This window comes from Calonectris borealis, chromosome 3 (genome assembly GCF_964195595.1).
Source record: "Calonectris borealis chromosome 3, bCalBor7.hap1.2, whole genome shotgun sequence".
Classification (NCBI taxonomy): domain Eukaryota; kingdom Metazoa; phylum Chordata; class Aves; order Procellariiformes; family Procellariidae; genus Calonectris; species Calonectris borealis.
Window position 1 is genome coordinate 39,928,969 of NC_134314.1, and position 144,179 is coordinate 40,073,147.

Genomic DNA, 144,179 nt, shown 5'->3' on the forward strand with positions numbered 1-144,179 from the left:
TGCTCTTATGAATGTGTATAAATAACTGACGGTAGGAGTAAAAAAGGTGGACTGAGATTCTTCTCAGTGGTGTCCAGTGACAGGACAAGAGGCAATGGGTGCAAATTGAAATAACAGGAACTTCCATTAAACATGAGAAAAATGTTTTTTTTTGCAGTGAGGGTGATCAAACACCAGGTCACGTTGCCCAGAGAGGTTGTGGTGCCTCCATCCTTGGAGATACCGAAGACCCAACTCATGTCCTGAGCAACATGCTCTAGCTGACCCTGCTTCAGCAGGCCTAGACAACCTCCAGATGTCCTACCAACCCTCAATGATTCTGTCATTTCCTGTGCTTTGATAATTGCAAGCAGCAGAGTGGGCTACTGATTTCACATACTCTTAAAGGTCTCTTCGTTTTAAGAAGCTGCAGTTCATAGGGATGGAAATGGTGCGAGAGGCCATACAATCCCCGTAGTTTTAAGGCACTGCCCTGCACCTCCTGGCAGCTGAGACAGCACCTCTCACAACCTTCACTCCCCCCACTGGGAGCAGGCCTGGTGCCAGCAAGCCTGGCTGCCCAGGGCCAAGGGCCCCACTCGCAATGGCTCCCCATGGGGGGCCTTGGGCCTACCCATGTGCAAAGGCGCTGGCCCCTCCAGTTCCAGCGGGGGCAGGCCATCCTTCTCGGCTCTCCTCACCCTTCAAAATTAACGTTCCTCCCTGAGATGCGTGTGCTCCTGCGAGGCAAGCGACACGCGGGGGTTACTGCCAACCGCACTCTGCCCCTGTCGGCAGCCGCGCAGCTCCCTGCTCCCTTCCCCTCGACGCCTGCGGACGCGCACGCTGGCCGCGGGCGGGTCGCAGGCCCTGTCCCCGCCGGCCGGGCCGCCTCCCGCCGACGAGCGCTGCCCGCTCCGCCGCCCGCACTTGCGGCCGCCCGCGCTGCCCATTGGTCCGGGCGCGTCACGTGGCCGTGCCATGCCGCCCGGGCGGGCCGGGGCGCGGCGGCTGCTGCTGATTCATTGGCTGTGGCGGGGCGCGGTCCGGCTCGGCTCGGCTCGGCTCGGCTCGACTCGACTCGCGCGCGGCGCCGGGAGGCGCGGCCGTTGCCGCCGCCGAGTCAGGTAGGAGGGCGAGGGCGGGGGTCACCCCCCGCCGGCTTCAACCCGCCCGACTCCCCCTCAGCGCCACCTCGTCCTGGGGTGGCGGGGCGAGGGCGTTCCTGGGGGGCTGCGCCTCTCGTCCGGGACGGAGCGGCGCTTCGGAGGTTGCACCGCGCCCAGGTGTGCGGGCGGACCTGCCCGGTGCGGGTAAGCGCGGTGAGGGGCGGTGCTGCGACGGGCGGTGAGCGAACGGAGGGCGGGAGGGACGGGGCGGCGCTGCCCTGCCCTGCCCTGCCCCGCCCCGCCCCGCCCGCCCCGCGGTAGGGCCCGCCGTCGCGGCTGGCGGTGCGCGGGTGGGTTCCCGCGGCTGGGCGGCGTGGAAAGCCCCAAGCGCGGCGTGGGGTGCCGCTGCCCCAAATGCCTGTAGTTCAGCCTGCGTTAACAGGCGGCTGCGTGGTTTTGAAACCGAGACCTGTCGACTTTTGCAAGCCTTAAGGTCTGAAGTAGTCCTCTAATGTTTATTTTATTTAAAATAGTAAAAAAAGCTTGAGGTGGCACTGTTTGTTTGGGTGATGTGGAAAATGCCACCTGCAGAAAGCTTGTGTCACGTTTCTGAATTTGTAACGGAGTGGTTCCTTCTGATGTTTTGAAGTCTGTGTGTTCAAAAGCAAAACAGCTAGAAAGCACATAGCTTGCTTGAAATACACGGAAATTATTTTAAGTCTCCCCAAATTGTGTGTTGTGTTCTGCTCTGATTGCTGAGCATTTGAATGAACTTAAAAATTTAACCTAAAATGTTCAAAAAAAAAAAAAGGTAAGATAAGTTTGTGGTGTGTTTGTTGTGGTGTTTTTTTTTTTCTTGTAGGTGTTTGTGTTTTTTTTTTTTCTTTTCCTCCCCAGACAACATTTCCCTCTGTGCTTTCAGACTGAAGAGATAAATGTCTGTCCTCCATGCAGCCTTGGATTACTTCTGCTGTTCTCAGTCTTGCCCTCTTCCCTTTCCCCCAGCTGCTCTTCCCTTGTCTTCTGCTGATTCTCATACTCTTTTTTTTTCCCTCCCCTCCCTTCCTTCTCCCTTAACAGTCTGGTTCTTACAAGTCATCTTCTTAGCAGTCTCTTCCTCTGGTGAGCAGCCTCTGTTGACAGTGACTGGTATGGTAGGCAGTTCAGGTCTCTCTCCTGAGCTGTCTGCCCTTTTTCTTGCTGGAGATGATCACCTCAATGACAAGCCAGCAAAACTTCCCTCCGAACAGTCTCTGTTCCCTGACATTTGCCTTGCTTGTCCTGGTGCTTAACACTTAATGCTGGATGGTGACTGGAAGCGTAGGCACACCATTAGTTTGCCACTTCTCCTGTGACAGGCGTAGCTGGTAGACGGGTAGGACAGCAGTGGCAATGCTGTCTTAAACTGCCTCGGCAAGGCTGGTTGGGGTTTGTGAGAACATCAAGGCACTTCTATTTCCAGGTGTGTTTCCCAGCCTACTCTGTTTTGGAGCTGCTCCCTCTGCTCCTGTCTGTTACTCTCATTTGAGCTCCCCAGAGGCTGTATACACAGGGATGCAGATTGAGGTAACCGTTGTGGAAATAAATAGATGTTTTGGTTTCTGCTTGGAGGTAATCAGGTAATTGTCTCAAATACTGCTTGTTGTTTCTTGTCCATTTGCGGTTTCCTATTCAGGTTCCTAATCAGAGAGTCAAAATAATTTTTTACCACAGGAGTAAATGCCTGGAAAGATGCCAGGGGAATGGCAACTCTCCATTGACTGAGGACAGTCTGGCTCCATTCTTGCGGAAAACAATGGGACATTCTGGGTGTATCAATTGCAAGCAAAAATGTATAAAATAAATCAAGCTATTGCAAGAGAATACCTTTTTTTTGAAGGAAAAAAAAAATCCAGAATATTAAGAGCTGGACAAAATCGTTTACTGCCTATTCTTTTGCTCGTCGTCTGCGTACGCTTTGTGGTGGAAGACGTTTTAAGGTGAAGCACAGATAATACTCTTGCAGCTTGTTCAACAGTTTAAATCAAATTTCCAGTCTTTCAACCAATAATACAAGCTATTACAGGCAAAATTTTAGTACAAATTTTAGTACTAATAAATGAAGGCTTTATTCTGCATACTCACTGCAGTGGGCCTTGGTCGTACTGTTTTAATGATGTTTCCTTGGTCTCTAGTTACTTGTTTATAGCCTGATGTAGCACAGAGACGTGGCAGGGATTAAGAATGGGAGAATTCACATGTGTGCTTTTGAGTCATGTACTGCTGTCTGATTTACCTGAAAAGAAATTTGTGTTTGAGGCACTACAATAAATTGTTTGCTTCTTCTGCAGCACTGGAGGGAAGAATTAGATCTAAAGACAGGAAGAAAACAGTTCTGGTTTGGAAAAATCCCAAACCAGTTTGACTTTTAATAAACAGTTCCACTTCAGTGACTGTTTGAAATTCTCACTGAACTGATTAAGGCAAAATTTCTGCATCGTATTGTAAGCTAACTACAAAAGTTCAGAAACCTTTTGTCATTCAAGTGTGGAAGTTTTCAGGAAAAGCTGTATTTTTTATTTTATTTTGTTAGTTCTTGAGGAAACGTAACACATAACTGACTTTTCAAATTGGAAAGTTCAAGCGTTACTTCACTGAGAGATTATGGCTTTACGGACCCTTTGTGGGTGAGAGCATAAACTGAAGATTTTTCCATCATAGCACAGTCAAACCATGGCTGTGAGACACCCAAGTGTGGGAGTAGCTCCGAACAAATGGTCTATCATACCTGGCTTTTTTTTTCCATCTCTGCCAATTTATCTTCCGCTGGCTTCAGCGTAGACTGGGAACAAAACTATTTCTGTGGAGAGAACCACCAAGAAGTGAAGAGGTGCTATGAGAGGTGTGCTGTGGCCTGTACTTCAGATGGACGTTATGTGAAGATTAGAGTCTTCTTTTGCAATGGGGGAGGAGAAATGTACTCGGCTTCCACTCTGCTTGTCAGCCCCAGCGCTTTGGTGGTTTTTTCACAGATGCAAAGCCAAAACAGAGCTGTGAAATGAGGCCTGAACGCACTCATCCATTTTCTTGGCTGTGCAACCCTATGAACACCTGCCCTGCATTTAAACCCAGGGGCTGGCACATTGCAATGGGCGCCCAGCAGGTTTGGTAAGGGTGGTCTCTACAGCAGCAGCACCTCTGCTGCGTGGCACAGGGTGTCTTCAGGCCCAGGTAGCTGACATGAAGGGAGCCTGGGTAATTTCAGCTGTTAATCAGCACCGAGTGTCCCAGAAGCAATCACACAAGAGTAGTTCCTTCTTTCAGCCTTGCCCCTGTTACAAATGGTCAGTTTAGGTGTGGTTATTTGAAATACTCCCTGGTGCCTCTGTTCTTGGATTCAGTCGTTCTTTTGGCTATGCTGAGCACTATGCTTCCAGTGTTTCTTCATGACTTGCAGACTAGCCAGTTTGAGTAAATCTAGTCTAGTAACCCTATGCGTAGGGTTGCGTGCATTGACATAAATCCTCTTCACAGAGATTTTTTTTTTCCTTTTTAAATTTAATGTCTTCTTTTAGTTGAGGCTGCTTTTTAAAATAGGTTCTTACGTTATAACACACATAGAAGGTATTTTAAAACAACTCTTACAGGTAACTCATCTTCTGATGGAACCATTCCGGTTGACCTGCGGTGGGCTGATCAGTAAGAGTGTGGAGGGGGGGGAAGCTTTCCTTTCTTTCTACTCAGAATAAGGCATCGAATTGACAGACTTCAGGGTTAGCAAGGAAACCAAAACATCCCCATCTCAGTGCTGAGCTATCTGTGGGAACAAAGCTAATAAAAAGATATATTTAATAAAATTAAAAAAAAAAAAGACTACTTTGCCAAGCCAGGAAAATTCAGGAAGGTAGTGCAGCCCAAAAGCAGAGGCATTCAGGGCAGGCCAGTTGCAAACTTGCTCTACAGTTTACTCTTGTCTCATTAGTGGATATGCTAGAGCTCTTTCACTTGAGGGTTTCTATAACAAATCAGCCTGCGACCTCTGAAAGGTTGAAGGTTAAAAAATTTGTAGTGTGAAAGGTTAAAATTGGCAGTATTATAAACAGGTGAGGGAAAGACAGCATTTCTTTTGGAAAGTGTTGAATATACTTACATGTACCATTGATGTCAGCATTTATAATGTTATAGGACTGAAAGGTCTCAGTACTTTAGTGCTTACTGATAGGGCTGCTTCTAGTATGGTTGGTCTTGAGGGAACTTGCGTTTTGAAGCTGCCGTATGTGCACATCTGAGAGGAGGTCGACTTTTAGTGGGAAGAGGAAGATGGGCTCAGCAATACCGAGAGGACCGCAGCCTTGCTGTGTCTGCAGCCATGTCCGTGAGCCTGCTGCTCTCCAGAAGTAGGGTCAGTGGGGGCTGGGGCATGTCTGGGAAAAGACTGTTGAAAGGATAATCTTCCCTCTTTAAAACGTGCTCAGAAATTTAAACCTGTTATTCAGATGCGGTTTTATCTATTTGTTTCTCTTTCTCTTTAGAAAAATAGACTTTGCTTAAAAAGGTTTAGTCTTATTTTCTACTGTGACTATAATAACTGTCAAATTGTTTGGTGGTTGTTTGTTTTTTTTTGTAGGGATGTATTATTTGGGTGGAAGGGTGAATTCTTGTAATATATGAGTTTTTGCCATCTTGAATGTCAACAGAAGCTCAACTTCATACATTGAAGCAAGATGATGGATTGATTATCTAATTCTGCCCTAGCTGCAGGAAATAAACAGAATTATGGCTAACATCTCTTTATTATTTGTAGATAATACTGTTTCTTAAGACTGTATATTCTGGCTGTACTTTTAAGGCTTTTGGTACTGGAGTTAAGCTAAGCTATTTGCTTCACTGTGTTTTGGGAGCAAGTTCCAATAGCTCTATGCTAACTGTTCCATGTCCCTCTACTGTCAGTGCAGGACTGAAACTTTTTAAGAGCAGAAGGAATACATAGCTTCTGTGATGCCGCATTAGGTATAATTCAGCTGTCTTCTCAGCCAAGGCTTATGAGTGAGTTTTGTCGTGGTTTAATCTGGCAGGCAGCCAAATACCACGCAGCCGCTCACTCACTCCCCCCGCCCCCCAGTGGGATGGGGAGAGAATCAGAAGGGTAAGAGTGAGAAAAACTCGTGGGTTGAGATAAAGACAGTTTAATAGAACAGAAAAGGGAAAATAATAATAATAAATAATGGTAGAATATACAAAATGAGTGATGCACAATGCAATTGCTCACCACCCGCGCTAACCGATAACCAAGTAGCGATCGGTACTTCCTGGATCACGCCTACCCTTCATATACAGAGCATGACGTCACATGGTATGGAATACCCCATTAGCCAGCTGGACTGGCTGTCCTGATTATGTTCCCTCCCACCTTGTGTACCTAGCTCAGTCAGTAGGCACGGGAGCTGTCCTTGGACTAGGAGGGCACTTAGCAACAACTGAAAACATCTCTGTGTTATCAACATTCTCCTCATACTAAATCCAAAACACAGCACTAGGAAGAAATTTAACCCGATCCCAGCCGAAACTGGGACAGTTTATATAATGTTTGCTCTATCTATTTTCAAATCCAGTTGTCTGAACTCATAGTACAGTATGATTTCATATTAGTTTCTGCTTAACTTCCAGGTGGCCTCTACTGAGCAGGCATTAGTGCCTCCATATATCAATTTTACCTCTTAGGAAAATACTTGGCAAACTGTTTTGGTCTTTTATCTGTTAAATTCTACTTTAAAGTCATTGCTTTTAAATTAAATACAAACAGTAGCTATACAATTAGCATGCAAATTGTTTATAATGGTGTGGAGACCTCCTTTTACACTGCAGCACACACAGTGCGAGACATTAAGCATTAGTACATGAAAAATAAGACATTTTCATGAGAATTTATATGTGTGGTATATAACCAGTTTATTGTTGGAGTCTAGTTTACATTGTACAGTTATAAGGACAATGAAATGTATGTTATATGATGTGTAATAGAGTGGTATGAGCACAGATGTCTGTAACTTTGTCATTTCTAGTCCTTAGTTTCCAGGACAAGCAGTGACTAAACCAGCATTTTTTCTTACCATTGTTATAAAATCCTTTTGCGATGAATCCAACATCATTCTCGCTATTTCAGTGCAGTAGCTCATGCATATGATGCTGTTGCTGTATGAGCATCAATCACAAATATAACCAACGTTAACAGTGGTACTTTCTTTTCTCTCCAAGAAAAGTCCCATGTGTTATGCACTCACAGCTAGCATGTACCATTGTTTTTTTTTTTTTTTCCCAATTGTACAGTCAGTTTTCAGTTACCTTTCTGTTTTTCTTGCTAAATTTCACTTGTTTAGTGTAGCTTGCTTTCTTCTCTTTTATTGCAGGCAGGAAGATTGGGTATTCCCCTGAAAAGACCACAAGTTTGATCTCAAATCCTGCACATCTACGATCTTGAGAATTAGCAAGAAGCAAGGACCATTTGGTTAAGTGTTTCTTGCAGACTCCTTTCTCATCAATGGTTGGGAGTGGCACAGCTTCTTCGAAGCAATAGCCCTGTAGTAGGATTGTAGAAACATGGGGTCTGTATTACCTTTCAGCTCATGCAGCGCAGAGTAAATAAGTTTGTGCTTGCTTTCCTCGTTGACTTCTTTCCCTCTGACCTCACCTCTTAGTCCTTGGGATGGAGTAAAAAGGAATGTGGTGGTGGTTGATTATTCCCTTCTTCCCCCATGCAGAATACTGTTGCTGGTATGGGGACTTACGGAGTATGGGAACAGCCTGAGTTGTTAACTTCTCATAGCTAACAGCTTCTGGGTTATGGTGCTTATGGAGCTGATGCATCAGGGTGTAGTGCTAAGCTTTCTCAGGCTAGGACTTCTCACAGTTTGAAGTGTTGCTAATTTTTTTTCCTGCCTGGCTTTTGGGATCTTCAGTTTGCAAGGGGCCAACAGTTTGTTCATTTATTCTATGAAGACTGTAAAGTGCTTAGACTCTATGGCAGTAAGCAGAATGGAAGTATGTGGAAAACAAATGTAGTTTTTCATTGTAAATTTACCAAGTTGCTTGTGTCTACCATATTGGTAGTTTCTCTTGCTCCAGAAATGAACAGTACATTGACCAGTCCACGTGGATTTATTCTTGTGCATGCAGGTCAGATTTGGAGGTGGTTGTTGCTGGTTACATAGAAGGACAGTTCCAGATGTACACAAAACCAGATTTGCCTTTGTGGCCCAGTGGGGGTGTAAGCCATGAAGTTGTGCTTCAGATACGGTGTGTCCGTACAGTTTTGCCTTTACAGTGACTCAGTTTGAAAGGTAAGTGGCTGCAAGCCTTGTGCAATATGCCGATGATGTCCAGATTGAAGCAAATAGTCTAACTGGAGCGGTGTTTGATGCCCCGCTGCTGCAGTTCAAAGATGTGGATTTTATGCAAATAAAATGACCCAACAGTCAAACTGGCTTGCTCACCACTGGCAGGCAAGCTGTGACCTTACAAACTTTCACACAGGTTACAAACGAGTTCTCATGAAGGTATAATTCAACTCCAGGAGTTGCAGTCATGTCTCTGTGGGGCGTGTCTGGGTACCTGTTGACATCCTTTATCTGCAGAGACCAAGCTGATGCTCCAGAAGGCGGCCATGAGCACTTGCCCTTTTTGGTTTCTAGGGGACTGACCTGCTTGAATCTCCTGGCTGACAGCACTGAACACAGCCCTGCTTTGGGGTTTCTTGAGTGATCAAAGTGAAGCTTTTTGTTGCTCACTTACTTGCTCCTGAAAGAAATGAGCCAGGGTGAGGAAAGGCTGTCTGCATCCATATGCATCAAAGTCAATGGAGGGGCTTTCATGTTTGCCTTAAACAACTCCTGTGCTCTCCAAAAAACCCTCAGCAAGGTCAATTAGAGGAGCTCCCTGTCATGCCTCAGAGCTGTGGGATGAATTGCTGCTGTCCACTCCCGGCAGAAAGAGCGCTTGAGTATGTCTCCTGGGGGAATTCCTTCCCAGAAGCCCCTACCTGGCACCCGCAGTCCCTTCATGACCTGCTGCAGCCTGGCAGATGTATGTGACAGGCTGCTAGCATGCCAGCTCACCCTGCTTTGCTCTTCTTCAGGAGATGCAATGTCTTAATGTTGACTACTTCCACTGTGTTGGTCCTTGTTCCATCATACTAGGCTGGCTTTTGAAGTAGAAAAGGTTTGCTTTACCATGTTTCAGGCTGAGGTTTTGGAGGCATTTGGTCAGACAAAGCTTACAGATGAGCTGTGAGCTAGTTTGGGATAATGTTTATGCTTAGCTGTACGGGATCATTTAGAGGCATATTTTATATTTCCCACAAATCCTGAGGCAAAGGTTTAGCCTGGGAGCTGATGACCCAGGTTTCAGTTAGCACCTCTCCCTCTCATAGTGGCTTCTCTACAATGGAAATAAGTCTAGAAATGCTTGTAGTCAGCGGTGAAACACTGGAGCTTCTAGTCCTAACCTAGGACTAAAACAGGACAGATTCTTTGTGTCCTAGAAGTGGCTATTCGCCCCATAAATCATAAATGGATGCTAGTGACTAGATCAGGAGAGAGATCTGCATGTGGCCCAACTAATCCAATCTGCACTTGAGGTGGAAGAAGAAACATTTTTCGGACCGTTCATATACCCTGTTCTGAAGTTTTCTGCCTGCAGATTACTGTTCATCTCTTTTTATAATATTAAAAGCAAGGAGCTGACAATGAACGCTGGTGATGCCATATGAGAAATATTTAAATGAAAGACTTCTCTAGAAGGCTGTAAAAGAGAAAAGCAGTCCTTAAACAGGAATGTGCTAATAACATTTGGCAAGAGACACATCATCAGCAAAACATTGAGAAGGGGAAAAAGATGGTGGGAACCCTATGCAGCACCATGTAGCCTCTTAGGGCTCAGTCACAAAATGAAACACAGAGTCTTGTAAGAGACAACTGACAAAGCTGAGATGGGAGCAAACTAGGACAAGAATCTTAGGTTATTCTCTGTGCTGTTTGCTTCTCCCAGAAGGCAGTGGTTACCTTAGTTGATTAAAAACAAGAAAAACTCTGCCTAAAGCTTAATTAGACATTCTAGTTTGATTTCAGGAAATAAGAAGGTTTTCTAGTCACTGGGAAAGCAAAGGAGGAACTTTACTGTTAACACAGTCGCTTAGTTACACTTACCTCTTTCTGTCATGTTCTTTAAGGGTTGGAAGTAGAGGATGGGAAACATCCTTGGCCATGAACTCGGTTGTCCCTTACAGCCATCTTTTTTTTTCTTCCTCCTCTATGCTTCAGGCTATTTATTCTCGCTGGGAGCTTTCTGAGTGGCTAAAGGAGAGTGAAGGTAATGTGAAGCTCCTTATCCTGACCCAAGCAAATGGGGTTGGTCACTTCTCCCCGCTCTCCCCCACCCCCTTCCTGTTGGCAAATTGCTTATTGTGAAAACTAAGTTGGTTTGAATTGAGAAATAGATCCATTTCTTGTTTTAAAGGATTTATCACTGGCTAGTCAAGTTTTGCTATGCGTTTAAGGTTCTGAACATTGTAACTGGGTATGAAGCTTACTTTTTCAGGCTTACTTTTTCACTGTTTGTTTAAAATTGTTTTGAGACATTCCTGCCAGCATTTACTTATGGTAAAATAGTTGCAGGAAAAACCTTTTTTACAAATTTGAAAAGCTGTTCATATTCCCTGGGTGAATTTGTGTTCCTCCTTTTGTGCCTGATTCCTGTTCTTTATGTACGGCTCTCCTAGCACTTGAACGATGTGTTTTACTTGCACAGCCTTAGTCAATCTAATTATCCTTAGGAATGACTGAAGGTTCAGTTATTTTGAATAACATGGCTATTTAGGGCCCTTCTTTTCAAGAAATTTTATCTGGATTTGACTTTGTGCTCTGAGAAGTTTCATTGTCCACAGAACAGCTAATTGCAATAGTTTTATGAACTGCATGAAATCTTCACCCTGCTGGGATTTAATTGAATGCAAAATTACCTAAAGCTCAATTTGCTTTTACAAAAAGTATTTTGCAATACGTTTCAAGTTGGATGTCCTGACTCCAGCTGCTGCAGCAGATGTTTTGCGCAGAGATGTGCTCTCTTCTGGTATGCATAAAACTGTCTTAATATTCTCAGAAAATGACTCTGCAAAACACAAATCCCTAGTGCAGTGTTGTGGTAATGACAGAAATATCTATCAAGACAATTTAATGATGCTTAATGTTGCATTGCAGTTTTTGTTAATCTATGGGGAAAATCACTCCTGCTTTATTTTCCTTCCGAAGTGGCACATTGAAACTGTTTATTAGCACAGAGAAATTCAGGTTGGAAGGGACCTCTGGTGGTCGTCTGGTCCAGCCTCCTGCTCAAAGCACGTTCAACTAGATCAGGTAAACTTTTCCTTGTATCTAATTTAAATTTTCCATTTCCCAGTTTGTGTCCATTGCTTCTTATCCTCTTACTCTGTACCTGAGAAGAGTCTGGCTCCGTCATCTTTGCACCCTCTGACTGTAATTGTAACTGTAGACAGCACTAAGATCTCCTGGGAGCCTTCTCTTCTCCAGGCCGAACGAACCCAGTTCGCTTAGGCTCTTGTGCATCCTGTGCTTCAGCTCCCTGACCATCTTGGTGGCCTTCCACTGGACTTGCCCCAGCATGTCTGTGTTTTTCTGTTATTGGGGTTACCAAAACCAGACACAGTACCCCAGGTACAGTCTTACCAGTGGTGAGTAGAGAAGAATAAACACTTCTCTTGACCTGCTGGTTACACTTTTGTTAATTCAGCCCAGTACACACTTGGCCTTCTTTGCCATAAGGCCTATTGCTGACTTGTGTTCAGCTTCTCATCCATCGCAAGTCCCTCTCTGCAGAGCTGTTCCCCCGCAGTCAACCCCCAGCCTGTACTACTGCATGGGATTATTCCCTGCCAGTTGCAGGACTTTGCAATTGCATTGGGGATCCTTATGAGGTTGCTGTCAGTCCCTTTCTCTAGCTTGTCCAGGTCCCTCTGAGTAGCAGTCTGCCCTCCAGCCTCTTGACTGTCCCCTGTGAACTTGCTACAAGTGCACTCCATTTCATTGTCCAGCTCTTTAAGGACGATGTTGAATGCTATTAGCCCAGTATCGGTCTTGAGGGGTACTGCTGGTAACCAGCTGCCAGCTGGACTTTGTATGGATGTTATAACCCTTTGAGCCTGGTGGTCCAGCCATTTCTCCATCCAGATTTTCATGGCAGCATTCACCCTGCTGAGGCTCGTGAGGCTGGTGGTCTTTGGTGTTTACTATTTTTGAGCTATAAAAGCTATATCCAGTCTGAGGAGCCTGGGTTTCATACCTTTGTACACTTAGAGGCATCTGTGTGGAAGTGAACATAGATTCTCTTCCTTCCGTTGAAGAGAAGCTCTGCGTTGACCAGTGGTTGCCAGCAAAGACTGGGGAAGGAATGGGAGGGAATGTGATGGCCTTGTCTGATGGGACAATGATAATGGATTTTAAAGGAACAGGTGAGAGAGTGCCTTTGTAAGCGTGAGTGGCTCTTCTTGGGTGGCGAGGAAGAGATCCCATAAATAAGAAAGGATTCTGTATAAAATCAAAAGATGCGCTAGAAGTATGTAGTCTCTATTAATGCATTTCGTATCCGCAGGTATATATTTACTGAGGTGCAAGATGTCTGCCCTGAGGCTGATTTCTAACAGAACCTCCCAGCAGGCCTTGTCTAACTCTGATTACACCTGGGAGTACGAGTACTATGAGTATGGACCAGTGTCGTTTGAAGGCCTGAAGGCTCATAAATGTAAGTTCAGTAGAGATACATTTTATTGCAGCTAAGCTTGCCCATCTTAATGTTCCTACTCTTTATTTGTAACTGATTATTGTACAAAAATATCTCTATCCTAATTTTTTGGATTCTCAGCAATTAGAGTTATTACTCTGTTTATTAGATTGTTATAATTGTTTATGATTCTATGTCTTTTTATTGACTGTTTTTGTGCATGAGAGAACCATGGATTTCTTGGCTGTGGTAGAAATTTGTCAATACTGAGGAGTGTCAGAGGATCAGGAACAGTTTATAACAGCAAATACAGCCACTGCTGCTTCTGGTGACTACTTGGTATGATCTCTTTTGCTCTGTTCTTGTTCCCGTTAATGCTAAAAGGGCAGTGGTGGGCAGCCTTAGTGCTTTTGTTTTTCTTCATAGAAAATCAATTTAAGGCTATAAAAGATTTAAAACAAAAGAAGAAATTTCTCTTTCTGAAGAAACTTTTATCATTGGGACTTCATAGGAGGAGTATGCTAAATTCAGCATTCTGCTAATACTGGAGCTGTTTTACAGTAGAAATAGCAAGTTGAGGACAGGGACCAGAGAGATGAAAACTATGGCTAGGAATTGAGAGGATATTTAGCTAGGACAAGCTAGTACAGCTGGACCAACATTTATGTAAAGTCTAGGCAATGGCTTTGACTTTTATGAAATTTCTTTTTTTGGAGGAGGCGGGGAGGAGATGGGTGTGGGTAAAAAAAAAAAAGTAAAAGAGACTAACTCAGAATTACTGGATGTGTTTTACAAGCACTTTGGCAAAGAGAAGCAAATCATTTTGTTTCTTTGTTTCTGTGCTGGATACACTATGAGAGGGTTTGAGCACCAGCCTTCTTGGGGAAGGGTCTCCATCCGGTGCTGGAGCACTGGTCCAGGGTGGAATATGTACTTTCTGCTCATTTATCATGATGAGGATTCAGACTGGGAAAGAGGAGTGCTTGCAGTCACAATCAGGCGCCCAGAAAGGCTGATCTCCCTTGCCTCTGCACAGCCAGGAGATTTTGGGAAGGCTCTGTAAGGGTAAGAAGAAACTTGTTGAAGTTCTTGATAACTTTTAAAAGAACTAGAGCAGAAATTGCTTTTTAGCCTTTTTTTTTCCCCAAAGTCTGCTGATTACTATCTGTATTTTTACAAATGTTAGATACTTGAAAAATGCAGGTTAGCTTTTATCATGTTCCTAATTTATATTCCATTCTTCCACTTAATCAGAGCCCAAACCTGATTACAAAAATTACTGATTACAAAGATTAGCTGCAGTGTTATGTACATGCCTTCTTTTTAGCTTGGTGTGTCAAAGAGTGTGACAGGAGAAAAAAATATAAATGATAGTTACCTCTCGATTGCAGAAGGTATAGCAGCAAAATGGATCTTGGAGTGCCATTGAAGTGATTGCCATGCTAAGAGTGGCAGCTCAGCTTCGCTGTCTGGCTGTGCTGTTCATTAGAGCAGGAGTGTTCTGTACAACTTAGTAAGAGAATGGGACAGAAGAAACAGCTGCTTTTTAAGTGGAGCTTGATGTACTTATGAAAGAGAGATTAACAGCAGTATTGAATCAGTGACCTAGGAAGTCCCTTCTGGTTTTTGTTTGTTGTGGGTTTTTTTTTGTTGTTGTTGAACTGATAGATTGTAGTTGGTTCTGGTTACTCTGGTGTTACAGCGTGCATTCTCAGAGGGCTGAATTTAACCTAGTAAAGGAACAGTCTATGTCTGTGTGGTGTATGGCATGATATTTCTTGACATGGTATGTTCTTGGTATGTTTCTTATTCTAGCTATTTCTGGCTGTGTCGAGACTGTTGAGGAATGTGGAGGCAATGGGGTCAGACATTTAACTTCACTGAAATCCTCACTTGAGGAGGAAGGAGGAGAAAATACACTGGGCTTGTATTAAGAGGGAGACTTTGAATATTGACAAATCCTCATTTTTTGATTTATTGGCTTTTTTTTGGCCATGTAAGAAATCTTAACTCTCATAAGCCTAGCCTCTGCTAACAAAGATAAATTTTGTAGAGGCAGGTGTCACAAATGGTGAGGTTGGGGCTTTGTAGACATATTACCACTTGGAAATACTCTGTCTCCTTCAGGTGTGCTATTGTAACTTTTGTAGTAATGGTGGAATTCAAATCGGTAATATAAACTGAGGTGAAAGCAATGAGAGAGGCTGCTTCAGTGATCTGGCTTACAATGTAAAGTTAAAATGGTGCTGTTGGCTCATATGTATATTGTACAGTTCTACTGTAAGCTGTAATGAAGCCAAGGGGATAAATGGCCTGACCATTTGGTGGGGAGGAGTGTGGTGCGGGGAGAAAATGTCCGTGGTACCACTCCATTTAGCTCATTCAGTCTGAATATTGAAAATTGGAAGTGGCTGAGTAGGGCACTTCTTACTGTGCTGCTCTGAGAGCAGGAAGCACCTTTATGGTGGGACGATCTTTGAATGCTGTTGGATATATGAATGTGAATGCTACCAAAGTCCAGAAAAGAGTTTGAAAGAAAATACAACAGCAAAACTGGAGAAGGGGTGTTAATGAATGCCTACAACTTATATTGGAGATCTTAAAGGGGAGTGGACTCCGGTTTCAGTGATGCAGGCTGGCAGTGACAGTTGGCCAGCTGTAAAACATCACTGGCCCTTCTTAAAATTACAGGTGTGTGATTTATTTTTTTTTAATTTATTCCTAATACAGAAGGTATTTCACTCAACATGAGAGGACACTGTTTTGAACCATAAGGTAAAATGAATTCCACAACAGAAAGTTGGAGGCTGCTTTTGGATTAATGCTGATTTAATTAATTGTAGACAAGTGTAGATATACAAATACAAATAATATACATATAATATAATATACATATACATAATATACATAATATACATATAATAATATACAAAGGAATTTAGAAGCCTGTTTTCTGAAAGCAGAGAAAAATTTATGCAAAGTGACCTGTGAAGAAAAAATATTCACAAAACAATCTAATACACAAAAATACATGTCTTAAGGAAAAAAAAAAAAAGAAAAAGAAAAAAAAGAAGTGGAAGTGGGGAGAAGATGAGGTGTTCAAATGCCACAGTGACTTTTCAAATATATGACTGCAAAAAAAAAAACAAACCAAACCCAAAACTGTTTCACAAGCAAAAAGTATGTTCTGCCTGAGAAGTGAAGGCAGGAACTAGAAATCAAAAAATCCAGAAAAGTAGACGCCAGATGTTTTGTGAATTAAAATTTAGAAAGTAAATAGACAAAGATAGCCAGAAGATATCTATGACTGGCAGAGATACAAACAAAATCCTTTCTTGTGCCTTTGGATCAGAAGAAACCTCAGTAAAGTTAGAGAGAGATAAAATAGGTAGGAATGATCGGGGAGTCAGAACTGCTGCCAGGATGTTACGAGTCTGTGTTAGGAAGGAAAGGAAGGCTGATATTGCAACTTGGGAAAGTCATGGGATACTTTCCCAATCTATTTGTAACTTGGGACAGTATTATAAATGTAGTCTTACATACCATATTTTTTGAATAAATGTTGTGTTATATACTGTTTATTTTGAATAAATGTTTGAAGTTAGTAGGTTTGGATAATTTGCACTTAAATGAGTGAGAGCTAAATGAAATACTGAAGATAACTTGGGCTATCTGCTTTAATTTTAAACAAATCCAAAGAATGTAATTGATACAGCAGAGGGTTGGAAGTGTGTCAGGAGCCACAATAAAGCAAGGAAGATGTAGCTTTAGGCTCAGTAAACTTAGGAATTCTGTTGGGCGGGAACACCAAGCAACCACAAGACAGGCTTGTTATTCATGAATTACAGGAGCACACAATGCTGGCAGGTGTGATTTTTGTGGGGAGTAGTAGTTTATCAGAATCCTGATTTTTTTTTTTTTTTTTTCCTTTAGTTTTTTTCCTTAGTTGATGAGTTAAGTTTTGCAGCTTGATCAATATAATCTATGTGCATATTTTTAAGACATCTTACTTGATTAGACTTTACATTCTGGTTATCAATGCAGTTGCATATCACTGAAGCACGTCTGACTAATTGGTAGGTAATAGTAGCTGTAAATGGTTAAGTGGTGAATTTTTTAATGGGAGTATTTCTTTTTAGATGAAATTTTCAGGTATTACAAAGTCTGGTAGGATGGTAGATAATCATGAGCTATTGTGTATTAGTAAGGCCAAACACAAGATGCATCTTGAACCACTGAATACAGGCTATACTTATAGAATGATACTGAAAATTATTCAGGGCTCATAGTGCACATGGAATTATAGAAATAAACTCATACCGGTGTGCTTTAAGCAAAAAGGAGAATTACAAACTCCTCCCGTGCCCCCATCATGGAAACTATACTCGAACCATCTTCTAGTTATTTTACAAAGGGTGTTGAGAGGGAGAGATGGCAGAGGAGAGATGGAATAAATCTTGCAGTGAGAGACTTGAAACTTAACATCTTTAGCTTACCAGAAAAAGGGATTAAAGAGTGACTTGATTGTGATAAAGTATTTTCACAGGGAGAAAATTTCAGGTTGCAGCAGGCACTTTGACTTTGCAGAGAAAGAGCAAATGGTTTGAATTGATTTCTAGTTTCCAGATCTACCTTTTAATGTGGGAGATATTTCACAGTGGGAGTGTGATTATCCGTTGGGGTCAAGCACCAGACAGGATAGCTGGATTCCTTGTTTTCTGGTGTCTTTAGTTAGTCCTGTAGGAGATTCGACATGCTGGCTAAAGTTCTGTGCTGTGCCTGCTGCACTGGGTCAGGCAGATCATCACGTAGCTTTACAGCCAGCAAGGATCTTTGAGGTGCAGTAGTAGCTGTGTAATGAGAGGTTGAGGGTAGATCGGATACCTGTCCTGACCAAGACTTCCCTCTTGCATGTTTATATGTTAATTTTTTGAACTCTTATAGTGGAAGTTTTGAATATTTGCATAAACAAAAAATAACTGAAAATGACAGGTGAAAAAGCACCTGTATATTGTGGGTTCTGGACCAGGTCATATTTTGGGTTGGTGCTCTGTAGCTTTGGGCCATGCTTATCAATTAATTGCTGTCTGGAAATATGTTTGTCCCACTTGTACCTCTCTTAAGCTCAAAGCTTCCAGGAACTTGATTCCTTCAACAGCAATTGTGGATCAATTTTGAACTCATAAGTGGGCACAGATTTATTTTAAGTAGGACTGACTATTTATCTATGGGTCTATTTGCTATAGATGAGAACAGTAGATACGTTTTATGCACACAGGTAAAAAGGTACGCTCTTCTCAATTGCTTCTATAGTTGGCTATTGCATTGGTGTTTTCCTTGTAATTAACCGGTGGCTTGACTTTTTTGTCCAAATCCATTTGGATCCTCTGACATTGTATTGCAGTTTTCTGCATGCAAAGTGGAAGCCCAAATAAAAAATTACTCAAAAATGTCTTGTATATGTTGGTTATTGTTATTTGTTGTGGTAGCAAATAGTTTTATCTGTGGTTCCGTTTATGTCAGAACCCTCTATCTTACTGCTGAAAGAAAGCTAGATCTTCCTAAACCTATTGTATCAAAGAAATCCATCAAAACCCAGACGCCTAAGGGTCTCAGGCAGAAATAATTTAAAATAGCCGGAGTTCAGTTCTACAGGGATAGAGGTTTTTTGCTGAAAATCAAATAATCCTCTCTTCTGAGTTCTAGCACTGAAGTTGTTTCCAAAGCAATGCTTGGATATGGGCCAGGCATCACGAAGGGAGCTGCTCCTATTTTACTAACCAAGAGAATTCATTGTCTTCCCTTTTTCAGATTGTTTTTGGTTTGTCTGGACATCAGTAACATTTGGGCTAGAAATGAGAGCTTCAGTGGCGGCTTTCTGTTTAAAAACAGATAAAGATAAATCTGATTGTCCTTCCTCGTTGCCATCCAGGAATAAGATGCAAAGTCTTTTGGGTCATGCTGCATGTGGAAGGGAACTTTCTGCAAGTGCAGGTGAAATACTGATCATCTTGTTTTCTCTTTTTCACCAGATTCCATTGTGATTGGATTTTGGGTTGGTCTTGCAGTTTTTGTCATCTTCATGTTCTTTGTCCTGACCCTGCTGACGAAGACAGGAGCACCACATCAAGAGTGAGTCTGAAAACTGGAATAACAAATCCAGCCTGCTAAGTGGTGGGTCTGTTCTTTTGCAGCACCCAAACAAGCAGCGACAGTGCTGATGTTGCACTGGCTCAGCATCATCTTGTTCCACTCCGTTCTTATGAAACGGTGCTGTTTATCATTGTTTCAAATAATCTTTGTTCCAAGCACTTCTAGGAGACCAGTTTTGTAGAATTGTTATTAATGTGTTCCCTATGTAGCAAATAGTCAGTAGGCACGCAGTAAGAAGGAAATAGCTGCATGTATGCCTTTTCATGCTAAAATGAAGTTGGTGGGTATGCTGCCAACCAGGTGGCTTTAGATTACTGTTCAGCAAATAAACGGGGTCATTCTAGGTAGGCTCACGTTATGATGGAGTAGAACAGAAATGTGAATATTGCAGAGTATATACAAATAAAATGCAGTGCAGATGTTAAATTAAGGAATTTGAAGTCTGGAGGGTTTCCACATGTTTGTGTGTTCAAGTCCAAAAGGTAGATATTGGTAGTATTTACAAAATCTTCCCTTAACCCTGTAGCTCCCCTAGGATCAGAATATCTTAGTTTCTGCTGAGAAATTCCAGTAGATGCTGAAGTACAGATCAGCCCCCATGTGTTTAACACCGGGGTCCCCTGAAAGTCACAAACTAATCTTTTTTTTTCCTTGTTCTTTCCAGCTGATAAGTTATGTGCAGACCATGTCTTGCCTCAACCATTTATCTGCATTTGCGCAGCACACGAGCTGTCAGTGTCCTTTCCTCTGAGAAAGTTTGAACTCGCATCTCCTCTCAAGCTTGTGTGCCATAAAGTAGAAATAATGTCTCTGGAGAGTGAGATTGCTTGCAGGCAGGTAGCAATGATGAGAAGCTGATTGTGAAAGGCAATTGTTAGTACTTATCACTTCCTAAAGCAGCCCACCTACCTCTGCCTACTGAAGGCCCTTTGCTATTTAGTCATATGTAGACTGGCTCTGAAACTTCATGTAATAGCACATCTCTAGAGGCAGAGTCTTATTAGAATCATAGAGTCATAAAGGTTGGAAAAGACCTCTGAGATCAAGTCCAACCGTCAACCCAAGACCACCATGCCCACTAAACCATGTCCCTAAGCGCCTTGTGTACATGTCTTAAATACTTCCAGGGATGGTGACTCCACCACTTCCCTGGGCAGCCTGTTCCAAGGCTTGACCACTCTTTCAGTAAAGAAATTTTTCCTCATGTCCAATCTAAACCTCCCCTGGTGCAACAATATTAGGGAGGACATACATTTATTGTGAGCCTCTTCCGTGCCCCTAAATTTTTGCTTCTGTGAGGAGAAAATAGAGGCAGAAGAATTCAGCTTCCCAGAACTGACTTGCTGAATTTCATGGCTGGTATTTTTGCCTCCCTTACAGATTGTCATAAAGTAGCCAGACCCTGCTCCCAAATATATTTAAAGTCCTTCTAAGTGTTGGTGAGCTGCTTCTTTTCCCTGGACATCTTGTTTCTTAGCTGAGCATCTGAGTCTGTATCCCATGCGAATAATAGGAGAGGGGAAGAAGTGATGAAATCAAATATACAACAAAGATAATTTAACATGGATATTTGTCAAAAGTTTGTACACTTGTAAAAATGTACTTTCAGGTAGCAGAGGGCTGCTTGATATCTCCCACTGTGTTTTTGCTTTCTTCATCAATTTTCTTGGAACAGGTTGCCTAGAGAGTTTGTGAAACCTCCATCTTCGGTCAACTTCTACATCCAGATAACTTGATCTGAATTCAGAGTTGGCCGTGCCTTCATCAGGGTGTTAGGCTAGAGACCTCCAGAGGTCCCTTCCAACCTAAATCTTAATATGATTTCTCTTCAGTTGCTGAAGCAGCCCAGTCATTTCCTTTCTGTATTTGTTTTAAACTTCCTTGCAGCTTTGGGAGCTGTGTGCTTGAATACTTGCCCACTTATTATGTATGCTGAGCTGGCACCTTTAACAAATTTGAGCACTATTTTTTTTTTTGAGATTTGCTAACCCCCTGTGTACGGTACTGGAAATAGAACATGCAGGAATATGCCAAGGGCAGTGAATACCCTTGTTTCCTCTTATTTTTGAGACACGTATATTAAAAACTGGAGAACGCAAATACCTACCTGTAAAACCAGTGCAGACTGTGGTTTTAGTTTGCCTGCATCTTCTGTCTTTATACCTGACTGGATTCTTCATGACTCATCGTTTCATTAGTGGGCTGTCTTGCAGCCGTCCTTTAGAAATAGATGTTAATGGGATTCCTAGGTCTTGGGAGAAAGCCAGCCTGATTGACGGACATGTCTCTGACTTCAGTAAGTCAATTTGGCTGTTCTTTAAAGTACCATTAATCTGAGAGATAAGTGTAACTGGGTTCAGATGGATGGATCCAAAGTAGAATACTCTGATTTTTCTAGTAGTATGCTTTTCTTGGCTCAATATAAAGGGGTATGATAGCATGTACTTTTCAAAATTGTACAAGATGTTCAGAATTGGGTACATTCTCAGACCAGAAGAAAAGGGTCAGGATATGGATGGGGAGAGGTAGAAATTTAATTATTTATGGAAATGATGCCTGTTGCACATTTCTTTTGTTTGTTTGCATATTAGTATGTGTAGAACATTAGCTTGTGCGACAAAAAATTGTGTTGACAATCTTTCTGAATTTCTGCTTGAAAAATACTCTTGTTCATCACTCGGGAGAAGATAGTATGCTATGTTTGTTTCTGCATTTAAAAACGTCCTTAAAAACACATTTGTGCAACAAATGCATCTGTTCATGTCACCTTTGGCACAAAATCTTGGCTGATATAATCTCAAAGCTTCATGCAGCTATTGAGGCAGGTTGTACATTTAGTTGCAGTAAAGGTGAAATGACTGATAATTTTTTTGTTTTTTAAGAAATCAGTTGGTTTTGGTTAAGGATTCTGGGGTGAAATCCACTCGGAGAAATACAGATCCACTGAAAGAAAAACTTCCACAGATACATGTATGTGTTTGCTGAAAACTTACTCAGGAAGGTTTCTCAGGTTCATGGTAGCACTTCTGGATTGGTACTAAGGATCTGTTTAGATTCTCCAAGTTCCCTTTGGGATGCCAAACCCTGCTGTTTTGGAGGATTGGTGACTTACTCCTTTCCATGGTTTGCCAAGAACCCCAGGTCACTTCAGGGAGTGTTGAGAGAAGGGGTGTTTAAGCTAGAGGAATGTAAAGTGTCAGTCCCAAACCAGTATGCCTCTGTTAAAAGCGTGTACTGGGCAAAATGGTCTGTACCCTGACAGTACACTCAAGTCCAGTGGGCAGAGTCCAGAGCTTAATACTGAACCCAGCAGACTGGAACCCAGCATTGTAGGCTGGAAGATTCTCAGAAAAGGGAGCTTGGGTTAGCATTATAAGTACATAAATGTCAGTCGTCAGTGCTGAAGGCTACCACAGTATTATTCCAGTCTGTTTGCCTCTTGGTGTGTATACAGTAGATTATTAGTTAGTTACTGGTCAGTCTTGCATCAATTTAAATGTTATGCTTTTACATGCTTCACTTTGAAACGCAGAATGAGCCAATGTACTTTTGATAAACCAGAGGACTACTTTGGTTTGAAGGCTAGTGTAACTGATTTTGTTAGGACAGAATTCTCGTATCATGTAATGGAAGTAAATTAGCATTTGAGAAGCAGGGATCTTTAAGATTAACTACCACTGAAAGACTAATGGTAGGTATTCTCTGAACTTGAAGGTTTTAGGTGTAGATTTCTGAAGGTGCCATCTGAGGCTTTCAGAAGCCTTGTAGGCATTTACCTCCTACTGCAGGCTCGAGGGAATTAAATTATAACGTTTCTCTGAAAATCTCTGCAAGTGCTGTGTGTACCCTTAGGAGTCCAACTGTCTGCCTCCAGTGTCATTTGCTACATGTTCACATGTAAACAGTACGATTTATTAATTCTTACTTAACAAAACTTATATTCTGAGAATATGTTTAGGTTTTTCAGCACTCATCCTCTGAATGCCTCTGCTGCCTTTCAGATGCAAATAACTTGCATTTTGTGATGACAGCATATAAATTCAGCCTGACAATGTATTACTATCTGTAAAACTTCCATCTAGCTTGAGCTTCTCTCACTCCCAGCTGTTCGTGGCTCCCGCACAAGTCCATGCAGACTGGAGCTGGTTTGAGCTAACACTTCCAGAAAACTCCAGGAAAGATGTTAAGATGTCCTTCCTGGGCTATGTGTCTGAATTGCTAAGACTGCCAGTCTTTATAGCAGTTTTTAGTTCTAGCTCTCCTGATTTGGAAATCTGAATGTCATTGACTGAAGTCAGTGGAAAAGATGGTCTGATGTCCAGACAACCAACGCTCAAATGATGCCTTTAGTGACAGCAGTGCTGCTTATGTCTCGGAAAGAGTTTCTCTATCAAAGATTTTTCTCGAAGTGTTCTATAAGCCATTTTAAAAAGCTTGTTACTACTTGATACTATTTGATGTCAAGAGGAAATACTGAAGAGTATTTCTGAGCTCATTCAGTGAGCTGATTATTAAAATATATTGATTACTAGAAGTGCTGTATAAGAGTGCTGGCATTGATAACTTATTCGCATGGAAAATTATCATGACAAATCACGATTTAAAATAGCTTCAGCAGAAAATAACAAGTAGTCCTGGCTTTTAAAGTCTGCTGTCGATAAACTGTAGGGTTTCCTTTCTTCCTGGTCATAATGATTGCTGAAACCAAATTTGCTGTTAAGAACTCAAATAGTTCTACTTTCATGCTTACTGTATTTTTCTTTTTCCTCCTTAGCAATGCAGAACCTTCTGAAAAAAGATTTCGCATGAATAGCTTTGTGGCAGATTTTGGAAGACCTCTAGAGTCGGAGAGGGTCTTTTCTCGTCAAATAGCTGAAGAATCCCGGTCACTTTTCCATTTCTGTATTAATGAAGTGGAACATTTGGACAAAGCAAAACAAAGTCAGAAAGGTCCAGGTCTGGAGAGTAATATCCACTTCCAGGAAGTTCCCAGGAGCAGTGGAACGTTTGAGGAGGACCTAAATTGTCTTACAAAATTTAACATTCCTAACTTTGTGAACACTGAGCAGAACTCTTCACTAGGGGAGGATGATCTCCTCATCTCAGAGCCACCAATCATTTTAGAAAGCAAATCAGTCATGCAATCTTCCCATCGGATCCTTGACTGAAAAGTCTTTTACTTTAAGGTAAACATTCCTGTTATTGTCCAGTTTGAAGCCTTTCTTGGCCTTCTGGTATTTTGATAGAAAGTATTTCAGACCTGTGCTTTTTATTGTATGTAAGACTGGCTGTGCGGACAGAACTCAGTTTAGACAAGAAGTAAAACACTGAATGCTTTATTCTGATGCCTTCTGTGGTCTAAACCTTTTGCCCAGCATTATTTTTGCTTCCTGATTTTTTTTCTCTTTTTGTTCTTTGTTTTTAAATGACTACTTATGTCCAGCTTCTGAAGGATACCATAATAATTTGTGGGGACTGTGAAGGCTGGAGCCTGGCATTGAGAGGTCTATGAAAACTCCTAGGCCAAGAAAAGTGTAAACCTCAAATTAAGACTGAAGCAAGGAATAAACAGGCAGCCCCTGGGGAGGTTCTGCAGCTCTACCACTCCCAAAAAGGACATCTGAAACTGAGCAGCATAATGGGTATCTGCTTGGCATTAACTTCAGTTTCTGATTCCTAACTGCTTTTCGGTGCAGGTTAAACCCAACTTACAAAGCTTCCAGAGGGAATACCTTGCATATTAAATTGTTTGGTTACAGTGTTTACAAAATACTACCACCACCTGCTGCTGAGTAAAAGCAAATTGCCTGTAATTATAGTACTTCAGAGTGATATTCTGACAGCTGCCCAGTGATGACCTGGAATTAGCACTCTACACACAAACAGTAATTTGATTCCCCCCCCCCCCCCCCCTTAATTGCTGATGCAAACTTCCAGTTTGGTAAGTGCAGGATTCAGTAGCTAAATCACAGGAAACCAGATAAAAACTCTTCTTCTTTTGCCAGTAGTTACTATGTGCAAATGGTGGTGGTATATTAAGCCGGTGTTATGCTTTGCTCATAGGCTGACCCTTCCCATGCTTTTTGGCTCTATAAATGGCCTGGTTTTGACCAATGGGCCAGTGAAGGTCTAGCAGGCTTGAGTTGTTGAGAGGACCAGTTCCAAAAGCATAGCTGAGCTGCACTTGCTCCTTCTTTTTGTACTCAGTTGGGATGGTGTTGCAACTACAGCTGTTCTCTCAGGGAAAGGTTTGTAAGGAATTGAATAGGTGTAATTTCAACCTTTAAGTTTATTTTTTAGAGAAAGAATAAGGGTCTGAACCTTAGCCAGTACTTAAATTACATTTCAGCTTTCTTCAAAAGATGGTAACTAATGGCCAAATGGTTTTAGAGCAAGCACATAGGATGCAGAGGAACCAGGTTCAAATCCTTTGCTGGATTTGGAATACGAGTGCTCTGCAGGAAGTTCTTAACTGAAATGAAACTAGTGGATTCAAGATACTGTGCCGAACTGGGTTTTCTTGAAACTAGCCTGCTTTGAGAACATGTTTGTGTCAGAGTGAAAAATGTAGCAATGGCCTGCTGATACTGTCTTCAGATGCTTAAATGCTGATTAATTCATTCTTCCTTCACCTGACAAATAGAAAAAATGGTGAATGGGTTGTGCATTTAAAGAATACAAAGAGTGGGGGAAACCTCTTTTGTTTTTATCTCCTGTGCCCTTATTATAAACTACTTATACCTAAATTTCCTGTTTTCAAATGTAATTCTTGCACTACTTCCTAGTGTTTAAAGTAATGGGATTGTACCTAAAGCAAAGCAGAGACTGTTTAAAACTAGCAGATTATTGTTGAAAATAGTTCCCAAGAGAAGACTGAAGTGAACCCTGTTATAAATGAGTAGAGCTGCATGGGTTGCAACATAGGTCTCCAGTATGCTGCTTCAGGTGCAGAAAAGGCCTCTTTTTACAGTAAATACTTAACCACAAGTATGAAGGCTGTAGCTGTGGACTTTCCTTTTCTCTTCCCAAATTAAGAAGTTTGGGAAATCTACCTTCTGAATGTGGCAGCTGCTTCCTGCTGAGGCACCTCAAACAACTGTTAGCTATCTGATGGTTAAGCTTTGTCTGCTCAATATTGTTCTTGCTAACAAGCTCTGGGACTCCTACTAAATGTGGCTTTTATAGCCTATTTCTGGATGAGCGAGCTGCCTTTGGTGATGTTTGATTTTTTTTTTTTTTTTTTTTCTCCTTTCCCATGCTTGAAAACAGAAATACTGCTTAAATGAGGGGAAAAATCTGTGTGGAATCCATCTCCTCTGCAATCAATAAATTAAGCTTATTTTTAAAGCACTTAAAACTAGGTTTCAAAACAATCCAGGTCTGGTTTTAGAAAAAGAAAAGCTTTCTATTCGCAGTGGGCTAACCTAAGCTTTTCTTCTGCTACCTTAAATCTTTGTGGCTTTTCTTTGGGTGTATAACTGCTACTTTGGGGAGAAAGGAGAAGTATTCATGAGTATGGATGCTGGTGACACTTAATGCCTAGATGAAAGGTATTTAATAAAATGATCAAGGGATAATACCAACTTAACTTACAACACATTTGAATTGCATTCTTAGTGTCCTTCTGAAGCATGTATTAATCCTGTAAAAGGTATTTAAGTGTTTGGTTCCTGCTTCTGTTCTTCCTTAATGGTTCTTCTACTTTTTCCATCTATCTCCCTTCTATCTTTGAAGTCCTTCAAGCTGCTTTTTACATAAAAACAACCTGGCAGTCCCCACTGCACAGCTCCCACGTGACTTCAGAAGAACTGAGGCAGCAATACAGTCTGATTCAGATTTTTGCTCTGCCTCTGCATTAGAGCAGAGTCAAAGGCAAACGGCAGAAACTTTCTGCAGTCTTCAAAAGCAGTTACTTTAAAGCTGTTCTTTCTTTTTCCAAGAACTAATAGACATGATGGTTTTTCTCAGGGAAAGGGGATTGGTGTAATAACTAACTTTGTAGAACATGTTTAAAAAAATTCATCTTTTCCCAGAAAACCAACATGAGTTGGTTCACTATGAAGTGAATAGAAAGAGTTTTGACCAGGGTAATCCTTCAAAAGGAGTCCTTGGAAATTAATGGTGTTTGAAAATGGAATTATTGCAGGTTTTCTAACTGCTTGGGCTGTCTGTTTCAGAGTCTCTTCTCAAAACTCACTATAAATGCATCACCTGTGGTAGATTTAACTTCATGGAGAGTTCCCCTAAGATTAGTACATACGTTTGTTTGCATAAATGTGTATTGTATTCTGTAAGAACTTACTAGGTCAAGTTATGTATTCCAGTTTTCAAAGGTGAATATTTGTGAAATGTTCTGTGTAAACAAGTTTTAGTTGTGTACCTTTTAAAAAAAAAACACCAACAAACCTACAATGTAAAATCAGAAAATACGTGCTCATAGAGAAGAGAAAGGGAAAGGTAAAACCATGAACTTCTCTACTAAAATCCAGTGATATACAGTCTCTGAGGCTAAAAGGTAAAGTAAATGATGTGTATTTGTCATGCAATTTAGTATTTATGCACCTGAGCTGTAGATCTTTAATACTTTAATACTGATGATTTTTGCCACTCTGTGATTAAAAGAACCCCACAAAACCCTTCCCTGGCAAAGGAGGAATTCAAGTGTGCTTCTCCCCTTCTGCTCTGCCCTATCCTGGCAGTGAAAGACGACAAAGCTAAATAAATCAACTGGAGATACTGCAGAGCTGGACTGAACTTACTCAGCAGCCTCAGGTACTGACAGGTAGCAAGGGCAGCACAGAGCTACAGAACCACATATTCTCCATCAAGAGCAAGAGTTGGAGGCCTGTGCTTTCTTAGTTTTGGACATGAGGGATGTAGTTAGCTGTATGAAAGGCTAAACATTATGATTCAAAGTTATCAGAGGACTTTCTGGTCAAAAGAGTCAGGGCAGCACTTGATGCATGGCCCCCCTTCCCTGCAGAACTGGATGTGCACAGCTAATGCTAGTATACAGACCTGCTTCCCTTCTTTTTTCCAGAACAGGTTAAATGCTGGATAGAGTGGCATACTTTTAATGTATTATGTACTATCAAATAAAGTCTTCATCCATGATAACCCATTTCATTTGTTACATGAACAATTTTGACGTGTATTTCAGAGAACTTGAAATAGAACATACTGCTTCTGTCTCTGCCACAAGTGGCATGATGAGATCTGATATACTTCTGCGCACCCTGTTTTCGTCTCTTGAAGCAAATGTCCTCTCTGTAATCTAGGTCACTGAGTCACTTGATTTCCTAAAAGCTTCAAACATGACAATTCAAATTATTATACTCCAGCTGCTTTGCTGTAAACAAATGACTTCTAGCTAAACATAAGGCAATGATTCAAAGAAATGATGTTTAAGATTCTTTTAATCCATCCATTATAATGCCTCCTGGAAACGCATGATGAAACAGTATGGCACAAGAAGAGGAAAAACATACATGAGGAGTATTCTATTACTCTCTGAAAGATCTCGCTGCAATCCTCAGTGGAATACAGTAAAAGCTAATGACCTGTTTTGTCAGCCTTTGCTCTGTTTCAGGGTATTTTCCCCTTTCTGTACTGTTAAGGCTGCTGGAGAGTCAAGAACTAATAACTTTAGCAGGGAAGTTAAAACTTGAACCTCAGTTCTCTGAAAAGAACACCATTACTACAGCCATTCAAGACCAGATAGGGTCTGTTACTGTGTAGAGTGCCCACTTCATGGTAAATGCCTAAAACCTAAAGACCATGCTTCAGTGAGTGTACAACTATATAAATACATGTGAGGACACAATATAAACCATATTATAGCATACAGTAATGGTAAATAATATTGTCCCTCCTCAGTAAAATAGACTCAGAGAGAGAATTTAATTTGACATTTAATTCAAACTATGTAAGATACCAACATTTGCTGAGAACTGAATATAAGAATTTTAAAAGGTGTTTGAGTGAACTGCATGAACACTAAGGCAACCCCCTCCTGATGACCTAAGGATTATATGTTTGAGAGAGAGAGTTTCCAGCAGTCCTAGGCAGTGCCCCAGCACATCTGCATCCAGGACCTGGCCTCTCTGGGAACACAAGGGTTGCTGTAATTTAAAAAAAAAATCTCACTTCAGGTCACACACTTTAATACAGTGTTACAGGTACAGCAAATTGTACAGGAATAAATGGTAAGTAAGTTGAAATTATTCAATTTCATCCTTTTCATTTGCAAAACAGTCCCAAATCAAGAAAATACAGCATATTTACACATAGCTGATATTTTATATACAAAGCATTATTGTATTTACACATATTATGAATACAGACTAATACTTCATTATTGGGGGGCAAAACATCCATACTAAAAATACTGAAAATATCTGAATTTGAAACAACCAAGATTACTATATTAATTGCCAACTGACCATCCTTTTTTTATATCTCTGTGTATACACTTTCTCTCTCACTTTATGTTTGTGTATGTGTATGCTAAAAAAAAAAAATCCACTTTACTGTCTGTGCCTATACATTATAATTTGTTATACTATTTTGTTCTTTATGCATGCTCAGTCACATGCTTGTATAAGACAAAATGCATGTTTACTGCTGGTCCCTGAAGAAGCATGATACATAAATACATATACACAGACCTGAATTATTTCACATTTGACTTAAATGCTAGCTTCAACCAATACTACAAGGACCTGAAGAATGCATTCTAGCTTTTATCTTCTCTTTGAAAACCTGTCCTTCCAGCCACTGAATAGCTAGCTATCTTGAATTTTCTTTAATGTGATGTACTGCTGCTTTTTCTATCCTTTTAGCAGCAGGTTTTTCATATATGACAAGTGTAATAGCCACCCTCATCTTCCCTCCCCCATCTCTTCTTTGGAGCAGGGCAGCCCCTGTGGGTTCAGTGGTTCCTAAGGCCACATTTTCTAGACTGCTGATTGTTCTTTTCCCTCCAGTTGGTCCATCTCTTGAAACAAGGGACCAAAAGCTTTGCACGCTAAGTTACAGGTTAGTGCTTCAGTAGGAATTGCTCCTATGCTATCCAGCATCTTACAGGCTCTACATTTAGGTGTGTAACTCCATCAGGGCATAAGAGGAGAGGGAGAAGGCAATGACCTCTCTAACATTCAGCTTGTTACCTGCTATGATGCCTGTCAGTTCAGCAGAAAGTTACATCCACATTTGGTATTTGGGTAGTGGATTATTCCTGCTTAAGCGTACTTGTTTCCTTTGTCACTCCTGAAGACTATCGTTTGGGGTTTTTTTCCTGGCCTCTTTTCCAACTTCAGTAATTTAACTCTAAATTTGCCCACCATATCCCTGCAGTTGAGCTTTAGTACATTGTCTTCTCATTTGACTGGCCTTGTTCTGTCAAGATCGTCTATAAAGATACTACGTCAAATTCGGAACAGCCCATTGTAAGAAATCTTACTCAATACAGCCTTCCCTGTTAAAAGGGGTACCAATAACTACTCTCACACTGTATTTTACAGGCTTTGTTCGTATCTGCCCCATAACAATTCCGCTAGACCACTCTGCCATCATTCCTACCAGCACAGTTGGAAGTATCTGCAAAGTAAACAAAGAATAGTTTGAATTTGAGCATCACCAGAGAATGCCTGCTCTGCTCCAGCGCTCCAATCATTCATTCACAAAGTTGAAAGGGGTCTTAAAGATAAGGGAAGGAACTTTTTATGAATTGGAGGGAGAGAAGCAAAATGTTGGAAAAAGAGGATTTTTATGCCCTACCGAATGAAAAATAATAACTCTATACACTAAAAATACAAGCCAAACATCAAGTTGTTCACAAAGGAATCACTATAAGACAAATTATAAACAAAAATTAAAAATACTCAGGCATGTTCTACAGTATCTGAAGAGCATCAAATGGAATTTTTCAATGGCAGTTGGATTTATGGAATAACCTCAATATTCCTAATATTTTTAAAAAATTGCACGTAACTTTATTACTAACAAAATATGAGACATACAATATGACTGGGGGTGTTGCTCAATGCAAATCTACCTTTGGACAAGCAAGACTCCAGATGAGAAGAGAATGTAATTCAACTTACGAGTGTTACATTAATGATTTTCAATACTATTTTCTATACATAACTTTGAATATTAAAATTCTGCTTCTCTAATCAACTCCTACCTAATTAGGTCTTCCAATAGCTGTCTGTCATGCTGAATCTACTGGAATTAGGTGCAGGAATAACAACCCCTTGTTTCTGCAGTTCACGTAAAACATCTAATATTGAATCCAATTCCACTCGAAATTTCTCCAGTTCTTGATTCTTCCGTTGTGCCAGTCGTCGCCACTTCTCAACCTCGTGGGTTTGCCTTGCTTCAGTAATATGTTGTGTCAGTTGGGTTGCCTGCAAATTAGAAGCAAGTCAGCACTGTGACTTCTTCGTCAAATACTCAGCCAGCGCTGCCCCTTTGCAAAAATATTCATTATATTTGATGCTCAGTCTCAAAGCCCCATGCTCACGTTGTTAAGTGGAAACAATTTGTTCTGAATATTACAAAAATAATTCTGTAGCAATAAATTCCTTGAAATATTTGCATTAATGACCGAAGGGTAAAATCCATTACTGACTAATGAGCCTCAGGAGAATTTAACTTACCCTCTCCAAAGCAGCAATTAAAAGTTTGAATATTTAAGACAAAGCTGAGCATATAATATAAACCCCTCTGTAATCAAAATGAACCTTTTGAATTGCCATTTAAATGTGTTAATTGAAAGAATGCTCTGCAAGAGAAACAAACCAAATCTGAATGACATGTTCTGGGCTACTACTGTACTTTTAAAAACCACAAGTTCTATGAATTATCAGAAAATATCCTGTAGTCACAAAGGTCTGAAGCAGCTGCAGATAAAAGTTTGAATTAATTTTGACATGAATCCATGGCATAAGCCTATTGAATTACCCAAAATAAAAAGTGTCACAAGATAGCAAAATCTCCACACCACTATGAATTGTAATAGATTATTTAAGGAAAGCTCTACCACTTAAAGGCCATAATTATTGTATTTGTAGTTTGATAGTAAGGATAACCCGTTATTTCCAGTTTGTTATCATTTATTTGGGGGACTGTTCGGTGCCCCACTCCAGATGATTAAAGGTGCAGAACTAGGATAAACAAAACCCAAAGCTTAATACATAACAAAGCTACTAGCACCGGGAAAGATGAAATTGCTTAGTAGTAATTGTTGCGTATACTATTTGTGATGAAAATGCTGAGAAAAAGAATCTGTATTAACTAGAAAACTGTTTCCAGATGATAGAAGCTCCCCAGATAGATGAAAAATGAGGATGGAGGCCATGACATAAAATAAGATGAAAGAATTGTTTTACCCATTCAAGGGATGCAAATGTCAGATACAAGAAGCTGTACCACAAAGATCTAACTGTCAAAATTCAAAATTCTTAGTTTGTAGGGATAAAGGCTTTTTTGGTTTTGTTTCGCATATTAAAAACAGTATGTGGTAGACTGCTGCAAGATGTTTCTATACTTTTAATGCAGCTTTTTTGAATGGGACTTCTGGGACTAGAAAATAAAATTACAGTTCAGCTGAGGAATATATCATAGCTTAACAACCTCTGCATTACAAACTCTCGCCAATTTTTCAATAGCTAGTTTTCATTGTGTAATTGGAATATGAAATAACCGAATGATACAAGGGACTTCCAGAGGTCATGTGGTCCAACCCTCTGCAAAAGCAGGGCCTCATTAAATCAGGTTGCAAGGAAGTTACGCACCTGATATGCGAGTCATGCACAAGTAGTCTTAATTACTACCGCAAGGAAGCGCTGACTGGCACTGTGTCTACATTCACTTGCATCAGCAGGCACCAAAGACAAAACCATGGCTGTACGAAAAAGTACTTGCCCCCCTGCAGTGTGAGCTAAACGAGCCTGTGCAAATACTATAAAATTACAGTTAAACCGATAAATTGCTCTTGAGAAGTAAATGCAGATATACTCTGATGTACCTTTCGAATTTCTTGCTCTCTTTCTGCATGTCTTGTCTCTATATGCTTGATTTTCTTTTCCAGGCACAAGAAATGTTTCATTTCAGGACTCTGGCTCTCCTTAGCCTCTCTCAGTTCTTCCAACAGTTTTGTCACCTACAGTTTGGGAGAATTTGTGAAAATTGTTATCATTGTGGTAGTGTATGAAACAGATTCCTTTTGAAGTGTATTTCCGTTGTTTAATCATTCCAAAGCTGCAAGGAAAAAAGGAAGACATAAAAGAGAAATCTCCTTTGTTCAAAAGCTTAAACAGGGGCTCAGGGACTTAGATTAGGATCTTTCATTTTTAAGAAGTGGCCTGAGGATACGAAAATCTAGCCCTTTTTGATAAATCCAATCCTGTTCATATGTTATGAAGTGATTCTTCACAGTCATTTTTTAAACTTCTAAACATACTAAAAAATTAATATTATTAGTGTATTTCTAAGGAATACATTCAGAAAAGACACACTGCTAACAGACATGATTACAAACCCCCTTTGGTCTAATAATTGCCAGATCAAATCAACTCTACCAATGACTTACAACTGATTTTCTAATCCTCCAGAAATTCAGGTAAGTTTTCTTATAAAGCTCTACTGGTTTATTCTCATTCTTTCCCTATTTTAAGTAACTTGATATTTCTTCACTTAACATCCTAAGTCTTTTCTGGTCACTTTCTTAATGTGTATAAGTAAACTAAACTAAAAGCTTTGAAGTTTTTATCCTTTATTATAACCTTTAGCTCCCCTTACCCAATGTATCTGCAAACTGCTGACCCTCTCAAGCACTCAGCCATCCATGGCTCTCTGCTGCTGAATTCAAGTAGCTGGAAGCATTGTGATGTTGTCACTCTTACTCAGAAGTGACTCCAAGATGGCTTACTATTATTTCCATTTTTAATGTGGTTTTCTAAAACAACAAGGCCTACGTTACTACATTTTTGCCTGTCCATTACTCCAGCAGCTTTGAACCTGTGGACCAGTTTCAGCCACATTTGTCAGAGGAGCAGAAGTCTTCGTTTCATAAGGTTTGTGAAAATGAGTGTCTGCTGCTTGTCTGCTAAGTTGCCCCACCGAAGGGAAGGGCTGATGCGTGATCTGAAGTACATAATTAAATACAAGAAAAATTCATGCAGGAAAGATGTTATGAGGGGAAAAAAGGCCCAGGAGAAAATGGGCTCCATGTATTTTGCCAGCAACAGAACTATGTTAAATACAAAGCTGTCCTACGTGCAAGCTGTTAGGCGAGAGAAGTATGTAGTTAATGAAAAACATTCATGAACAGCATTTCTGAGATTAGTATTCAAATAATAATCTTCCAGTGAGCCTCAGAAAAAAAGTTTGCCTTTTCTGAGGTACCACCATTTTAGACAGAGGACTCTCAACCCTATTATAAATGGTAATGGTTTTCCCTATCATGAGTAATTACATTTGCAGGTTTGGGTGCCTTCTTTTTTCAGCTCAACTTATTTAACCATTTAATGCTTAAAATGTATTTTATAAGCAGCACAGCAATCATGCTAGAGGGCAAAAGCAAGGCTTTACTTTGACATTTCTCTCTGTATAGTCTTGCAATGATTTTTGTAACAAAGGCACTCCATTACATTTTCTTAAATGCCAGCACCTCGAACTCAGCCTGTAACATGTGGGTCAGATAGGATGATCATTCTCGTAACCATCACTGTCATTAATAATCTGTAAAGCAAACAGTCATAGAAGAACAAGTATGTTGAATAACATTTGTCTCATTGTACCCTCGCCCTGTTTTCCCAGGAGGAAGTATTATATATACACTGAGATCACTGGAGTGAAACAAGCTTTGTACGGAAAGGCGACATCGATCATTAGATTCATAATATGAACCCGAAGTCTCAGCCTTTATTCTGCAAATACAGAGCTTGTTTAATAGGAGATCTTTTTTCTCTCCCTACAAACCTTGTTTTTCTAGAAATACTTCACAACAGAGGGAGAATTTTGCATGGATAAGATAAATACTGAATGAGTTTAGTGAGATTAAGATTAATTATATTAAGTGTGTACTAAACACATACTGATACTTCTCTCATTCCTTCTAAATAAGGGCAGCAAACAAGATTAAATGTCTGGAGTTCTCAGTCCCTTAAAGAATAGGAGAATTCTTTTTAATAACTCTTGCAGGTTAATTACTGTATTAGCAAAATGAAGTTAAAATTAGCAATGTTCATACATCAAAGAGATGGTGAATTAAGCACAGGAACAATGCTAAGACAGGGCATATCCTCCTCCTGAACAGGAGGTGATTAAAAAAAAAAGATTGGCAGCACTTCAAGAATGACAAAAGCAGAGCCAATAGTTCAAAAAGCTTGAGCTAAAAGACAGACAGCAATTTTACACAATATTAATCCAAAAATGAAAACATGAACAAGTGTAATTTTTAGATTATATACTATTAATAGAAGTAGAAGATTAGGAAAAACCTAGATACCTCTCTCAAAACCCAGTGAATTTCAAAAGAACTATTACAACTAACCTCTTCTTAAAAGACCTCAAGTTTCATAGATATCAAAGGAGAAAACCAAGACTATAATTGTCTAAGTCAGTTTTACGGCAATGAAGAATGAAAAAAGGAAGGCTTTATCTGAACAAACAATTTGAAAACAATAGTAAAATACCCTCTTAATAAAGAAAAAGTCCTGTGGTCTATTTACTACCCATCACAACTCTCAAAGAAGAGGCTATGAATTTTTGGATTAACCTGCTGATCAATTTTCATATACAGATGTCAGACATTTCTAACTAATTAAAAATAATGATAATAAAAAAATAATTGGAGGAGGTCAACGTTCCACCTTCTGTGCTGTGGTGTTCTCTTGTTCACATTAGAAAAATATATTGCATTTTCAGGTGTAATTGATGTAGAAGCAACTAACAAAGATACTGTTTCTAAGACTTATTTTACTATATATTATTTGAGGCTTTACAAGGATGAAAGTGAAAACTCTTTTATTAGAATAAGGTACCCCCAATACAAATTTAAATATACCTCTTTTTGTAGGAGTTCCTCTCGCATCTGTGAAACTAAAAGGGCTTCCTGATGTCTCTGTTGTTCACTGATTTGTTCTTGGAGATGTTTTATTAATATCTACAAGAAGATTAAAAATAGTTTGTCATTAACATAAATACCCATGACAACATGTGAAAATCTATACAGGAAAAATATACCAAAAATATAATCAGTATTGTAGTACTGCAAGTGTAAGTGATGCATATATTAACAATACTACCTCCATGAGCATACCCTCAGCAAGTTCGCTAATCATATAAAAATGGGAGAAGTGGCTGATACACCAGAGAGTTGTGCTGCCATCCAGAGGGTCCTCGACAGGCTGGAGAAATGGGCTGATAGGAACCTCATGAACTTCAACAAAGGGAAGTAAAAAGTCCTGCTGCTGGGGGCGAACAACCCCAGGCACCAGTATCTGGTGGGGGGCCACCCAGCTGGAAAGCAGCTTTGCAGAAAAGGACCTGGGTGTCCTGGTGGACACCAAGTTGAACAAAAGGCTAACAGTATCCTGGGCTGCATTGGTATGAATATTGCCAGCTGGTCGAGGAAGGTGGTCCTTCCCCTCTACGCAGCTCTGGTGAGGCCACACCTGGAATCCTGTGTCCACTTCTGGGTTCCCCAATGCAAGAGACATGGAGCTACTGGAGAGAGTCTGCAAAGGGCCACTAAGATGATGAAGGGACTGGAGCATCTCTCATATGAGGAAAGGCTGAGAGAGCTGGGACTGTTTAGCCTGGAGGAGAGAAGGCTCAGGGGGATCTCACTGATGTGTACAAATATCTGAAGAGAGGGTGCAAAGACAACAGAGCCAGGCTCTTTCCAGTGGTATCCAGGGACAGGAGGAGCAGCACAAACTGAAATACAGGAGGTTCTGTCTGAACATAAGGAAAACTTCTTTACTGCCAAGGTGACAGAGCACTTGTTTGGATTTGCCCAGAGAGGCTGTGGAATCTCCCTCCTTGGAGATATTCAAAAGCCATCTCACCATGGTCCTGAGCAACTGGCTTTAAGTGAGCCTGCTTGAGCAGGGGGGTTGGACAAGATGACCTCCAGAGGTCCCTTCCAACCTCAGCCATTCTGTGATTCTGTGAATACAGTGGGCACAGCCCATTTTTGAAACAACAGATCCTACTTCAAAGAAAGATAAAGTTTATAGTAATCTAGAGACAAGTAACTTTAATAGGTATCTACGTGTAATGGATATATCTACTGCATTTTACCTCTTGTGTTGAAATTCTGCTGCTTAGTTCAGCTACTTTAGAAGTAGAATGCTCCCTTGCGTGCTGGCAAAGAATCTTCTCCACTTCCCTCTGATGGGAAGCTTTCAGAGATGCAATGTATTCTGCTGTGTCTTCCTGTACCCTGAACAGAGTGAGAGGAAAATAAGATGTAGTAAAGCAGCTACAGACAGTTCTTCAAAAATGCAGCAAAGTTTCTCACTTGAACTTATAAAATATCAAAAACATTAAAGGCAGCATGTCTTTGAAATTTCATAACAAAACCTCGCAAGAGATAGCACCACTATTACTTCTACTGCTCTGGAGGGATGACAGGGTGGGAAGCTTACAATGTTGGATATGTGCCTCATTTAACTAGAGGCAGCTAGAATACAGAAAACTCAGTCAATCATCCTTTTTGCCTCCTCTTAAAAAAAAAAAGGAGAGAAAATAGGTCCTTTTAAATCATAATTCAGCTGTCCTATTTCAGGTATCTATTTTAGAACAGAATGTGTTGCAATCTAAATAGGCCAATTTCCTCTACTTTGACTATGAAGGGATCTAAGGGAGACTAGGTGAAGTGTGAAGTTTCTACAGTTGGTCAAGTAAATCTCACTGAAAGCATATCCCGGTTTGAAGGAAAGTATGTGTACCAAATATTAATGCTATATAACACAAATATAAAGCTTCTAAAATGCAACGATTTATACTGAGATCTTTTTACTCAAAACCATGACGAATGTACCATTAATAAGAAGGATTAACACAGGTTTGCCTGTAGAAAGAATCATGACAGCGCACTGCTCTAAAAAAACCCCAAAACAACCAAAAAACCCCTCAAAAAACCCCAAACCAACAACAAACAGTAAAAATGAAATTTACAGAGAACACTGGCCAAGTATAAGCTAGCTTCACACATGGCTGATATGTTAATGTGTCACTTCAATCCTGTATTAGCCAACACTTCAACAAGGTTTTTAAAGGAACGTTTTGAGCATTTACCTTCGTATGTTATTTTCAGAATAAGCCAGTGTTGCTTGAGACTTCACCCTCTGCTGGTTCATTTCTAGAGACAATCTCTCTAGCTCCTCTTTCAGCTGTGCATTTTCTTGCAGAACTTCCGAGAGATTAGAATCAGAGAAGGTATGCGGTTGGTATATTTTGTCATCGTTGAAAATGCTTAGAAGGGGTTCACTGTTGCTGGAATTCCTTTTATCTGTTGCTGAGGTATTCTTTTTCAAGATCTCTGTAGAGTTTTCCTTATTATCGGTTTTATTTCTCAAATTATTATCAGACAACATCACCATCCTTTCTTTTTGAAGTTTCTCTACAGTTTTTGTAAGGTCTTGTATTTCTCTATTTTTGGTGACCAGTTCTTCATTTAGTTTTAACAGTCTGTCTTTTGTGTTACCTTGTTTCATGTGAGAGTCTGTGGACTCTAAGGCTTTATTATCCTTTTTACTTCTGAGTTTTAATTGGGAATTTTGACTTTTAAGGTTTTCAATTTCTGTCTGGAGGTTTTTAACAGTGATCTGATGGGTCTTCTTTAGATTCTGAAGCTCCTGTTCAAGTTCTGTAGAACTGGCTTTATCACCATTCAGTTTTGGTGATTCACTCATAAATTTGTAGGCAAGTAGTTGCTCAAGCTCTACAAGTCTTTGCTCATACTGTATCTAAGGGAGGGGAGTGGGAGGAGGGGAAGAAAAAGCAGTTTCCTCAAGTGTACTTTTATTATTAGCTCTTCTTATTATTCTTTAAAGTTACTGCATATCTGAAGCAAGATTTCCTGAGACAGGATATACATCAGTATTACTAACAACACTACTCAATCAGTTCAGAAATTAGTAAGTGAAAAAATTATGTGAAGCAAACTTAAGTCTGCTGTAAAACATTTACTACAAAGTAATCCTCTACTCACAACGAATACAGTAACTATAGGAAAGAAAATTAAATTGACAAGAAACTATTTCATTTTTATATAATTGTGTTCTGTTGAGATATTACCAACTTGGACAGGCAAAGTAAAATCTTATTTTAATATAGCAAGAAGTCTTTAATTTTTTTTTAAATCTGCCATTATGTATTTGCCATGGGTCAGTTTGCAAACATTATTGTCACATGCCTCAAAATTGTACTTCACATTTTTAAAAACATCTTAAATTTTAACAGGACAGATTTTTTTTTTTTTTTAATATAGAAGTATGAATTCAGAGAGACACAGAATCTTTCTCCTAATGAGCTGAGGAATACCTAACCCTTCTTAATAGCCTAATAGCCTGGAGAGCCTCTAAGAAAAGTATGAAGAGTTATTCACATGGAGAAAAAGAGGAACAACTAGCCAATGCTTTCCTCTCCTGCTCATGAAGTACCTGTGCAATTCACCTTTCAAATGAAGTAAAATGCCAGATTTCTGAGCTTCCTAGCATGCAAAAGTCTTTAAGATTAGCTATCATGTAATTTTTGCATAGAATGTTTAGTGTCCCCAGACATTCCCTGCAGAAATGCTCAGTCAGCAGACCTTTGAAACCACAGCCTTTGGTACAGTGAGGAATTAGGTAAGCAGCTACTCTAACCCACAGGATGAAATCCACTTATCTTAACTGTAAGAATTAAAGTATTATGCCCCAGGATCTTGTCCTCTCAGTTTCAGTATTGCTCTAACAATTTCAGTGCTCTTTTTATTTTATGTGCTGAAGCCACTGAAATTCTGGTTATAAATTCTTTGAATATTTTTCTCCTTGAATGTGGTCTTTGCCTTCAGTTTTCACCACCGCTTTGTGTTAGACCCCAGTAACCTCGTGACTGTTACTTGCAGAGTAGACTACTCAACAAGCCTCCAACTTTTACCTTTATTTTTTGAAATTGTTGTTCCATGGTACGGAGACTTTTTTTAGCTTCGTCATCTTTACCCTCAAGTTCCGTTTCTAACTTTTTTATTCTTCTCTCCAAAAAATCGACTGTGTGTGTTTTAGCTGAAAGATCATTAGTTTTATCAGCAGCAGCAGCAGCATAAATCAAAGCAGGCAAAGAATTTGGATACCTTCTTTTTAGAATTCCTTCCATTTCTCTGATCTAACAAAAAGAAAATTAAGTCAGAAGTCAAAAAGAATAAAGTTCTGATGAAAAGTGAACTGAAATAAGTGACAGAACGTTAACATATGTCATCCACTTAAGCTGGGTGAAGAATGAAAACTAGAGATGCATATATTGAGAATTTTTTACATTGTTTACATTTATGTTAGTTTACAGAAAAGCAAGACATCATCTCTTACTGGTTGACTCATACATCATCTTCTGCTCTGGTCTTCAAATTGTCGTTTTATTTACTTTCTTAGCACTTAAGTTGAATATAGCTCTGAATGCTGTTAAAATACTTGCTTTTTTCCTGGACTTCCTTTCACACTTCCACATTCCATTCTACTTTTCCAACTGTTGCAGAGATATTTCATAACAATATTGAAATTATTCTCCCAATAACAAATTAAATGCTTTTTTATTTTGGAGTCTGCAATAAAATAAAACTAACACCTTGCATGCAAGACTAATAACAAGCCCCTCTTTTATCTATGGCTAAGATATCCTTCGCATTAGAATACTGTGGAGGCTCCTTCTCATTTGTCCCACATCCCTATTAAATGCAGCTGCCATCTGCTAAAATTCAGAAAGACACAGTTCCTCATGACTTTTCCTCAATAGAAACACGGATTTTTAAGGTCTCTACTCCCTCAGTTTTCATGAATCTTGTAGGAATTCAATAAAATTTAAACCCCAACTCTTGAATCAACTTGGTTGAAATTGGTCATAATGTTAATGGGTTACTGAATACAGACAGAAGGAGTCTTAGAAGATAAACAGCAAGCTTATGTGTGCTTTTGCCCTCTTGCCCCTTTCCAAGAAACTCTAGACAGTATCTTAACGTTAAAGGATTTTAAAAGGGGTATCAGTAAATAGCTTATTAGAATACAGTAGCAGAAAAGCCTTTTGTAAGTAAATAATTGCAGCTTTTTGCGCTAAGAGTGTTCCATAGCACAAGTTACATTATCATAGGGCTTCATTCAATGCTTCATCCTTATGAAAGGGCTGGTAGGTGTTGTAAGAGACCTTATGTGAAATAAAGGTTAAACGAAACACAGTTCTATTATTGCATACTTGTCGCTCAAGATCCTGAATTCTTTTAGCATCTGCTGCTCTGTCTCGCAAACGTTTCTTCTGTTGCACACACTGATCTCCAGCTTCAGCTCTGAGCTTCTCAACCTATCCAATTTATGAGAAAATAAACTGAAATACATATTCAGAGATATTGTTCTGTAGTACAAAAGTAAGCGCACACAATATAATGGAATTATTTTGCAACTTAAGAACTCGTAATAGTAATTTCTGTACTAACTGATTCTTCAGGTTCTTAAACTAAGTTACAGCTTCTTCAAGCCACTTGAGATCAAAAGAAGCTGAAACTAGCTACAGAAATCTAGAAGAGAACTTCAACTCTGGGACATTCTTGTCTTCCGACCAGTAACTCTGCTTCTTTCTACCATGCTTCCAGTATGCAGGCTTGGTTAATAAGGTATAACATAAAGTACTACAGTACATTACATGAATTCAGGGTGAGTTAAAGAAATAGTTTTTGATTTGCAAGGCTATGCTCCATGATGAGATATAGAAACAGCCAAAAAGCAATGTTATGTTGTGCCTAAATAAATGCTGACTCCCAGGATCAGGGAGTCACTATGATCACTGTACAGGGATATTACACCTTGTATAGTTGGAAGTATTCCTATCTTGATTTTTCTCTCACATTGGCAAGGTTAGCATAAGTAATGCTTTTATGCCAGCATAGTTTGACTAATTTGATTGTTTCTATGAAGTCAAAGCTCTTCATTGTTTTTAAACACCAGTCCATCCTGGAGAAAATGCAAATTAAAGTATTTTCTTTCACAGCAATGATATGTTGATCAAAGTTTGATATGGTGGTGTTTAAGGGCTTTCCTTCCCTGGCTGCTCCTTCAGAGGTACCTCCTGTCATCTGTGATCTCTTTAATAAAACAGCATGAAAAAATTCTAAGATAATTTTATCACTGGTACAATTCTTTATTTCTATGAATCTTAAGTCAAATCTACTGACACACAGGCAATGCAAATCTCAGAACTATTCAAGATTCATGTATTAGTTTTGCTTGCTTTATATTTCGAGTGTTTTGGCTTTTTTGTCTCTACTATGGCAACCAGAGAATTTTTCTAAGGAAAAAAAGAATTTAGAACTGTTACTTAGGAGAAAAAATAAGTGTTGCCTATGCTACAGTGGAGTAAAAAGGAGGAAAAGAGAATGACAAGAGGGATGTTCCAAGTTTTTAACCTAACAATGTACTTCTCTTTCTTAGTCAAGCAATTTGCAGGTTTTAAGGAAACACATTACTTTTGTTTCCAAAAGCATCATCAAGGTGTCCAATACAAGCAAAACCAGGTTTGAAGCATTATGCACTTGCAGTTCTCACTGCAGTAATATCTATATTGCATATAAAGACTCCACATTTGATTTAAAACTTATAAAGAGTTTACATGTTTTTTCTTGAAAAAAAAATGGGATTATTATGGACAGAATTACATTATACTCATCACTAGAAAATAAATAATTTAAAGTTTCAACGTCTTAGATAAAACTAAATATTATCACCTCCAGTTTTAGTTTCTCAATTTCTTCTCTTGCATCTTTAAGACGGGCTGCATCTTTATCCAGAAGATCTTGATTTTCTGCATACCACTGAAGTCGTCTTTTTAAATGAGTGATTTCCTGTTTGTATGATTCTTCCATAACTTTAAATTCATAAGACTTCTCACCTACAAGAACAAAACATCCTTAGTATTGTTTTATTAGTAATTATGTATTGAAGAAGTAATTAGTCAACACTATCCTTCTCAGCACATTTCATATACTTACGAATCCTTTACTGCAGTAAAGTTTTAAAACCAGACCCTAATTAGGATTTTAAATGCAACGGTATTTGAAAAAAACCTTTTTTTCTCATACATAGTAATACTCAATGGTTCACAGTTAACCGTGGAAGGTATTTAAAACAGAATCCCAGAGGGATCTATTCTTGATCACGTTCTAGTAAACAAATTTTCAGTAATATGCATGACATTATAGAATATATGCTTAGATATGTATTGACCGTACTCCTCCCATTTAGGGATCAAGCATTTTGAGAAGAGACATGGAGGCAAATATTACAGCTCTTAGCACTTGTGATGCCTGATACTGGAAGTGAAAGAGTCCAACTTCTGGCCCCCTCTCATTAAGAAAGCTAAAGTCTCTAAGGAGAGTTCTGATAAGAATGTTGAAAAGTCACAAGCATAAGTTATAGGTAAAAAATGGGCACGATTTAAATAGGAGACTAATTTGCAACATAGTAAATCTTTTCTTATGAACAGAGTTGTCATATAAATGGAATCGTCTGTTTTCCATGCCCAGTGGGAGATGGCCAAGAAATCAAACTTAATAGGCAACAGCAAAGAGTTTGGCTGGATACAAGAAAAGGCTTTCTAATAGAGTGCCAAAAGTACCGTAGCATGTCCTTCACTGTATGCTTTTATTAGAAGTTTAGACAATATTTGGAAATGGTCTAGATGCATTCGACTAAGTAATATTTTAATAAGAAACAAGTTTTAGTTACATATTTGTTTAGTGAAGCGCAGTAGGCAAAATTACTCAACAAAATGAAGGTGCTTTACCTGATGTGGATGCAATCTGGACTTTTGCTAAATCTCTCTCCTTCTTTGCTTGTCCCAAGTCTACCTCAAGAGCTTGCTTATCTTGTTTGAGACGTCTTATCTCTTCTTGTAATTTAGTTTCTTCCTTCTGAGTTTTAGAGAAAATGGCAAGACAAGAAAAACTAAACACACATTGTCATACAAAAAACCTGAATATGCTTTTTCACCATAAGATGATTAAATCACAACAGTTGCACCAGACCAGACCACAGCAGCAATGAGGTTTTCTAGTTTTTGTATTATTCTCAGGCCTTGCTGCAGCAGAGCATGGGAAAACTTAAGCTAAACATAAAAAACCCATTTTTTTTTTAGTAAGTCTTACATAATTGTCTTAGAAGTAGAAAACATCTGCCTTTTGAGAGGGTCAGTAAAGAAATGGCTTTGCTTATTTCTAAGATTTAAGACGGAGGCTTAAATGGACAGATGTATTCTCCAACAGTTCATCTTACTACATTTCTCACCATTTTCTGCATGCGCTCTCCGTTCTGTTTGTTTATGTGTGATCACTAGCAAACTTCCAAGACTAAGTAGGACGAAAGGTCTCAGTGCCAGCCTCTGGAGATCGAGGCCCTTGGTCCTACAGATCCATAGGTACAGGGAGCAGCAACTGGGGGTGCTGAGATTTTGGGGCAAGCCGGTAAACAGACCAAGTGTCTAGGGCCAGCAAGGGCCAGCACATACATGTATGTGTGTTACTGCTAGCGAACTCCTATCCTGATCTGCTGAACAGGATCAGGCCATATGTGCTCCTTGTGTTTCCAAATTTTGTTCGTATTTCTGTGGTGCGAGCAAAGGCACTGCCCTCTGTGTTACCTGTATGCCTCTGTGTTACCTGTTCAGTCTCATTACAGGCTGGACCTAAGGACAGGGAAGTGTAGCAGCAGCACCTATGAGGTTGGAACTAGGGGAGCCCCTGGAGTCTTAAGAGCTCAAAGTCAGCTCTATCAGACCACGAACACCTCTGCTGGTCCTTAAGCTCACTGGATCTAGATCCTCTTATCACCTACCTAACCAGTTATTGTTTGGTTTTGTTTTGGGTTTGTTTGTTAAAAAAAAACCAAAAACAGAAGCAGCAGCTTTTAATTTCTGGTCTAACTATCAGAGGAAGTATGTACCAGAACAGTCTCCACTTGCAGTAAGCAAAGCAACAGAAGTTCCTGAAAACCTTTAATTTTAACATGACGCTTACTAAATATCCTCCCTCAAAACCACAAGCATCTGTAGGACTACAAAAAAAAGTTATGTGAGTGAATAACAAAAGATTCTTTTCACTCTGATGTTCTTTTCTAGAACTTACTTGGTATAGAGCAGGGATAAACATTCTTCTGGATTTGTCTTATGCGGGAAAGCTACAGAGGTATGACTGCTTTCTGCAAGCTCTCAGAAGATATTTCAGAATTCCCAGTAAACTTGGCAACACTGCACTTCCTTCAGTGAATCTATGTCTTAGGGGATTACTTCTGAAAGTTCATTTGATGAGACATTGATGATATACAAGTGTGGCAAATAATTAACGCTGTAAAAGACTAGCATGCTCCACTACTTAATTTACATTATTAGTCTACAATATGGATGGTTAAGGATTTTTTGTAAGAACACATGAAAAACAGGTTTGGTATATACCTACCTGTGCTGCTCGAAGCTCTGAAATCAATTCTGTGAAACTCTGATTTCTGGCTGGTTCAGAATCCTGCATGATTCGTGACTGGGTATTAGTCTTCTCTATCTTTTCTCTAAACGGCAACAGCAAAAACAGTTATGCAATGTGGTGACTTGGCATACTAACAGTGGCGTACTGAAAAACAAACAATCCCCCCGACCCCAAATGGTACCACAAAGGCAATCTGTGCAGGCTCAAAACAAAGAGACAAGCAACTATGCAGTATCTCTTTATACCAAAAAAAATTCACCTGTAAGGTGAAATCTTCTCACCTCGCACAAACTTGTTTGTTGGGACTACACAAGGGAAGGAAACAAAACCTACTCTGCATCAGTGGAACTCATCTATGGGCCTCTCCCAAGCAAAGATTTGTAAATTAGGAGTATAGCAATGGCTAGGTTTTTTCCTCATTACTAGTAGAGGATGCAACTCTGACAGGACCTACAGTGCAGTTGAATCTAATGGTTCCTTCACTACCAGGATCTCTTGTGGCCCCGATCTACTGTGTATCTTACAACAGTATCAAAACATTTTGACACGTGAGCAGAGCCGTAATACCAGACCAAGTGTAGCATACGTATTACACATTCTGATATGAATAAGAGTATCTGAATTTTAGCATTGAATTATTCCCCAAATGGAAGACCCTACGCTTCCCACAGGTCTGAAACATCAGCAAGAAGACTAAGAATTAAGTGCCCATAATCAACATAAATCAATTTTCAAAAGAAAAAACAAAACCACAAACCCAAGAAACACTGGAAAACATGTACCTGACAGACTCTGCAGTGATTCTTCATAAATAAAATAATAAACACAGCTGAAAACTCCAGAGATTTTAGGTCAGATGTTTAAATAAGCCTACCTTAGGGCTATTAATTCAGACATTAAACACTGATTCTCCTTAAACATTCGTTCCTCATTTTTTTTGTTTTGGATTTGTAGCTCTTTCATTTGTTTGTATAACCTCTCATTTTCCTAAGATGAGACAGACAAAGTTAAAGAACGTTCATAAATTACTGTTTTATCCCGTTCAAAAACAATTCTCTATGACTTGCATAGTTTGCCTACTGAAACAGTGGAAGAAAACACTAAATGTTTTATTACTAAGTTTCTAAAATGCATATCTACTTTAATTATCTTTGTGCTAAAGTAGTATACAGTGATCTCTATAATCTTGTCCAAGTGTCTGCTCACTCTGGAGAACCTAGGCCAGTTCCGCTGCAAAGCTGTTCCAACTATATTTTAAAAGCATGGATGGGTGCTGATAGATCAGAGCTCAGCCTGCCCATGCTCCAATCCTGTCGACACAAACCATCACCAATTCAGGATGCTCGCTGCTATACTGGCAAGACATTGTGCCTATACCAAGAAATGCTGCTGAGCACCAGCTGGAAGCTGGTTAAACTAACCTATTTGATTTTACAGCTGCAAGTATTCAAAAGGATTATCTATTTCTACGCTTGACTAAGTAATAAAAATCAGGCACACTAATAAGGTTTCTTTGAAATTAGCTGCTCAGATCCTGTGAAAAACATCTTAAAAACAGAACCCTCCAGATTTCTAATTTCTAATTTCTAATATTGCTTAAAAATACTAGTTTTCTACTACATTTGAGGCAAAAAGTTTGTGGTTCTTTATGGGCCATAAAGTATTTTATCAGTTCTCAACTGAGAAGTCAGCATATTTTTACAATTTAGAACAGATACATGGAATCGTGGAAAAACTTAGCCCAAACTAGACATGTGTGAAATACTTTTTAAACGTGCAATACATTTGCCCTTCACACCTAAATTTCATCCACTTTTTAGACAGCAAGATAACTGTTTTCAACAGAAAAGTAGTAACCATTAAACAATTTTGTTTCTGAAACTGGCTAGAACACAGCTCAATATGCTGTGTGGTATACCTGTTGATAACCTTGAATAATGACCTCTTGATCTTCAATTTCTTTTTGTATTTGTGCCAGTTTTTCTTCAGTGACAGGAATTGTTGCCATATGATGGGTCCATCTCTTTTCTTCACTCAGCTCTTCCATACTTCTTAACTTTCAGAAAGAAAGACACACAATTAATAAGAAAGTTTCCTTAGCAATATGGAATTCTCTACAAGACTACACTTTTATAATATAAATAGGTCAATCTTTTCATTAAGATACGAAAGCAGACCAGTGAGCCAATCTTATTATTGAAGTTTTACAGAAGCACTACAAAACAGGAACAAAGTATAAAAAGTTTGGGAAAACTTAACAAAGTTTTACCCTCCCTCTTCTGTTCTTGTGTATCTAGGCAGGAGGGTATAGTGGAATAACCTTGGGAATATGCCATACAAAACACAACACTGAAAAATGCATCAAAAAAATAAACAATATCTCAACATATAGTGCTTATCTGTAACAAGTGGTATCAGTTAATCTTTTATTCATATTTTTTTTTTTACATAGCTGAGTTAAATCTTTGCAAAAAAACCTGCTGCAGAACTCTCAAAATAGCAAACTAAAGGAACTCAGGATAATATAGTTTATCTCTGTAGGAAAAAAAAAAAGATCATGTCTTATGGGCAATAAATGTAACAGTAGGTATACATTTCCAAACTAGCAGTGTGTGTGTAAATCTGGATTTTCTGCTCATTAATAACTCATGTAAAATAACATTAATTTAATTTTCAGAAGATGTTTCTCCTGTTCTATAGTAATGGGATATAAGATGATCAGTACCTTACTCTGAAGAACATAGTTTTCCTGACCCAACCGAGAAAGCTCTTTTTCATGCTGTGTTTTCAATTCTACTGTCTTTGACTCTATTTCTTTCTCTTTTTGTGAAACTGTGCTGGTTAGCTGTTTAATCAAGTCACGAGCTGTGTTCAGGTCCTCCTCTGCAACTTGTACTCGTTTTAGCAAATATAGTTCTCTATCACAACTTTTGATAGGAGAAAATGATAAATCCTAGTGAAGAGAAAAATTCAGGGAAACATTACACTGAGCTGATTGTTTACCGAAAATTCCACTCATTGATTTTATTTAACTGGCTTGTCTGGCTCTCAGCAACCACATAAGGCACTTGAAAAGGAAAAAAAAAACAACTTTCTAGTAGCAAAACATCCTGCATTTACTTTAATGAGCTGCTTTCTCATTTCTGAAATATGTATGAGGAAAACAAGCCAAAAAACCAACAAGAAATAAACACCTCTCATATGAGAGCCACTACACAGCTACCATTATTCTATTATGCATCTTACTTTTGGAAAAGCAGTAATGATTTAGGTATTCAGTGAACTTTTTTATACAGTTTATAAGGAAGAAGGATAATCCATCACGGTGCTGCAAATTCTCATCTTGGAGAAGTCAGAAGATACTATTAAATATTCAATACAATGCAAATAGAAAAAAAAACCAAACAGTAGTATTATTTAACATTCATAACAGGATACTTTTAAGTAAAAGTTTTATTTAAAATTTTCCCCTTTTCTACCACAAAATAGTAATTTTTAGAAATTAATAAGCATTCCAACTTTAAGTACATAGAACCACCCAAGCAATAGAATTATCCAAGCAACTGAAAAACAGTATGATTATACTTGCATATTTTAAAAGCAAAAACTAGTATTTGACTAAAGGGACATCTTTATTCAATATTTCAGCACTTGCCAATCTTGTGATAATTATTAAAAGTCTTGACAAAATAGGCTTGCAAACCAAGTTGTACATACTATAATTAGGAGCATCACTGATTATTACTCACATGCTGATACTGCCTGCAATAATCCACAGCCTGATGTCCAAGATTATTGACAACTAATTGGCCAGACATAACTCTGTTAATACTTCCCTTCGAAGCTGGTTCATCTGTTGCAGATCTTATTATCCTAGTAGCAAATAAGGCTTCTTCATTTAGGCAGAAAGTAAAACAGAACAAAATTAAATTCAGAATTTCATGTCCTTTCAAAAAAATCTATTTATGTGATCCACCCCTTAGGCATATATATTAAGTATTCTACAACCTGAATTTTGAATTAAATATAGAAACTTGAGAGCAATGAGACATCATGGAAAATGTTGTAGTTTTAAGTAAGAAACTGATGACAAGATAAAACAAAACCCAAGGGAACAACTGAAACAAGTAGCTGGATAATAAATCCTTCATGAAACAAGGTTAACCTCAGTTCTCTGCTCGAGAATTTGCCAGTTGTCTAAGTATATAGAAATACAACATATTTCAAGTTATGGTGAAGATAAGACACAGCAATTTTCAAAATAGACTTTGGAGTGCAGACAGCATACAAAGACATGCAACATTTGTTTGTTGCATCAAATAGCAACTTGACTGGAAATTAAAAATCAGGGAAGTTCCCCCTACAGAGTAACTAACATACATGGAACTATTCACATCTTAGTCTTCTGAAATACAGATGGTAACTACAACTGTCGTTTCATTTCTGCCTATAGCAATTTAAGCTAAGAGCTCCTGCTTAGGAATGTTATACCTGAAAACAAACAGGCAACGATCATTTTCCAAATTTAATACTTTTTACATTTCTCACACTATCCTCTCACAAAGGTGCTCCCTTAGCAGTGATGATTAAGGGGTTGTTGGATTCAACGCCATTATCTTCCTCGCTTTAGAGGTCCCTGCAGAACGCATCCTGGTGATATTAACTTCTGAAGTCACCTGAAATTGCTATGGAGAATGGCTATAGCTAGAGAGGGAAGAACATGTTTGAATAAGGCTAGTGGCCTCATTTTCTCAGGATACGTCATTCACTTCACCAGCTCCATCTGGCTGTACACCCTCCTCTTCTCCAGAGAGCACCAGAGCAATGCACTGAGGAACTCAGGTCCCTTAGTTTGACAGCTGCCACTGAAGCATCTCCCTAAGATGGGCAACATAATCCTAAACTGCTTTTCCCAACACTACTTGCAGGGTTTTTAAAAGCATTACACGCCGGAAGTGTGCTAAAACCTGGGCATCTGTAGAGTTATTTTCCCATGCCTCAGAGATAGCAAACATCATCTGCAAAGATGCTAAGCTGAATTATCTCATGAAACTTTCAGGCTTCACCCAAAAATAAAAAAGTTCAGTCCTTTACTTGCAACTCAGCTTTCACAGGACTACATTGGTATTCTCCTTTCCTTAGTGTTACAAGAGACAAGAACAGAAAATAGAACTGTCTTTTTAGTGCTTTCTTTGTACTCTAGGAAAACAAAGATAAAAAGAAGAAGTTGAGAGTAGAAATTTGGCATCACACACAGAAGTTAGTGGGTCAGCAAATCTTTGCATTTACTGTAATAAAAAGTGTAACTTGTAGATTACTAGCTTTTTGTATTGTTTTGGTCCTACTGGTGAACAATAGGTAAGTCTCAAACATAGTGGTGGTATATGTGAGTGGAAACAAGTGAAACGACTACCGTGCAAAGCTCTATTTAAAAGTCTCTCTTCCAGCAACTTCATACTGATACAGAAAAAATTCAGTACTTAATTGCGTTTGGGTTTAGATTTCTTCTACAACATTCTGAATTTTTTTTTTTTAAAAATGTGAAGCATGAACAGCAAAGCTCTCTGTCTGTTAAAACTCAGACTTCTTATGATAGAATTACCTTTAGATCTTGCTCTATCTGCAGGACTTTTGGCTTTCACACTCGTCTTTTTGAAAGTTTCTTTTGGTGTTTTCTTTTCATTAACTGGAAAAGACTGTTTTGAGAGTGCAGTGGGTTTCCCATACCCAGAACTTCTAACCACCCCATGAGGACCGTATGAAGATTTCTTTTTATGTAAAGGTGCTGGACTTCTGATATTCTTGTATAACATTGGTTTAGTTGTCATTGATTCTGATCTTTCATTCTTCAAGGAACAAGACTGAAGAGCCTGTGATAGAGCACATTTGTTTAAAACAAGTTTTAGGCTCTAGCGTAACCTGAAGGTAGCTTTCACTACTAAAAGAACATAGAACCAATTATCGGAATTACATAGCTGTAAGACATGGGGCAGCAGGAAACATTATTTTTAACCAAATTAATAGTTTGTAATTTTGCAGAATTTTACTATTTCAGAAGTATACATAGTGCAAGTGTTTTGTACTGGCTCCATTTAATTGTTCTGGCAAGTTGTATTACATTACAGGATCTTTAGATTATCAAAGCACGTAGCTCATGACTAAAGGCTAATCACAGTGAACACAGAAACTCAGTGATGAAGAGAGGAACAGAGGCAGACAGAGGAACCCTACTAAACTTGATCATCAAAGACAGAGCGCACAATTCCTAAGACCAGCAAGTGAGAAAGCTTAGCCTGTTGGTCCTGGTGGGAAACCCACCAGGATGAATCAGCCAAACAACCTCTCTCCCTGCACTGCCTTGCAGACAGAAGAGGTGATTGCCTAAAGGAGTGTGGGGCTAATTTAGGGGGTACAAGGAGAAGAGAATTTAGGGATGCGGGGAGAAGATTTGGGATTGTGTAAATCTTGTTACAGAACGTTTGAGGGGATTATGAGAATGTGCAAAACACAGGATGTTTAGGGAAAGGACAAAAACTAGGTAAAGGGAGAGATTAACGTGGATCAAGTAGGAGCAAGTGTGGGAAATAGAGGGAAAATAAGATTAAAGAAGCTGGTGACATGTCCAGTTGCTGGTCAGTACACTTGTCTGACTAAGCCCTGCATTGATCATTGCAGTCTCTCCTATATTCTTATTGGACTGTATTTCTAACTGTCCTCTCTGTAGGTGTGCTCTCTATTCTGAGCCTGTAGGTGTGTTTATACATGTCCCTGCAATGTGAACACATGCTCACACTCGCTACTAGCTTGAACTGGGGGACATGGAACTGCAGCAGCCTTGCACATATTGCGCTGGGACAGGAAGAATTCCGCTGGACCCAAAGTCCACTAGATTGGGCTACCTCTAACAACAGCAACGGTAACATGAGAGTTTCAAGAAAAACAGCAACAGTCTCTCAATTTCTAAACATCAGAGCATAATCAAATGACAGGCAGTCTAAAAATATATACATTTTAAATTTATTTCCATATAATAAAAATCTGGTTGATATTACTTACTTGTTTAGTTTTGCTGTCTTGTGAAAGCAGAGAGTCTTGTACTATTTTTTCTCTTAGTACATCAGGCTGTACTTCACTCGTCTGAATTTCTTTCTCAGTCACCCTCTGAAAGCTATCGTCATTCACAGCTGTCTGCAGAAAAATGCTCTCTTCTCCGTTAAATTTTTCAAGTAAGTTTGTCTCCCAAACTGTATTATTCTGGTGCTCTTTAAAGGGCGAGTGGCTGACAAGGTCATTTGCTGTGCTGCCCACCAGTTTCACGGGACTACAAGACAAAGGAATAAAGTCATATACAATAAGACTTTTGCCCTTTGCTTTTCTATTACTCTGGAAAAAGTGGGCCATTTTTACTTTAGGTATCAGCTGTAAAGACTGCTTGAATTTGAAAGAGCCAGTAGGCTCCTTTTAAGAACAACCTTGCAGATTTAATTATACAGATTCACTCTCATGGTGTGGAACAAGAGCTATTTCCCGGCTGTGGCTGTTTTTGTGGAGGTATCAAACTCGGCTAAAGATAAACACCTGCAAGCGTGCAATTAATGCTAATAAAACAATGAATGGTAATTTCTGCTGGGTGCAGCTACGTGATAAGCTTCCAAAACCTATTTGCTAAGCATAACCTATTTCTGACAGTTCCAGGGCCTGTGCTTTCTGCTCTAGACACAACAGTTGGAGCAAACCAGAAGATTAGTGAGAATCATGAGAGTAAGCAGAATAAGAGGATTTGATCTTAGATTATGAAGCAGAGATCCTAGCTGTGGTAGCTGTGAGAGTGAGGGACACTCCTCCAAATGATTTGGCAAACATTGCTGCTTATCACTCAAGCAAAGTTTGGGAATCCCTGGTCTAAACCAATTAATCCTGTATATTCATTTTACAATTCACTGCAAATGCCATAATGCCAGCGCAAGACATAATGAAATGTCAGTATTTAATTAGGGAAAAAGACAGATGAGTTATTTAGTAAGCTGTTTTTCACAAATAGTTAATGGACTTAAGTTATTACAATTCTTAAAATGCATTCTGAAATAAATACCTTTCAGGCTCCACATCAAAACTTCTGATATTACATGAATGTCCTTTAATTGGTTTCATCAATTCTTCCACAGTAGGTAAATCTAATTAGCGCAAAATAAAATAAAAAAAAAAAAAAAATAAACCACACTTAGAAAAAATACTAGTAAAAAGGACAACATTTTAAAAATGTTTCATAAATGGAGTATTGAAGATATTACTAGTTCACTCATTTTACATGCTTCTACAATACATGCCTGCCTTTGAGGTATTTACCTGATTCAACAGTTGACATGTTTTTTGAATAGATGTCATTATTTTGTGAAACACCTTGCAGTAAGCATTCCGAGACTGCCATTGCAGAATTGTGCAGGTTTTGCTCATCAGTGTCTCCCAAAGACTGATCAATATGATGGTATGCTTGGTGTAATGCTTCAATGTCACTGGTGGTTTGTCCATAGGAAGTGCCTGTGAAAAATGCAGGCTCATAAGAGACACTACAGGATTTTCTGTTTCAGGAAACATCCCACTGGAGCCTGTATCAGTTACTTGCTTGGTCTATTATGTGGTGAGAACAGTGATTTCAATTATGAAAAACATATTTTAAAATCTCATTTTTACTATAAAAATGAACAGTTGCCAAGTTAATTAGTACATACTAAACATTCTCATCTACAGTTTGCATGCCTCTCCACCCACCCTCCCCCGCCTCAATATTTTATCAGTACTAAAACTAACAGTGTATGTGATATAACTATTTTAGCAGATGCCACCAGAGCCGCACTGTGGATATAAGTGGCATATACTGTTTACAAAGTTTGATAAGAGAATGTATTTTATAACTGTGTTCAATGCTGTCAAAGAAGAATTTTAGCTATGATGAATAACCAAAGGAGATGGTATTTAAAAATCAAACTGCAATGTCAAAAGCAACTTTACAATAACCAAGTGTAAAAAGCTGTCTTTTTAGCAGAAATATGACTTTTTCCTGAAATATTTCCTGCTCCTTTCAAGATCTGTTACTAAAAGCCAAGGGATTCATGTTCACTGATAACCTAAGAACAAATGAAGACATCAGAGCCACCTATTCTACTAAAGTAAGATTTTGGAGTTTGGGTTTTGTTGTGTGTTTTTGGTTTTTTTTGTGGTTTTTTTTTTTTTTTTTAAAGCAACCCTTACCTGCTTCATTCATTTCAATTCCACTGACTTCTTCAGGCAAATAATGTTCACCTAGAGCTGCATCTGATGTTTCAACAGCCTTTTGAAGTTCTGTAGTTGAATCTTGTGAATCAAGTAACACAACTAAAACCAAGAAGATAAATGTTAAAGAAAACACAATTCTCTTATTTATACTCTGTCTACATTGGAATTAGAATATACCAAAGCTTAAATGCTATATGGATTATTGTAATGCCATTAATGGTAAACTGATTAACTCTGATTGCAAGCATCAAAATCTGAGTACTGACTAGATGTAGTAAAATAAAAAATTACATGGATGATCACTTTGAAGTGCTAACATGTAGATTAATTTTTAACCATTTCAGTCCAACAGACTTTCAGTAGAACACAATAAAATCAGGTGAAAAATATCAAAATAGTAAAAATCAAGTAAGAAAGTTTCAAAAAGTTACATTTAGTATTCTCCTACTGATCAAAGTTTATATTTTACCTTGAGCCAGCATGCCAGTCTTTGCTTCTTCCTAACAAAAATAAATAAAAAAATTACTTTTTGAATTTCAGGGGAAAAAAAAAATCTGGACGGACTTTAAAAGTTGGTCCAAAAACCTAAGAACAGTTCTTAGAACTTAGAACTAAGCAGTTCTTTGTTCTCCAAGAATATTAACTTCTCTAAAACTCTCCTTAGGATGCCAAAAGGTCCTCAACATCCTGTATTCTATAAACCCTCTCACAAGTGACCGGGAACTAAATGCTACTCTGCATAAATGGAATAATATTTTTGCACCTTCCTGGTTCTCTTATATTGTAATTTGAGAAAAGAAAATAATGTAGCGGTAAGTACATTACTCTTCCATTCTATTTGTTCTTTTCAAATATTTATTAGAAATACTACTTTAATAAACTTAATTAAAAAGAATTAAAAAATCCCATTTATCTATTATAGATGAACACGTGGTGCTCTATAGACTCTTTTCGTTAAAAAAAACAAATCAGAACGTGCGCTCCAGGAATGCACCTGATGTGCTCCAGCCACATCAAAATACGTGACTAAGCCAGTCGACAGTAATACCCCCAAAGCTCATACAGTGTAGATTTTGGGTCCTCTGTCCAAACTGCTTCTCTGTACAGAACTACTTCCCACAGCAAGCTGTGTCACTTGCTGGTGTAGACACCACCTTAATAGCTCCAACAGAGAGATATTAATCACTACCCATTCTGAGGCTGAGGCTCCAACCTGAGCTCATTATTTGTGCACTCCCATCCACAGTCTTAATTCAAAGGAGGAGTAAGCAGGAAACCCTGTGAAGAACTTAATCCTGTCAGTGATTTATCACAGGAAAGTGTATACCCTTAATAGAACAATATAATTCCAGGACCACTATATTCTTTTCTTTCAGATAGTACATATTATATAAAAGTTTACTATGTTTACAGTTATACATTGCAGAGCTTTTACAATTCATGCAAGTAATGTAAACATTTGGTATGTTATACCTGTTCTTGAGGACTTAAATCAACTCCTGACACGATGTTTTGATTCACCTGACTTTCCTCAGTTTTAAAGGCAGGATTAGCATCTGTTTCTTCTTCAAAATCTTCACTGTAGCTGCCTGAAGAGTAAAATAAACATCAAATAGAATGAATATTCAAGAAAGATAAAGCAGTAAGGAAAAGCTATTTCCTCTTCCCCAACCTCTCATCTAAGAACAGCTACTGCCACTATTACTCCTTTCACAAAGGCACAGAAAGGTTTCGAGACTGGGTGTGGACAGTAAAAGTCACACATAATATCTCTAAATTCAAAAGAAGTTTGTCTTATGATCAGATATACTTTACCTCTGTCTCCTCAAGGCATACTTGAATTGACCCCTTTTATTCAATCGTTTTCTCTCCCTTAGGGTGAAATGATGCAATTCCCCCCCAGTAGACAAAGTACTCTGTACATCTCCTTGACAACTCCAGCAGTTTTTAGGCTCAGAATCTGTTATTCTGCTTCCCCTGGCCCAATAGCCACTCTCAAGAGTAAGCATTATTTAAAACCACAAGTGTGTCAGAGAATGAATTTTACAAGCAAGCCAAATGCTTTTCCTTCAGTTACCTAGGTCCTTCCACAAGTTCTGATCCCCTGTTGCTGTATCTCCCACACTCAGCTCTTGTGGTTACAGGCTTCGGTGTCTGCATTATCTGTAACGCTTACATCTAGAAGCATTGCAAAACACTGGTTTATGAGGTGTTCTTTCTGTGTTTTGTCACCAATACAACTGACACACACTCTAACTCATATGTAAAAACTACTCTATGAAAAGTCACTATTTCAGCATTCTCTGGTTTTGGACCATGAGAAGTCTGATCAGCTGAAAATAGCTTTCTCATACTGACTTAAGACATACACAGTGCTTATAGTATTCCTGCATACGTATTATCCACTATTTAATTTGCTATTTCATGAAATAGCAGTTTGATGAAGACTAAACCAAACCACACATAACACACAGATTCATCATTCCAGGTATTCCATAGAAACTGTTTTCCTAAAAATCAGAAGTATCAATTTCAATAAAACTGACCGTAACAATCAAGTAATTTCAACCTTTTTGTTCAGAAAAAGGCTACCAAATTGTTGTAGCATTTCTGCTACAACTATCATGATCTCTTGCAATCTACAGAGCAATCAAACTTGCAAGAAGAAAAGATTTCCTGCGATTAAGGTTTACAAATACAGCCTCTTTATGTTTGGGAAATTCAAGCCTGACAACATGACCTCTCAAAAGTTCAGCTAAATATATAAATTTGAAAATACAATCTGTTGATTAAATTACAGGAATACACTCTATCATATGTTAGCAATGAAGGGTGAAATAAAGAGAGATGACAAGTGAAAGAGAAATAAGTAAGATGAAAGGTATGTAGCATGGGAATTTGGGAAAAAGGTCAGGCGAGAGTAACACTGCAAATTACAAAGATTAAACTCAGGTATGAAAAGACAGTACAAAAATACAGATGACAGTTAAGACACTGGAGTTACTCAAACATTAAGATGTATTTCAACATCAGGGTCATTTTTTCTTCAGTTTTTGATTGACAGTTGCTTGGGGGTTTTTTGCTGTTTTTCTTTTAGACATTGGTCACAATAGATTAAAAATTCACTTCAAAACAAAAAAGCACAAACCCCTGAAAACCTTTTGTCTGAACACCAGCTGCACAGTCATAATGCAAAGGCAGACTAAAAGGCCAATGCGAGAACTACAGATAAATGCAAATCATAAATATGAAAATTACATTAGCTTTCAGATACATAAAAGGTTTACCCACAACAGTCAGGGTGACATGGGAACAGAAGTCAATTGGTTTACATACTACTCAGAACAAAAAAGTTCAGTGAGGATGCTGGACTGTCTTGTGAATCTGAAACCTAGAAAGAGTCAAGTTTTCTGACTAGCTCCAAAGGCAACACAGAGTACAGGACAAGCTATGAGACTGTAGTACAACTTCCTCTTTCCAGATCTTTAAATTACATCATACTACAAACGTGAAGATCCTATGCTATCCTCTGACACCCTGCTGTGACGTTTTCTGAAGACTTTGCATTCGAACTGGAGCGCTAATCCACAGCTTTCATTTCTGTTATTTTGTTTAATGAGGTTCTCACAATTCTTAGTGTACACACAGTAAAAAAAAAAAAAAAAAAAAAGAATCTTCAAATTAATTATTTAGAAAGATGGTATTACCAAATTTCTCTTCATGTGTGGATTCCTCTTCTCCTTTTTCGGTTTTTTCCTTTCTGAGAAACAAAATGAAAATTTTACTCTCTTCTTGGACAGCAAATAAATACAGGTTTTTTTCTCTAATTCCAAACTTTGATACCTCTTACAATTAGCAATAAAATTAAAAACCTGAATTTGTCCAGCATATCAAATCATTGGTAAGAAAGGCGGATAAATGTCAGCTATTATTAAAACAAATATTTAAGTTTTTACAACTGTCCATAGTTAAAATTCTCAATCTAACTCTTCAAATCACTCCCTTTCTGCATTCCCTCCAACATCTACATTAACTTCTTAAAGAAATTTTTACCATCAGGTTTGCTTTCTGTTCTGACCTTCTTATTCTGCATTAACAAAAAAATAAAATCTCTCCTTTCTTTCCCCTTTTCCTGTAAAATTAAAGTTTTTTCCTTACCTAAAACTCTCCAGAATTCTGACCCTCCGACTGTTTTCACATTGGAAGTTTCCTTTGCACTCAGCATTTTTAGCAACAGCAGCCTTCATGAATTGCCCCTTCATCTGTTTTTCTCACATATGTTTGAACATATTTTCACATAACTGATTATAAATGGATTGCCCTCGTCTATGAAGATTTTGTATCTTTCCTCTAGAGTCGTTTGTAACATCATGTCTAAGGGGACAGAGAATCTTTCCTAATCTACTTCCTTGTTATTATCAGTTGTTCACTTCTCATTTAGTTATACCTTACAATTAAGAATGTTAAACTGACTTGTAAGTATTGAGTTATGCACAAGACTGCGTAGCTATGTCCACTCATCACCAAGTCATGCTCTCACCTTATTCCTTTCTTTTATTTATTAAGCTCACTTCTGTCCTTGTCTTCCAAAAAAACCCAAAACAAAACAAAACAAACAAACCACAACAAACAAACAAAAAAATGACTGAAATCATACAGGATCTTGTCCCACAAAATCTCAGTGGCCATGGTATTCCCAAGATACACATGCCCACTAATACAATCCACAACTTTTCTTCCCTCTAAATTACCGTACAAATGGTGCTAGTAATACAGAATCATTGGAATCCAGCTCTTTATTTAATCTTGAATAATCGATAGTAGAGGCAGCTTCTCGTTCGAGTTTGGCAAAAAAGATCTCTTTTTCTTCTTGTTCTTCCAAGGTATCCAGTCCAACTCCCATGATACTTTGATTAGGCGCAGAAGCTAAAACTGAATCTGAATTTCAAAACAAAGAATAAACTAATTGTGTCTGTGCTGTATGTCCACATAGAATAGTTAACAGCAACTATAGACAGACTCACAAAATATTAACAGTATCAAATAATCACAATAGTTAACAACAACTATAGACAGACTCACAAAATATTAACAGTATCAAATAATCACAAACTAGTACCAGGAGCCTTCAGCTCACAAGATGCAGCTGACAAGTGAAGAATCCCAACTTGCAATGAATTAAGGCAGACGTTATTATTTGTAATAATAGTTTATTTAGACCTAGCCAACTTCATGAAATGGCTGCACTCTCAGTTCTCACCATTTGTCTCCAGACTGTCTCTACTTAAGGAGACAGCAACCCCATCACTTTTCTGAAGCTGCATCTTTTCCACATGCATATTCTCATCAGTTTCCCCCATAGGCTGTGAAGTGTTCTGTATCTTGACAAAGCTTCCATTGGTTCCAAGCATTCCTAGGAAAAAAGTTGCAATATTCTTGACTATCATCTAAAGGCTATGTGTATGACACTTCAGTCTTTTAGTCATCTTCCAGAACCACCAAATTTAAGCTTATGTTGCAACTGCAAAGATACCCAGCCTCACAAATCACATTCATCTAACTTCGGTTTCTATTATGAGATATGTAAATCTTGTTTAATTACAATTAATTAGTCTATTATATACATTTTCTTTCCATCCTTCATATTTGCACACAAACCTATAGTTCAGCATGGGGCAAATATAACATCTGTAAAAACTGACTTACTGTAACATTACTTATGGAGGACAATCATACACACAAACCCTGTACAGAAATTAATTTTTCTTTGTTAGAAACCTATTAATTTTGTTTGATCTATTACCCACAGACTTTTGAAAATTGTAGCCATTGGCCCAGCAGCTCCTTTTCATTTGTTGCAAATTAAATGCTTTAAGGAAAAATATAGTAACCAAAGTTACTTCAAGGTCACTGATGAACACCCAGTTCTTCCATTCTGTATGTTTATGCAACCACAACATGCAGGTGCTCTCCTTACTGTAATTTCATTGTTGTGAGTGTTCAACATCACCTTACCAACTTTATGTGTGAATTCTGCTCTCAGACAGAATGATGCCTTACCTAGTTCCTTACAGAAAACTAAAAGCCAAGTATTGCAGTACTTTACTAGTTAAAAAGCAGTACCAAGTCCCTTCTGCCTGCCCCTAAAACACATACATTTATACTTAGATTCTTTAGAGATTCTCTTAGGAGAAGGGCTAGGAGAAAAGCTGCTTACGCATTTTATCCAATGACATATGAAATGATTTAACAGTTCCCACAGAAGGGAACAGAAACCATGTCCGTCTTTTCCAACATGAATCTCCAGGTGTTAAAATAAACTCAGAATTTTTTGTTCTGTCTGGCCAAATGATGTTTAGACGGTAGGTGTGTCCTTGTACTGAACGTAGCAGGAGGGGTGAAGACACTGACAACAGCTCATTTCCTGCTGGCAGGAGGCTGCAGGAGATGCGTACATCAATAACCCTTCAGATCAAGAACACTAAACCAGTCTTCCACATGCTGATCAAGTGCTTCAACTCTGGGCTGCTACTCTGTCCTGTATACAGGTTCAACCAACTTCCTTCTAAGAAATGCCGTATTTGCCTATATCATGACAACGGAGAATCCTCTCCATTCAGTACTGAAAATGTACCCAGGGTGAGGCAGGGTGGGGAAGGTAAGAGTCTGAACACCTTTTCCTTCCCTACTGGGCCGCCGTTACACATGCATTCTGATCATAAGAGCCTCCTCATCAAGAAGTAGAATAGGTTCTTTTTCTTGACTTGCAATGACAAAGTCCCATTGCACGTTTTATTGGGGAGGCTAAGTGCATAAGATTCTACATCCTGGAAATGACTTCCACATTCCTGTATCTAACTTCAGCTCTCCGATACAGACCTCTGACTGACTTGCCTTGCATGCAACAAATAAATGTCAGACATTGACTAAAAGTCAAGCTCCACGTGTTTACAAAGTTAATGCCTAAATAAATACATTTTGCTACTACATTGAAAAGTATAAAATGAAAAGCTCAAAGTGCTGAACAGAAGTGAAAAAGCCTGAATAGTCCATTTCTTTCGTACCTAAATGCAGTAATTTAAAGTAATTTACCCAGATGGCGCTCTATTCTAATTATCAAGACAGGGAACAGGAGTTTGTTAGCAGCTGGGTCACAAGGTTTTTGCAAACCTTTAGAATAGCCACAATCTCACCAGACCGCCAACACCCTATTTTTCAATGAGAATATGTTAGTAGAATCAAAGATAAACTGTCACTGCCCTCCTATGTAAGATTTACAAGAAAGGAGATGGGAATATACTTCAGTAGAAAGAAAATTAGATTGTTTAACAGAGCAAAATTTTAGAGAAAAACATTTTCCTGAGTTGTTTTATTTAAATTATCTCAAACTCAGTGAACTTTCTGAACACTTACAGTGATCTTGAAAGCTTCATGGGATAAGTAGCTTACATTAGATAGCTTACATAAGTAAGCTATTTAATATTTTTTAAGTATTTTGCCAGTTCAAACCAGACCAGAGCTTTTTTAAAAAAAAGCACCTCCCATAATAGTCTGAAAATCAAACACTGTTTCGCAGCTATTCAGTTTTGTAACTCAGCCACTCCCAATTCCCAGATACACACCCCAGATTACAGGAGATACTACCATTGCTAATGAAGGCAAAAATGTCTTTTTACTAGCCCTACACAATCTGAACTCTGAGAAACTTACCAAACTTTGAAAAAATATCAACTTGGATGGATTTCAAAGTCTCTTTTCACTGTGTTTTCTGGCTGTTTGAACAGTCCTACTGATTTCTGTGGGGCTTGCAAGAGTGATTTGGGGGGGGGGGGGATGGCATTTGTTACTTTTCATAAAAACTTCTTGAAGCAGCAGTTTTCTTGAACTCCAAAGATTTCACTACCCTTACCTTCACATGCAATATTTTTTAAGGCTAATGATATACAGTATTCCTTTTTAAAGTCCTGCCACTTGAAATTAATTAATTAAAATAAGACCGAAGAAAGAAGAAAAGTTAAAATTTTCACTTAGAAAAATATTCCTAACCAGCATAATTGCAGAGAAACGTTTAAAAACATAAATACAAAGGACTCAAACCTACAGACAATGACAAACACCTCTTTAAAAAGTAACTTCTTTTCTCCTTAATCTGACCAGGACTGTCAGAATCGAACCATTTTATCTTTTTAATACCATATAAAATACAATAAATTTGTTACCCTCAGAATTGTCTGGACTGTCAGAAGTGAGGCTTCCTTCTTTGTTTAAGTACGAATCTTTCTTGTCCTTATGAAATTTTTCCAGCATTTTGAATTTAGACAAAGCCTTGCTGCGAGATGCACTAAAAGAAGGTTTAAGGGGAACTACTTTTAAGTGTACACAAACATTTGTAAGTTTTTATACATAATGGACAGGGAACAAAGAGAAAAGTAAGATGTGAGAATTCAAATTGTCACTTCTGAAAAAGTAATGCAGTTCAGTTTCTTGTAGACTGAATTATCTACAATTTTCTACCTGTAACTAAAGATTAAAGTTAATACTTATAACTTCTGAGAATAAAACTCTTTTTCTCCTCTTTTTTTGTTTTAAAAAAAGACAAATTCCTTCTTGCTCCACATATACCTTGCATTCAAATACACTGTTCTAGGAGCTCAATATATTACCTGAAAACAAAGAAAAGTAGTAAAACTACTTCAACAATAAAAGAAGTTTTGTACTACAAGTTTTGAAAGAAAGCATCTAAATCTGTTCAAAGAAAAGTGGAAAAACATAGGTACATACATGGGAATTACTACTGTCTTTATCACTGTCAGGTACAAGAACTGCATGTTATTTCATCAAACCGTTGCGAGGACTTGCTTAGAAGCAAATACAACCAAACGGCTTCCATTTATATTAGTAGAATTAAGTTTTAGATAATAGTACCTATGCTGAAAACTGTGCTTTCTCATGATACTTAGATGATAGTCACACTACACACTTTACATACCTTAGGCTAGCCAGATGCACTGTATTAGACTTTTCCTTGTTCAAATTGTCGGGGTGGAGGGGACTTCTAAATTGGCTAATTCAGGGAAAACTCTTAGTTACAGGTTTTTTTAATTTACCTTGACACAAGAGAGTAGTCTAGGGGATCAGGCCAAATACTTATGCTATCTAGAAACAGGACCATGGGGAGATGTGACCAGAAGCTAACACAACACAGAAACATCCAAGATGACTAAAGGAAACTGGTGAGCATATGGCAGCTGCAATGCAAAAAGAGAAATGGTATGAAATCCATTCAGATACAATGCACAGGTCCTTTATTCCCTCAACTGATGTCCAAGTCCACTAGTGAGGCATCACTTCTCTAGATTTATATTCTCCAACATTTACTGGGAAACTAAAGGTGTTGACAGCATGCCTTCTGCTCTAAATAACACAAACACCTGATGCCTTCTAAAACAGTAATTTGAAGTAACTGCCAAACTCCTCCTATTGCTCATATTTCAAATATTAAGCCTAATTCGAGAAATAGATTCAGTTTTAGTGTTTATCTCCCAGACCGAGCTGTTTTATAGCTATTCTATGCAAATGAGCCTTATGAAAACAGGGCAGCACATATGCTCTAGAAAGCTAACACAGGGAAATGTTCTACGGGCTACATAGTGGAGCACCAACACAATCTAAAGACCAAGTGCCAAATATTTCTTTGTCATGGATCTCCAAAATATTATTGATCTGCTTGAATTTAACACCAAAGCCTTGTTTAAACTAGTACATACAAGTTAATTGCTATTGTCATTTACACAAAACTATTTCATCGATACATTTATAACTCTTAATTATTCTTTGGAGTTTCTCTTTATAGCGTAAAAAGTGACTTCACATAAAAGGTTGATTTTGAAGTTACACAGACTAAAATAATCCTGTAGATTAAACAACTCAGTTTGTCATTATTACACCAACTGTAATGTTGTACTGTTTCCATTCCAGGGGCAGCATGCACAGAGCAGCCTACTGGTCAGCAGAGGGAAAAGAATCAGATCAATGCTTTTCTGACTGGAGTCTTTGAAATTAAACAAGTAGAACAGTGAATATTAATATTTCCTGAGTATGAAATACAGAAAGTGTAAGAGATTTTGTATTTACTCAACATAATGACCTTTGTTTAGATTTTCAAAGTTATTCTCCCCCCCACTGGCTTACATTCAATACTGTCTGACCTCCTACATCACTATAGGTAGTGATGTATGATGTAACGACAATTGAGCAAAAGTTCACATAGTTATTAGTTTCTTCTAGAAATGACAAATGAAGTAAGTGGCACTTCGTTTTCAGTGAGAACACTATGGTCAAATGGACAATTTGCAAAGGATTTTCTATAGGAAACGCACTAGTAATACAAGGCTGATATTGAATAAATTTAACAAAACATATTTAATCAAATACCAGACTGGGAATCTGAATGGGGACTCTTTTGGTCACTATTTTCCACCATTTCAGCATGGCTTTCCATCAGTTTCTTCTCTTTTCTCAGTTTAACAAATCTTGTTTGAAAATCTTGAAAAGTAAGACAAACAGCAAGAACAGACAGGCAAGCAAGACATGACAGGAATTCCTATTATCTAATTTCTTTTTATCATTTAAACGACAAAAGCAAGTAGAAGGGACATTAGTTAAAGGTATGTCTTTAACCTGTCAAATATGGAAAACAGTATCTTGAATCATAATTTGCACATTTCAGTTTAAAGCTGAAGAACAAAGAGTTCAAACGTGCCTAGAATAACAAATTGAGTTCTTTTAAAATGTACTTTATACTGCTCAGCCAAATGAACAGAAATAGTCTACGCTGTTTACCATGAATCTACAAAACCAAGTGAAAACAGGCTATTAGTTTAAATCTCTACCCGTTTCCTGGCACTTCTGCAACAAGATGCCTTGGAAAAAACAATCAAACAACAAATAAACGTATAGCATATATTTTGTCTTCCAGTCACCTGTTTTGCGTTTTTTAAGAAAGCATCCCATAGATACTGCAGTAACTCAAAATGAAAACCTCAAACTGGAAACAGCTTATCAGCTCAGTGCGTTAGTCAAGCTAATTAGCCAGACTGTACTTTGTTAATATAACAGTATCTCTGTACAGTGCCACCCAAACACATCAACTCATACATAATAAGCACATATTTGTAATGTAGTGCCACACTGGGGGTGGAAGTAAGATTTATATGTTTACATAAGTTTGATTCATGTTGACAAAACACTTTAAAAATACTTCTATTAGCTGACAGCCTGTCAATAAAAGTCCCATCTGCAACCAACGTGGAGGTTCAAGCCTAGGAGAATACACAAGAATCTCCACAAAATTTCAAAGAATGCCAACTTTACCCTTTTGAGAAATAAATTCAGCTTCTTTCCATATTTGTTATCATCACAGCAATATTATTATTTTTTTAGGCAGGACGATTATTTTGCTATTTAGGGCACATTTCATAACCTTGCGAAAAGCTAAAAATCTAAATCATCTTCTTCTCAGTCATCCTGTGCAGTAACTTATAATAATCCATTATTAATACATCCGAGCACCATACTACTCTTGTATTCTCAATTTTATTATGTCCAACTGCCAAGACATGTTGGACCTTTGATTCAAAAAGCATTACACGCAGATTACTTTCAACTCTCTGCGAAAAAATCCAGCCCCTCATCATGAAGAGTATGAATATGGACAGGCTAGTTTCTTTTGCAAGTAAATGGATTCCATACTGGCAAAACTGGGTAGGCTCACCTGAATGTTTTCTTGTAAAAGGAGAAGCTTTTTCTAAAAGAGACCTTAAAAAATCTACCAGAACGCTGTTTTTATCTTATACGTCAATAAACTGCAGATCAAGCATGTTTCAGTTTTAATAGCTTTACCTCTAGTTAAACTACAGAGCTGATATGATATTCTTAATTTAAAAAATAAAAGTGGTAGAATTGGTTTGGATGGGAAGGCTTTACTACCCAATAAGAAAACAATGAAGAAATGGAAAACTAGAGGTGGAAAGCTTGCAAACAATAACATATTTTCTTCCAGAACTATGTGACCAAGTCAATACTAAACTAGCTATCATGTCATCACAGCCCTTTTCCTCTTGAGCCATGGTTCTTGGCAAGGGAACTGATGAGAATACTGACAGACATACATCTTTGATTCAGCTGCTGTTGAAGAGTTTTTCTGTGCTTCCCTAACCTATTACAAATGTTGCAATTAGTGTAAGATTATACAAATTGGTCTTTTTCCTCTCCAGTTTTGAGAACAGAAATCTATAAAAAGTCAGTATAAGGAACATGTTGGTTACATAACACACCTACAAATATTTCCGCAGAATTCATATGTTTTCTAATTATCTTTCCATTTATAATGTATTTACTCTTTACAAGTTTTAATAACTTCAAAGCTACAGAAAAAACAGCAGAAGGCTTGCTTACAGCTTGAATACGATCCCTTTTAAAAAAATACAATTACATTTGAGTTTTATACTTTACAAACTTGCATTGTAATATTCTAAAGCACTTCAGTGGCATCAACTTAATCTGAAACCAGGCCTATATGAAGTGAGAAAGAACTAACCTGCCCCCCTGTGGCCAAAAAATTGCAAAACTACACTATTTACCACCATCATCTGAATCTTCCTCAGATATCCACCACGGCACTGAATCCTTTTTCTTTGTTTCTTTTTTCCTGGGCTGTCCCAATGTCTCAAGAATGCTGGATTTTTTCTTTGAATTTCCAAGTGAATCATCTGAAAGAGACTGAGTCAATTGCATACAAGATTAAAGAAAGCTTTTACATTTTCACATTGTTTAACTGTCTTTCAGCCACTCAATTCTAGACTTCTGAGTTCAGATGCCTCTCTTTACCCCCCACTGTCTGCCTTTTTTGTATATGCATGACAAAGTTGAGTAAGAAACAATAACTATATTCATGGGCATAATACTGCATATTATAATAACCCCACTGCCAGAATTTGGATATGTTGAAAGTTAACTGCTTTGTAGAGTATATTTTCAAATGAACAGCATAATCAGCTTTTTTTCAATTAGTTACAACATATAAGAACCAAAATCCTGCCTACATCCCTGAAGATAATGAAGTAGAGCAGAAACAGTTTTGCCTTGGCCTTGCTTTGTACATGAACAACATATTAGTATTCTAGCTCCCAGCAAACCAGATTTCAGAAATTAATTTTATACTTTGTGATCATGGAAATTAATAGAAATGCCAGAGCCATTCCTACCCAACTCTGTGTATTAAGCTTTCATATGTGTTAGTTATCCATGCTGATTTTGACTGATGGCTTAAATCGATGGAGAAAAAAAGTCTATGGGGATGAACATCCTATGAATTTAAGTTAGTGGAGAGTAACAGGAAGGAAAAGACCTACAGACACGTTACAAGACAACAGCACTTTCTTGAAGTGATGCAGCTTTTTTTTAAAAAAACCTAATCTCTGCTCTTTTCCTTTAATAAAGCTCTCTGTAGCTTACAGCAGGCTCAGAGCCACAATTAGCTGTCCAGACATTGAACAAAGAAATATATTCATTAAGCTAGTGCACTGCAACCTTATGTTGCCACGTATTCTTTGTGTTTAAACTCAGTAAACATGGGGTTAAGGCGAGTGGCATACTTTTTGTTCTTATCTAATTTTTTAGCCATAATTGTTGAAACCAATTGTCCTAAAGTGTCTTAAAGGACACAGTGAACACAGTTAGCAAAAGCCATAAAGTGTAAGAAAAAGAATTCACATATGAAATGCATCATATGGGAAAATTTTAAAAGCTCCACTTTTGTAATAGTCACAAGTAAGAAAATGTGATAGTACAAACAGAATACTAGAGGCAACAGGATTGTGGGTACTTAATATGTAAAACACAAGAGGATGTTTTATTAAAACAAGCCTCTGCAGTCCACTGCCTGTTTCCTATTGCATAAAAAGCACTACCATAAAAGCCTACCTTTACTATATATCTAATGCTTCAATTTATATGGGCCTAACAACAACATCCATAAATCAAATGCCAGTTATCCAAAACCACCATTTAAGAAAAAAAAAAAAAAAAGAAAATAACATTCTTATGAATATCTCTGACCAATAACATCTTTAGAGCTTACAGTTTCACTTGAGAAAACTTAATGCCTGTCATACAGTCTCAGAAAGAAAATTTAAGTGCTTCGAGCCTTGCACTTCAATAAAACACAATTTTAATAGATTATGAAACTGCTAGACAACAGGATGTATTGCAATTTCTTTAAGTTGGCTCAGTGACATAGAACAAAACAGCTTTACAATCTTAATAAATGTCCTATAAATAACAACTTCCTTACACTAGTCACAACATAAGTACTAATGCCACTATCCCCAAAGGTCGGACTGCCTCCTGCTAGCTGGAAGTACTGACAGGTGCTTGATGCAAGCTCTGTTATCGCGTGCTGTTTCTTTTACGACTAACAGCATCCTCTACTCTGCAAGCAGAACTTCAGTGATGCTCGTACTCCTTCGAGTATTGTAACTAAAGAAACTGAAACTCCCACAGGTTGTTCTCAAGTTCTGGAAATTTTCTATGTCCAGCCATCTTGTCAACTGCAGACAGTAAAGTTGCAGCAGCTGGGAAAGAAATGCTGACACGAAAATACTAGTGCATTTTTCCCAACATGTCAGTTATCTCAGCAGCGAAACTTACAGATTTTTTTCTTCCTTTGAAAAAAAGTAAATAAATAAATCAATCAACTTTTTGGACCAGTAATGGCTTTTCAGTGCCAGTAAGTGGCACTGATTTCTTCCTTCCTCTCCTCTATAAAGCAGTCTGTCAGCCTTTCAGGAACACAGACACACACAAAAAAATTTAAAAAAAAAAAAAGCATCAGTTGTTTAATCTCAACTTAAATAAAAGCCAAAAGAGTCAGTTTTAAGAACTGGGACAACTACATGGCACATAATCAGCTTACCACTTCCTATACACATGAAGGAACTTAAGAAAGTAGATAGGTAATACAGGATTGAATCTAAAAAACCCAGACTTTCATGACCAATTGTCCTAATTATTTCATAAAACAAGTCTTTTTCAATAAAACAAGTCTACTCCTATTATCTTTTTAGTACAAAATAATATTTTAACATATTTGATCTTTTAATAAAAATAAAAAAATGTATTTCAAACATGGTTTAATGTGTAGTGTTACTCTTCCAGGTACTATTCTACAGATTTTCTAATAAAGATGGTATAGCCTTTCCTTTTGAAAGTCTTCCTTCTCAGCTATCCATGAATATCAAGTAGAACAAAAGTCAACCTAAAAGACTAGAAGCAGACAATGGCTTTTCCCTAACTTTGCTTTGCTTGAAGTGTCATCAAAAAAAGCAATTAGTTGAAGCACTGTGTATTAGAAAGAGCTCCTCACATTGCATGTCCCAAGGGAACTTCACAGCTGACACTCAGAAAACTCAGGAGCTATACCACTATGACAGATGATACGTCAATTAAAGTGACAATAGGGGAAGTACGCTAAAGTAAGATACCGGTGGTGGGGAGTGGAAGGCACACAGACGATGGAGGAGGAAGAGAAGAATTATGGATGACAACAGGCCGTTCTGGCAAGGGGTTGGGAATAAGTGTGACCAGGCAGACATTTGTGTTTCCTTCTGTATAATGATAAAAGCCTAGAAAATCCTCTTCACTGATAGTGCATATGCCAAAAGACTTTAGTTTAATCCTCATATTAGACCTGCATCATCCAACTGTATCTACAGTCTTTCTTTAACTTTATATGTTTTAATCACAAACATACATACAATCCTTCCCCCAAACAAAGGCCGCTTCACTAACTATGAGTTATTTAAAAGGGAAAAACCATCCTGCTCCATTTCTTCTCTGAAAGATTTGCTTAAAAGATATTGTGTTCCTCAAGCTACTAAGAAACAGTTTTGCTATTCCCTCCCCCCCGCCATTATACTCTCAACACAAACATCACCTACACAGCGATTTCAAACAATGAAGCACACCAGTTTCTCATTTTTCAACATTAAAAGCCTGCATACTTTTTATAAAAAACAAAAGCAAAGGGAATGATACAACAGAAGATGCAAGCATAACAGAGAGTAGATAATGTCATTGTTATTTGGGTCTGTATCTAGCTGGCAAAACATAAAATAATGCATTTTTTTAATGACTGAATTGGCAGTATATGTGTTTAAGCAAGTTTAAACACTTTACAAACAGTTTTAGTTTGAAACAATAAAAAACAATTAAGACATGAGTTGTTAAAAGTTACATTCTCTGGAACATGCCAAATACCACTTAGAATAATTCAATACAGCTATTTTGTTTTTTTTCTAACTCGAGCATTCTCAATGTGGACCATAGATGAGGAGCAAGAAGAACATGTCAAATGAGGAACAAAATACTAGAAGCAATCATACGCAGATTTTTGTCAGATGCGCAAAATAAATAAAAGCATAAACCTCCTCTCTCTTCCTCAGAGCAACTCCCTTCATAACAATAGTAAGTAAAGAACTTTTGACATAAATGCAGAGCCTAACTTTCTATTTTTACTAACATTAATAATTTCAGTGAATTTAAGAATGTTAACTCAATTACATCATCAAATTAAAGGCCAAAATCTACCTTTAAGTTATTTGGGAAGCTTAATTTTCAGATGGCATTTTGGTTTTCTATTCTCTCAATTTAGTATTGCTCAGTGAAGTTACATTTATTCTGTATCTGTAAAAACACCTCACAAGCTGCATGGTCAAAGCAGAGTTACAGATCTACGTGGGAAAGCCAAAATTGTCTTGAAAAAGAAGCCTCTGGTTACTACAGATCTTTACTACACAGTACAAAGTGCAATTTTTATAGAATCTAGCACCTATATTTTTCACAAGTAATTAAATGGTAGCACAGCCTCTACATCTTTAAGCATACATTACACATAACAGAGACGCCAAGAATATTCTCTGCCATCATTAGCAACACTTATACACAGCAATAGAATCTAGTAAAGGCCTTATGTATGCGGTATTTATATCTTAGGTTTACCACTCTATGTGTCTGATAGATCAGAGGGCAAATTCTGAAACTGCAGGTCTATATGCAGTGAAAAAAACATACCAAGTTAGGGCATTTTGACCACGTCCGATAATTGTTAGCTTAAGCTATAACCCACAGACTTGCATGATTTTGCCCGTACTCAAAATCATCAAGCACCATGAGGAATAAAAGGAATCAAATCAACATTTTCTAATCACTACAACATACTTCATTTTGTTAGCATTAATACAAGAATTTTTAAATAGAATTCAGTAAAACATAGCTTGTGCCTACATACAGGAAAAGTTTTTAATTTCATTTTCAATTATATATCAGTTTGATGCTTCTGCTACTAAATAACACACACAATTAAATTGAAACAAAAATCAAGAAGCAAGGGCTCTTTCTGAAGATATAACCTAGCAGCAACAAAATATTTACTTAATCACAAAACTGTTCTCTTGATTTCAATACAGCAAAATAGTATGAATTAAGTTTAACAATGAAGCGAAGACCTTGCAAAGATCCATATGTAAGACAGCTATGTGAATTATGTGAAAAAAGCACAGCTGCATCTTCCATTTCATATTCTTTCATACTCAATTTTCCCCCTGTATTTTAATAGGGAAAAGGGATGTGACCTTGCTCTGAAACATACCTCTTTCAGAAACTCTTCAAACTGCTCATCTAATTCTTCTTTTGAAAATCGATGCGCCATAATCTGCAACTGGATGTTACCTTCCAAACAACTGAGTTTAAGAACTAAGATTTAAAACAAAGATAAAGTTAATTAAAAGCATTCTGAAAATAGCAGTAGCCTAGTGATTTGCTGCTTTCATAGAGAGCTATAAGAAAAAAAAAATCTCAAGAGATGCCACATTTAATTCCTCCCACTCCTAATGTAAATTATTTACTGAACAAGACAATCAGTGCAAACATACCTGGATTACCCAAATTCCCTATAATCAAATTACTCATTTCCAAAACAACAAGTTTCAGCATTTAAACTTTGAGGGATAAATAAATCACCATTTTTACATTTTTCTTCAAAAGACAGCTCTCTTAGCTACCCACAATTAAGCATTTTGTCAATGATCAAACAAGAATCCACTGCAGTAATACTTCCCATCCACTTTAAGGGCTTTTAATTCCTTTCTATGTTTCTTCTCCAAAACTGGAGACATCTGGCATTATAAGTTTTGTTTCATCGTCTCCGCTGTGCTTACGACTCAGTAAACAATAAATGCATGAAAGTCTTTAAGATTAGAGGACAACATTTGGTTTGATCTGCCCTGACACAGAAAGCCAATGGCACTTGCCCCCCTCCCACTCCTGAAAGTCTGTGTTGACTTCTCAGGTATAAAATATGCTCCACACTCAAAACGCTACAAAGCTTTTGTGTATCACACTGCTTAACACATATGGCTACCTTTAAAACTGCATATGTATAGCAGCATTAAACGACTCTAGTATCTTCCAGGCTGAGAAGTGCTATGTAAACATAAAAGAGCTAAATATTTGCAGAAATGCTTTTACCATTAAATAAAACTTCTCCCAATATGGAGCATTCTCAGTACACGGGACTGTTACCTACCTAGTAAATTGATTCTGACAGGCAAGTTGTGACAACTGCTTCCTGCTTTCACTCCTTATTCATCCATAGACCACCCGATACTTTGGCTTTAGCAGTTAAAAAAAAAAAAAAAAGTTACAGCAGACTATCCAGACTTTGAATCGAATAAGAGATCCTTCTGTAAGCACTTGGACAATATCTCTGAAAACATGGTAAGAAGATTAAGAATGTTACCTCTCATGACACACATAATCCAGTATCCTTTTATACTTTTACATCAAAGAACACTAGATGCTGAACACTGGATGCTTTAACAGTTTACTAGCTGTGCCAACTACTTCAGCTAATGGAGAATACTTAATTGCAGCCTTGCCAGAAAAAGATTCTTCTGTCATTATCTGTACTTCTGTCTATCTTATAATTACAGCTTTTATAAAAACTAACAATATAAAATTTTATTTTTCAAAAGGACAACAAATATGCCAGACAATTTCTATAATACAAGATTACAAACAGAAGATTACAGGGTTTTGTACCCTTAGCAAATATACTTTACAGCCCTACATTTAGAATAGGAGGCTCACTAATGACTTTGAAAGTCACTTGCTGGGATATACGCTATAACACAGGCCAGAAAGCAGAAGTTTTGGGAAGGTATGGCTAAGCCACAGGGATCAAGGAAAGCTTATACAGCCCAACGCAATTTCATGTAATCTTTTAATCATCCCAGGGCTAGGACCAGCCGTGACCTAATCCTCCTCCTCCGGCTTCGGCACACGCAGAGCTGGGAGACGGCGGCGGCCGGGCAGCAGCCCTGGGGCCAGCGGGCCGTGCTCCTCCCAACCCCAGCCGCGGCTCCGCGGCCCTCCTCCAGCCCCGTCCTTTGCCGCCCTGGGCCTAGCGAGCGCTGGCGACAGGGTGCGACGGCCCCCGGGAGACGGGCGGCCGGGCGGGAGGAGGGAGAAGAGCAGCCCCCGAAGGGGCACCGCCAGGCCGAGCCGGCGGGCAGGGCTCGGCTCCGCGGCCCGAGGGGACGCTCCGGAAAGTGGCGGGGGACGGGAGAGGAAGCGGCTCAGAGCCAAGCGCTGCCCTGAGGAGGGGCGGCTCGCCCGCTGCCCTGCCTCGGGGCGCCGGGCGCGTACCTGGGCCGCCTCGAGCCCCTCTCGGCCATGGCTGCCTCCCGGCGGCGCGGCGCGGTTGCCTAGGAAACCCTCCCGGCCACCGTACCGCCCGCCAAAACTGACCGCGGGGTGGTGTATCACGTGATTCCGGCAAATCCACCGGCTTTCCTCTCCCCCGCCCCTCCGCCGCCGACGCGCGCGGAAGACACGTGACGGGAGAGAACGGTCCCCACCAGCCATTACTACCGTGGCAAAGGTCGCCTCGCCTCGGCCCGGCCCGGCCCGCGCGGCTGGAGGCGGAAGTCGCCGCGCGGTGACGCGCGGCGGCGGCGCGCGCCGGGCGTGCCGAGCGGCGCCCCCTGCTGGGCGGCGGGCGGGCAGCGCCGGGGGAGACCGGCGGTGGGGAGAGGGGCCGGGCGGCGCCGCCGCCGCTCGCCGCTTCCACCGTGAGAGGTCACGCCGGGATAACGCAGCCCCCGGCCGCTGCCCGCCGACCCAGCGAGGCCTGCCTGTGAGCGAGAGGGGGCTTGGCGGGGAGGGCCGGTGCGGCCCCGGGGGCTGCTCCGTCCCCCCGAGGGGACGGGCTGGGGGTCCGCTGGCCACCTCCCCCCGGCGGCCGGGGCTGCACTGGGCGGCGGGAGCCGGGATACGGGAGGCGGCTTTGGCTCCGTTTCATTTTTCTGCCTTGCAGGAGCGGCGCAGGAGCCGGCGGGTAACGCGGGGGAATTAAAACCGAATCCCACTCGTTTCCGCGTTCGGTGGCGAGGGCAGCTCCGCGCAGAGGACCGCCCCGCTTCGTGGCTTCGCGGGGCGAAGGCTGTCGCCGCCTGCAGCCGGAATTTCGCCGTCAACTTTCTGCAGGGCGCGCTCCTTCAGAAGTCGTTCGGCTGATCTTTGGCCAAAGCAAGACGGAAAGAGTTAAAAGTGCCGTGCTTTCCCCAGCGCAAAGCTCAAACCCAAACCACCCCCTCTCGCTCTTAGGCGGAAATCCCCTTCTAGAGCTTTTCTAACGCTTCAGCCGTAGCTGTGCTTTTAATACTTTTTAGCACATCTCTGGAAATGTTTAAAATATGCAGAGAAATTAATGACCCCTGTTTCCCTGACCACTGTCTCTCAAATAACCGCAGAACAATTGCAGTCTGTGCTTGCATGTGCTCTCCAGCCAGGGTCTGTCAGTTGTGTTTGTTGTGAGAGTCACGTTGCTTCAGGAATTTTTACGCCAGCGTTTAGTAAATGGCAAAATAAAACAAGCTCACTTAGGAATACAAATGAACATTGTTCGCGCGCGCGCGCGCACACACACGTTTTCATTCTGTTGAGCAGACTTGGAATGAAAAGATTTTGAAAGGAAGTTTTCTTCAGCGAGTGTCGGATACTCATCGCAAGTGAGAAACTAGTTAAAATCCTATTACTGTCTCTCATTTCCTGTTAGCTTGAGAGATAAAGACCCTGCTTCCAATATGGCCTTTATATATCCCAGATTTTTTTATGCAAGTATAATTTATAGTTTAAATTCAAAGAAGCAAAGAAATATGGGCTCTGTATTTTCCACCCAAGTCTATAGGAATTATTTTGCTAAAGGTGCTGCCGCGCTTCTTTCAGTCAGGCCTTTTGTCTGCAGATGGAGTATTATATTTCCATTTGCAATGTATGGGTCATTTATTTTGTCTTTGTGTGCAACTTCTGCTGCTGTCTATGGGAAATGTGGGAGCTGATCAAGGAGAGGATGCCCACGTAAACTAATATACTAGAACAATTTGTTAAGCGTGACAGCCTACTGCTGGTGAAAACATCAGTTTCCAGCATTTGCTTTTTTCTCTCGTCTCATGAAAAAGCATGGAGTGAGGCATGAGCATTTAAAGAGAAATATGGAAATTAATTAAGGGATGTCGGTCTGATGCTGCATGCCTTGATCCTGCTCAGATTTAAGCCAATGCAAATTTTGCTGTTAACTTCAAAGTGATAGCTGTGACATCATTCATTGATCATGAGACTTACTTCATCTATAATCAAATAATCACATCAAGGGCTCAGTCCTGCAAGCTGCTAAAAAACTGTTGCACATTGAAGACTTTCTGTTTGCAGAAATATGTTCAAAGAAAGAGGCTTGTACAAAGTATAGAAAAATGTGCGGAGGGATCAATGCTGTTGGAAACCTCAGTGCCCAGATGGGAAGGAAAAAAAAAAAACCAAACCACTCTTGATGACTGTGGTGGAGAGGAGGCATTGCCTGGTGTTGAAATGTCATCCAGTGCATTCAAATGACATGCACAATAGCCACTTAAAAGATTTTCATTTCCTTCTAATGCCAACCAGTTGGAGAAGTTTTCTCAAGAGCTCTTAACAGTGGAGCTTAAAAAATGGAAAGCGGGGCTAGCCATGAACTTCAGCCAGGAACGTGGCAATTTGCATGGCGATACTAATAAAGCAGAAGGGTGGTCACAAATTCTGAAATAGATCCTGCTGGACAGAGCCCCAGCTGGACAGATTATAAGGTAAAATTCTGGCTCAGCTGACATGGGTGGGAAGCCTTTGTTGACTTCTATGAAACCAGATTTTGCCGCTCTAGTCACTGGCTTCTCATTTAAATGCGTGGCATGTATACGCTTAACGCATTTTTTTCCTTCAGATTCCTAAAATATAAGGCTTCATGTATTAGTATAATAATTTCAGACAATTAATAGTAAAATTAAAAGGGATAAAATATCCATACTTTTGTTTTTGCACATCTAATATCAGATTCATATCATCCATAAATGTCAATGGGGAAAAAGACATCAAATAAAAAAGAAACAAAACGTCTGCCACATCCACTTTGGCTGAGGCATTGCGTTAGATAGTATTTCAGTACTGAACTTGCAAATATGTGAAATATGAGATTATGATAATAAATATTTAGCCATATTCTTGGTTATGTTTTTTTAAAGGTTAACAGTTTCATACTGAATGAAAAGCAAACAAACAGTGGTGAATTAAGAAGTTAAAACCGCATTCTCTGTGCATGCCCACTGTGATAATACTTCCTTACGTGACTATGCAATAAAAATCCTTTCCAGTATACGCATCAGAAAGAGAAAAAGCCTTCTGTAAAAGTACAAGTTGCACAGAAAAAGGAAAAATTATGTGGAACTGTATTTCCTGCGAGAGAAAACAGTAGTCTAGCATTGTTAAATTAGGGTTCGTTATGGAATAGTTCACCTAACTATAATTTCAGTTTAAAAGATCATTTTTAATACTTTCACTTTTGTTTCACTACAGGTCTTACTCTGTTTTCCGCCACTGATTAACCATAGTCCTCAGATCCCGAGGGCCAGATTTATGGTTGACTGCATTACAGTAGGTAGCCTGAACTCCGTTTAGCATCTCACCCGCTGGGTCTTTTCCATCATGCAGTTTCTCCATGAGCTGAGAACTAAATTCTGTGTCGTGTTTCAAATTGTTCCAGAGGCTTAGACCGGTCGTTAGTCTTATTTCTGCTTCAAGTTTGCGTCCCTTGAACGGAGCTGCAAGTTTGGAAGCTGGGCTGTCACGTTGCTGGCCATTTCCCGGTTTCAGGAAGTCAGCAGGCATGCAGTGTTTCTCAGACTTTTTGAAAATGGATCCTCCCTTTGGCTCATTTGTGTAAATGTTTAATTGCGTTAATGCTGTGCCCTGTGCTGCCAACTTTTCAGTTCCTTTGGAAGAGGGGGAGCGCAAAGTTGCTGTAATTCCTGGCTGCAGGAGTTCTCCATCATAGAGAAAACTGCTACCGCCAGCAAATGTGAGCAGTTAAAACTTCCTTCGAGATGGGGGAGGTTTGCAGTCAGTAATTATAGCTGCTTCTCACTCTCTCAAGTTAAAAGAAGTGCATTTGCCAACGTCTAACACTGCTTTTTCTTCCAATTCCCGATTCTCTATAAACTTGTTGGGAAACATTGCTCTACTGCATAATCCAGCCAGTGGATCAGGATCCTTCCTATTAAGAGCTTTCACTTTTGAGAAATCCTGGGAAAATTATTGTGCAAAGATAGATACAAATATGGCTGGTGTGACCAACCATAGCACATTTGAACTAGCCTAACGATCCTGCCCTATGCCTACTGCAGGTCATCTTTGCCAGTAAAAATTCTCAGTACTTGGCATCAGGCAACACACCTACAACTCCTACTATCCACAGGGACTGGAGAAACAACTCGGGTCACTTTCACCCCAAAGTCATTTGAACTGCAAGCCCTCATCTGTCATGAATATTCTCTTTTGTATACAGAAAGTTTTATAATAAATTTTTCTCTTTGCGTGAAGACACGCCACATATCTTCAGTTCAGAAAAAATTAAGGTAAATATTTTTATAAAAAATTCTTAGTGGTTTAGGAAAGATTAAACTCAGAAAACTCAGCAAAGAAAAATTAAGTGTTCTGATTTATTCAGATTTTTCAGATCTGTAAAATCTCTCGTTAATCCTGACAACATATCTGCCTAACGCTGGCAAGAATATTAGCTTTGCATTTCAGAGTTTCACTTGGTTATTTTTAGTTCTTCTGAAGCCTGGGAAATAAGAAATATAACCGCTTTGAACAGTCTGAAAGAGCCAACTCTAGCAGGACCTCTGAATCTGATTAGATAAAACAACAAAGAGGTTCTGTTAGGGCAGAGGCAGGAAGAACTAAGGTGGGTGGCAATATCTGTCATAACTCAGGGGAAATGTAGCCTCAAAGCACTCAAAAGTGGGTGAAAAAATAACATAAGCAATAGACAACTTTCCCACATCTTAGGTCACTCTCCAAATGCAGTTTGAAGAATTTTCTCTGTGCTCAACTTTTTTTTTTTGTATTTTTAAAGTACAATAAACAGCACATGCATGTGTGTTTATCTTAAAAAGCTAATTTAGGGGAACATCATTTCTCTGCAGATAAGTATCTGAAAAAGCGCAGTATGGCAAGTGCAATTACATTTGTCGGTACAGAAACAGCGTAAGATCTTAAGTGATAGATTTGCAGTTTTCAACATTTTCCTCTGAAAGTAAGGTAGCTTTAGGATTGCCACGGGAGATTACTCCTTAAAATACAGCTAGTCATAACATCACATTTTATCCTACTGGCTGAAAAAGGATCAAACTGTTGTGTTTAGTGCAACCAGGAGGTCTTCAGGTTTTTTGGGGGTTGCTTTAAAAATGATCTGTTACTGGAGTGGTGGGAGCCTGGAACACCCACTTGGCCAAGGATCGTACTTCCCTACTTTCAGTGCGGGATGCTTATTTTGGGTTGGAGTCTCTGCTGAAATGAAGAAGTAGAAAGAAAGATCTGTGCATCTTCTCAGGAAAATCAGTCGAAATGTTTTCAAAGTCGCTAGGCATCCACAATGTTGAGATTTGTCTCTGTTAGGGGCCGGGGCGTTACCTGTTTGAAGCCCACCCCTAAGCGTGCCCCACACCAGCGATGGCTGCAGCTGCGCAACGTGGTGCTTGTTCCTCGTATGGAGGCATCTGAGAGCAGTCCCTCCAACCTGTTCTTTACCTGTGTGTAACTGCCGGCATTTCTCCGGTAGCTCTAGGTCTGTCTTCCCTGGGACAGATGTGGGCCATAGCGGCAGGTGGATACATGTATGATAACTAATGCTAATCCCATACCAGTTTGCATTGCTCCAGTGGTTCAGCCCCTCGTGCCGGGCTGAGAGCCTTCAGCATGCTTGCATGGCTCTTTGCACTGAAACAGAGCCGTGGAGCTGTAAGCACCAGAGTTCAAGCTTGATGGGCAGGGTCTACTCGACTCTTTGTGGCTTCTGGCAAAAGGCTTGCTGTAATTATGCTGCCGAGGTAATAATTTCATTAAGCAGTTAGGTACTGGACAAGATTGTCTTCTGGCTTGAAAGGTCATTACTTTGTTAATGGATCACTCACTCTGCCGTATACTAGCCTACGTTTTTAGAAAGAAAATCGGGAACGACCATTAATTTATTTGCCAGGAGTTTGATTTAACTTTTTGACCAATAATGTGTTCCACAGTTTTCCTGACTTCATGTCTGCTATAAACAGTATTCCTGTGAACCAAGCGGCTTGTTAGTGGTATTTCTATGGCATTTTCAGCAGGCTAAAGGCAGTTACAGTGTACATTTGGACAGGAGAGCTGGAGTGTGAAATTTATCCCAATTACCTTTTTCCTCAAGCTTTTTTCTCATTATAATTTCGTCCTAAGTTAATCTGCTCCACATTTTTTATTTTCTTTGAAACTGTGCTGTGAGGTTCAATCTTAACATTCCTGCACAGGGCATTTAGCATCAGGTCTCAAAAGCTAAGGGGCCAAAATCAGATCCTTGCCAGGAATTGTTGCCCGTACAAGTTCTGCTCCCTCAGCTGATCCATGGACTGCCCAGATGAACGTGTTTCTGTTTCCCAATGAATGGAGAAAAGATAGACGGGCGCATAGGGATACCCTTTTTTGTCTTTGGCCAGTGAAGGAATAAACCCCCCAGAACTCAGATTCACACGTAATGACAAAAACCCTGGGATGTGTTAACCGGTATCGATGCGGGGGACAGGGTGACTATTACAAGTCTGTTCTCTGTGCGAAGCAAGTTCACGTGTTTGTCGATTTAATGGAGCTGTCTCACTCGTCATCCTCTCGCTCGTGGAGATGCAGGCCCCCGTCCCATGCTGTTTGTACAGATGCTGTTAGTACAGAGCCGGGGGATGGGGAAATCAGAGAAATCTGAGGTCTCCTTCTCTGCTGCCACATCCCCAGCGCTGCTTGGGGCCATTTCGGCTAGGTGCAGATCCCTCACCTACAACACATTTATAGCACGCCACCTTTGTTGCCTGTGCTGGTAGCACTCGACAGAGGGGTCTCATTCTCCACCAGGCAAAGCAACCTTTCTGGAGCCAGCACATCTCCTCCTTTTTGGTTTATTTTTTCATACCTGGAAATAAAGATAATCTAAACTGATTTTTTGTCTACAGAAAACAAAAGCCAGCCAAATAGATACTATGGAAAGGAAAGTCTCACCACTCTGAAACTCTAAAGTGTGGACAGGCAGAATTTTTTTTTCCCCCATAAGCAGTGCTTTAGGTAGGGATATGACCTGTCATTGCTTAGAGATTTCCAGCAGCTGAACATTTGGTGTCTGTCTGCCACCCACCTAGTACCAAAAATGCCACCAAGAGATCGGCTTGTCGGAGGACTGAAATGGTCCTTAAAGCTTAGCCTCGAAGGACTATGACACCTGCTTTCCCGTGTCTTCTCTTTCTCTCCATATCTACCCCACTAATCGCCTATTAGCTCCTAAGGTACCAGAAATAAACACCAGCAGCCCCAAGGTTCAGACAGTGTATATTAAGACCTGTGAAAACTGCCTTTTGCAAGCATTCGTCTGGAAAATAATACCTAGCTTAAGGATTTAAAACCCAGTGAGGTTCTTTGTTGTTTCAGGCTTCTGGGAAGTGGTCATTTTCTTAATGTGATAAGAAAATGAAACGTTTTCAAAGGAAAGACACTTAGATGTGTGGCCTGCGTGGATTAGTAAAACTGGAAGCTGCTGTTTCATGAATCCCTTAATTACAACAAACTTACCCTGGTGAGCTGCTGTATTTACTTAATAAATATTAAGCTACGATTTTTACATGTATACTAAAGATATTTAGGTGTCACTGTTTTCTTGCAGTGTAATAATATTTGATTTGATTTAATTTAAGTTTGGATAAGCTTGGGCTTTTTGTTAATTTCCTCCACTCTGAAGGATAAAATAGCCCGGTGCGAAAGCCTTTTAAGATTCAACAATATTGTTTAAGCATGGCATCTGCAACTAATAATAAAGACTATGCAACTTTGAATGAAAAAAAATGTCTAATTATCATGGCAACGGGAAGATGGTTGACTCATCTTCGGCAGTTTGGATTACATGTGTGGGATTGTGTTTTGGATGGAGCACTCCAGAATAGCAACACTCCATCAAAAACACAGTCATGCACCTGTACTCCAAATGGCTGAATAAGGCAAAACACATGTCATCCGAACACTGTGAATCAAATTAAAAAAAGAAAAGAAAAGAAAGCTGGAAGAGAAATAAAGACAAGTACCATAACACTGGTGTGTGTGAAGACTTGTTTCTCTAAAGCTTCCTGAGTGATTTATTTATCGCTAAACCTCTGTTCACAAGCCATGTTTGATTTTGCTTGATGCTGATATAGACACTGCAACCGGATCTTATGGAAAGGGCTGCCAGCAACTGTTTGATCCTGATAAATTACAATAACAGGCACAATTTACAATGAGAAGCTATTGCTGCTTCTGGCCCTAATGTGTGATGAGGTTTAAAACAAGGTGGGCCAAAATTCTCCTTACCTGGTGGCCCCCTCAGACCACTTACAGAAGAGCGCAAGAGAGCCATTGAGCAGAAGAAAATTACATTCGCAGCAAGAGCCAGGCCCAATTTTATATCAAAGGTGAGCACGTGTGTGTATGTGTATCTGCCTGCATTTGGAGTGAGAGAGATGATGTGGGGAAAAGAGGTACAAGAAGAGTGTATAATCCACATGTTTGGAAACTTGTGTGTTAAGTGAGCAGCCCATTCCCCCGGTTCCTTCTACATGTGCACACACACACCAACACCCCCCCCCCCAACATTTATGCCTGCAACACATATGTGTTGTGAGTATCAACGTATTTGCTTTGGAAATTTAATTGATGACTGGCTGCGTATTTGATCTTCACAGTGTCGAGTTCAAAACGTAATAAGCGATAAAAAACACCCAATAGTCGGACATGGAAAGAGGTGCAAATTCAGAAGAGCATGTGAAGTGATATGAATTAGACCCCCCTGCGTATTTTCTTTGCAGTAGCATTCCCAGACACCTGCCCCTGATTTCAGAAATGTATACAAGCCACAGTCCACACCCAGGAGAGTAAAGCCAGATTTCTTGAGATATTTCATTGCCTAGAAGCTTTTGATAATCCCCTCAGATGCTTTTTTGCCTTTTTAGGGGACTTGGAGTGTAATCAGATTACCATACACATTCTTACTGATGTGCCAAGAGTTAGCTGTCCTGGAGGCCAATGTTAATAATCCAAAAAAGGTACGTATTAAACAATGAAGTGGAGTGAAAGGGATGTTGCAGGAAAAAGAGGAACAAGAAAAAGGTATCAACTACATGTTTAGAAACCTGTGCGTTCTCTGAGCAGCTGATATTGCTGGTGCCTGCTGTAGGGAAGCGTACAAGGGCCAAAGAGACAATTTCACACACTTTTGTTAGTGTAACGTTGAGAGAGGCTTCAGAAAATCTCTAGGAGTAGTGGTGACATTCAGTGGCTCTGACGGATTGTTTACTAGACTTCTGAAGGACTGTAATGCACCTCTCCTAACACTGGATTCCTGCCTTTGGGAAGTGTTCAGTGAACCAAGACTGTTCCATAGCTCTTGCCCGACCTCATCTTCTGTTAGTTGTCTGATCCAGCTGCTGTCAGGCTCACACGGGACGTGTCCAGAGAGGATCAGGAGAAGTTTTCCTCTATTCACAGCATGATTCTCCCTTGCCCCAACATGTATACACACTTGCCCATGAACTGCAGAAGCTGCCCCCAGTTCTCCTATATCCACAAACCCAATTTGCCTGCGTCCTCTGCCTTCTGTGGCCTTTGACAAATAAGCTCTGCCATTCCTTTGTTTCTCGCCCCTCGTTTCCCATTTAAACACATATATATATTCTACTAACTGTTCCTCTTCTCCTTTGAAGAAATGTATGTATACATGTATGTACCACCCCCTCTCCCTGCCTCTGCTCCCCCAGCTTTTATATAGTATCAGTATTTCCCCTGTCATCTGCTGGAGAGAGGCAGGCAAAGCTGCTGCACGTATTTAAAAAGAGTGCATGTGCGTGAACACACATATGTGCATGCACATGCTCTTGTGTGTAGGTACTCCCCTGTCTCAAGGAGTGAATGGTTGCCTGGCTCATGGAGAACGAACCGGGAGAGGTGAGCACGGACTTGTACCTCTATAGCATGGAGCACAGGCTGGGTGCAAAGCCTTAAAGAAGGACTGAGTATGAAATATAGGTCTTGAATGCAAAGGGGACAGGGTTTGAGGGCAAGAGAAATACATGTTTCTGTAATTCTAAATATAAACAAATGTTTAACGTCAGTATCAATGGTCTCTGTGTGAAGGGGCAAACTACCTGAGGAAAAAAAGCTAAGAATTATTGCTTAAGAGGTGCCCATTTATATTAACTATTCTGCAGGAAACTTGGGTGCCAAAAATTAGGTTGGATAATTCCAGGCCAGGTTCCAAGATTATACGCCTACCAAGGAGGCATATATTAGAAACTGGAATTAGACATGACAAGTTGATCATAGGAGAAAAAAGAGTTGAAGTCAAAATATTCTGAAAAAGAGGTTGGCTTGAAATTAGATTAATAGTTGCAAAAAGTGGCCTGAATATTCAAAGTGAGGTCACTCTGTGGGAAATGCCTTAAATGAGTCTGTTTTTTCTGAGCATGGCTGCTCAAATTGCTAAAAATTAAGGGTTTTTTTTCTCAGTTGATCCCATAGTGGAAGAAGTGGCATGACTGTCATTTCCCTACAGTTCTGGGGAGTGTAAGTGATGCATCCACAGGTCGGTGGGTTCCTGGAGTACACAGAGTGAAGGTGACTACACATCGTGTGGTCCTGTCCATTGGAAGTATTGTGGTACTGGGACTGGTAACTTGTTTGACCGTGACCTGCCTTCTAGGAAAACAGCCATAAAGACATCGCTTACCCTAGTAACTCGTTCCGGTCAGTAATAATGATTACTCCTTTGGTTAAAAATCCATCTAATTCATCACTTAAATGTGTTTGGCTTGAGCCTTCCACTTGTGAGACCATCCTCTGCTAGATTAAAGAGCCCTGGAGTGCAATCTATTTTGTCTCTGTGAAAGTACTAATACATTGAAGCCAAACCACTTCTTAATCTTCTTCTTGACCAGTAGTGACTTGAGGCAAGTAGACTTGCTTCACACAACCGCGGGAAGCTACTCGTTTCATTTTGAACCAGCCTCTGTGATAATATATCCGTGGGATGTGCAAGTCACCGGAGTTTACCCTTCCACCTGCTTGCGCGGGCTCCAGCCAGCAAACACGAGCGATGGGAAAGCTGAGGACCAGCGGCAGCAGAGCTGGCCGCGTGCAGTCCCCCCGTATGCCAGCCTTCCTTCAGCTGAGCCGACGTTGCCACCGGGGGTGTCATAGGTTTTGAGAGAGGGGTTTCTGCGTGTCCCTTCTGCCGTCTCTAGGCAGCAAAGTACCTCGCATAGTTCAAATTTCATCATGAGCCGTGTTTACCGACTTGTCAGAGATAAGCCTGGCTCTGGAGGCAAATGTTAGCCTGGGGAACAGAAATGCCAGCAGTGAGCACATATGGCACTGTTTGTACTCTTAAGTTTGAAAGAACTAAACAAGTTAACAAATACAGATGTTTAAAATCAGTAAGAGTGTTTAATGAAAACAAACAAAATACTGTAGTCTATAAAGCAAAACCTGTTTTTCTTTTGCTCCTTTTGACCAGCTGGGATTAGTGTTTTTCTGAGCGTATACCCTCCTTTGACATATGGGACGTTTTTGAGGGACGTTAGTCCCAGCAGATGCTGGGTGGCGCTTGGGTGGATGCCTCTGATTTTTAGTTAGTTAATAAATCAGCTTTTACAACCATGTGTATCCTATGATTTAACACATGCGTAACAATAATACTGGATTAGGAAGAACAAACTGTTTCACTGCAAAGGATATTTTATTTCTTAGTAATACTGCATACAATATGAGCTTTTCTGTAACATAAACAAAGGATTCATGCTATTTTTTCATTTAGCCGGTGCCCTTCATCCCCATGGGTCAAATTGTACTCGGAATTGCATTAGTACAAATGCAGAGTACCTCCGCTGAGCTCAGTAAAACTCTTTCCATTCACTTCAAAGGGTGCTGCTTCAAACCTCATGCAGCCTGCTTTTCACAGGCATCAGCAGCCACTTCCTGCCTAGGAAACTGCTTAAGTGACGTTCCCTCCATTAAGAAGACCCATGTAATGCTTTACCTAATCAGAGGGTTAAATAGTGTCACGTTGCTTGCCTGCAAAAATCTTTCTCCTATGTGTCCTGCTCTTGTTTTTGCAAGGAAAACTTTCTTTTTAATCTTCAAGCTCCTACTTCAGATATGCGCTAAGCTACTAGCACACATGACATCATCCTTGGCTTCAGCCTTTGAAAGTGAAATGGTATTTAAAAATATGAAATTCTGGTAGCAATGTCACACCCGAAGTTGAAGTTTAAAACAAAACTGACAATAAAATCAGCTGCCAGGAAACGGACTATTTTTTAAATTAGACATCTATCATGTCAGCTTTGGGTTAATCTCTGGAGCCAGCTCAAGGATGGATGAGGTAATATTTGCACATGTTATGGATAAGATAGAATAAAAATGGATTTTTTTTTTTTTGGCTAATGTGCTACAAAGATTATGAGCCTGATGGTTGGAATCAGTACGAGCTGTGACTGAAGGGTTATGTGTGAAGCAGCAGATTAGAATGGTTTTAATATGTTGCATGATGGTCTCTGAAAGTCCCAGGCTATGTACAAAGTGTTGTGAATAGGGGCACTTGCAGGAGGTAGGAAGATAAGTGATAAGTGGAGGGTTGACATAATTCTGGAAAAAGCTCTCAGAGCCAACACATTTAGTGGATAAGTTTAAGGACTTGGTCTTGTTGCTTTAGTTATGAGTGCCAGAGATTGAGGCTTAACAGGGAGTCAGGACTTGGTGACAGAGCCAGCTAAAAGATGGCTGGACGTAAGTTATAATGCATAAAAGAAAACGAAACGTTGAATCATAACCTGTTATAATAGCAACCACTTTTGCTATTACAGAAACTATCTGAGAATTTGTTTTTGTCTGTGTTAATAGTATTTAGAACACAGGCGAATTACAGCTGGGGAAGGGATTCCATTAATTCCTGTTTTCCGTGCTTTTTGTGAAAGCTTTTCTTAGCCTTTGTCCACGCTGTTCTCTAAAGCATATTCCTGGCAAAGGCCAACATTTGCTCAGCGTTTGCACCAAACTGCCTGTGAAAGGTTGACACGTGCAGAAACTCTCAGAGGCATGGCTTAGAAAGTGTGGGTCTCAGGTGGCTTCAATCTACCTTGTTCTCCTTTTTCGGTGGCCTCAGTGGTCTTCTGCATAATCTTGGCAGTTCTGGAGACCCATTTAAGTTAAATCGGTCCTTTCCAAGAACCTGCTCAGGGGTCCCTGCTGCAGCCTTGTCCGTAGTGAACAGCTATGAATTGCTGGTCCTTTGATCTGTTTCTCCACACCACGGGAGCTGCTTTGCACCTCCTAGAAGTGTGCAGAAGCAGAGGCAGGGGAGGACTACAGGGTAAAGCTCCACACACCCACAGGCAGCGAAATGAGTTTTGTTGCACCTTTTGTGCCTGTTTCCCTCTTGTCCTCCACTGGGAGAGGACTGAAGGACGTACAAAGGGCAGGGAGAAAAAATGTACATTTCCTCAGGAACGCGAGGGCCAGGAAGATAAGTGAGGTGTTGCATTGGTCTTTGACTCAGAGAGGAGAAGGTCTGTCCCACAGCCGTCTCCATTCCTCTTGGGAGATATGCAGACAAGAGGCAGGTTTCAGTCAGTAATATCAGGTTTACGAGTGTGAGAGCTGAACTTTCTCCCAGGTATTTTTGCTGCGGGCAGCTGTGAGTTTGTTACAATCTACTGGAAACTCTACAGCCAGGGAAGCTGCCATCTGTATGCAGAAGTGGCCATTACATATAGAAACACAGTATTTATATGGGTAGTGTTGTGTGCTTGTCCATGAAAGACGTATCTGATGCTGCAATATACTGCTCAAGACACATCAGAACTATGGAAACATTGACTTTCTTGTACGTCCCACCCTGCTACCTTTATTTCCACCTGACAACTGTAAAGAAATTAGAAGAGTCTGCTTTTAGAGCTATACTTGTAAAGTTACCGTCGTCGTCACAAGAGATTGCCAAAAATCCCCAAACAAACCATTAAGGAAAAGCAAGAGTTAGCCCAGACAACAGCATGACTGAAGCCCACATTCTAAAGTCAAGAATATTAATTCTAAAATTCATATATCTGCTCTCCAGCTGAGCAACAGGTCTGAAAACTGATTAGCTGTGTTTAGGACAAAGACATTGTGCTGCCTAAAAATGCCAGAGGATGCTCAGGTGAGAACCACCAAAAGGTGAAAGGACTTAATGCCAGCCTTGGCTGTGGATGTGACTCAATCGAGGAGCTCAGCTTTCCCCAGAGAAGAGCACATTGAAACTTCTTATAGGACCACCACACAGAACAGGACACAACACAGAGCATTTTCACAGCCAGCTGCTACTCTACAAATGGGTAGAGAAGTAAAGTCATAAATAAAAAGAATCAGTGGTTGTGAAGGCTTTGGATTTTTCAATAGAATATAAAACAAATACACAATATTCACCACTTCCAAAAGAGAGTCACTGGAGAAAATGTGAAGTAACCATGACTGGGATTGGGAAGGAATGGAAGTGAACAGGTTTAAAAAAAGTTGCACTTCTCTATTTTTTATTTCCCTAAGAGTCTCGGGTTTTTTCTGCATTCATTTTGACTTGTGGAAAGCTGTTTACATGTTATTTACGCTATATACCTCTCTGTGAATAAAGTTATACAACATATATGTTAGTCTATGCAGGTGTTTATAACTGTAAAAGTTACTTTTGTAGTTTGCCAAATGGAAAATACACCCAATGGCATCTTCTTGAACCTGTAAATAAACTGTTTTCCAGAGCAGCCATCAAGCACATCATGAAAGGAAATGGCAGAGCAATTCCACTGACAATAGCATGAGAATTATTATGAACCAGATGTGAAACAATACAAATATTAGTGAAAAGAATACTTTCTGTCTACCCGAGCATGACAAAGCTTCAGAAAACACATTGATACTGATTGGATGTGCAATGAAAATAAGTGTGCGATGCTCTGACTAGAACTGCAGGCTGAAATTCTTCTGGATGAGCTTGCAGGCGACATGTCATCGGTATGAACACCGACCAAATGCCACTCATCCCGTTGACCGGGGCTGAGCTTTTCTTACAACTCCGGCACACTCCCCATGGGGAAGGAGCGATGGCATCCCTCCTGGGAGGAAGAGGGCATCAAACCCACAGCTTTTTTCTGCTCCACAGCCACTGCTCTGTTATGGGTGCCTGTAGAGCCTGATCCCGAGGTGGCTTAGCAGGTTTATCCTGCAGAATAGGGGACTCCATTCAGTGCTTCAACCTTTGGTGTCCGGCACTCTTTGCGATGCTGCAGGGTGTCTCCCAGGGCGGCTGGCTGCCACTCTGGAGGGATGCCAATGTACGGAGACGCAGGGACGTGGGGTGTGGTGGGTCATGCATCGCATCTGCCTGCCCTTCAGGGATGTCTCAGGCACGTCAGGGCATTCTGAAGAGCACCAAGACTTATTTTTGTGCAGCTAAATCATGCCCTAGGTGTTTCATGCAGCAGTAAGGTGCTGCCAGCTTGGATATGAATATGAATAGCAGTGCTGCACTGCAGCTGAAGGTTGAAAATAGTGTAGCCCTGGCATTTCAGAAACAGAAGATAAGGTTTCACTCTGGAATTTACCAGAGTACCGGTGCTAACATGTAAATTATGCAGAATAATCACATTTTATCTATTTAACTAAGGTTAGAGATTTTCCTTATCAGCAAATGAAGTATTTACCAACTGACCAGGTTTCTGTTGAGACTGGGTGAGGGCAGACTGATATGATTATAATCTGACACTTTTTTTTTTCACCACTGATGCTTCATGTGAGAACTTCAACAGCCCATCTGGCCTCAGTTGGTGGTTTTCTAACTTGCCAGCTTTACTTCAGTGTATTGTGATAATATTATTTCAAAATAGCCACATCATTGAGTATCTTTCAAAATGTGAAATGTTTATAAAAATATATATCCCTGTTTCAGCTTATACAATCCCTGCCATCCTTTACCTACCAGAACTGTGTCATGCGAGCTTTTATTCTGTTATTAAAAGGGAGATGTAAAGTCATGTGGCCATCCTATCACAAGCTTCTGCCAGCTGTAAACCTCATCACAGTTCCTGTAAAGTACATTTCCACAGATCAAGTTACTGCCAGGGAAGACTTTAACAATCTTCTACCCTACTTTCAACCAGCAACAATTAGTATTAGCAAATGGTCCAGGCCACTGCCTGGAATCACATATGATTTCTATTCAAGAAAGACAAACTTTTATTCAAACCAGACCCATAAGCTAAACACATGAGTTTCCCTGCTTAAAATAATGAATCTGAAGTAGTTTCTATCATTCATTTTAAAAATCACTCTCACATTTGAAATCAAGTTGGCTATTTTCCCTTGTCTGTATTAGCCATCTGGTAAGGGTGACTTTTCTAACACTGGTGTCTAGGGCTAGGATTTATTCTTCTTTAAAAAAAATACCTTCCCCTTCCCACCTTATTTTTTTCATTTTTGGAGCTTGTCCTTGTAATACGGGCAAAACTCATCTTATCTTTGAAAAGAGAGAAAAAAACCCACACGTGGCATAACTTCCTCTATAAGATTCTTAATATATTTTACAGTCAAAATGTAGTTTTGTATGTGATGATTTAAGAAGGCACACACATGCTTTCAGGTCATTAAAGTGCATTGTAAAAATAATAGAGACACAAAGGGCTTATTCTCAAGAAATGATGCACACCCTCTTCTCCATGGAATATTGAAGATCTGTTTCATTTTTCAGTATAAGGCAAGTTCAAGATGCTATTTCCTTACCACATACCTCAGCGGTGCATGACCCCAGAAATAAAAAGTGAGGGGATTTATACGCAAAAGAAAAATCTTGGCACTTCTTAACATTTTGCTCCTCTTCCTAAATAAAAGACCTTCAGAACAAATCCTCTTACTGCTGTTGCAAGGGGGTTGCTCTGTCGGACAGCATGCGCTTTATTCTCTGTGGATGCTGGGCTGAGCGAGCCAGGGAGTTTGTTAGATGCTGCTTTGTAACAAGCATTAGTGAAACGATGTGTAGTTAAAACTGCCCTTTATCCATACCTGGATGGATAAAGTCCACAGTGAAGATGAATATCAAGCACACACGTAAGAGCAAACTGTTGCTGATCCAAAACCTGGTAAAAATACAGAGGTTGAGCCTCTGAGGTAGGAGGCACCTAGAAGACAAAAGTGAACCCTATATGTGGTGGAAAAACATGGCATCTCCCTAGAAGAAATACCTGGTTTCCAGTGAAAAGAACTCCCACTGATTTTACTGGAGGATTGCTGTGGCCCAAGGCTGTGTTAAAAGCAGCCAAGTAAAAGAATAGGCTGGAAGTCGCTGTGTGCAGACATCTGCAACTGGGTGATGTTCAAGATGCCCAAGACTGCTACTGACAATCTTTTCTCTGTTGTTGTCACATGGAAGTGAGAGTCTGACGAAAACTCCAAAGGCTTGGCCTTTTCATAGGAACATGGTCCACCCTGTGACATTACAGCCACAAGCTTAAGGCTGGTATTTGGCAGAGCCAAGCTTCGGTCCACATCGTGAATGACTATCTGGAGGAAACTCCTCCGCCCCTATTGAACAGAAGAGAAACATATAGATATGAAAAGGAGAAGCGACAAAAGGAGGTCACCGAGAAGCAATTGAGATGCTTACATAGCTGTGGAAGAGAGACGGTATGTGTGTTATTGATGCAGTAACTCTAACAGAATTGGAAGTAAAATCCAAAAGCCAGTTAAATCAAAACATTTTTCCAATTAAATATAGCCCAAGACCTCTTACCAGGTACGTTTTGGCAGAAGGAGGCTGTCTGTATTTTACCACCTCCTTTAAAAATATAAAATGTCTTGATAAGCAGAAACAGGGCTTAATAATTTGCCTCTCCATGACAGTATAACACGCACAGTATTTCTGATAGTGGTTGGTCTTGGTTTACTGTCTGTCCTTGCAACAGTTCAGGTCTGCCCTCTGTGAAGGTGTTGGTTCCCCCTGGGTGAGTGAATGGGAAAGAATTCAGCTTTTACCACAAAATCACCTCTGCCTGTATTCCTGCCCTGTTAACAGCAGATCAGCAAGACAAATTCTATGTCATATGATAATCCAAGAAAGCAAAGCGTAATGAAATTTGGTAACAGCAGTCCCTGAAGGCATTCCTGGAGGTGCAGCAGCCCGTGAAGACAGGTAGCCCTTAGCTCAGGTGAGGACCTGTGCTGTGCATGTGAAGGAGTCTATTACAGACCTCTGCATGAGTATCAACACAGCAGCTTCTGCGTGTCCCACCGCTTGTCCAGGCTGCCCGGTGACGCCTCCCACTATGCATCAACCAGCAGCAACCCCGGCATGAGGAAGCGGGAAAGGGCAGTCTGGGGCTGACAAGCACCAGTATGGAGAGAGGAACAGCCAGCCAGCACCTTTGGTGCATGGTGAGAAGACACCGAAGCCTCGGCTGGGGCGGGGGGAAGGACGTGACGGCCACCTCCATCCCGCCATGAAGGTGTCCAGCGCAGAGCCTCCGACGGCCGATCGTGTTTTCCGCTGGTGCACAAATGGGCTCCTGTGCCACAGACTGGAGATAAGCAGCCAAAAGTTTCAGGCAGGAGGATGTCAGTTTAGTTTCTAGCTAAATGAGGGCATCCCTCTACCGTAGGTTTTTAAACCTGTCCTTCTAACCTGAATAATAAAGCACTGCTGGAAATAACATTTGCAAGATTTTGATCAGTCAATGAGGCAAGGTTTGTAAGGGGAGGCAATATCTTTTATTACACTAGTCTGAAAAAGCAGACAAACTTTCAGCAGACAAACTCTTCCTCAGGTCAGTAAAAGTATGCCTAGAGAGCCATGAACGTTTTGGTTTTGTAATCACTTTTCCGGTAAAAAAATGACCTAAGGCGTAAGCAAAAATGAAAGCAAGCTGAAATTGCACAATGCCCTGGAAAGCTTTTCTGTAACATTTACACCACTTACTGCATTTTGGGAATCTGAAATTAATCGTAATTTTAAAATCTCTCAAGGATTCCTGATGATGTGAAGAACCATTAGCTCACCAATTAGCAAATACTCAAAAAGTGTTTAGAAACATTTAAAAATATTTCAAAAAAGTGAAATAGTAAATAGACTTACTGTTCATAGAGATAGATGTGGTGAGAGTAGAAAGGACAAGCACTTGCCACCAGCGCTCTCGAGCTACACAATGGTTCTTTATTGAACAGCCATTGCTAGCTATGCCAGATTGTTTATTTATGATGATTTAGTCCACACGTCCCTGCAGGAAGATGCTGTTCGACTGTTCTCACCATTGTTACTGGCATTTCCAGCTCCAGAGCTGTCACGGATGGGAAGGGAGTTGAAGAAGATCCACCCAGTGCACACTCCTAGGGAGGACCCTTCTTCCCAGGCTGCGACTGCTGGTCCAGAGCATCAGTCCCACCTGCAGAGAGTTATCTTTGACACAGCAAATATATCTGCCCACATCCTCTCCTGTGCACCACTCAGACCTGGGGTGAATTAGGAGCGCGGGGCAAACACCATCACACACAGCGGCCTGTTTTCAGGTGTAGCTGTCTAGACCATTTCCTTGTGGCTTTGGCTCAAGAGGAGCCTTTTCAGTGTGATTGCTGGAGCAGCAGAAAAAACACTGGGCTTTCTGAAGGCGACGCTTTGCAAGTTGGGGGTGCGTCGCGTGGGGCTGCCGAGAATTCCGCATCAGGGTATTTCGGGTATTTCCACTAGAGTCCCCTTCATTTGTGCTTTGCTGAGACATTAGGCCTTGCTGTTTGCTGCAGAGCGAGGGGTTTAACAGTCACTACCACCCTGGAGAAGCTGAGATGCAGTGTCCCTGCAGCCGGGGGCTGGCCCCCAGCAGGCCCCCCACGGCGGCCATCACCCCGCCTCAGGGCTGCCGCCCTGTGCGGGAGTCAGCAGAGGGTGCTCCTGCAGCAAGGCAGCCCGCTCCCTCTGCCATACACCCTACGTTAAACAATATGCCCAATAGGAAGTATTGGTTTATAAATTATTAACCGCAGCCCTCCGACACACTCGCAGACTCACATCTGTGGACATTTTATGTAAAAGACAAGTAATGGGAGAAGGTGAGATCTTCAAAGTGTCTTGTAACCCAAGAAGGTCTGTACTGTATAAGCACAGGAGGCAGCAAGGGATTACAAGAAGTTGTGTTTGGGCTACAGCGAGAGCCCCTGCTCTTCGGGCCGGTGTTTGATTCCTGGGGCCAGCAGTGCCTTTGTGAGCAGCAGGTTTCCTGATGGCGATGCTGAAGGGAAGCCCTGGAGGGAATAGTTCAATCGCTCCGTCTCCTTCTGGGTGGGCAGGCCATGGCCAGGAGCTGCATATTTGCTGGCACTGCCAGCCACCGAAGGATGTATGGGGATGTACGGGGATGTACAGGGGATGGGGAGGAGGGCTGTGGCAGAGGGGTAGCATGGCTAAGGGTCGAGCGCAGAAGGGGCTGCCACCGGGAGGAGAGAGAGGATAAAAGCAGAAGGAAAAAGCAAAAGAATAAAGGGAGGAAATACACCAGTGTCCCCAAACACCTGCTGGCTTTGCCGCATTTTTCATTTCATACTGCGATTGCTTTTCCGGGCATTTTAAAAACTACATGCATGCCTTGTGTGTACATGCAAAGAGGAGGTTGTAGGGACGCTTTGCAATGGGGATGTCCGAGCCTGCCCTATGGATACTAGTCTAGTTTGATGACTTGGAAGTAACCCCACCTTGATGACCTGGAAGATTCGCTACAGACAGCTGGATTCTGGGTACTTTGTCATCTCGTTAAAGCCAATTAATGCACCGGCTGGGTCACGAATACTTCTTTCTGGATGACATTTTTCTACTTAGTTATTTTCTGGTGTCCATGAGGTTGGGAGTTGAGGGAAACAAGATTTTTTGTTTCTAAATAACTTTTGCTATTAGAATTCTCACTCAGCATGTCCTCTTCTTGTCATGTGGAGAAAACCTAGTACAATTACCAAGCATTTGGGTGTAGGCAATAAAATAAAATAAAATAAAAGCATTTTTGTACTATCTCACACTGTTAGCTCCTGAGGGATACTCTCATAACAATGAGGGTGGAAACGGACATAAATTAGGCTGTAACTACAGCTGACTAAATAATAGCCAGAGTTTTTTGTCAAGTAAGTTGTTCAATTAATATTTTTGCCATCTTCAGCAGGAAGAAATTACTTGACCAACATAGTTATGTTTTTTTCTGCTATTAAAACAACTTTGATAAATACGGTCTGCCTGGAGTTACTGGCTGGCTCTGCCTTCGTGTTCGTTTCTTTTAACCACTTCCTTAAAATACACTTTTCCTAAATGGCTTGTATGTCCTTTTTTCAAAGAAGCGTTTCCAGGTCAGAGGAAAAAAATTACCCAAACCAGCTTCCAGACCCTTATGATGAGCAAGGCTTATTCCAGGGCACTTTTATTTCCCCTTCTCTTGACCCATCTCTCCTATCAGGGGTGCATCTGTGCCTTTTCTCCATTTCTCCCTACAGGTAGACCTGTCTGCTCCTCCTGGAGCCCCCTGACTTGAGGGGGATGCGGGGTGTGTGTGAGAAGATGCATCTGCCCCTGCAGACAGGGCCTGTAGTTGGAAAGCTATTTCAGTAGTGACCTTTTCTTCTGCTCCACAGTAGAGCCTCCAGCTGGCTATCAGTGCTCTGGGAACAGCAATAGCCGCATGCACCGAAATTGAGGTAGGTCAGCACTGATGTGTAGCAGCACATATCGGAAAAGTAGCTGCAAATCAAAGAGTACGTGATAGCTGGGTAAGAACAGGATTGTCTGGTGGATATGAGGAGGCTCAAGTCTGCTATATCCATTGCTGTTGACAGTCTTTATAAGTGCAGACTTTTTTAAAAAAATAACAAGGTGTAACATCAGCTATCCATTAAACCAGGGACATTTCAGCCCCTGTTTATCTCTGAAATTCCTTGGATTATCTTCACCAGTGACACTATTAAGTTGTCCTGCCTTCAAACAACTGCAAATCAGAGCATTTCCCCAGACCTAATTCCTCTGGTTATTTCATTATCCAAATGAGCCAGACTGTGTGAAGTGACTTTTTGTTCCCTGGATTCACGGGATTAGCCAGGAGGATGTGTGTTGTGTGGAGTTAGGAGAAAAAGGCATTTTAAGCCTTTGCAAACATGCGACACCTTTAACTCGAGTCATTTCAGTTTTACCCCCACTTTCAGGTCCACTTGTGGATCCAAGCAGACACTTGCAAAGACTGTAACTGTAACATTACAAAGTGAAAACCCAGATTTTGCGTGCAGAAAACTTTTCTGTAGCAGAACAAGAATGCTGGGTTAACCACATATGACACCTAACAGCGTTTTTTCCTCCACGTTGTTAGAGTCGACCTGATCCTGGAGCATCCCCCCCACACCAGTGGAATTTGATGGCAAAATCCCCACGTACTTGCCAGGATGGGGCCCTTGAAACCAAAACCTCTCAATCGTTGCAGTATTCCCACCGAACCTGAGGACTGCTCACATGCATCAAGGTTTGTTTAATGGACTACATTAAAAGCCTACTATGTGTTCTCAACAAATTGCAGGATCAACCTGCCTGCCAAATGACTGATGTAGGATTGCAGCTGCTTGACTTGGCCAAATTTAGAGCGTACCGAGAAAGGTTGCTATGAAATGGCAGTTCTGCCCTGGGGAGCCTTTGGGCTCTGACTCACACACAGCAGCGGATTAATATGGGGTGGCCAAAGGGGTTCCTGCTCCCGGCCATGTGCTCCGGCCGGCCGAGGGGGCTGCCTCCCCACGGGAAGGTACCACCACCAGCCTGCGGGCAGCTCCCGCCCCGCCAAGGCTTTCGGCTTGCGGCGTTGAGAGGGACTGAAATTTGGGCTAATTTCAGACTGAAGTTTGTGACTTTCTGTTTTGTCTTTCTGTTGAACTCTTCCAGGATGGCTGATTTGCTTGCAGTTCGGGGGGGGGGAGGGAAATCAAGTTAACCCAAACCTAAAACATTCAGAGATTTTTGGTGGGTAGCACAGGTAAAATCCTAAAACATCAGGGACACGTACAGGTCTGAGGACTTTCAAAACTTTTTTTTAAAAAACAAAATGGAAGGATATTTTAGAATGAAAACTCCTATTTTAATTAGGAAAAACAAAAATATTTTTTATAAAATGTCACTGTGAACAGTTCGGGTTTGGGTTTTTTTTAACATTTCCCAATCTATAAGCAATTTGTTAAAAGCAAAATGTATTCATAAACTATGCACTCATAAACCTGATGTGTTCATAAACCTGATGATGTCAGGTCCATATTTATGCAAAAAAACCCAAAAATCAACCACCTCAATGAAACAAAACTCCCTTTTATTCTTTATTCTAAAGTAAAAACAAAGCTGAAGAGCATTTTGGTGTTCCTCCTGTGACAACTCCTTGATCCAGCTGCAAGCTTAACTACTTAATTTCTAGCATTAGGTATACGTGTAAACATAATGACATTATGTGGTTAAATTTCAGCATGGATTCTCAAAGTTAGGTCTTTGGCTACTGCTTTATGAGTGATGACCTAAAATCTTAGCTTAAGTCTTAGATGGATTCTGTCTGATGCTTGCAGTGAATACTGTGTATCCAGTCTGTAACCTGAAAATGAAATTACATGAAATTAAAGAAATAAGCAGTCAAATTACAGCCTGTTCATAGCATATTTGCAAATAGAAAAAACAACTAAAATCAGTAACTAGGCTGTTAGCTATGGCTACACCAAGGACTTCTAGTTTGCTTGTTTCTCTGCAAGGCTGGGAGAGGCAGGATAACTTGAAAAGCATAGAAGCCTGCATCAGAGGTTCATGAAAAATGCAAAGCCTTTTATGGATTTTTGGGTTGAATTCATACCTATGGATCCATGGCAAAATATTATTTTGGTGTTGCAACCATTTTTTGTAAAATTTCGTTTCATGCTTATCTAGTCTAAAAGACAGTAACTGAAATGTTTTTGAGTTTAATTCCATTCGGCTGTTGGTGAATTTTGTCTCCTGACAGTTGCAATTCTGAGTGTTTGCATGCTCAACATGAAATTGGCCATTTTACAAAAGACTTATACAAATCCTAGAGTTTCTGGCTTGCAAATGGACTGGAATGAATTATGACCTTTTCCATAATAGCGTGTCCTCCTAGTTGTTGTGTATAAAATTAACTAAAACCCTGAGTACAGGAAAATGCCTTTAGCCAACCCTTTTCTGCTACTAGGCTCTTTCTAAGAGATCATGTTGAATTAACTGTTTCAGCTCCTTGAACTGCCAAGAGATGTAGTGGCTGGCAAAGATCAACAGATTCTCTCAGTAATACAAAAGCCTTGGCTTTATGAAACTGGGATCCTTTTGTTTTAGGAAAACAATAGGAAGGCTTCCATTTTTTTTTTTTTTTTTTCATTTTTAATGGAAAGATTCTCCTGGGCTAAGCAGCTGGTGCCTGTGCAGTTACATCATGGTCAGCAGAGCCCAACAAAGTGAAAGCAGTTGGGTCTATTCCAAGTATATTTATTCCTGGGGTGGTAATATGGAGTCTCCATATGTAGGAGAAGTGAGGGATCACCGTGGAGCCTATGTGACACAAATGAAGATTTGGATTCTTGAGTCAAATCACAGAAGAAAATCCCATATTTTCGGACAGATCAGAGCTAAACAGGATGTTTAATAACTGAACAGCATTAAATGCACCGAATAGATGAAATCTGTATTCTGGGGAATAGTTCTTACCACAACAAGAGATTCTATCTTTATTCCTTAGAGACTGAGGGGAAGAACTAGGGATTATGCATTACTTAAATGTGCCACACACATTGTCTCTGAACACTCTGGTAAAGAGAAAAGTGCTTTCTAAGGTCATGGCTTCCCCTTGCTTAGTTGGATAGCTTTCAAGTAAAAAAAAAAAAAAAGAACAAAAAATTAATAAAGAAGGAGAATTTTTACATGTTTCACATTACCTTTGTTTGTTAAGCTGGAGTATGATGTGTGGAAAATTTTTAAATCTTTAAGGCATCTTTTAATATTTTAGTTACCTGAAATATTAACTGATTTATTAGGTTCTATGATATTGGATCCAGGTCACTACAGGAAATACTCAGCTGCAGTGAGTCTCTACAAAAAAATAGGTCAGACTATCCATATATCTTCTTATATTATTGGGAAATTGCTTCCCAGATAGCACTGCAAGTAGAAATGTGAGTTTTTTGCATCTCACTGTATCCCCAGTGGTCACACTGTGACTTCCTGCACATGCTGTTGCAATGCTCCTCTGTCCTAGTCCATAAAAAGCTCACTTCATATTCCCCAGAATATCATGAAATATGGAGACAGCAATATTTTCCAATTTAGGAGCAGAGCATGTTGTGACATTCTAGAAAAAACCAATGGCCAAACCTCTTGGTTACACATTTGTGGAGCCTCATCATCTCAAAGACAAAAGAGCTTCAAAAGTTAGGGATAGATTGTAATCTTTTAATGGAAAAATACAAATATTTTTGAAAACACTGTGTATTTATTATACTGACAGAATCCAGCTTAAATTCTACTACAACTTTATGGATTTGTCAGAATTATTATACTAAACCAAACTGTACTATTTGCTCCAGACCCTTCTTCCATTTCGTAGTATACATGCATACACATAAAAAGATGAAGAGGATGAGTAAAAAATCTGCAATGCCAGAGATAAAATGCTGTGAAGGTACAGGCAAGACTTGCTGTTTCAGGTACTGGATTTTGGGGCTCTCTTTATTTACCTTAGCCCTTCTCACAAGATATGACAAAAATATCTCTGGATGCTCCTCTCATTGTGCTCAACAGAGGCTGCAGCTTTCTGCCCGTGTGTTGCAGCCAAAATTGAAGACCAGCAGCTGGATCCAAAGTCCTAGAGTTGAAATCCCTATTGAAAGTCAAGTATTTTAGCTCAAGATATTTCCAGCAGGTTGTCGTGTAATTTGCTCTCAACCAGGACACTTCCTGTCTGTCTTGGTCATACTGTAGAATAAAACACGGGAAAAAAAACACCTCTATGAGTAAAAACCTGCAGGCCTAGGTTCAATCAGCCTCACTTCCCTCCGAAACCCCTTTTTCAGTGTTTTGTGTTGTGTAGGATGCCCGAAGATCTAGAGCCAGACACAGGAAACCCTAAGCACAAGTATTTATGTGGAATTAGGCTGCCCAAGATATGGACCATGGAGCTCTAGGCAGCTTTTCCTTCTTAAGGATGTGTGGGAAAACTGTTTTTCCCTTGAATTATGAATCAAGTTCAAGATCTTGACGCTTGTTTGCAAAACAAGCCAGGACCTGAGCTCAGGTTTTCCAGAGGATAGGCTAAGAGGTCTGGGAGGGAAGACCGTGGATGGCTGCCTGGCTTCACCTTGAAGGCACTGGCAGCGACAGGGACTGTCCATGTCCATGGCATAACCTGTTACGAGAAAGGAGGACCATCTGCACCTGACCGACGAGCAGGGTGTGCATCCATGACCTGTTCTCTCCAATACATCCGTCCTCTCGGTGTACCTGTAAAGCAAAATACAAAAGAAAAAGCCCAAGCAAAACAGACCACTGCCGTATACATGACTCTTATCCGGACAACCAGCTATATATAACAGATACCATGCTAAGGAAAGAGGCTTCCATACTTACATACTCTTGTGATGACCAAAGTTATGTGGAGTACCACAGGTTAAGCAATTTTTCTGGCCTCCAAGTCCAGAGCCCCTGCATATTTGGGGAGTTACTTTGCTCACACCCTCACTGTGGCCCAGGAAATTTTGCGTTCCTGTTATATTTGCACACTGGGATGACCTGACGCGTTGTTTACACATTGCTATCTGAAACACTTGTTTGTACAGTTCTAGTCACCATATCACAGGAAGAGGATATAATTTGTCTACTTCTAAAAGCACAGCATGCAGTAATCTGAAGAACAGTAGGTCTCAAGGAGACCTAGTGATAAGGAAAGGTTATAGAAGCTACATTCTTTTTCTCAAAGGCAAGGGAAATCTTTGAAATGGCCTTGTCTAATAACTCAAAATGATAAAAAAAAGATTAAAATACAAGTGACCTGGTCTACTGCATTAAGCCCAAATGTAGCTCCATAAAAAGAAGTCGGCATTGTAATGCCCAAGTTTTAGACATTATCTAATAAAGACATTAGGATTGGTGGCCAGCAAGAGTAGGGAGGTGATCGTGCCCCTGTACTCGGCACTAGTGAGGCCGCACCTTGAATACTGTGTTCAATTTTGGACCCCTCACTACAAGAAAGACATTGAGGTGCTGGAGCGTGTCCAGAGAAGGGCAACGAAGCTGGTAAAGGATCTGGAGAACAAGTCTTATGAGGAGCGGCTGAGGGAACTGGGACTGTTTAGCCTGGAGAAGAGGAGGCTGAGGGGAGACCTCATTGTGCTCTACAACTACCTGAAAGGAGGTTGTAGCGAGGTGGGTGTTGGTCTCTTCTGCCAAGTAACAGGCGATAGGACGAGAGGAAAGGGCCTCAAGTTGCACCAGGTGAGGTTTAAATTGGACGTTAGGAAAAATTTCTTTTCTGAAAGAGTGGTCAGGCCTTGGAACAGGCTGCCCAGGGAAGTGGTTATCACCATCCCTGGAAGTATTTAAAAGACATGTAGATGAGGTGCTTAGGGACATGGTTTAGTGGGCATGGTGGTGTTGAGTTGATGGTTGGACTCGATGATCTTAGAGGTCTTTTCCAACCTTAATGATTCTATGATTCTGTGGTGCTTATGCAGTGCAGTGCATGGGTCAAGTGCCTAAGAATGCAAACCACAAAATCCAATAGGCTGCACTGGAGTTACAGAAGCTAAGAAATGGTGAAGAGAGAGGTATATCTTAAAGACCCATCCTACTGTGGGACTTAGATTATTAACTCTGGACTCATTGAGGCTTGTAGCCTTGAATGTCTGTTTGGACTTAGGTACTCTGTCACCCTTTTTACACAACATTTCCAGTTTAGATATCCACACCCTTGTGGATTGGCTGAAGTAGTTTTTGATAACTTTGGAAACATTTCTATTTGCCCCATTATGGTTAATGTCTTCTAGGTAAGAAGGTGATTCTGTGGTGTGGTAGATTGGTGAGGTTTGGAGAATGCAGGGATGAGTGCATGTGTAATGTTCTCTTTTTATCCCGTAATTTACTGGATTGACTCAGCATGTGAAACCACCTTGTCAAGCTGCTCAGTCCTTTGTCTTTACACCTTTCCTATTTAAGGGTATGATCTTTCAGTGGAAAAAGCCCTACCGTGTCCTTTATCTTACTGCTCTGTTAGATGCTTTTTTTCTCTAAAAGCTCAAATGAGAGGACCAATATCTGTCCTTGAAGATCTTGCCTGGCTCATTTCAGCTGAACCCTTATTATTATACCTCAGCCGACAGAGCAGTGGTTACCTCATTTGGACAGGACAGAGTGGTGCTGCTTTGTACTGCAGCTAAAGAAAAATGCAGGCAAAAAGAATTTGCCCACTTTTATTTAGGGCAATGGAAAGTTTGCCCATTTGGCAAATGCAGTTAGCCACTGGTTGAGTTGCCATTACTCGGCAGTGTTCTGCACGGCACGGCTGGAACATCTCCAGCGACAGGACTTGTCTTCTACACAGTGTCCAAGTCTCACACCTGCAAAGCAGCAACAGCCTTGCTCACCTTTTGTCTGGTGGAGAAGTGGATTCCAGCCTGGCTCCACGCTCGCTGAGTGAGCCTGCCAGAGGCCATACAGGCCTTCTGGATGCGAGAGACTACCTCTCTGTCAATGCTGGCATGACCGTTTGCAACACTTCCAAGCTAAGTGAGACCCTATGGCTGTTAATAAGGAGCCTATCCCTACAGACTAGTTGTCCAGCATCAGACAGCTTTCTTTTCCAACCCATATATCTCCTTTAAAAAAGTTGCCTCTGAATCAGTCACCAAGAACATAAAAAGGTTATTTCTATCTCTGGATGGACATGTAATGAATTTTTATAGAAGAAAAGGCTCTGTTTTCTCTCTTTCACATTGCCAGTCTTCCTGCTGTTTTATTCCTCGTGGAACAGAGCAGCTGTCAGGAACGTGCATGTGTTTCGCTGCAGTTGCATCCACAGTGACAACCGAAAATAATACAGGAGGGAGATAATTAACATATTGCTACTTTTCTCTTTGTACTGTGCTGCTTACACATGTATTTACTAACATGCTGCTCCATCATGGCTCCCATTAGAGTTATAAAATTTTCCTACATATGGGCTTTAGGCTTTTCTAAGCACAAATTTGACTTTTATTAGAGAAACTTGATATAAGACAGTAATTTCAAAACTGACTTATTGCACACTTATTGGCTCAATTTGTGAAGTTTTATAAGATGCCATTATTTAATTCCCAGAGCCTGCTTACAGCTGCTGCTGCTCTTCTTGGAACACCTTTTTGCCTTGGCAAAATTGCATGCTACAACCCCCTCCAGTTGGTAAACACACAAACAGACCATTGAGTGCTGAAACAAAGTATTCTGTATGCTTCTGTAAGTGATCCTAATGCCTGCTTGAAGGGTTGAGTCAACACTTTTGAAACCCAGAGTTTTCTGTGCATGGCCATGCAGGCAATGGGTTATCTCTGGAGCCAAGACTGCCTGTGGTGTGGTTGGGACGGCGAGTGTGGCTGGAAGCGCGGTGTGGTGCAGACGTACTTACCTAAGCTAGTTTTAAACAAGGTGGCTGCGGTACTGGGAGGAGGCCAGTGGCCAGGGCTGCAAAACCCATCTGAGAGGCTGGCTAAGCCCATGGGCAGTCAGCTACCTTGCTCTCTGCACTGCCACGGCCGCAGCATGTCACACTGCCTCCGAGCTTCTCAGCAGTACGAGTCGGTGCTGCTGCTGCACAGAGGAAGAGGAGGAGGAGGACCAGGGGTGTGCTCCAGAAAGGCGCTGGCCAGCTGTCTCAGCAAGAGTCATTGCCCCAGACATCTTCACCTCAGGGACGGCAGCAGCCGAGCAGGGCAGATGTCAGAGCTGTGGGTGTTTTATGCACCCCTGCAGCTCTCTGCAGCCATTACTGTGCCTGTGCCGGTCCCTAGCCACAGGTCCGCAGGCTGGTGAGATTAAAGCTAGTTCAAGCATGTCCATGTTATCTCTGCTGAGGCTCCCAGGCAGACAGGGGTAAGGAACATTTAGTAAGGCTGGGGTGGAGTGGAGGGCACTGTGCTAGGTTGTAAACCAGGAGGAAGCAGATCCTCACTAGCTTTTCCATCCTACGTCCAAGTTTTCCCATAGTATGGAGAGATTTTAAAACTTTGTCTTGTGATGTTTGTCCCGTGTAACATCTCTAAGGCTGGACTGCTCATAAGAGGTCAGTTTAACCTCCCTAAGTGTTTGGTGAAGAGACCCAAACCGGGCTGTGAGGAGGCTTAAATTTCTTTTAATTGCTATAATCTTGCAACATTCACAACAGGTTCTTTAGTTGCTGACTATTATCACAGGATTTTTTCTGGAATTGCTTCCTTTGAAGAACCGAGTAAGCATGGCCCAGCATTACACGTTTTGGGCTGAGGTAGTCGATAAGGAAGGAAGAAACGCTAGTGGTTCTCTAAATCATTCTGGCAGATGGTTGACATTGTCTTTAATCTTATTCACCTATCTCTGAGGAACCTGCAACAACGACTGGTAGCTCGCTCTTGCTGTAGCTGATTTTCTTTTCCATATGTCTCAGCATTCCTACATCTGGTGCAAGAAACCATAACAAAGCAAGCAAAACCATTACATTGCAAAAACCAAATGTGAAATGTTCTCGTGTGCGCTGTGTATGTGTGTATTTTAAAATGTGGCCATTTAGAGAGGTGTAAGAAGGCGGAAAACAGCCAGATTCATTTCAGCAGACATGTGGAAGGGTGCCTTAGTTGGGAGGCTGGTCCAAGGCACTCCCTCACTCTCTAACCACCGAGAGCTCCAGGCTCCTCTGGAGGGAGGTGGAGAGCAGGAGCCTGGAGCATGAAGTCAGGAACTCTGAGTGTAGCTGCACCCTCCGGAGCTGACTCTCAAGGACCATCCTCAGCACAGATATTTTTTTTTACTTGATGAAATTTGTGTCCAAAATACACTTTTGAAACTGACCCGCTGAAATGCAGTTTCAGGATACAACTTTATTTACGCTTATATTAATGCTAGCGATTCAGCTTTGTTGAAACACTCAAACTTATTTCATTAAATATACCCATTTATAGAGCGTACGGTCAGGGTAACCTGAATCTGTTGCTGCCCTGAGGGGAACATACCTTATTTTCTGAAGCTCAGGGTAATTTCCTCTGTAGACTTGCCACCCTTCTACCAGCTAATAAGTAAAGTATGCTGGAGATTAAAAACACTATTCAAGATACCAGGTGATAATTTGGCAATCCTGTGATGGGAACATGAGTTTTCATTGCTTATTCATTTGTTTGCTTTGTAGTGTTTCAGTCTGTAACTTTAATGTTTAAATTCAATACCTGGCAAGATGTCCTATGAGTTGTTAAGCTCTCTGGAGGACATAAATATGTCCTTGTCATTGTGAAAAGCTGAAGATCACTCAAAATCAGTATCTTGTTTCTAACAGTGGTTGGCAGCAGGCATGAAGTGACAGAATTCTAACGCAAGCCATGTAAAGCTTCATCCATCTTCCCAGCCTCTAGAAATCAGTGGCTTACTGATGCCCTATACTGACGTCCACTATGATTAATAACCTGAGATAGACATACCTCCCGTAAATCTGCCTGATTCTTTTTGCCTTCTATAACTTAACTACATGCAGTGTTAAAAACTACTTCTGTACAGGCATTTTAAGCATCCGAAAATTTCACAGGTTGCACAGGGCAAAGGGTAGGTCCAAAGACAGTGCGTCTACCTCCAAACAGTAAATAATGATTTCTTATTCATCTTTGCCATGCCACTTACAATACTGTTGGTCACGCTCTAATGTCACTTTTCTGCTGTCACTTTTCCAAAGTGAGGACATCTAACCTAAATATTCTCTTCTTGAATGGCAGGTGCTGTGTAAGCTGAGTGGTGCAGTCGACATGCCTGAGAGACAGCATGCCATCCAGAAGGACCTGGACAAGCTCGAGAAGTGGGCCTATGTGAACCTCATGAGGTTCAACAAGGCCAAGTGCAAGGTCCTGCACCTGGGTCGGGGTGACCCCTGGTGTCAATACAGGCTGGGGGATGAAGGGATTGAGAGCAGCCCTGCCGAGAAGGACTTGGGGGTACTGGTAGATGAAAAGCTGGACATGAGCTGGCAATGTGCGCTCGCAGCCCAGGCGGCCAGCTGTATCCTGGGCTGCATCAAAAGAAGCGTGGCCAGCAGGTCGAGGGAGGTGATTCTGTCCCTCTACTCTGCTCTGGTGAGACCCCACCTGGAGTACTGTGTCCAGCTCTGGAGCCCTCAGCACAGGACAGACATGGACCTGTTGCAGCAGGTCCAGAGGAGGGCCACAAAAATGATCAGAGGGATGGAACACCTCTCATGAGGAAAGGCTGAGAGAGTTGGGGTTGTTCAGCCTAGAGAAGAGAAGGCTCAGGGGACACCTTATTGTCACCTTTCAATACTTAAAGGGGGCTTCTAAGAAAGATGGGGACAGACTTTTTAGCAGGGCCTGTAGTGATAGGACAGGGAGTAATGGTTTTAAACTAAAAGAGGGTAGAATCAGACTAGACATAAGGAAGAAATTTTTTACGATGAGGGTGGTGAAACACTGGCAGAGGTTGCCCAGAGAGGTGGTAGATGCCCCATCCCTGGAAACATTCAAGGTCAGGTTGGACGGGGCTCTGAGCAACCTGATCTAGTTGAAGATGTCCCTGCCCATGGCGGGGGGCGGGTAAACTAGATGACCTTTTAAGGTCCTTTCCAACTCAAACCATTCTATGATTCTATGATTCTATGTGTGATTGTCCTGGTTGTCTGTCTTTGTATTTTCTCTAATTCTAGTACACAGATTCACAACAGTTGAGGATCTAGTCCAAAGATGTGTACTTAACCATACATTTAAAATGAATATGCAGGACCGATGCCTCAATTTTTTACTTTACTTTATTCCATTGATGTGTTGGCCTCTAGGTCTACTTAATAGTTGATTTAACACTCTCGTGGATAGTATACATACAAAGCAGATAGTGTATGTACACTTAGGAGCACAGCCAAAAAACCCAAAGCTGCTTCTAAGTCAATAGAAACTAACGTGCCCTTGTATCCTTTCAGCTTGCCTGATTACCTGTTGCCAATTGTTTTTTTTGGGCTAACTTGGTAGTTTCAATTGCATCTCTGAATTTCATACGCTGTTCTCCAGCAGAGGTAATCCAAGTGTATAAACATTTTCACAACACAGGACTGCATCTTTATTTTATTTGCTTTATTATGAACGCTGTTGCTGGTTTCAAGGGCAAGCACTGTGACTTTTCCAAACCTCTTTGCCCATGAGCCTCTCCTGGATATCAAGAGCTTCCCCTGCAGTTGCCTTCATTCTCTTCCTCCAGCCATTGCTCTGCGGGAAGGCAAGCATGTTATGAAAGGGGAGCTCATTTCCTAAGCAAAATCAAACCCTCTCCAGGTCTTGTACTGCAGTCCTGTCTGTACTTACAGTATTAGACCACTGTCAAGAGCTGAACTTATTTTTCCCTCCTAACGATAGTATATTTTGGCACTCGAATGCCTACAATGCAAACCCACCATCCTCAGATCTACCCCCAGTGCGCCGGTCACGCAGCAACTTTTTCTGTGCCGATCCCGTTTCCACTTCAAAGCTATCGGAAAACTCAGGAAAGGATAAACCTGGTCCGAGGACTGTGTGGACCACAATTTCATCTGGGAAAGGCTGGTTACCCCTAGAGCTTTTTGGAACCTGCACCACTGCCCTTCTCCGTGCTTAATGAGGCCTGTGGGCATAGAGCTGATTTAGTGGAAACTAACAGTCAGAGTTTAAATATGCTCTGATGACAGCTGACTTTACTTGCTAGAGCTGTTGCACAAGGCTTTTGCTAATGATTAAAGCAGATGGACAGGAGGAAGAAAGCAGAAAGCTCGAATGTGTGAGAGGTGAAAGGGCAGGAGAATTAGCCCAGAGATTTCCTGTGGTCTGTGGGTGTTTTGTGTTGTGCGCTAAATCAAAGAATTGTTTTTAATGAATGAAAGCGCTATACTTCAGCAGCTTAATTACAGCTAGCCTTTTTCTCCCGCCACAGTGGGAGTGGGTATTATTTTAGATGTGCTTGTGGTGGAGTATAAAATCGCCTCGCTTTACCTTTCTGCTGTGTTATTCTGCAAACACTTAATTTGGGGTGACCCTGCGAAAGCCCAGTCTGTGAAACATCGCTCAGACTGAGCAGCCTGGCATCGCACGAGGCAACGGGGAAGGCGAGGGGGGGGCCCCCGGCTGGGCTAGGTGTTTGCCAGCAGCTGCCCGCAGAACAGACGCCGTTGTTGCATTTGCGGTACTAAAACTTTGCAGAATTTTTCTTTACATTGGCCTTTGCGTGGCCCTACTACCACAGGGTTGTCTTTGATTTGTTGGTACTGCTCAGCTGCTATTGCCCCTGCCCCAGGGGCGCGCCTTGCCGGTGCCCCCCGTCTGCCTTGGAGTGGAGCACAGGAAGGCTTGGGCAGCCCAGCCAGCTTGTACGCAAGGGTCCGACCCCACCAAGGGCATGCTCTGGTTATGGGGTGTTAGAGCGATAAACAATCCCAGGATGAAACTCCGAGGTGCTTGTTTCTCACCACCTTTTCCCTAAGCATTACTCATTGCCTTTCTAGATGATCTTATTATCTATATAAAAACTCTATTTGCTTTTAAACGATATTTTCTCACCTTTGTTTGTGTCCTGTGCTGAAGTACTCTGTGCCCTCCTTTTGCGTTTTGCTTAGGTTTAAACATCAACTTCGGATTTTCTTGAATGACACACAAAAGGCCCCGATTCTACCTTCAGTTGCCAGAGTACCCCTATAAATGAACTTGTAACTGCATTGGATTCTGCTTTTCGTGGCCATGGTGATACCAAAATATTCTTCTTCAGCCTCCAGTGATGAAAATATTAAATATGTTTTAATTCTGTGTAAAGACAAATTGCAGTGCAACTGCTGCTATATTTACTCCAGCATCAACTGCATTGCAAATTAAATTCAATGCATTCTTCTGTCAAGGAAAACATCTGCATTCAAAGCAAAAATTGTGTTTGATGAATTTTATAACTCAAACCTGAAAGGAAATAATTTTGTATAAACACATGAGGAAAAAATGTAGTGCTACCTGCCCAAGTTCTTTAAATTTTGTTGTTTAGTATCTGTTTTTGTGAGGAGTTGGCTACGACGTATCTGCATCAGCTTCAAGATAAGAATATATTTTATTTTCAAATTAATTATTTCACTAGGTAAAAATAAAGTCTATATAAAAATATCAATGAAACAATGAGAAAAATGTTTGCAACTTACATTCTGCAAAACTTCTGTCTGGAAAACAAGTGTCTACTTGATGATTCCAAATAATAACCATGATGATAATATAAGGAAGTGTTACAAATTTTGCAATGCAAGGGAATTCCAGAATAGCAAAACTAGCCTCTTTTTTGCATCTTTCTGTTGCTATTTTATTGTTGCTTTCACGTGCCTATTCCCTGTAATTTAACATTTGGAATAGTAATTTGTTTTAACCTGTCCAATAAAACCATGAGAGTTTCTCTCTCTCTTTTTGGTTGAGAGTCTCTGCATATTAGGCAAAGGGAGTTCTTTGTTCTGGAAGAATCTATTTGTTGTGAAAAAATCAACCTTGAGAAAACTGTGAGAACTTCTTACATTCTGGTGAAGATAGGTAAATAACGATCAGGAAAAACTTGCACTGAAAATCAGCATGATTTTCCATTTGTATATGTGCAGGCGGACTAAAGGCGCAGATAAAATATTTTATGGAGTTTGGCTCAAGATGAAAAAAGAACCAAACCAAAATAACTTCTGTTCCTGTAAAAAAAAAAGAAAAAAAGGACAAAAACCCCAACAACTTTTGTTCCAGTAATGTCTGTCCAGCTTTGATTTAAGCTTTAGTTTCATTCAAATGAAACCACTTAGCTTTGTCTGGTTTGAGAGTCATAATCATACGAAACAACCATGTTTTGCCAAACACAATAAATCAGCCCAAGTTCAGTCTAAATTTGTCTCACATTTTTTCCAAATTCAATAAATATTTAGCAGGTTGGACCAAGGTTTGAGGTTTTTAATGGATTCCCTGACTGTGTTTGGCCTCCTTTGGTGGTTTGATGCAGAAAGAAAACATAGTTCTGCTGAAATCTAGAAGGTGGTGACCAAGAGAGGCAGATGGACATCTAGGTAGACATATTTGTCTGGTCCCCCAGAATTGTTTAACCCATGAAAATCTCTGTCTAGTGAAGCACTCAAACAATAATTAGCCATGCATGTGGTCATAGGCATTATGAATGTTTTGATGGCACCCCAAGTCCCCAGTCCCCCTACTGAATGAACTATTCTTCTCCAAGAGATGCTGTCTAAGTTCATGTCCTTTGATTTCAGACAATTATTGTCTTTTTTCTGGGTGATGCTGTGTAAAATTTTGAAACAATGTAGGATACTTTTAATCTCTATTTATGCACAAGATCTTCTTGATATTACTGCATTTCTGTAACTGGGTATGTATTTACCAGCCTGCAGACAATCCTCCCTATCAATGGAAAGATTTGTAGTTTGATGGATATTCTTAATTTGTTGAGGAAATAGGGAACCATGGTGATCATGTGACTTACAGATTGAAAAAGCCTGATTTATAATGGTGCTGTGAAGTTTGCAACACTGTCTTTAATTTTATAACTTAGTCCTGCCATCCATTCAGAATTGTTTCATTTTAGCTTCCAAATAGAAATGTCTTTGGTGAAGTAGCATTGTCAAATTTCCTTGAGTACACAGAATTGTGAAGTTTTCCTCATGGCAATTTTGGGATTAGGGAGTGTTAAAAATGAAATGAACAAACACGTGAAAAAAAGCAAAGCAGTATTGGCAGTAAAGTGTGAAAAAATCTGAGAAAAATTATGTACATAGATTGAATTTCATGTTAAACTTTTAAAGAATTAAATAATGTATTATTTTTTCTGCCATATTAAGTTAATAATATTGCTACATTTGAGGAAAAAAATAAAGACATGTTATTTTAAAATGTGATATAGTCTACTTTTGCTTTAACCGAACTACAGTTAAAGGAAGAGACACAATTACAGCAGGGAAAATACTATCTGCATTTAATATCGGTAGAAGTAGAGAGTTGATTTTAGCTACATTCCATCACAAAACACACAACTAAAATATAATTGCTAGTGAAAATTAGTCCAGGCTACTGATTGTGTTTGTTTATGGACACTTCGGTCCCAACTTTTGTAGAGCTGTGAGAGAGTCCTGCTGTATATACTGTGATGTAGCATAAGCAAACAGCGGAACGCGTATAAAGCTATCTTTCAGTCACACTGCACGTAGTAACATATGATGGCAATTATGAAGGACAATGAGCTTGGACAGGGCAATATGAACAGGTACTTGAAAAATCCAGGCTGGCTCCAACTCTCCTGGTTTTGTTTAAACCCCATGCATTGCGTGTGTTGGGGATGCCAGTGGGACCTCGAGATGGGGGAGAACTGTGTTGGGCACAGTCTGATTTATGTTCAGACTCCACCTGTGTTCAGAGCTGTGCTTGCGTTACCCCTTTGAGTTTATCTCTGGATATAACAGTAGGGGACAACTGAATGTATCTAAAGCCAAGATGAACTTTTTTCAAGTTACCACATGAATCTACCATTTGAGCCAGGGAAACAAACAAACAAAAAAACCCCACTCTCTTTGCAGCTGTCCTTTGCAGCTGTCTTTGGAAGGAAGAGCTATGTAAAAAGCAAAACATTTTTTTCCCCAAATGCTCTTAAAAGTGTGTGGTATTATTTTTCTCAAATGATCAGTTTTCTCACTTGATCACGGTTGCCCAGGTATTCATTCATCTCAGTTGTTTGTTCTGTATTTGTACTAACGGTTTATCTTCGGAGGGGCGAGCAGTGTCTGTAAGATACATCACATAGACAAAGAGGAGACAGCACACCCAAAAAATTTTGAAGCCAAGAGGGGAATCAAGAAAAATGAGATTCAGACATTAAAAGAGAGCACTGGCACTTCAAATTCTAAGAGCAAGGGAGCTGGTGAAAGCAGGAAGCGAGGGAAAGATGCATAATATATTGCATATTTTATTTCGCTTCTGAAATGGCATAAGGAGGAGCTTTGGGTAAGTTTAAAGGAGAAAGGAAGGTGCCAGGACCAAAGAGGGATCCATGCGTAAACCCCCAAGTCAAGAAAATGATTTGTTACTTTGTTTTTCCATCCTTTGCTCTGGAAAGGAGGAGGGTTGAGATGTGAGACAGCAAAAGAGCTGGTGTGGAGGAATTGGCACTGCTCAGGGATTGCCTCCCGTGGCCCTGAACAGGGCATGGCAAAGGCGAGAGGAGCCCCCCAGCCAAAGACAAGGGGTGGTAGAGCATAACGAGTGCAGAAAGCCCAAGGTGGAAGTGAAGGCTGAATGGAAAGTCGAGACCCATCAGTTCATCAGGGAAAGCTAATTTACGGAGGGGAGAAAGGAAGTGAACAAAAAAGGGAGGAAAACATGTTGAAGACTAGAAAGTAATTTAGAAAAAATGCTCTTGCAGAAAGGGGACAGCATTTGCTACATGTAGCCTGAGAGAACTAAGCCTGGATGTGCGGGAGCCAGTCCAAGACTGTAAGTTAAAAAAGGGTAAGAAAACATACCAGCAGGAGTGCTGAATTGAGATCAAGAGCAAGCATCCTTACAGGTCACTGGAAAATCAGCGTCTGCCAGTCATTACCTCACTGTGACCACAGATATCTTCTAGCCAAAGCGTAAAGGAAAAACGTATTAATCTCAGATATCCTTGTGCGTGAATTCTAGATCCAAGATGATAGCCAATGGTACTGAGTGAGGTCCTTAGGTCTGAGAGGTCGCGCTTGAGCCCTGATTTTGGCTTGCAGCCATCTACTCTGCCATTTTGTAACACGGGTGTCTGCCCCAGCCCTGCAGGCCCAGCTCCCAGTGGAAAAAAACCAGGGTTTGTCCTGCGTAACTAGGGACAGGAAAATGCCCTTAGCTCCACAAAAGAGAATGCAATGTGGGGTTTGAGAAGAGATAGTTCATTTCAGTGTGGCACAGTGTTGCTGTGCAGCAAAGTCCTTGTAGAGCCCTCTGGAAGATGCTGGTGGTGGAACCAGCCACTGTTTTCTCACATCTTGACAAAATTGCAACAACAAATCACAAGCTTGGGACAAGCTGAAAATGAAGCAGAGGCCTGGACTCCAAATGTTCTTTGTTTCATGGGGTGCAGTGAAAACAATGGTAGAAGCAGTTGGCAGGTCATATTTTAACGACTGAACTTTTCCATTGTTTCATATTAATTTTCATAAATACTCATTAATGTGACACACAGAGTTGACTTGTGTAACAGTTTGCAGTATCTGAGGCCATTCTGTTTGTCTGATTATTTTATCACTTGCACATCTAATAATGACAAGCTGGACAAGCTGAATGTCAGGCTGCTTCATTCCTCCAGCTCTTTCAGTTACTTCTCTCTTTTACTTGCTTTATTACCCCCATATTTCCTCCCTATTAGACTGTCTGGTAGAAGACTAGTTGAAGGAAACTCACACTGCACCCTGGCTTCTGCCTTTGTAATCATCATAAACTTCTCCTGTGCAATGTCTTCTTTCCATATTATACACACTACGCTTCATTCACCAAGGAATCAGAAAGCCTAATGTTAGATGCAACATGCGAGAAGAAAATGTATGGATACATTTACTAAGCAAGTCACCTCTAGGTTCCTTCTCCCAACATTTCCTGCAGGCACGTGGCTCCCAATTCACATTTCCCTGAGTTAAAAGCATTATGGATTTGTTATTCTTATCATCACCATTATTATTCTTATTTAAAGAATTATTCTTATTTAAAGAATAGTAGTGGTTCAGAGCAATGTTGTCTCAGCCACTGTACAAATGACAGATTAAAAGAAAGTGCCTCTATCCTAGACAAATTAAAATCTTGGTAAATGGGAAGGGGAAATGTTCTGATTAAATAAACAAAAAGGTAAGGGAAGTGAAGAAGAAACATATACTTCCTCTGAAAAGTTCTGACAAAGCTTTGCTAGCAAGAAGAGAAGGCAGTACGAAAGGCCTTTGAGAGCTGAGTCAGGGCTGTGGCCAGCGTCCCAGCTGCTGCAGACAAGCCCTTGCAGTCCCAGGTCACTGTGAGCTCTGAGGGCAGCAGAGACCTCATCCCTCAGCATCATTCTGTGTGCAAAGCTGAGCAGGGACTGATTGCCATTATGGACTGAAATACACAGGTACTAACGTGGACTCTTGCTCAGCTTTTTCGTTGGGATTCATTGCCTTATATAATGATCAAAAAACGAGAAGGGTTTTAGCTGTTTCACACATATATATATTTGCTACTTCAGGTCAGCTGAAAAGCTCTCCCATTGAGTCCTTAAAGCAACTGGGTGGTATCCTGTAGGTAGCTTACACCAGGTGCTCAACAACCTCCACACCAGCACCAAGGTTGGCACCCAGCATGTTGTGGCTGACATGCAGCAGGACTGGTGCAAGGCCTGAAGATGGGAACCACAGCATCATAAAAGGCGTGTCTGTGAGGGGCACCAGCTCCTGCATCCCACCTTCACTGATCTCAGCCCACAAGGAGTCCAGAGCCAGATGCTGCTCAGCAGCATCATGCTTCTCTGATGAGCAGCGTTTCATGTGTTTCTACAGGCACATATATTCTCTAGGAAAGAAAAATGAAGTCTCCCTCATCTCCCTTAAAAATTTGGCTGCTGCAAGCCTAAGCAGTCTATGTCCACTCATTCAAGCCTTCCATTATGTAGGCTTCATATTTTCTTTTCCATTATGTAGGCTTCGTATGAACCTCCTTGCTACGAAATGAAACAGTCAGAAGACTTAGAGTGCAATTTCATTGTATGTCCATTTGAGGAGCGGGGAGTCTACAGCTTGGACTTTATATCACATACACAGAATAGGGTCATTCTACCATCAGACCAACCCCAGCAAAGGCTTTTGGCTTGATTTCCAAAGTTGCTGAACATCTGTTGTTCTTGCTGACCAGCGCACGGTGCAAAAGCTCAGCAAGAGCTCAGCAACTCTGAATGTCAGACTGGCTGCGTGACATCCTGAAGTCTCCTGTGGTACAGGGAGGTCCACAGTGGGTTTGATGCTGGCATGAGACTGGTTGTTCCACTACACAGGAAGTAAAAAGCACTCATGTTCTGTGGCCAAATAGGCAATTGATGAGGCAAATGCAGCAGTGGCACAAAAAATGTGGTGCAAGCTGAGGCAATCATCACTCCAGCAAGCACAATGAACACCTTCTGGCTACATACATGGCTACATGTGTTATGCATTAGAGTTACACATGTTAACTATACCCATATATTTTTTCCTTCTGTAGAGATAGCCAAACCCTGGTACTGAAGGCCAGTTTACTGACAGACATAACGTGATCCACTGGATTCACAAGTCTATGGGTGCACGAGCCCCAAGATGACTGCTGAACTGCTGACCAGTAGCTTGACCTTGGGTGGCTTTGCTTCTCTACTAGTGCCATTGGTCATCCGTTCCCTGCAGTTGTAAGCTCCTTTCAGGAAACACTGGCAGGAGCTGGGGGAATAAAGGTAGCTATTTCCAGTGAGTGCTACTGCCTGCTGACCATTAACTTTGCCTTAGGAAGGGCTGCGGGGTTGAGCAGGATGGCTTAGGAGGAGGGACAGGTGTCGATATGGAGTTAGTCAGGAAGAGAGACAAAGGCCAAGCATAGACTTAGAGATAACAAGGGTGTGAGGAGCCATGGGAGGTCATTACCCATCTCCTTGACTCAAGACAGGATCTGCTGTGCCAAAACCGTTTCTGTCAGATGTGTTTCCTCTTACAAAGGCCACCAGTACGAGAAATTGCACAACCTCCCTCAGAAGCATCTTCCAGTGCTTAAGGATCTTTATGGCTAGAGGATTTTCCTAATGCCTGACCTCATTCTTCCCAATGTAAGCATGTTACTGCTTGTCACATCTAAAGGGAGGTGAAAAGAGTGAGATTAAGTCTTTCCCCTTTGGCAGCTATCATTCAAAGCATTCAAAGCCTATTACAATTTCTCATCTTAGTTTTCTTTTTTTTCTATGCTAAGCAGTACAAAATTTCTTCTCCCTCCTTGTTTCCTCGATCTCTGCTTGTTCTCATTGTCTTTCTCTCGAGTCCCTCCCTTCACATAATTTTGAAGTGCCACATCCAAGACCAGACTCAGTACTTCAGCAGAAGTCCTCCAAATGAGCCGAAGGATGTACTGCAAATGTTGCTCCTATTTATACCCCCCAACATTCATCTTTTCTGCAGCTCCCTGTGCAGCACCAGTAGCTCACATTTGATGTCCAAGCCAGGGTCACCCATAGGATCCTTTTTCCGTGGGCGTGCTGTGTACCAAGCTGTCCCTCCTGAGGAATTTAGGCTGCCAATTGCTGAGGACTGTCAGGACAAACTAGAAAGCCAGTGCTTTGACACATGGTTCACTTTGAAACAGACCATTATTTACTGAGCAAGAACCAGAGAACTCAGCACAAATAAAACTGTTCTCCCAAGTCCGTGGAGAGCTGTCTGACCCCAAGGCCAGTTTGATTTAACCTCCGCTGGCCAGGCTGTCGTAGCAAAGAAAGCTGCTGGAACAATAGTAGCAGCCGCAGCAGCAAGGGAAACAGAAGCAGGGAGGTTTGCAGAACTGGATGCTGGCCATACATCTGGGCAAGCCCACTGCACACAACCCGTGATGCAAGCCCTGCTCAATGCAAACAGACATGTGCGTCTAAGCCCAGCCTACCCGTAAGCTTTTAGCAATTGGAGGATCCCCTGGAGTGCCCCCCTTCAGCATTAAAGGACCGTTTATTTTCACGCAGGAACATCATGGAGAAGGGCACGGCTAGGGTAGAAGGGAAGCGTCGCAGGGTCTGCCCATCAGAAGGGTCCTCTTCGGCCTTCTGGCAGAAACTTCCTTCACTCTTCGTATTCTTTATTTATGAATTAGTTTCAAATTTTAAAATAAATCAATACTAGTGAAAAAAATCCCCTTTGATAAATAGTTCGAAGTGATATTTTACTTTTCACTCAGAATCCTAGCAATACCCAAATCGATGGGAGTGTTTCGGTTGTTCTCAGTTTGAAAAGCCAGTTTGTAGAAGGTACTGCACTGCTCTACATAAAGTTCACCGGTTAAGGCTTACTCTTCTTTATTTTTAGATAAAACACAATCTCTTGATATGACTATGGTTAAAGAGTACTCTGTGTGTGCATGTGTGTGTGTGGGAGAGAAAGAAGCACACAGCGGTTTTTATTTTCCTACTTTTAATGGGGTTATTTTGCGAGGCTGAAAAAAAATTGTTAAACTTGCCTTAATTGATTGTTTAAAGTACCATGGTGGATTTCTCTTTTAAACATAGCCCGTGGTTAAAGTTCCCGTTGCATTGTATTTGAAGTAGGTCCTTTGTGCTTTAAAATGAAAACTGTAAAACTTTTGGTGTTTAAGGCTTTCTGACTCCAAGTTAATTGTTTTCCTTTAATATGAACAGAATTAAAGATATTAAAAATCGACTGTTGGAGCACATAATTGTGGCCTCCCATCTATTCTTCTTGTGGAAATGAAAGGAATATTGAAAGAGTTTCTATTTTACAATACCAGAGGTGGCCAAGCATTTACAACTCTATATATTCTTTTAGTTGAATTCTTCTAAACCTCACGCCTGGCTAGCAGTTTTCTCCCAGACGATTTTCATTTTCAAAACATTCACATCCAATAAACTACACGAAACACAGTGTGAGAGAAAAAAGGGGACAGGAAATGGCTCTGTTGCATGGTTATTACATCCTATTGCCTGTGGGTTGCTTTGTTATGAGTTTTAACTATGTAAATATGACGTATATGACATCAGAATTTAATCTAAAGCTACTAGGTGGGAGATAGAGTGTGACTTTATTGTTAAGGCTAAAATCAACTGGGTGTTGACAGGTCTCAAAAGTCACTGAGTATAAGCTTGAAAAGGAAAAGCTCAGACTGATAAGCTGTTCCTTGATTGACAACTTCAGGCTTGACTGCAAGTATTGAAAACAGTTGAGCAAATGGAGGGGAAAAAAGTTTTATTTCATAAGAAACTACACTGGGAAATATAGGAGGATTTATAGGCTGATGTAGCACAAAAACCTAAGAAAAACAGGTGTGAGGTTTATAAAATCTGGAAACTGGGAAAGGACATTGTCCGTGAATGATTTCCCCATTATGGTTTAATTAACCTTGTAAAAGCCCCTATGCAAAAATAATGCCATGATGGGGGGGAAAAATAAAACACTGGTGTCCACTAGCTTCGACTTTCAACAAATCATATGTCAACAGCTCATGGCAAGGAGGTGGGTTGAGAAAAATGAGAAGAATATGAGAAGAAAATAAGAGAGAAGGATTTCAGTGGGAAATAAATGCACCAGGGAAAACAACACACTGATTTTTCATCTTTCTAGTGAAGTTAGACCAATTTTTGGCACTGTAAAATCCATTATGGAGACAATAAAATAAATACAGTTTAAAGTAGCAATCGTGGGTTGATTGAAATGTTATGATAGCTACACATGCTATATCTTATCAAATATTATCCATAAGGAAGCATTCAATTCATATTGTGCCAATTATCATACTCTGTGCATCATAAACTTTTATTGCTTGTTATGGAATGCCACTCAGCCAACTTTTTCTTCAGATATTGCATCATCAGAGTCAGATGGAAAACATATTCTAATGTGGCAAAGTGTTAAAGAAATCTAATACTCTGGGGCTGAATGAAAATGTTAAGGTTCATCTCCTGGATAAGAAAAACAATTTATGAATGCAATATTCATTTCCTGAGGTGGGCATAAGCAAAAACCTCATCTGAAACTTAAAACCGAGATGTTGGCCTTCACTAGTTTCCTTAGTTTAACTCATTGATGTCATGTATTATGGACCACTGCTAAGACCACATCTGGGAAGGACTCGCTTTTTTCAGCTCTCCAGATCACTTTTACAGGGAACTCCTTGTATAATTGCATGTGCTGAGACTGAACCTCAAGGGCCAACGGATCATGTTTCACTTTTAATATATTACTGAAGAATATCAAAATAATCTACTTGTTTAATCTTGATCATGCCAGCCGATTAACACTTTGACACCCTGAATCACAGATGTTAAGTACTGCAGGGTAAGGTTTCAGTGAAGCACACAAACTATAATGAGGCTTTGTGAAGTTACAGATTGAGGTTAATATATTTACTTAAGCATTCGCAGTATGCAAAGCAGTGCTGTAGCTATCAAAAGACAACTTGGACAACATTCATAAAAAGCACCCATTGTACATGGGTGTAGGTGCCGGAGTCGTCAGCAGCTTGCTGGGATGAGGTGGGAATATGCTTCCTGGAGGAGGTGACAAAGTGCTTCTGATTGCTCTTTCAGGGGCTTCAGAAGTGAAGCAGGAAGGGTACAGTGATGGGAATTCAGTCCAAAGGACTTGTGCGTAAGTGACTTGTAATGGAATCTTGGACCATTTCTGATGCACCTCCTACGTGGAAACAATAACACCAGCAAACAGCAAGACTCCCCAGACTTGCAGGGAACGCTTAGAAGCAGCTGAGCCAGGGGACATCCTGGGTAATGCTCCCAGGTATAGCTGGCACACTGAGGACCAGATCAAATTCTGTTCTCTGATGTATTGGATCAGCTTGCATAATTTGTAGTGTGCGCCTCTTCATCCCACCAAAAGCCCCATTGATTTCAATGACAATTCAGAAAGGCAAGATAACTTAACAAGTTAACTGAAGTTAACTTAAACAAGGTAACTTAAGCCCTAGAAGAATACCTTTCTGAAGGAGATTTTGATTCTTTTCTTTCTAAATTCCCATGGTTTTCACTTAGTGAGCTTAGTGACAGCAACTGCATGGTTTCATAAAAGTATCCCAGGATCATTATAGATGTAAAATATATGGCAATGTATCAAGGATGAGACAGTGTGCTTGACTCTGCCATTCCATATTGGTCCAAATACTTGTTCCAAACTTTATTCATCTGGATCACGTTTGTTTGAGAAGAAAGTAACCAGAGATGGGAGGCAGTTTGTTATGGTCAATTTATCTAATGTGTATGATGGAACAGGGAAAGACCTGTACTTAGCTTCTTCCAAGCACTTCTACAGGTTTCTCTGTCTATCCTGCAGTTGAAGACCAGCTGAGGTATCCTCCTGTAGGAAACCTCTCTTCTAAGCATTGGAGACTATGTACCGCAGGGATTAAGTCTGCTAGTCTGTCATGAAAGATTTACTCCCTGTGCAGGAATCCTGTATCGCCATAAGCATTACCCCCAGGGAGACACCTGTATCAGTGGACAATGAGTAGGGCAGGAGCCCTACTCAGTACAGTGACTGGGGGACCAACTGGGTGTTATTATGTTTGCTGCTCCCGCAAGGGGAGTGGATTTATAACAAACGGGAGACGCCAACCTTCCCTAATGTCCCACTAACTATACCACGCTCTTCACCTAGTTGAAAAGCCCAGCGTAGGTACCAGGTGCCTCAAAAAGCCAAGGGGAGAGAGAACACTGCAAGATGGCAAATGCTCTGCGGGTGTCCAACCGTTCCACGGGAAGGAAGCAACCAGGATTCTGACAGACTCGGTGACCACCAGTTGCCTCTGATGGTCCCTTCTTCCTATCCCTGAGCATCCCAGTTATCCACCAAAACATTGCTGCTGCTGCTCATGTAGAGCAGTCTCAGCTTAGGAAACAACCTCTGCGCTGCTTGTGAGCAACACGTGCTTCAAGAGTCATAGGTTGGCCACTCCTGTTTCTTTTTCAGCTTTTTTATTTAGCTGCCTGCAGTAAGAAAAAGGCAGCCTGCTCCCAGAAGTGCATATTTCCATTCTGTGAAATACGACCTGCTCCTGAGTCCTTGATCTCTCTTTCCCAAATAAGAAATCTTAGCTATTCCCAGTTTACCCTGGCGGAGAATTAGTTGGCATCTATAATGTGTACATGATACCAGGCTCTGCTGCTATAATGCCTCTGACTCACTGTTGCATCCGAGTGCTTTCTAAATGAAAAACTAGGAGTTTAGAGATCCTCCATTTCAACTTCTTTACGTGAGCCATTGCTCTCCTAGGCTGCATTTTTCCTTCTTGCATGACAATAAAGAGTGAGGTTTGCAGAAGAACTCAGCAGTGGATTATTTCTGTTCTTTTTGAAGTCAGTGGGATGAGAGTTAAGCCAAATCCGAACACTTAAAAAAAAAATTGATCCTGAAAGTGGATAGGCAAAAATAAATAGTTTCTTGAATGTGCTGTGGAACTTGAGAGTTTCTGCAGGTCCTTCTACCCTGGCAGCATACTGGGAAAGCTACCGTTCTTCCTTCCTCTCTATCCCTTCTTCCCACTTTAGTGGCAGGCACAGCCAGATTCCACATATTAAAGAATGAGTTGTTTGTTGTTTTGGTTTGTTTGTTTTTTTTTTTTAAACAACTGTTACTGGTTGCAAACATAGCAAAATGCCAAAGTCTTTAATCACAAAAGAGAAAAGATGCAATCACATGGCTAGGGCTGTTTGCCATCCCAAGGGCCATGATAAACGGGAGTTACTTAGGGGGAAGGAAAAAAGAAAGTACCCCCATTGCATCTCTCAGACTCTTATTAGGCCTTCTACATTCACTTTTTGAATGCATTTTTTTCCCTTTTTATTAGACCGCAGTGCCAGAACTCCTACCTCACACCTCTGGACTCCCTTGGCAATGTCATAAAAACAGATCCATCAGCCACCACCAGACCCAGTCCAACAAACCAGTGACAAAAGAAATGTGAATATAACCAAAACTGGTTCCTTGGGCAACAAAAAAGAGCAAATAGTTGTGCAACATACTGCACATTTTTTTAAAACTCTTTTTGGAGTACGACTATTTTTCCCATTCAGTTATGCTTCAAATCTGACACACTATACAGGAACATTTGTCAATGAATTTCATAATCCTTCTGACAGAATTTACCGCTAAATTGCTGCTGTTGTTACAGCTGCAGGAAGACGAGGGGCCTTGATCCAAAACTCAGCACTAAAAAAGATGTGGGAACTCAATACTAGAAATGATGTGGGAACCTCAGCCACGCAGAGGAGCCAACAGGGCAGAAGGAAGGCATCTGTTTACCTCTGTTTGTGCCTTTCCTGGAGAGCTGGGGGGACACTGCAGTCAGAGCAACAGGCCAAAGAGCCCAACACTTCCAACTGGTGTGAGTTTGATCTGGGAATAAATACCTTGGCAAACCATTTACTCTGGTAGCAAATTAATGCTTCTGGAGCAAATATTCCTGGCTGCTCAAGCGGTGGATCCAACCTGGAATCAGCTGGGCAGACGCGTGCACCGCAGCTCTCAGCAAAGGGGGGATGCGGATCCCAGCGACTTGTGCCTCCGGCACCGGGGGAAGAAACGAGTGACTCGGATGCTCAGGCAGTGGAGGCGGTTGTAGGGGAAGTGTGATCGCATTCACCGAGATTATTAACAGTTATGTTGTGGCCACTGTATTTTTAGTGCAACTGTACATCTTGATTCTTCCTCGTGCATCAGTAACGTTCCCTTACAACCATATCTCATTCTTGCCAGTAAAAACAACTCTGCCTAATCCTTCAGCCAGAGGTTTTAAAGTAGTAACAGGGGCCAGGTCCAAGCAGCTGGGGTAGTCCGAAGCGGGTGTGACAGCTCCATCAGCTTTATTCCTGCTCTGTTTTAACTCCAGGGCCTCTGCGTAACTGGTAGCTTGCTCTGGGGCTCAGTTGTGGAACAAATCAAACCGTCTCCTCCAAGAAGCAGCCAAAACACAGAGGAGAGGATAGCTTGTGCCAAGGTCCTCTCCCCCCAGAGTGGCAGTGGGGATGAAAGCCAGTCTATACCAGCGGAGACCTGGCAGGGATCCCCAAAACAGTTTGGAAATATTCTCTAAAAAACAGCCAGCCACGTAACCAGCGCATCTGAGAACAGAGAGTAACTTAACATGGCACCTGTGCAAAGTCTGACCTCTCCACTGATCTGGTGTGGAATGAAAGGATTTTGCTAGGGGAGGAGAGGACCTGCAACGGTGTACGTGTATGATTAATGTAACGGTCCCCGACAGCAAATACAAGGGAACTCTGTTCTCTGTCTTCCAGCACTGAAAGTTAATAAGCAAAAGCATCTTGGTACTTGTCCCTTCTCCTTCCCCTAAGCCCTCCTCACGGTTAGCCGCTGGCAGGTAGTGTCATGCTAAACTACGTCGCTATTAGCAAATTAAATGGACTTGGGCACTGAGGGCAGGAAAAGACAGCGCTCAAGCTATTCTTATACTCTCCAGAAGAAAGAGGGTAGAAACCTTGCATCTCCTTCTTTTTAGCAATATGTAGAAGCATTTCTTTCTCCTTGAGTTCCGTAGAACAGGAATTTTGGGTCAAACATGATAGTCCGATGAAGCTGGTCAGCATATACAGGCAGGTCCTTACCCCTGCAGCCTGAGGATTTACACTTCTCAGCAATTAGTTGAAAGATACTATGGTGGCCTCACCAAAAGAGACTTTTTTGGCATTATTCACTTTGCTCCTGTGCTGTGGGCTTGGAGATATCAGGCCTGTGCACACACATCTTGCTTTTTAGCTTTTTGTTACATACTACGATGTAAGATCTGAGATCAATGTACATTAGCTTGGTTTCTGCAGTGAAAGCTAAAATGCATAAACAGACAATCTGCAAGCGTGTCAGCTGTGTTTGCTTAAGGATGTTAAGCATAGCTTGGTTTCTAAGGACAGACATATCTTTTGTCCATCTTCTGTCTTCTTGTAGATGCTTGGCTAGTCTGGAAGGGCTTAAACGATGGAAAAGAAAATAGAGCGACACGGGAATCAAGAAAGAGAGGAGGTCTGAGGAGATCCCGCTTTTTCTAAGCTGTGTGCTTTTTTCAGCATGAGGTGCCTCATAATTCATTAAAAGTTATCCTCAAAAATGTAAATAGGAAAAACTGTGGCTTATTCACTAAGTTTAAATCTATGCTAAAAAGCAGCTGTAAACAGATTCATTTATTTACTTGCTGACTAAACTTCGGTCAAACCCTGCTTGGAGTTACATCAGTGTAAATCTGGAGGGATTCCATCCATTTTCAGTGAGAGCAACTTTTCTCACTCCCAAAAGATCATTAGGTTCCTTCAACACTTATTCTTTACTTTGCCAAGATAAAGATTCAGATGTTTTGATTTTTCAGTTCCATTTCTAGAATGCAGTTGTTCTATGTTTGACAACATATGGCATGAATATGTTCTTTTCTATTTAATACAGGAAAATTAGTCAAAAGTTCAGTCTTGCTTTAATGCTTTTCATTCCCTTGTAAATACTTTAATTTTTTTTTTTTTTGATTGCCTTCTGAGCAATGTCAAAAGCCAGGAGGAAGAAACAAAAAGCCATTCCACTGAAGTGTCTTCCTACTGAAGTGTTGGCATTGCCCAGTAAAGCAAGAATTTAGGAAAGGAGCATTTTCAATGTTCACTTTGTTGGACAATGGGCCTGCCTTGGTAGAGGTTTCAACAATGAAATTATTGTACATATATTTGCTTTAATGCCTCTGTTGTTATCATGTTTTTTTAACGGCGGTGTTGGTTGTTGCCAGATGTTCTGCTCAACAATGCTTCAGCACACATGGGAATGCTTGTGATGGCCAATCAAGTGGGCTGGCAAAATAGAAACAGATGGCCATGGATGTGTGCTCTAACACATCTTTAATGAAACGGAGCCCTTGCGTAGATGATTACATTGCGCTAATCACCGTTTGCCTATCCTAACGTCCCTGCATCTCCGGTTATGTACCACCTAGTGACCTAGTTTTGAATTACAACTTGTTTATTCACCTATTCTAGTTTTAGCTGCATTGGATCGTAGCAAAAGATGGTCCAATGCAGGGAAAACTGCATGAAAACTGCTGGGTTAACAAAAGCAGATATGCATGAGCCTGGCTTGAAAAGTGCACAAAATGGAGTAGAAACGTGCTAACGATTTATTTTCTGTCTTTTACCTTTCAGTGGTTTTTATTAAATAACGTAGGGGCCGCGTATCATTGAGCTGCAGTTCAGATCTGAATCCAAAGCCACTTGTGGTCCATTATTACAGTGAGAGTCAAACTTTAATAGATGCTCTGTGAGAGCAGAGATGTGTGCCAAACCGAATCCTAGCTGTACAGCTTCCCTTGGTTTTCCTGGGGCTCTTTAGCTAAACAGTAACTGTTTTCAGATGCAATCAGATGGGCTTAGGAGGGCAGAAATCTTGCAAGAAAAGTTGCTAAGTTGGTACCTTCTGCAAGGTAATTGCATCATCTTTCGGTGCTTTCCTGATTTGGCATTGAACTCCAAATTAATTGCTAAATTCAGGAGATTCTAGGGTGAACAACATGCTTTGTCTCATCTATAGGGAGGCTGTGAATATATGCTTAAATATAAAATAATTTTACCAACTTTAATGTTTAAAAAAAACCCCAACCTCCAATCAAATACCCAAACCCATTTGATTAAGAAAAATTATGGGGCTGGAAAGGGATAATAACTAAGAAGCTCTTGCATATGTATCCAAAATAGGGATTCGTGTTTTCAAGCTTTCTCTTGCAGCCACAAGAGCTAGAAACTTTGCTTTTTTAGAAAGCTAGTTGAGATTTGAATAATGAAGGGCTACACAGACACCCTTAGGAGGCTCACAGTAGCATGGTGACTGCTGGCATTTCTGTACCCAGTAAGTACAACTCTGCTGGGTCCAGAATACCTGGTGAGGAAGAGTAAATAAAAGGGGGGAAAAAAAAAGCTTTATGGTTTTTCCTCCGTTTTTTCTACATGTTGCAGAAGACCTTCAGAAACATGACCACTGTTGATTTTGCCTTTGTCAAGGCAACAAAGTATTTCAGTATTGCATCCAAAAGGTTAAATTCAGGTAGGATTTCCAAAAGAATGTTAAAACGAGGGTTGGAGAAGGGACAGGAAGGCTCGTCCTCCATTTAATACAGACCTACACACAGCTTGGGGAGTGTGGTGGGGGAAGCTGAGCAGGCAGCGCTTGGGGGACACCATGCAGCACATCCAGGTCCCCACACTATGACCACAAAGAACTCGGTTCCCTGCCACCCTGGTGCCACCATACCAAAGCACAGCTCTTAATGCTCTTGCATTGCGCTTTATGCAGCCCTAATGGCCACAGCTCAGCACCTTCATCCCTCAATGTACCTATGGGGAGACGCCAGCCATTCCCTACTCATGTTTAAATTATTAATGGATACTTTTTCTCTCCTGCTTAGTGCATTATGGAGATTTTTTCACATACTCAGTGGCAAGTTTTATTCAAGGGACCCATATGTTATTTTAAACTCTTTTCAGAATTTTTTTTTTTTTTTGCATATCTTAGAAAGAAGGGGGGGAACCTTTAAGCCCCACAGAAACATTTATTTTCAGATTACGTCTGGTTTTAGGCCAGATGTAAATGGACACTATTCTTTTAAAGCGTGTTCTCAAAACCTCTTTGCACTTTTCAAGTAAAAATGGCTCATGTATTTTTGGAAGAGTGCAAACAATGGAATGTCAGATTTCAGTTACTGCTCTTAATATATTTAACCATTCAGCATACTGTAATTGGCTCAATCAAAAGTTATTTCCCTAAGTAATACAAACAAGACCCAAAGGATGATGAAATAATTCTGAAATGTCAATCTTTCAAGATTCAGATACGTTCTAATAACATTACAGAAATTCCAAAGGTCTCAATTTGGAAGTAACAATAATACCACCAAGTACAGACAATTTTTTAAGGCAAGAACTAACGAAGTGATTTGTTCTCTTAACTTCCATTTTGGACTAAATCTTCGAATTTCCAAGCTAAAATAATTCCAAAATATTGTTATATCTAACCTTACAAGGAGGAAGTGCAGTCACTAGTTCCACATATGCATAATTGTATTTATACCCTGGCTTTTCACACTTAAGAACATGACAAAATCTGCTGTAATGCTCCTCTGAGTTCCTTGATGTTCTCTTCTGCTGAAACAAAGCTTTTTTTTTCCTTTCCTACAAATATCACTACACTAGGTAATTCAGCCTAGACTTGTTCATTAGACTTTTAAACCACAAATATATTGAATCAATACAAGAATATTACCATCCATGGGTGATGATAATGCTCTATTCTGTGTAGCTGCCAAGGATAATATTTGCTTTACCTTTGTTATTCTAACACCTCCTAAAATAAATTAAATGATTACACAGCTTTTTCGTAAGCATCTTGGAAGCAGCGGTGCAGTGCCTCGGCAGGGCTTGAGTCTGGTAGGTGGCAGATGAGTGGACTTTCCATGCTTTGTGCTCAGCAGGATGCTGGGTAGGTTTAAATTTACTTCTGAAAATACATAAATATCACCGAACAGAACAAAGAGATAGTAGAAATCACAGTAAATTCAAAGGATTTGATTCTTTACACTTCCAAACTGTCACACTGCTACAAATAGCAGAAATCAAATTCACCCCTCAACTGCACTTTTGCGTTCAGAGCCAAGAGTGGAATCTGGGTCAATACAGTTCTAAAACACTACCCCCAACCCGTCCAGGTATTTTCTTTCCAGTCCTTATACTCTTCTCTATTTACATGCTCAAACTGTGACTGCTAGGAATACCCTCTTTCTTCTTATTTTGTTGGATGTGGGGGAAAAAAAACCTAAGAAAAAAAATCAGGAATTGCCCATCCTCTCATTTCCCAGGGCTAATTTACCTTTCTTCTGGATGTTGTTCTGATGGCACGGAAGTTTAATCTTTAGATGTTACTTCAGAGACCCACAGGACAGGGGCACAGGCTTGACCACAACGAATTTGTGATGGGTGACAAATTACTGCTCAGGCTCAGCCAACACATGGCAATCCGTTACACTGATGCAGGCTGATCAAGCCAGCTCACGTGCCTATTCGCATAGACTAAATATTGGGAAGGAGGAGGAATGAAGAATACCATGTTCTTCATGGCTGTGGGATGTGCACCTTCAGAAGAGGCAGTGTTAGATGGAAATGAAACTCCTTTGCTATTCTCCCAAGAAAAGAAGTTTGCTAATTTAATAGAAATTCTTGTTTGGTGCGGATTGTTGGCTTTGTTTGCTGTCACAATGCATTGCTGCCATGCAGTGCCATTGCAGAAGTGGTTGCACTACCATGAGACTACAAATACAACATGTATAAGTGGGGCCAGATTCCTCACTATGGGGAATAAAAGGAGATCTAGAAAGACGAAGCAACAAGGCATTGGCATGATGAACGTATATTCACAGCTTAATTATGTATCAACTGTGAGCGCTCTCATAATGGGGCTGAAAAGCTGTTGCTCAAACCTTGTGTAAAACTGGGATGCAGATTATGGGAAGAGGAAAATACTTCAAACAGCGGCCATAACATCAGGTAGAATGAGAATATCGGTGCCTAGATCATTACTTTCTCTTGGGTAGCCTGTAGCTCACTGGTGCTCACTCGAGCAGTTGCAGCTGTGTCAGAGGCTCCGTGCTGGATTCCGAGGCAAGTCTGGTGTTGACCTGTTCACATTGGCCCTCCTAGCTATGGCCTTTAGCTTCAGTTACTAAAATGCAATTGACCTAAAGGCTAAATTTCCCACTTCAGTCACATGGGGCTTCAGTCAACTTCTCATCACATCCAGCAAATAACAGACTTCCAAAGTCACCTCTTACATAGGCTAGTCAGAACATTACTTGGTATTTATAATTGTCCATTGCTCCAAAACTGAACTTTAGTGTTGTATGTGGATGACTGTCTAAGTGACTGCTGGACTCTCGATATTCTTGACCACCCACAGTTGCCATGCTCCTCACAGACACCGAGGTGTCACTGTCAAGACTGTGAGCAGGATGGCATTTAAGCTTCATCATTTGACTCAGTGCAGTACAAGATACAGAATAAACTGTGGTCTTTGTATACTATCTGTATCTAAAAAACAGCAAGCATTTTCGGTGTTGCCATTCAAAGATGGAAAGAACTGATACATGCTCTCCACGGCTATACTATTAACCAAACCAAGAGTAAGAGCACTGGCCACCTCCAGGGGCTCAGACCCTGGAGCAATTTGGCCACAGTGAAGGATGAGCTCCAATTTCCTTGTTTGTGGAAGCCATTGGAAACTGGAGGTCCTAGGGGCATGCAGCCTTAGCAAAGCCTCTCAGATGCAGGCTGCTGAGTGGCACCACACATTTGTACATAGTTCAGGCTAGTACTGTTTGTACTGTTACTATAAATTGCAACTTTCTCTGTTGTTATGCATTATTTGTGCTACCAAAACACCTAGAAGCTCTTGTGATGGATCAGGGCCCTGATGCACTTGGCAGAACAAAATCTGTGCCAACAGCTAGTGAGTGCAGAAGAAAACTCATTTGGAAGAGTTAAATGATTTACTTTAAAACTCTGTTATGGTTACCTTCCTTATAACACCACCACCTCATAACAACACCTTAGATGCCTGGGATAGTGTTATGATGAGAGCAAGCTAAAGTATATTTATAACAAGAATAGGTCAACGGTCCAGAGGGTAGTTTCCTATTATGGGAGGGATAAAATAACTAAAATCAATAAATCTCCAGATCATAAATGTAGCTACAGTCTGGGCAAGGTTGAGAAAATTATTAGCAGAGCCTCATGATGTCTGGATATTGTAGCTTGTAAATTTATACATACATATGTGTGTGGTTATGTACACGCTTGCTATTCATCCCCCACAGAATTCATTGAAATGCTAAGAGGAATGTGCATTTGGTGCTCCTTTCAGTTCTGGTAAAAGAAAAAAAAAAAAAAGAAAAAAAAAGAAAAAAAAAGAAAAAAGAAAAAAGAAAAAAGATAAGGAAAAATGAAAAAAGAAAAAGAAAAAAGAAAAAAGGAAAAAGAGGGAAAAAAGAAAAAAGAAAAGAAGAAAAAAGAAGAAAGAAAAAATAAGAAAGGAAAAGGGAAAAAGGAAAAAAGACAAGGAAAAAGAAAAAAGAAAGAAGAGAAAGGAAAAGGAAAAAAGAAAAAGAAAAAAGAAAGAGAAAAGAGTAAAGAAAAAAAGTAAAAAAGAAGAAAAAGAAAAGGCAAAAAGAGGAAAAAAGAGGGAAAGGGAAAGGGGAAAGAGAAAGAGGCAAGGAGAAGTGAAAAAAAAAAATTCCTGCAGAATGCATACAGCTTTACTGCTTTTGCCTTTCAACTCACAGTGGATTTTTTCGTATAACCGACTGTATAGTGGTGTGACAAAATGGCTGCATGTACTAGCGAGGGGTCTGTATGTTTTGAGGTCCATGAACTGTTGTGTCTTGTTTAAAATATATGTTAACTCTCCTCAACCATTTCCTTCACTTACACCTTTATCATGAACTATAATCTCCTTTCATCATTTCCCAAATTTTATTAAAACAAAAGGGCTTCATCTCTTCAAACTCCAGATATCTGAAGTTTAAGTTTAATGTATTCATTTAGGCTCCCTTTGTTATCTGCTGAGAGAAGAGGTAGCTCCAAGGAGTGTTTGGTCTCAAGGGTTTAAGATCGTTTTGTCCCTAGACCTGTTTCTTCCCATACTGATTACGTAAGCAACCTTAGACTCAGTTATTAGTCTCCTTTGATATGAGATGGGATAAATCTCACCTACTGACCTAAATTGCTTCTTGTTTTGACATAATTGTAGTGATTAAGATTTTCAAACTCCAATAAATATGTAAAACGTAACTTAAATGCTTTAGTTCATGCTTTAGTTAACATTAACAGCTAGGTGATTTCTGTCCATCTGTTACTCAGTGATATGCCGTAAGAGTGTAGCGGGGAAAAAACTAATAGTCTCAGATGATAGAGCATTTAAAAAATATGAGGTGTGTGAGCTGTGTTTTCCACAGGCTGTTTGATGTATTTTCTAGAGATGAGCTCAATCTCAGTCTTGACTGAATCCAAATACTCACTAATTTGAGAAAAGTATGAGCCTTGTATTCAGATGTGAGCTTTGCCCCCCAGGCAGCTCCAAGATTGAACTGATTAGGCTTTCAAAAGACATGACTGGTTTGGAAAGCTTTAAAAAAATGAAGGAAAAACTCTGGAGAAAGTCATGACGCTCTGATGTAGCTGGTGATTCCAAGGCCATAGTCACCCATGTTTTTATTGATTTCGCTTTTGCTAACCCCATTATTGTGTTCCTTTCTGGTTTAGATTAAAAGGTTGTTCTGTGAGAGCAGAAATAACGAAGGCTGCTTTCCTCTATATTGTATCTAACGCACCCGCATACGCTTTCTGCAGTATTAACAGCTACCCTCATCTTCCTATTCCTCCCGCTGGTGTCCAATGCTATATTTTCAGCAGTCCCCTATAACCCAGAGGCGTCCCCCTGTAACTCTGTTAAATCCCCCCCACATGCCCATGCCCCTACCCCGGTGGTGCTTCCAGCTCTTCCCCTGTCCCTGACCGCAGCTCCTCCTTGTGTCCCCAGCACCCACAGGGCAATCTCCCTGCCTCACCCCCAACCCGTACCCCCCAACCCAGGGACAACAGGGACCCTGCCTTGGCCAGAGCTGTGAGAGGAGCCAAGCAGTCATGCCTTTTCTTTTACCCATTCGCCAGTGCAAACTGGCCCATGTATGCAAAAGTCACTGGGAGAGTGATGAACAGGCAGATGGAGAAGCCCCGCCAGCAGAAATATTTGCAGTCCGGTATTGGTTATGGTAGGTATTGCCCTTCAAACCACCACCACAGTGTAGTAAAAAAATTACCAAGAGAAGAAGATACTGGGGGCAGTATTTCATAAGCCTGAGATACGCTCTCCTGTTCGCAGAATATTATTTGTTATAAAAAAACATTTAAAAGATCAATGATTTTTAAAAAGGCTTTAGGTATTTGTCCTAACAAACTGTTAGCAGTTATAAATAAGGAATGTGTTAAAACTCTTGCCAATTACCCCAACCAATGTAAAACTGTGTATGAGCCTGGAGAGGCAAGAATTTCTCTAGCTGAGGCATTTTAAAAGAACTTAGTTTAACAAGGGTGTAGAAGAAAGCATGGAAAAGGAGCCAGAAAACTTATGAGTAAATGAAATACCTCAATGTGCAGAGCCTAAGTTGGTGTTTTTAGGAGCTGTCAGAAGATTTATTAAGTCTTTTAACTTTACTACATGCAACAGAGAAATTTAAAAATTATAGACCAAATCAGAGGCTGTAGGGGACTCAGGAGAACCAGCGGGCTGCAGAAATTGCATGGCGCTGATCAGTCAGGCCTCAGACAATCAAGGATTACCTTGGGACAGCTGTGGGACTTCTCAGAATGGCAGTAATGAGCTCATATGAATGATTGCATTGTAGAAACCTGGGTCCTGTCCATCCCTATGTGTTAGGGCTGCAGTGGTGTCAGCAAAGAAGATGGGTCAGGTCCTGGGAGTGGGGAATAGGAAGTAATAGGCGGTGACCTTGTTGAGATATCGCCATGGCCTGGGCAAACACCTCCAGTAAGCGAGAAGCTATCCTGCTGGAAAAAAACAGCTTCTCATGTCAATGTGGTACAAATCATGTGTGACACTCCTGTCTGAGGAAGAACCTTACCAGGGCTCCATATGCACAAGAAGGTGTTTTCCATTTAGAAGAAACACTGGGAGGGTTTGAAAGGTCACCAAAACCACTAGGAAAGTCAAGGGATGTGAATGACAGGAGGCTCAGAAACAAGGAGGACAGGGGCAAAAAAAAAGTGGAATGATAAAGCAATGTAGCAGAAAAAAAAGGAGGCGCTGTAGAAAGTACAGAAGGGAAATGTATTTAAGATCATTTAACATTGATTCAAAAGGACCATGAAAGCCCAGTGGGCTAGCAAAGGCATCTGTAACAGATAGATAAAAATAAAAAAGGAATAAGGAGGGGCTTATTAGAAATTTAAAAGAAAATGAAAGAATTCTGGCTGAAAACTGCAGAATAAGGGGCATATCCTCATGAATCAATAGCTCAAGGGAAAAAAACAATTACAGTTTCTTGGCTTTGCCAGGAAAATTAAACTGAAGGTGGCAGCTGTCCTGAAGAGTGCAAGACACTTCCCACAGATCCACATTTAAGTAGGAGTGGCAGATAAATGGAAAAAAAAAAAAAAAAAAGCCCAGCTCAGAGAGAAGTACTGCTTGGAACAGAAAATGAAAACCATCAAAATTAAACATATTGTCCTCTCACATAGACTGCAAACTCAACGGTGACAGGAAGAAAATTATGCAGATGGCCAACCAGTGAAGGAGGAGCTGGCCAAGAAAAGGTTATGTTAGCCTTTTGAACAATTTATAATGATTGTTAAAAGTTGATAAGGCTCTGTTTCACTGCAGATGGGTAGTCTTATCTACCTACATAAGTCAACAGACAAAAGAGGGAATATTTTCCATGAAATAACATGGCATCAGATAAGCAGAAGATGTTTGTGTGGGTAATAACATTCTTGCATCCAAATATTTCCTGGCTGTTGCTCTTTGTGTATTATTTCTTCTGTGAGAGCCTGCCGTGATGTTTGGCTGCCTGGCAGGAGGTCTGTGCCTTGGCAATGTGCTGGCCTGTGGGGTAGGAGGATGGGGCAGCTCTCTGGGCACACAGTGACACTGGCATAACGCTTTGAGGGGAGATATGGATGGTGCCATCCTGTGGGACACATGCTGACACACTGGGGCAATGCTGGATACATGCTCCTGGGATGTGGGTGGCATCCAAATGTCTTGGTGCTGCCTTAGGAGAAGCTGAAACCTCCTCCCAGCACTCTCAGTTGGTTGCACAAATATTGCTCCAGATGAGCATGAGAGCCAAGGTGGTGTGGGTGGTCTTCAGCTGGTCTCCAAGACCATGGCTATAGTCCCATGGGAGGTCAATGTGGGCACAGACATTAAAACTTTCCTGCAAGCCAGTGCCTATTTCCAGTGCAGCAGCACAGCCCATGAGGCTGCTAGACTAGCAATTCTTGGGAGAAGCCAATAATTATCCCCCTATTAAATTATCCCCTAATCTATTAAACTTAATCCTTTTATTAGTAAGTAATGTTAAATACCCAAGGAAGCAGCTGGCATTCAGTCTTTTCTGTGGATTGTAGCAATTTTGTAAAGATGTGAAGCAGGAGCTTTACTGAGTTCATCCCCTCTACCACCATTTATGAGCATGTCCTGGGCAGCAAGAGCCTCAAAAGAGAGACCTTGCTGGTTTTGGAGAGAAGTTGCATTATGTTGAGATTGACCAGATTGTCTTACCTCATCACGGCTCAGACCGTCCCCAGACTTCTCCCTTCCAGCCCCCTCTTCACTCAAGATGGTAGCTGTGCACTGCTCTTTACACCACCTGCTTCCACAGTAGTATCTGATAGGAGACTTGAGAGTACTTTTAGTGGACTAATGTAACAAGCAGGCACCATCCAACTGTGTTCGCCTCATAGCTAGATCAATGCCCTAGTTGGGAGTGTAGGATTTTCTTAACGTGCTATGGAGTATTTTTCACAGGCGACATGCCATAAAATGGAATGCTGCAGAGAATGCTCTATCCTGGCATTTCAGGAGGCAGATCTCACTTTCTCAGTAAGCTCTTTTGGGCAGTGTTAAATAATAGGAAAAGGTTGTATAATCACGAGAGGACACTAAGGTAATAAGAAGCAGAGTCAAAAGAACATTTTGCGTGTGAGCTATGGAACAATACTTGTTGCAAAACTGTTTTACAGGAGACTTTGCCTGTCAGCCTGAGTGATAAAACGGAGTTCAAGCTACAGAAAATACTTGATGAAAGTTCTAACAAGATGGTGGAAGCAACGCAGGCTTTCTTCAAGAGAGAGAGTTATGCCCTTCTAGACCTTGACCCTTCACGGCCAGCAATACTGACAAATAACATTACTGATTCTCTTCCTGCGCTTTGTTTGCCTGTGTAAACTTAAGTACTTTCTGTGTCTCTTTGTGTGGATCTACTATCCATCTGCCAGCTTAAACTCCTTGCTGGTCACCCAGTCTCAAAGCTGTCTAAAAATACTGTCCATCAAAGAACAACTCTGCAACATATACTAGGACAACAAGTCCAGCCCGGCCAAAACCCCATCTGTTACCTCCAAGGTTTCCCAGGTACCAGAAGGAGACTTAAATCCTGGCATCTCAAAGTGCAAAAAGAAAATGCTTCTTCCTTGATGCTGTGGGAAGTGAACAATAACCATTTGTTTCTTTTCTTGAAGTCCAGAATACAAACTGGAATAAAGATGGCTGTCACATCTTTACTGGATCCTGGCAAATCTGACAGAGAAGCTGAGAAAGTCCACTCGTTACTGCAGTAATGATCAGGCAGAAATCCAGTCCGAAACAGCCAGCCCAAGTACGTGGAGCCAATGCAAAGCAGTATGGGCATGGTGGGGTTTTACGTTTGCATGCAGTGAAAGGATTTTTGGTGGCTGTCTACACATTTTTGACTAGAAAGTCTGTTTTTGCTCCAAGATGATTACAGCACATTTAACAAAATCTGAAAAATGCAAGTACTACAATATAAAAACAATCTTCCAGACAGGGGAGTGCAGTTACCCTTCTTAAAAATTTTTGTAAGTTGCAGTAACCTTTACATATATATGAAACATAAGTTTCATAACATGTACCCTGAAATCCTCATGTAATATTTTTGACATTTCCATGAAATATTCCACATAATGTAAAAAACGGTTTGGAACTACACCTGTGTTTAAAATCCCAAGCAACATATAAGTACAGCTAACTCTCCTTTAATAGGAGTGATAGGGGGCCAGATAACCCATTATACCCTATTAATGCTGGAAAGAGTCATTCAGAACTACCCATGTGGTGCCAGTTTTAGCTTGAGACAATTACCCTGCCTGGACAGAAGATGTTTTTTGCAGGGGGTATCAGGTCTGCCCGCTGCAGCCCCAGCAGCTGGCCCAGCCTGACTCGGTGGGTGTGATACACCTGCATCTCCTGCTGGACTGCCTTACCGTAATTGTCCCTCAAACTTTATTCCACCCACCAAGAACCACACTGCACTGAACAGAGCTAGTCATAGAGACAAGTTGCTCACAAGTTGCTGATCAAAGTTGTCCTATTTCTCCAACTGCTATTGCAGCTGATGGAGAAGCTGCTATTGAGGTGGGGACAGTCCTGCTGCTGCTTACCCTTTGTGTGACATGAAAACACATCCCATAAGATACTATGGGAAATAAGGTGACCTTACACATCAGAAAGTTAATCCAACTAAAAAATTTAGAGCAATATTAATCTGTTCTCCACGGAGTGATTAATGCACTTTAATTAATCTACATTAAATGTAGGCTTTTAGTTAATTCAAAAAAATTGCTCCCATATTCCCCTGTAAACTCTGAGCTCACATGAAAGGGCTAGAGAAAGTTCAACAAAAGACAGTCAAAATGTGGAAGAAATAGAAATCAGAATTATTGTCAGAATTATTGATGGTATCTATGACATGTTATTGATGAGTTATTATAAATTATTGTTTTACTGGTTTTGCTATAAGACCCAGAGGCCTCAGTCAGAATTCGAGCACTACTGTTCATAAGTATACATAAATGCATGCATACACATACATCATATGCACAAATACAAATAGGCATGAAGTCTATTCTGCCAAGAAGATAAAAAGTAGTTAAAGCTCTAAACTTGGCTTTGTACAAGTGTGTTTTTATGAAAATCAAGGCAAAGAAGAGTCTTTGAGAGAGATGGAGGACAGGAGAAAGAGAAAGAAATCAGTAACCATCACTTACAGATCACAGAGCCTGGAGAAGTAAGCATGAAAAATTACTGGATTGACTCTTGAGGTACTTAAAACCAACAAATACTGAACCTTTTAGGGCAATTTAACTACCCAGATCATTATTTAGTAAAAAATATAGCCAAAGCGTGCATAATCAAAGAGTTCTCTAAATTGCATGGAGACAGCTTTATGGTATTTGGCTTATACATCAGAGCACTGGCCTGTCGCCTATAGATGCATTTGAGACATTTGGCAAAATAAATAACAAATAATAAATACTCAAGCATTTGATGTAGGGTTTTATAAAACCTTGCCTCAAAATTAGTTCAGAATTGCCTGGGATAGGAGAGACAGCTTTCAAAATATTCATGAAAGAATTCAAAAATATTTACAGTTCTTTGCTGTAAAACAACATCATCTGGAAAGGGAGAAACCTGGAAAGTGTTAATACTACACAGGGCTGGACGCTGCCACGGTGTGGGTAAGGGGCTTGCAGAGGAACACAGCTGGTCCCAAGACCCTTGACACGGGTGCTGTGCTAGGTAGCGCTGAAGGAGAAGCCCAAAAGGAGGTGGGGAGGGCTGACTTAGCTCCTATGATAGACACATGCTGGCTGAAAAATGCTTGAGAATGAAGTAATTAAAACAGCACTTCCAGCACAGTCAGGCAGGAAAGTCAGCTCATGTGAAAGCCGGCCTCGTATTTTATATACGGAGAGATCTCATACTCTCCTTGGAACTGCACCCTGATCTGTTGTCTGCATTTCTAGGTTTCCCGTCGAACGAATGTGCTGCATATTGAAAGCATCAGAGGAGAGCAGCGAAAGAGATTGAGGTAAGATTGAGACATGTTGGTAGGTCACCCGTGCTGACACCTGAATTACGGGATCAGATGAGGTGGTTTGGAAGACGTGACAATACGATAACAGAACTGAGGCTGCAGGTGGGACAAGGGGCCAAAACTTGACTGGGAAAACCTAAGGTGGAAAATAAGGGCAGTCTCCCAACTATGAAGTCTATACAGGTAGTCTTAGAAAAAAATGATGGAGCTCCTGCTTGGGGAGTACTTGAACGAGAGATGACAGTGAGCAAAGTAATTTGCTGGAGACACTCTGTATGGCTGGGGTGTCCCAACAGGTCTCTCATATTCATATCTCTTATTTCTGTGTGCTAAGAACAGCAACCTTGGTAATTAAGCACTCGTTTGAAAGAAAAAGCAAAATATTTGTCTCATCCTTCAAAGGCTGTTGGAGACGACAGCTTGGGCACATTCAGTTTCAATATTTTGATAATGCTGATGCGCATCTGGAAAGGGCCAGAGAAGGTGCTGGCGTAAATTATGAGGCCAGTACATCCATTTTATACTGGTAAGGGCATGCGTGTATGCACGCGTGGGGAGGTGGGGGGAGGCGGATGTTCTGGCTTGTGTAAATTTGGCTGCATGCCTCATGCTCACACATGCAGATCATCGCAGACTGATGCATAAATCCTCCTCCGGCTTATTTATAAATGTTTCCACTTAAGCACATTTTTTTAAAAATTTGAAATTACAATCATTTTCTATCTTTTCCAGCTTCAGTCTTTTTTTGGAGGGGTGGGGGGTGTGAAGACTCTTTGTCCGAAAATAAAAAAGGGGAGAAGACAGATAAAATAGTGAAGGCTAGCACGTCCAAGGCTTAGCTGGTCTGTGAGCACATACATTCCCTACCAGACAGTCGACTTCGGAGGCGAGGACAGTACTGAGTCAAAGGATGTTTCCTCTGCCAGCCTTTAACAGCACCTCCCGCTACTGTGGAGGCAGGAGCAAAGGAGCAGGAGCTGCCTCCCTCCCTGGTCTCAGCAGCATTTTGCTGCTACCTGCCCCAGATCGGTTCCCGGGCAAGGTTTCCCCTGAAGAGCCCCTACAAAGCATCGCAGCGTCAGCACCACGTTGGAGCAGGGCTCTCTTTCCCACGCCTGCGCTCGAGGCTGAGCTCTAAAAGAGGGTCAGGGACTCTCCGCTCTCCCTCGAATGCGAGGAGCCCTCCAGCCATCCCAGCCCTCCACTTGAGCTAGGGGAAATAAGGGTTTTGGCCATGCTCAAAGCCGGCCTGGGGGCCTCGGTGTTTAGCACCATCTCTAGCCCCGTTTCGCTGTTGGAGCGAGGAATGCAGGAGCGGCTTCTGCTGGGAGCTCCGGCGCAGAGAGCCCGGGCTTGCAGCCTGCCCCGCGCCGAAAATCACGGGGCTACGCGTTACGTGCAGGTTATTAAAGATTCTGCTTACTTTACAATGGTCTGTTAACAGCTCTAATGTCTTTAACATGTGCAGTCCATTGACTTTTAAGTAACATTTTATTGAAGTAACTGCCGTGGTTATTAGGCAGTAAGATTTACGCTTCATTTTCAGTCCTGAATCTGGAAATCTGGAAAGAAAAGGAAGAAAAGGGAGGAGGAGAAGCAGAGGGATGACATCTACCAAGAGACAGGGAAGGTGCTGCTTGGGGCAGCATTCGCCGTGCGCCCATGAGACACCGTCCCCGTTTTTGCCAGGAAATGATTCCCCCAAACCCAGGGATGCCGAGCAAACCGCTAACAGAAGAGGTACGCAGAGCATCCTCCTCCTTGGTGGATATTCAGCATGAGTTGCTTTCTTTCCCCCCCTCAGTATGAAATAATATTTGCAGATGTGAACTGAGGGAGAGGTTTGTGGGACGTTTACGTTGCAATGCGGTTTGCATTAAGGAAGTGGCACTTGACTTTTGCTCATTGAAGAATTACGTAAACCTTAAACCTCCGTAATCCATTGGCACGGGCGGCAAACTGGGTATTTGAAGGCAATGCTGCGTGTTTCTACTGGCGGGGTGTTTTAAAGTCTCACATCTTGCATAAATCTCTTTTTAATGTGAAATGAAATGTTTAAAATAACTTGTTAAGCAACGATGGTCAGGGATTTTTTTTCTATGTGGAATTTTACGAGGTGCGTTTTTTCATTCCCTAAAGTGCTTCTTTGAGTCTTGTCATTTTTCTGAGCCACCACTTAGAGCTGGCTGGTGCTCCCAAGAGCTGCAACTGCTCTCGCACAACTTTGTAAAACCAGAGATAAGACATTTTTGTACATTTATGGTAAAACAGAGATTACAGCCTACTGGCTGGTCTTGGCCTGCATTAGTTCCTTTGTTCTCAGAGATGTAATCTCTTCTTTTTCATCCCATCACCCATGTCTGAACTGATGGAAGATGATTGTCTGTCATACTCCAGGCTTAAGTTACTAGCCTTTCAGCTGCACAGAGGCCTTGAGAAATGCACTAATATATTCACAACAGGAGGAAACTGCCAACAGAAACAGATCCTGAACTGGTTCCCAAACAGGATGACAAAAAAAGTCCACTCGGACCACACACAATCCCTCTGCTTTGCATGTGGGTCCCGTTGCACACACTCGCCTTGCCTTTGCTGTATAAACAGCAGACAACTGAACTCTTTACGTTGGTACACAAGAACGTCTCGCTTTTAATGAAATATTGCATTTAACTCAGCACGTCAGAATTTGCCCCAGTAAAAATCCCTGTTTCTCTTGAAGATGTTCTGCGCCCTTTGGAAAACACCACCCCAGCCTCCTTTCAACAAAGTCCCCAAATTCCAGAGCGGAGCAAGGCACCTGCACACACACTACATTTCCTACAGCTCTTAGGAAATCTTTGATCTCAAGTTGTTCTTATTTATATTACTGTGGCTAAAACAAAGCGAAAACAAAACAACAAGTGTGCATTGAAGCTATAGAATAAGCCCAAATTGTTCTCTTTAAAGCAATGATTAATCAGGTTGTTTATGAAAATAACGCTTTGATGATGGCATGCATTTAAGCCAGGCACACAGCTATTTGAAAGGAGAACTTTCCAGCACAGGGTGCTTTCTTCAGCAGCAGAAATAAAAATCCTGGGAAAGCAAAGTCAAGTCTCTGTGAAAAGGGGTGGCGAAATCTAAGGCGCAGAGGCACAAACTGTAAAAGTCTAGAGCCTGAAGTACCTGCAGAGCATCTTTCTTGTTTAGACTAATTGTGAAAGTGCTCTGCCTTGTACCACGTGAAGAAAAGTTTATTATGGGCTGAAAATGCTTGGCCATTCTAAATTCCCAGCCTAATATAAAGCCTCTATAGGGGACTTTTCCAGCACTGGGTAATAGCCTAGCCCAACACCTTTAATAAAATCAAGGTGACAGACCATGAAAACATTTGCTTCAGCACTATAAGCAAATCTGATACTGTTGCTGAAAGATGCCTCGAGGCATCTGTACAAGTCTTCAAGAGAAGTGGCGGTGGTGCTAGTACGTGGGGGGGCTTCAGACCAGCGAACCCAGAGCGCCTCACGGACAATGGCTGTAACTTTGAAATTTTACACTGGCTACAAACACAAAGAGCTGGGCTCGAATCCTGTACAAAGATTATGGGCAAAAATTGTCATTTAAATGCAAAATTTATTTTCCTATTAAAATTAGAGTATTTTTTAACTCTCAATCATGTGAGAGATGTGGTTTCATAAATTAACACTGGTAGAACATGAAGGAGTCCAAAAAACAAGCATGAAATTATTTCACACAGCAGTTCACAGCTCACACTTCATCAAACCCGACACTATAAATATAAGATATGCAACTTCACATGTAAGGGGGAAAAAAAAAAAAAAGAAGACTAATACGGGTCACTTTTGTTACTTTCAAATGCTGTTTACCATATAAACAACTAGAGCTGGTTTTGTAAATCCCTGGACAGGAAGCTGGCAATAATAAACCTTAAGCTGAATTCAGAGTTCTTTTCGAACAGGAGAGTTCTGTTTAGTTAAGCCTCTGTTTCTGTGTTAAAATCTAGGCCAGATTTATTTTAAACATCATCTTTATTTTTCTGTTTTGTTTTGGGTGGTTTTTTTCAAATCTATGCATGCAACTTCAGAGCTCAGATATCTTATATAATTTTTGTAATTCATAATCTATATAATACGAAGAGTTTTCAGAAAGATCTCTTCCCAGTTATTTTCTTTTTATGTCATTTCAGTGCATGTCTGCCATGAGATAATATCGCAGCTGTATCTATTACGTAGTAGAGGCGAGACTGACCGGACAAAATGTACACTGAAGCATATGAAATCCAACATTAAAAATTCCTTCTAAAACCTATTTTAATTTTAAGCAAACTGGCAGTCAAACTTACATTGATTTGTGAATAGGAGCTGGACACAATTTTTCCTAGTTCCCACCCCAGATACTTGCAGAAGTCTGATACTGATGAGGTATGGTTTAAAAGAAATGGTTTCTCAAGGGAAGCAAGGGAAGGGAGGATGGTGGACTCTTGAAATGGGACTAGAATCGTAGTTTTGTTTAATCAAGCCAACCTTCTATGCCTTGTTTTTTTCAGTGAGAAAAACAATTAAAACCCACATAGTTTTTTAGAAGGAAAAGAGCAAAATAGTGATCTGGTGTGCCAAGTGCTAGACATGTAACATACTATGCAGAGAGGGGTATGAAAAATGCTAATGCAGAATGGCCTTTTTCATCTCATTATTCCAAGACTTGTTGTTGAAGAAAGGGTGGAAAACAAAATTATTTAAAAAGATCTAAAATGCAGCTGAACTTTCTGTCTTGAGGCCACTATGAACTTAAAATTCAGCCATGTGTAGCAAAGCCCCGCAAGACCTATAAACTCTTTAACTCCCTCTTAATCAGTTTTTTGGAAGTTTTAAGAACTGCTTAAGTCTTGGGCTGCTCCTCTGCACAGAGATAACGTGTCCCAGACAGAAGGAAAATTGCAGTAGGTAGGCTTCCTGATCAGGAGGGAAATTCATCATGTGGCATACCAATATTTCACATTTATTTCCAGTTTCTGGAAATCCCCCTTTTTTGTTCTTTGAGCACTAAAAGCAGGGTAACAAATTCGTGCAGGATAGGTTGTGTTATGGTAAGGAACCATGACAGTAACCGATCCCCTTTCAGTTTTGGTTTAAACAGCCCTGGATCATCTTCTTGCAGAAAACCACTTCAGGTGCACAGAGCCTGCCCGTGACTGCGAGCGCATGGTGTCCCGAGGCAGGGAGAAGTGGGGTGTAACTTTTGGCTTTTTGGGCATTGACAGACCCTCCGAGACCGGTTGCCTTCTCCGCTTACACCTCCCTGCTCTCCAAAGAGCGTGACCGTAGCATTAGCTACTTTGCCACTGGGCTTTCCTGCTGGTGCCGTGAAATCATAGCTGTGGAAGGGGTTAAGGCATATTTCCTGCTGCCTAAAGCATGCTAAGCACTTATAGCTGCCGAGACGGGCACTGCTGTGCCCTGTGCTGGAGCCGGTACTCAGAGACTTTGAGGCTTCAGGTACTTTGGGACAGAGCTGGAGGGGGGTGAAGGAGCTAGGGAGCCCCGTCCCTCCCCGGTATTTGCTAGAGGTATGCTTAGCTGTTACTTCTCCCACTTCCGAAGCAGGACTTACAATATGGCCCTTAATATCTAAGATGCTGTAGTTTTTGTTCTGTGGTTTTAATTTAAAACATCATTCAAATGTTCTGTTCAAAC

At 40.6% G+C, this 144,179-nt stretch overlaps 2 protein-coding genes and 1 long non-coding RNA gene across 9 annotated transcripts; 2 read left to right on the forward strand and 1 right to left on the reverse strand.

Annotated features, from left to right (window-relative positions):
- The first annotated feature begins 18,892 nt into the window (after positions 1–18,892).
- On the forward strand, positions 18,893–28,124 carry MRAP2 (melanocortin 2 receptor accessory protein 2). Its single transcript, XM_075145419.1, has 2 exons — positions 18,893–18,986; positions 23,782–28,124. The coding sequence occupies exons 1-2, from the start codon at positions 18,937–18,939 to the stop codon at positions 24,173–24,175; spliced, it is 444 nt and encodes a 147-aa protein (XP_075001520.1). The 5' UTR covers positions 18,893–18,936; the 3' UTR covers positions 24,176–28,124.
- Positions 28,125–28,405: 281 nt separating this feature from the next.
- CEP162 (centrosomal protein 162) lies at positions 28,406–75,032 on the reverse strand. Of its 7 annotated transcripts, XM_075145406.1 has the most exons (30): positions 74,776–75,032; positions 73,655–73,740; positions 72,719–72,822; positions 67,653–67,791; positions 65,446–65,556; positions 60,272–60,424; positions 59,763–59,949; positions 58,719–58,771; positions 56,485–56,600; positions 55,481–55,511; positions 54,988–55,110; positions 54,085–54,276; positions 53,831–53,912; positions 52,795–53,059; positions 51,341–51,608; positions 49,488–49,630; positions 48,464–48,691; positions 47,657–47,794; positions 46,613–46,725; positions 45,715–45,820; positions 44,049–44,175; positions 42,991–43,154; positions 41,469–41,573; positions 40,167–40,391; positions 38,322–38,992; positions 37,323–37,464; positions 36,082–36,180; positions 33,040–33,174; positions 31,195–31,417; positions 28,406–29,128 (listed from the first exon to the last, which is right to left on the reverse strand). In XM_075145406.1, exons 3-29 carry the CDS (start codon positions 72,776–72,778, stop codon positions 31,199–31,201), a joined length of 4,395 nt encoding a protein of 1,464 aa, XP_075001507.1. In that variant the 5' UTR covers positions 72,779–72,822; positions 73,655–73,740; positions 74,776–75,032; the 3' UTR covers positions 28,406–29,128; positions 31,195–31,198. The 7 variants fall into 7 exon arrangements, with proteins under 7 accessions (XP_075001507.1, XP_075001511.1, XP_075001508.1 ...); XM_075145410.1 differs by lacking the exon at positions 65,446–65,556 and adding an exon at positions 63,231–63,352 and having other exon boundaries at positions 28,406–31,417; XM_075145407.1 differs by having other exon boundaries at positions 28,406–31,417; positions 56,533–56,600.
- Positions 75,033–75,149: 117 nt separating this feature from the next.
- LOC142080275 (uncharacterized) lies at positions 75,150–80,669 on the forward strand. Its single transcript, XR_012672922.1, has 3 exons — positions 75,150–75,265; positions 75,446–77,249; positions 78,013–80,669. It is a non-coding gene; the product is annotated as an uncharacterized LOC142080275 (long non-coding RNA).
- Positions 80,670–144,179: the final 63,510 nt, after the last annotated feature.

Excerpts from the sequence above, each read along its gene's own strand:
- MRAP2 (XM_075145419.1), top strand. The coding sequence starts at position 18,937 with ATGTTCTTTGTCCTGACCCTGCTGACGAAGACAGGAGCACCACATCAA. Across the intron at positions 18,987-23,781 it reads ACAGGAGCACCACATCAAGA|CAATGCAGAACCTTCTGAAA; the intron begins GTGAGTCTGAAA and ends TTTCCTCCTTAG.
- CEP162 (XM_075145406.1), bottom strand. The coding sequence starts at position 72,778 with ATGGCGCATCGATTTTCAAAAGAAGAATTAGATGAGCAGTTTGAAGAG. Across the intron at positions 60,425-65,445 it reads CCATTCAGATTCCCAGTCTG|GAATGCTTGGAACCAATGGA; the intron begins GTATTTGATTAA and ends CTTTTTTCCTAG. Across the intron at positions 46,726-47,656 it reads TTATTCAAGGTTATCAACAG|GAAAATGAGAGGTTATACAA; the intron begins GTATACCACACA and ends GTCTCATCTTAG.